Source organism: Podarcis muralis, chromosome 9 (genome assembly GCF_964188315.1).
Source record: "Podarcis muralis chromosome 9, rPodMur119.hap1.1, whole genome shotgun sequence".
Lineage (NCBI taxonomy): Eukaryota > Metazoa > Chordata > Lepidosauria > Squamata > Lacertidae > Podarcis > Podarcis muralis.
In genome coordinates this window covers 29,014,769-29,158,947 of record NC_135663.1, presented here as the reverse complement: position 1 = coordinate 29,158,947, position 144,179 = coordinate 29,014,769, and the positions used below count along the sequence as shown (strand labels likewise).

At 41.9% G+C, this 144,179-nt stretch overlaps 2 protein-coding genes across 4 annotated transcripts; both read left to right on the top strand.

Annotated features, from left to right (window-relative positions):
* The first annotated feature begins 14,991 nt into the window (after window positions 1–14,991).
* Window positions 14,992–48,524, top strand: QRFPR (pyroglutamylated RFamide peptide receptor). The gene is made up of 6 exons (XM_028745042.2): window positions 14,992–16,035; window positions 34,380–34,538; window positions 36,672–36,733; window positions 39,301–39,536; window positions 41,083–41,180; window positions 43,356–48,524. Exons 1-6 carry the CDS (start codon window positions 15,696–15,698, stop codon window positions 43,751–43,753), a joined length of 1,293 nt encoding a protein of 430 aa, XP_028600875.2. The 5' UTR covers window positions 14,992–15,695; the 3' UTR covers window positions 43,754–48,524.
* A 25,296-nt stretch (window positions 48,525–73,820) lies between these two features.
* On the top strand, window positions 73,821–138,238 carry TNIP3 (TNFAIP3 interacting protein 3). 3 transcript variants are annotated; one of them, XM_028745017.2, is made up of 13 exons: window positions 73,821–73,880; window positions 87,824–87,926; window positions 96,325–96,402; window positions 97,188–97,262; window positions 99,013–99,078; window positions 100,996–101,127; window positions 104,781–104,888; window positions 110,744–110,863; window positions 115,939–116,064; window positions 119,823–119,876; window positions 120,923–121,081; window positions 124,368–124,428; window positions 135,974–138,238. In XM_028745017.2, exons 1-13 carry the CDS (start codon window positions 73,849–73,851, stop codon window positions 136,051–136,053), a joined length of 1,194 nt encoding a protein of 397 aa, XP_028600850.2. In that variant the 5' UTR covers window positions 73,821–73,848; the 3' UTR covers window positions 136,054–138,238. The 3 variants fall into 3 exon arrangements, with proteins under 3 accessions (XP_028600850.2, XP_077790137.1, XP_077790136.1); XM_077934011.1 differs by lacking the exon at window positions 99,013–99,078; XM_077934010.1 differs by lacking the exon at window positions 119,823–119,876.
* The last annotated feature ends 5,941 nt before the right edge of the window (window positions 138,239–144,179 follow it).

Here is a 144,179-nt window from a genome sequence, read left to right as displayed (position 1 = left end):
GGTCAATATGCATCCTTGAAAAATGACAAGGTCATTGGAAGACGTACACAAAGGAAGCACCTCTTTCTTATTCAGACCTGTGGGTGAGATTGTGCTTAATGTACTGCCAGCTCTGTGATGGTATAATAAAATTTGTATTTGTATTGTACTGTATAGCTGAAGGTCTATGCCAAAAATTAAATGTAACAGAAGCAATTCTACAAGTAGAGATACCAGGCATGATCTTTTCAGTCCCCACAAAATCCCTCTTTGAATACACAAAATGTTAGACATATGAGGCATCAGTCTTTTTATTTCACATTTACTGTATTGGCCTGAATATAAGATGCACCCACAAATAAGCCGCACATTGTAAATTAAAGGCACTACCTTAAAAACAGGAAAACAGTAATTAGTCTCCCACACCATCAGCCTGTGCAATGAACAGGTTCTTACTAATGAAAGACCCTAAGAAGTGATTTTTATTTTTATTTTTATTTAGCAATGCTGCAGAGTCCTGGAACAGGAAACAATGACAGGTCACTGGAATGAAGCTTACAAGAATCAAGAGTGCTCTGCTGAGATAGTCCACATTGATCTTGCACTATACAAGAATAAGGTAAAAAGAGTACAGTGGTACCTCAGGTTAAGTACTTAATTCATTCCGGAGGTCCGTCCTTAACCTGAAACTGTTCTTAACCTGAAGCACCACTTTAGCTAATGGGGCCTCTTGCTGCTGCCGCGCCGCCGGAGCACGATTTCTGTTCTCATCCTGAAGCAAAGTTCTTAACCCAAGGTACTATTTCTGGGTTAGCGGAGTCTGTAACCTGAAGCGTATGTAACCCGAGGTACCACTGTACTTCTTCACCAAGTAGAGCATATGACCTGCCAGATATACTGTCATTTGTGATGAGTCCAAGGCTGTCACAGAGGCCATGAAATCCTGAAATATACCACTTTTTTTTTTTTGTATTTCCATAAGGCATTCATAGCTCCTGAAATCTTTAGTAACATTGTGCTGCCAAATTTGAGAGCTGTGTGGATAAATCAAGCTCTGTCTTTGATCTTCTATGGTCAAAGAATTGCATGGTCCCCATGCTTCTTTTAAAGATAGCACCTGGCACAGTTATTAAAATCCATGTTTCTATAATCACATCTTTTTTAATTTTGCACTGTGCAGCTACTGCCTGAATGGAAGCTTTATATTCATTGTGTTTTGTTGATGGTCTAGCTTTGTCTAGCTACATAATCCACAAGGACAGTGTGGTATATGGGAAACAAAAGAATGGAAGAATCAGAAGACAAGGCAGCCTGCACTGAGTCGTGTGCTGTACAAAAAACTATTGCGCTGGCAATTTTGGGGGGTAATTGCTTTAATTGATTCTCTCTGTGAAAGTTAACTTCTATTCAGTAAATGACTTCCTTTTCAAGCTATGTACCTGGCAAGGCTCCAAATACTTGAGCCCCTGCTCCTTCATTAATTTCTCCCTCTAGGTTACAGCTTGGAAGGGAGGCTCTGATTGTGGTCTCTTTTGCCCTTCTTCAGTCACAGTGAAATCTCAGCCCTGATTTATGCCAGCTAGATGAGGAAAGGATGCCAACTCCCACTGCTCTGAAAAATCCTGAAAAGATGCTGGGCCCATGCCATTTTATTGTTACACGTTTGTGGGGTGCAAAGCACAGTCTCTGCTGTGCCTCATTTCCAAAGGAAACACAGACCCTGGTAAGTGCGCCTGGTACCCCCTGGAATCTCACACCACCTGGAGATTGGGGTGTCTCTATGATATCTGGTTTATTTACACATATCTACAACCTGAGGTCCGTATAGTAAAAGCTATGGTTTTCCCAGTAGTGATGTATGGAAGTGAGAGCCGGACCATAAAGAAGGCTGATCGCCGAAAAATTGATGCTTTTGAATTATGGTGCTGGAGGAGACTCTTGAGAGTCCCATGGACTGCAAGAAGATCAAACCTATTTATTCTTAAGGAAATCAGCCCTGAGTGCTCACTGGAAGGACAGAGCCTGAAGCTGAGGCTCCAATACTTTGGCCACCTCATGAGAAGAGATGACTCCATGGAAAAGACCCTGATGTTGGGAAAGATGGAGGGCACAAGGAGAAGGGGATGAGATGGTTGGACAGTGTTCTCGAAGCTACCAGCATGAGTTTGACCAAACTGTGGGAGGCAGTAGAAGACAGGAGTGCCTGGCGTGCTCTGGTCCATGGGGTCACGAAGAGTCGGACACGACTAAACAACTAAACAACAACAACACAACCTGAGTCTATGAGGGAAGAGTTTGCAGCATTGCACCCCAAGAGGGTCTCTTGCTGCTTCCATAGGCTGAGCAGCCTTGGATTCAAAACAGAAATCTGCCATAGTCTCTGTCCCCTTTCACAGCCTGTCACAGTTTATGCTAACGGATCAGTGCTAACTCCCATCCTTAAAATTCTGGCTTTTTGTCTCCTGCTAACTACCTATCTGGGACGCGGGTGGCACTGTGGGTAAAAGCCTCAGTGCCTAGGGCTTGCCGATTGAAAGGTCGGCGGTTCGAATCCCCGCGGCAGGGTGCGCTCCCGTTGCTCGGTCCCAGCGCCTGCCAACCTAGCAGTTCGAAAGCACTCCCGGGTGCAAGTAGATAAATAGGGACCGCTTTCTAGCGGGAAGGTAAATGGCGTTTCCGTGTGCGGCTCTGGCTCGCCAGAGCAGCGATGTCACGCTGGCCACGTGACCCAGAAGTGTCTTCGGACAGCGCTGGCCCCCGGCCTCTTGAGTGAGATGGGCACACAACTCCAGAGTCTGGCAAGACTGGCCCGTACGGGCAGGGGTACCTTTACCTTTACCTTTTTAACTACCTCTCTAGAAGAAGGAGGGGCTCACACCCTTCTCCTGTCCAGCACAGAGTAACTGCTTTGTTAATTGCCCATCTGCCTACCCTTTTGTTTGTGTAACAACTCGGCCATTCTCAGGCTTTGTTTCCATAATGACCCACACTTAATGAGCTATCACCAGGCTGGCCTGGCTTGTATTCTCAACATAAGCACTGGATCCAGAGGTTCAGTGCGTGGCACAGATTAACTCCCCAAACCTTGATTAGCTCTAATTTTTATTGGGCCCAGGAATTTAGGGTGTCTTGTACGCCACAAACTCGTAACAATATTTTCCATGACGTGCATATATATATCCATATATATATGGATTTCATATAACTACAGCAACTTGTCCAGTGGTACTCGGCCCTTGTAAACAGTGTCCTGGTGGAATCGTTGAAACGTCTGGGAAAATCAACCACTTTGGCCAAAAACAACCAAAACAACAAACTCAACAACTTGTGTCCAGATTTTCGCCCTAAGTGGTACATTCTTATTAAGTTTCATACACAATATGTTTATTTGATATGCATTATCAATTCAAGTACCCTCTCCACAGAAATTCTTGAGTTGTGGGTGGAATAAAAGTATCTTCTGTCTCATTTATAAAGGAAAAGAATAGAAGCCAGGTCTCACCAAAAGTGTCTATCTTTGAAGGGCCTTTAAGTACCCTTCTGTGGCAAGCAAGGTGTTCTCATAGAGCCACATTCCAAATATTATTTACCCAGATTTCAATGGGATTTCTATGTTTTCTTGTAAGCCACCTTGAAAGAGTTTGACGTCAAAGGAAGAATTCAAGTATCCCAAACGAATAAATAAAACATTTCATTTATTCATTTAAAGTATGTCTTCTAATGTTTAGTTAAAACATTTAAAAACCACACTTACCTAACAGACCCCAAGGTGTTGGTCCATAGACATAGAAATCTTTTCAAACAAAGTTTGGAATACAATACAACATTCTTCTGAGGAGAAAATAGCACATAGAAAGCAAATGGATGAAACATAACCTTTTAGCTGAAGCATTTCAAGGATATCATCTTTTGCTCAAAGTGCACATAGCACATACATAGCACATAGAAAGCAAATGGATGAAACATAACCTTTTAGCTTAAACATTTCAAGGATGTTATCTTTTGCTCAAAGTTGATTCTGTTGATTCTGCACAGCTCTCAACTACATTATATAAAGATATATTTAGCAGCCATTGATATAAAAGTTTCATTAGACTGCAGTGCCCAACATCAGGAAAGCTCCAGAATTTCTTTTAGACTCCTCCGTTATTCACACTGCTGATTCTATTTTTTCTGGATACAAGGCATCTTTAACCAGAGTGCTGCCAGCAACATCAATGGAAGGTGATTTATGTGCCCTGTGTCTTGCACTGTTTTTGTTATTCACAGAAGCGTCTCCAAAAAATCCAGGGAAGCATAATTACTTGTAAAATAACAAGAGTTAAAATGAATTCATACAAAGCTAATTAACATAAATTGCTGTCAGTGTTAGGTGGTGTGAAAGTCAAATGATTGTTTCAGAAGAGGTATTATGGTAAACAATAGCAGATCATTTTCAGAGCATGTTGTAGATGGTTACCGGTACAACTGCAAGATAAAATTGCTGAAAGGCAAACAAAAGATTGATGCTTATTTGCTACTTAACAGCGATACAAAGAGGCTATTGTCTATAAGAACTTTTAAAAAAGCAGTTCTGGAAATAGTTGGGAATGTTTGCGACTGGCTAATTTTCTTGTTCTGTTATATTATGATCAGTGGAGTAGGGGTGGTGGTGGCTGGCGACTCTGTTTAGAGCTGGAAAGAGGTGCCAACTATCTGGGGTCCTGGGTGCATGAGCACCTACAAATTTTAAATGAAGGGGCCAGGCACCCTCAAGAGTCCACTTGTGCATGCCACGGGCATGCTGGTGTCACACACACATATGCTGGGGCATACCGACATGCTGTGCGCATGCCACAGGGTGTGCTGACATCACTCACGCATTATCCTCCAGGAACTTGTCTAATCCTCTTCTCAAGCCTTCCAAGTTGGGAGCCATCACTTGAGGGACGCACTTTTTCAGCAATAGATGCTGCCAGGGACTGGACTGAGGAGGAATGGTGGAGACCGCCTCCCCAGCTTGACCCTTCCAGAGAAGAGGAAGACAGTATAGATTTACAACTGTGGTTTGCGGGAAGTCACAGCTCAGAGGAAGATGAGGGGAAATAATGCGAGAGGAGGAGCTGAAACAGCTGACTGACACATTATCACTAGAAAGCATTCCAGACCCCTCCTCTCCCAGAGCCCGGCGAGCATTGAAAGTAGGAGAGCAAAGGGCTTGGAGACAGATGGCCCTAAGCGGCAACCGTAAGGTGGGTGGTTCTGTTGACAAATGAGGAGAGAAGGGGTATGTGGAGATTTACCCGGAGCAATGCCATCACTTCAAGAGGCAGCATGTCTAAGCCTCTCTCTGTGAATATTGAATACACAACATTGGTAAGAACTTTCCCTTGTCTTATCCATACCTGTCAACAGACCGTGGCGGTTTGGATCCTCTGGTGCCTAACAGATGCACAGTTATGCACACATATATGCATTTCTGACATGTCACTTGGCTGGAAAACGGCGTCGCAAAATTCATAGATGTGTGAATTTAAATGTGAACCAATTCAAATTTCTTCCCATTTCCCACTTGAAATAAAACAAAACTTTTTAAAAGTAACATTCAGAGTCTAATACCTCAAAGGAAGGCTACATGTTGAACACTGCAGTATAACTATTACTACTGCTGTTATTGTAGTTGTTTGTTTTTGTTGTTATTATCACTTTCACCAGCATTTTAAGGCTAAGGTTTCCCAAGTGGCTTACGTACAATGTTAAAACATAAAATACAGACAAAATAAATTCATCTGTACTATAAAATTTAAAGCCGTGATCTAAAAACACCCTATAGTCCAGCACAGTAAGTGCAGTGAATCAATTCAAAATAATTAAACACTTTAAAAGTATAAATGATAAAGCATCAGGCAAGCACCTTTAACTATAAAGTGAAACAAAATGGGCTTCACTGTTCATTAAAAAGCTGAGAACCTGACAACAGATGATTTGGGTTTGCTGGCTGGCTGGGGAATCAAAATAATGAGACACAGGGGTATTCTAAGCGGCCTGTAGTTCAAATCAAAGGTAGAAACTTAGCCTTTAGCTTTTGGGATTGGCTTTGGGAAGACAGTGCCAATCAAGAGCAGCCAAGCGCAGACAATAGTGTCAATCAGGAGCTGTCAAAGCTGCAAATAGCAGGCAGACATAACCACCGGTTCAGCACGGCGTTTCAGTACTACATAGGTAGAACATTTGTACCTGACTCAAAATACACCAGTTTGCTATCTTTTTACTGGTCATGGAACTGGACAAAGAATGCTTCTCTATCCTAACTAACGTTAGAATCTTTATCTAAAAACTCTTAAGATCTGATAAACCACGGAGGTAATAAAGCTCTAACATGGTGATGTGAGTGGGGTTATTTATGCAGAAAATAGGAAAACAATTCACATGAGTTAGTATGCTATGATTATCTATGCACATGGGTGGGGGAAATTGCTAGCTGGCAATCAGAAATAAATACAGGTGCTTAGAACTAGAAAGGGTTGTTTTGATTGTTACAATAGCTGAAATTCCCACGCAATATGAAATAATCCCGTGGTGTGTGAGGATCTAAGTTCTGCCTTCTGAGTACCTTGAACTTGATCACTTCAGCATGCAATTTTTCTGAATTTCTTTTATGCTGTCTATCATGTTTAGAACTCTTTTGTATTTTCAGTTTCTTTAATTGTTTAGAAAAGAGGTAACTGCCTCTCCACCAGATGATAGCCATTTAAACATACAGAAAAGTTTATATCAAGTTAAAATAGAAAATAAACACTTCAAACAGAAATAAATACAAGGAAACACTGTTAAAATATACACAATGAAATCTCACCAACTGCTCCTAAATTCTGCAAGATGCATATATGAAGGGTGTCTTAAGATGGCTCACCACAACTTTTAATGTTTAAACCTAGCATTCAATGCATACTCTACACTGTATAGGGTTAGCAGGCAAGTACCTTTTAACATGAATAAACAGCTAGCCAGCCCTGCAAATTAGGGAACTAATGTCTTTGATGATATCTTCCCCTCCCTAGTATTTTCTGATGTGTGTAAATACATGACTGCACTTGTTTTCCTCCCAGTTTATTTAAACGTATCTAAAATATGTACATTGCAATAGAGACAGTTCATTTAAAATGCCTGCACTTGTGACAGCTTTTTTTCGTTTTAAGTCTTTGAATTACAAAGGAAGGCGACAGTGGGAAGAATTTATTACAGCTTATTTGGAGAGAGCAATTTTGGACTTTTGGTAGGCTGCTTCATTTTGAAGAGTGTGTGGGTCTTGGGGAAAGCTAATTCCAATGAGAACAGGAATAAAAGCCATCTTGCATAATTGCACAAACATTGGAAGCTGAAAAGTTTCATAACAGCCATACATAGCAACCGTCGTCTGATGAAGCTGAAGGCTGGGAGATTCAGGACAGGCAAAAAAAAAAGAGAACTTCTTCACACAGTACACAGTTAAACTATGGAATTACTTACATGAGAGGTAGTGATGGCCACCAATATAAATGGCTTTCAAAGGGAATTCAACAAATTCATGGGGAATAATGCTACGATGGCTACATGCTGTTTCTGAATACCAATTGGGGGAATAACAGGTGCAAAGAATGGTGTTACACTCAGGTTCAGGGTTGGAGCTTTCCATAGACCCCTGGTCAGCCACTGTGTGAGACCAGAATCCTGAACTAGATGGACTTTTGATCTAATTCAGTAGGGCTTTTCTTATGTTCTCATGCCTCACCCTTTTCCAGTTCTGCATTTTGCTGGAAGCATTGCCAACGTCTGTTTCTAGAGTGCTCAGCTTGACTGTATTTTGGGACTGTATACTGAACACAACATTTTTAATAAGGATTGAGGCTCTTCAACAAAAAATGTCTGCCAGTACTATAACGGAAAGACAAATATACCAATTGTTTGCCATAAATATTCGATGCTGAGGAAGTTTTCAAAAGGGGAATTCTCCCAACTAAATGGCACTAACAAATCACTTGTTTGGAAAAATTTCCTTGTTTTTGTTGTCCTGGTGCTTTGTGAGTACTATTCTTTCAAAGGCACCCTTCCAATTAAATAGATTAATGGGTTTTTTTTTATGATGTTTTCAAAGCATTCTGAGAGAGGTTGACTGTGGAAATCAGCACTCCCATGGTGGATTTTTCAACCAACACAACATGCTGCTCTGTGTATCTCGAACTTTTGTCAAAACTTAATTCACATTTTTCAGCTGCCCCAAACAAGCACCAATTCTTTATAAGGCATGCTGAGATCCTAACATGCAGTTGTGCGCTTATAACTCGCTACTGTGTAAAAAGTCCTGTGGGTTGTCATCAGTGTTGGGCTGAAGCCTATTTCTCCAGTTTCTTGGAAGTCGTCTTCCCCACCGTGAAAGAGGCTTTGAATGTGTCATTCAAAGAGCAATTCAGAATCTACTATATGTTTTGGAAATTTGTCTTCCTGTTCTCTGTGCATTTGGGCACCTCTTAATATATCATGACCACAATTTTGCATAACAGTTCCTGAGATCAAGGACATTTCCTTTTTCTTTTTTTGCCATATCATTTTTAATAATTTTACAATAATGCTTTCTATTACAATCTCTCCTCTTATATTATACAATTTGGCTTTTTAGGGCCATGATTTCCTTCAAACCTTCCTTATGATTTTCTATCTTTCATTTCGAATTTCTGCTTTAACCATTGCTTTCAAATCAAAAACATCAAAGCATCATATTTTCTTATTCTTCTCTTCAGTGATTTTTATACTTTCCTTACAAAGCTTCTTGCAATCCTACCAACGTGTTTGATTGGCTACAATTGTCTTTCAAATAATTTACAAATTTAGAGATCAAGGACGTTTTCATCAATGTTTAGTTTATACATTCATTCAAATATTTCACATGAATATACAATTTCACCAATGAATATTGAAAATATGCAATCCAATCCAAATGACAAACAAAGCACTCAATTTACATGAGTCCAATAAAATAAGAGCGGTTCTTGAATTTTGATTGCTACATCTGCCTGGAATTGTTCTAAATATGTTTGGAAAATATGTTTTTGTTGTTTATCATTTTCATACACTCGGCTTTATTGTGATCCATAGACCCAAAATACACAGTACAACAGTAGTATATATCAGCAGTTATTAAGGAGTTTGCTGCCCCACACTCCTTTGAGGTGAGGATATAAATTCCATAAATTAAATGAAATAAAAACTGCACTGATCATTACCAAATTTTGCATGATGGCAGTGGCAGACCTTGGGGTCTCAAATTTCAGTGGTACCCTAGGTGATGCTGAAATTTGGCGTCCCTTACCTCTCACCTTCCATTCTACATCATAGATCTACATTCTGCATCCATTGCCTCCGACGATGGTTTCTGAGATCAAGGAGAAGATTTTCACCTATGTCTGGACACAGTTGGTCGGCATTTTGACTCAAGATAGCAGACTGTATCTTTAAAAGCTGCATTATTTCTTCTTCTTCTTCTTCTTCTTCTTCTTCTTCTTCTTCTTCTTCTTCTTCTTCTTCTTCAGATCTCCTGAGCAATGCAGCTAAAACGTTGGTAGATTATCATTTTGACAGTTGCAAAGTTGACCTTACTTTTCCATTGTGAAGTGGCCGTGGGTGGTGTGTATCTGTGCAGGTCTGTCTTTCTTTCCGTTATCTATTTCCTCCAGCACGTTGCCACTTCCTTGGATGCTTGTGCTTCCTGATCTGAAAAATCTCTTTTTTTTTTTTTTTTTAAAGATTTTTATTACATTTTCAATTACAAAATCAGAAACATATAGGGCATATTAGAAAGAAAGAAAAACAGAAAAAGGAAAATTTAGAAAATCCAACCTTCAAAGACATTTTTACAATACCAACTGGACTTCCCCACATCTCCCTTACCCTGCGATCCTCACAATACACATATCAGCAAATTATTCCCTTATTTCATATCATATTTATAACTTTCAGATCTCATACTTCGAAATTTAAAATTCCTTTTATCAATAGCTTATACCCTAAAAAAGATATATTTTGGTTTTAATTTCAACCTTTTCTTATTTGTACCTTAATTTCCTTCACTGAATCTAGTTGCTGAAGCTAAAATTTCCAAATCGTGCAAATTCTTAACATTCATACAACTTATAATGTTTTTGTAAATAGTCCTTAAATTTTTCCCAGTCCTCTTCCATTGTTTCTTCTCCCAAATCTCGGATTCTGCCAGTCATTTCAGCCAGTTCCATATAGTTCATCAATTGCATCTGCCATTCTTCCAGTGTGGGAAGATCTTGTAACTTCCAATGTTTTGCGATAAGTATTCTTGCTGCTGTAGTCCTGATCTGAAAAATCTCCATGGGAGGAGTTACCTCGTGACATCTCCCTCTGGCCAACAAATCCACTTTAAAAAGAAACAGCAGACTAGTCTTCATCTGCCCCTACGCATACACCCAGCAATTTAAAATTTAGTCCTGAAACAGAGTTGGGTTCAGTGCAGTTGGCGTAGTGGCAATGTCCCGCCTCAGTTTATAATCTAGCAGCTGAATTCTAAACTAATTGCAGTTTCTGAAAAGTCTTCAAAGGCAACTACACATAATAGTTGTCCAACCAGGAAGTTATCAGAAATGGATAACAATTTATGCCTCCATTTATGTTTGATTTTAGTTATTAAAAGTGCATTATTGGCCTGAGGGGAAATAATTGTGGTGTCTTCTGCTTTTATATATTATTGTTTCCATTTTTGGCTTTACTGGTTGCTGTGTTCCTTTCATGCCATTTATTTTTTTTCTGTTAAGTTTTAGTGCTAAATTTCATCTTTAAGGCTTTTTTTTAAAAAATGTTCTCTTTCATTAGCTGCCTTGGAAACTGCTGGGTTTTAAAGAAATAGAATTGCTTGCTTCTTATGGAACAGTGTGGGCATAGGGTCATTTGTGGAAAGAAATCAATAACTTGCCCTTAAACTTCTTTATTTTTGTTCCTAGAAAGGAACAAATATCTGAAAAAGAGTTATTATGGGATGATCAGATTCAAAGGCAGCAACAATTTAACAGTTTCATTGGAACTAAAAACCATTCTGAGTATGAATAGGTTTGAGGGGTTTTTTAAGTGCTGAAATTGTAACATCAGGACAAGGACAGCTGCCCTGCAAATCAAGCAACCATTGAAAAACCTGGGCTGTAAAGATTAAAGCTGTAGGGATGCAGGTAGGGGACAGCTTATGTGCCCAGAAAAGGTTTTTAAAAATGATTACAAAATACTAAAGCAAATTTCTTACATGGCCATGTTTCCTTTGCAAGTTAAGATAAATAGTGCTGCTACCAGGAGCTTGTCAAAAATGGCTTTGCAAGTCATCTGCATCTTTGCAAGCAAGCTAAACATTACATGCAGTCACAATTAACAAACACAGTATAATGAAGACTGGTCAGCACCTTGCCTCCTTTTAATTTTTTTATTTATTTATTTGGTTTTTCAGATTGAAATTTTACAGCCACATATCCAACAGAAAAGCTAGCTTCCAAGGAATCTCTTGGACTTCCCTCCTCCCCTTTGTGGGTCCTACTGTTAATCATTTCCTCCTGCATCTTTTATAAGAATCCAGATCATTTATCTCTCCATTGTATCCAAAATTCAGCACCTTGCCTCCTAACCCAGGCTTCCTCAACCTTGGCCTTCCAGATGTTTTGAGACTACAATTCCCATCATCCCTGGCGACTGGTCCTGCTAGCTAGGGATCATGGGAGTTGTAGGCCAAAAACATCTGGAGGGCCGAGGTTGAGGAAGCCTGTCGTAATCCTAATTGCAAACCACAGGAAATGTTCGGCCTTGAAGCAAAAGTGCCATTTTTGGAAACAAAGGGTGGCTATTTTTAAATATGCAGTGAATATGGAAGCATTGTGCCTGAAGTATCATTTTGGGAACAGTTTCAAATGGATGTTTTGCTGAAGGAATGCTTCAAGCCCCAGCTCTTACATTGGCTCACAATACCTAATCCTCCTACCCTCGCAACCAACAGCCCTGTGAGGTAGGCTACTCTGAGAGAGAATGATTGGTTTAAGGCCACCCAATGAGCTTCAGTGCTAAATGGCCATTTGAACCAAGGTCTCCTTGATCTAGGTCCACAATGTTAACTTCTATTACCTGGGTTATGAAGGCGCCTTAAAGACATTAAAGCAAAGATTATGGGATAATACACACAGTGACTTGCGATCTCGATCACACGCAGTCTGTAGTCCGTTGGCAGTAGGAGTACAATATGGGCATGTCTTTAAGTTAACACCTTACATTAAAAACCTGACAGTACCAAATTATCGAAGGTTATTCACCAAAGCCAGACTAAACGTCTTTCCTTCTGCAGCGTTGGGTGGCAGGTTGAGAGAAGTTCCCTACCAGGACAGACTTTGCTCGTGTGCTCAAGACATCAATTCTATAAAACATATTTTGCTGCACTGTGCGAAATACAAGCAAGCCAGGGCTGAACTGATATTACCCTTGCTGGTACCTTTCCCAGGAAAACCAGAGGCTCACTATATCAGGTTCCTACTGGAAGACCGGACAAACGCTAGAACATTAGCAGTGGCGAAGTTTTTATCGGTGGTTGCAAGAACCAATGATCCCTATCTTTAAGTCTGAACAAAATGCTTGTTTAACCTGGAGGTAGGCTGTCTGAATTGTGCATTGCTTTGTAACGATTTGTTGGGTCTCTGGACCGTAATAAAGATTGATTTATTGATATTCCTGAACTTCAACCATCTCCAGCAATTCTTGCCTCTCATTTATCCAGTTCACTTGTGCTCTGTCTTGGCTCCAGAACTAATCTTCCACTCCAACATTAGTTTCTGCACAACAGGAAAGGCGAAATCTTGTTCCTCCTGAAGTCCTCACAGAAGACCTTCCAAGGATCACCTGCTACTGTGATTGGACCAGGGACAAAAGTGGGGGAGGCAATGGATGTGACTCTTAACTTTGTACAGTAGGCTACATTCCAGTCATGCAAAATACAGGTTTTCACCACAAGCAAGCCAGAGCCATCACCACAGTTCTAGGACACAGGGTGCAGAGATGTTGGTGTTATGGCAAAGGTAGAGATTTCACCCACCAGCTGAATATGTGGACAGCATAGCTGCTCTGTGCATTGGCAGGGGAAGTGAGGGTTATCCTGTACCACCCACAACCTCCTCATGCATGGGAGGAGTCCTTCACTGAATCTGGTCATTTGTCCTTCTAGCTCAGTATTGTCTGCACCGACAAGAGCGAGCTTTCCAAGGTTTCAGAAAGGAGTCTTTCTCAGCCCTCCCTGAAGGTGTCAATGATTGTAACAGAGACCTTTTCCATAAAATGCTAAGATGAATAAAACATTAAAAGGAATTAACTTTCGGGCAGTTTGAGCCTAAGGGCAGACTTACACAACTCATTTAGCACAAGGATTATTTAGCACAAATACAAATTATTTTGGTAAGTGCGAATTGATAAATTCATATTTAAATGTGAGCTGAACTGAATTTCTCTCCCATCCCTAGTTGGGAGTAAACCTTAATTTTTGTTTTTCTTTCAGCCTACAATCTTTGCAGACTATTGATATATGGGCTCCGCTGCAATATACATACTAAACACCAACATATTGAAGTTCCTGTGCCTGGACTACTGTGGCAAAACTCTCCTACTCCATCAATATTGTACCAGCAAGAGTTGGTAAAGGGTACTCCTAGCTGAGGGTACCCAGGCTTTCAGTGACAAAGCTGGATTCAAAAGCTGCCCCTAGATTATGTACCCACACTTTCACTGGGACAAGACAGTTTGAGCACATTACACTAATCCTGGCCTGACAGCACTGGCTGCTAATTAATTTCTGGGCCCAATTCAAAGTGCTTAAATGTCTCAGGACCATAATACCTCAAAGTCCATCTTTCCCTTAATCTGGACCTTGCAAGCATCATTTGAGGCCTTTCTTAATGTTCCCACCTCCATGAGAGGTCCATAGAATGGCAACATGAGAATGGGCCTTTTCTGTGGTGGCTCCCTTTGTGTAATGCTCTTCTTAGGGATTCTCACCTGGCACTTTCATTACATATCTTTAGGCGCCAGATTAAAATGTTGCTCTACAGCCAGGCCTTTGGCTGTCTGAACCATCCATAAGCCTTTTAAATGAGTTTGGGGATATTGTTTATTAATACCATGTTGGTCAAATTGTGTTTTTATGGGCTTGTTGGGTGAAAGGCAGTATATAAATGTAATTTTTAAAATGAAATGGGAGTGCATCTGCATTCAGGACAGTCAACTGTCCAATTCTCAAGCACCAGAACCAGCAACCCCTAGTAGCTCCATCCTGCCAAGATTCAAACTCAGTTTATTTCCCCTCAGCCATCTCACCAGATGGTGAAATAAAGCTGGGTGTCATCAGCCTTCTCATGGCACCTTGTGGCCCCACCACTTTCCTGAGGGCTGCCCCACACCTGGTGTTGGCTCTCTTTAAAGTTGTACACTCACTTTGGGACCAAACCCCACTGAGGACAGGGGGCCCTCCCTTCCAAGCTGTACATCCCTAAGGTCAAGCTGTAACCTAAAGAAGTTTCAGACTGATGTGCAAATATTCCTTAAGCCAGTGGTTCTCAACATGTGGGTCCCCAGATGTTGTTGGACTACAACTCCCACCACCCCTGAGGTCTGGCCTTGCTAGCTAGGGGTGATGGGAGTTGTAGTCTAACAACATATGGGGACCCACAGGTTGAGAAAGGCTGCCTTAAGCTGTTTTAAAACCTAGCAAACTAAACTAAAAATAAAAATTCTAACCCTCCGGCTCCAGATCAATGTAATTCATGGGAAGACATAAATTCAGGCAGTTGGTTATATTAGATTCCGGAAGCAATGGTCTCACAGGGACCCATCGTTAATTTATTACAGCTAATTCTTCATTTGCTTCGGCGGGGAGCAAAGCAGAGCACGTCCGCCTGCGCCTGGGGATCCTTCTGCGGCTTATTTGGCAGACTGGCGTCCTGGACCTCCAAGGCTCCAGAGTCTTGCCCTGTGCCGCTCCATAGCCTCAATTCTGAGCACGCAGCGCTCCCCTCGCTCTCCGATCTCCGCGAGGTCAGTCCTCCAGCTGCTTTGCAGCCTCGCTGCGCCCGCTCGGAGCCGCGTTCCAAGCGCCCCTCTCCGCCCGAGGAAGCGTCAGCTGCGCCCCTCCAGCGACTCCCCGACAAGCGCCAGCCAATCCCCGACGAGCCCCGGCGCTCCGGGAAACTTTGAAGGGCGGGAGGCCGAGAAGATGCTCTTTCTGCTCACCGATTGGCTAGAGGCTCGGAGGAAATCTCCAATAGGAGCCCTTCGCTGCTTTTCCCAAGCTCGACTTTTCGCTCTTTCCTCGCCTTCTTCTAGACGGGAAGGTTGCGGCGCGCGCGGCGGGTGGACGGGTGCGTCTCGCTCTCAAAACTTTCACACCCTCGATTAAGCGCCACCCGTTTGCTCTTCGTTTCGGCTGCCTTTCTCAGGCGAAGGACAGATCCTCGTGGAGACGTCTGGACAATGAATAAAAGGCGAGTTGAGGCGCGGATCTTGCTGCAGCCCTTGGCTGTGGGCGCCGTCGAGCAAGACTGAGAAGTGTCCCCTCCACGAATTTTAAATTTTAAAGAAAATTCCCTGGTTTTCTAAGCCTCCCGCCAGGAGCGCCCGCTTGGTCCGGCCATGCTGCAGAGGATCGCCGTCTGAGCCGCCCCGTCGCCGCGATGCGCTCCCTGAACATCACCCCGGAGCAGTTCGCGCAGCTGCTGCGCGACAACAACGTGACCCGCGAGCAGTTCATCGCGCTCTACGGGCTGCAGCCGCTGGTCTACATCCCGGAGCTGCCGCGGCGCGCCAAGCTGGCCTTCGTGCTCACCTGCGTGCTCATCTTCGCCCTGGCGCTCTTCGGCAACGGCCTGGTGCTCTACGTGGTCAGCCGCCGCAAAGCCATGCGCACCGTCACCAACATCTTCATCTGCTCGCTGGCCCTCAGCGACCTGCTCATCGCTTTCTTCTGCGTCCCCTTCACCATGCTGCAGAACATCTCCAGCAACTGGCTGGGGGGTGAGTGGCCGAGCCAGAGGGAAGGAGGCGGGTCTCCTACTTCCAGGGAGGAGGGAGACGGGCGTTTGACCTCCACTGCATTCCGACACACCGCAACGATTCCCGCCCCCCCCGTCTAAAATTAAGGGAAATGTTGGGGTTCTTTAATTTTAAAAGAACAAGTTTGTAGTCCTCATGGAGATACAGAAGCTTAATACTTTAGAAGTGAGTGCAGAGGAGAATAAAGCGGATACATAGTGGTGAAGCAATAAAACTGCTAACACCTGTGCAAAGCTAAGCTGGGTCAGGTTTGGTTTCAGGGGACCATGTGTTGAGGTTCCTACATTGCAGAGGGTTGGACTAGATGACCCTTGAAGTCCCTTCCAACTCTACAATTCAATGAGAGATTGCTGTGAAAGCAGCCACAACCATACATCTGGGCCTTCCAAGTCAGGTTTGTAAGTGGAGGGGCTATCTAAATGTGGGGGAAAGTTTTGATTACCTTTCCTTCCAGCATCATTTATCCTCAGTCGCTTTAGGGCAGGGTTGCTTAACATGTGGGACTCAAGATAATCCCAACTCCCATCATGCCTGCTCCTTGTTAGCACTGGCTGGAGCTGATGGGAGTTGGAGTCCAACACCACCTGAAGAGCCACAGTTCAGTTTCCTCTGCTTTAGGCCAATGTTTGCAGATCAAGGCAGTGTGGTATAGTGGTTGGGAGTGTTGGACTAGGACCTGGGAGACCAGTTTTCAAATCCCTGTCAGCCATGAAACTTACTGGGTGACCTTGGGACAGTCAGTCTCTCAAGCCTAACCTCCCTCACAAGGTTGCTGTGAGGGTACAATGGGGCAGAAACATAGGTGTCAACTCCTAGGGGCCAAGGTCCCTTTGGGGCCCCCCAATAAAATTTTTGAGGGAGGCATGCCCTCCCAGTAGATGGGCATTGCCATTCAAATAGTGTGTGTGCACAGTCTTGTGACTGATTGAGGGGCAGGGTGCTTACCTGGGGTCCCCCCCAATATTTTATTCAAGTTGGCACCCCTGGATGGAAGAGAACTGTGTGCTCCCCCTTGAGCTCCATTGGGGACAGGTGGGGTAGAACTGTGATAAATCGATCTTGTACCAATGTAGCAAAGTTGTCTGTTTAAAGACAATCAACAGCTACTAGCCACAATGTACATGTCCCACTTCCATTATCGGAGGCAGCGTGTACCTTGACACCAGTTGCAGGAATCACAGGTGAGTAGCGTTGTTGTGACCAAGTTCTGCTTTGGGGCTTCCCGCAGGCGTCTGGTTGGCCACTGTGAGAACAGGATGCTGGACTAGATGGGCCATTGATCCAGCTGGCTCATCTTATGTTCTTGTGTCAATTTACACCAGCCTCACCTGCATTCTGTTGCTGAATTGCTTCCATGGGTGCATCTTATAAACCACCCATAAAGCTCTCTGGACTGGGGAATCATAGAGTTGGAAGGGACCCTGATGATCATCTGGTCCAGTCCCTGCATGGCAGGAATATGCAGCTGTCCCTTATGGGAATCAAACCTGTGACCTTGGTCTTATGAGCGCCATGCTCCAACCAACTGAGCTAGTCCTAAGAGTTAATCATGCTGCATGATTTCCTATAGCAGCATCCATAACTACATTATCTACAGTCCAGCAGTTAATTCTCCTTCACAAGTTCCATTTAGAAGTGTGTTAGAATGCAACTCTTAGCAGAGTGTGGTCATAATTCAGACCATGGATAGGCAAACTAAGGATCGGGGGCCGGATCTGGCCCAATTGCCTTCTAAATCTGGCCCACGGATGATCCAGGAATCAACATGTTTTTACATGAGTAGAATGTGTGCTTTTATTTAAAATGCATCTCTGGGTTATTTGTGGGGCATAGGAATTCATTCACCCCCCCTCCAAAAAAAATATAGTCTGGGCCCCCCAAGGTCTGAGGGACAGTAGACTGGCCCCCTGCTGAAAAAGTTTGCTAACCCCTGGTTTAGACCCAGCTTCAGGAACAGATCATGACATTAATAGTAGTTGTACTACAATTAGGGACACTGATTAAAGAACAATATATAATGTACACAATATATGTGAATTATAACTGTGGGGAGCTAATGGACTCCTACAATTTGCGTTGTGATTGAGCATAGTGACTGAGTGTTCAAAGCACTTCAAATGTTATCTTGTAAAGAGAACAATAACCCTGCAGGTATTACTATAGTTCTGCAGATGGGAGACTGAGGAGGAGTTGCTAATGAATTCATGGTGGAGGTAGGATTTAAACCTCCTAATTGTAGCTGTCTTAGCTGCTGTGCCACATCAGTCCTCTCTCCCCAAAAGGCATGTAGCTCCAGTTTTCTAAAAAAATAATAATAATTCTAGCATGGCATCATCGTTTAGGCCTTTTTCATACTGTGCACTAATAAATACAATAATTATGTCTTTTGCATTTTATTATGAGATTGACAAATAGGAGAATGCACAGAGCCTCAGGTCTATCCCAGATGTTCACAGCTGCAGTCTTTAATGAGATTTAGGAATTTGGCATTATTGTGACAATTGCTGCAAGTACTAAATGTCACCAACAGAGCATGGAACTATTCATAAATGACATCAGTGTTGCAAAAACATAAGCAAACGCCAACAGTAAAGTTGCAAAGCATTGTGCTTGGCACTGGTATTGTTCATCCATGCATGTGTAGTCAATATCCATGAATTGGCTTGCACTTTAGTCACAGGGCTGTAAGGAGTTACAGAACTATACGGCAGCAGTACTCTCCCAACTTGTGACCCCCTGCAACCAGCATTCAGAGACTGAATGTTTGTGCAATGTAAGCGTTTAGCATGTTTAAGGAGACATAACAGACCAGCTCATAACCGAGGTTGAAAAACTACATTAATAAGAATAGCATAATTATTGCTTTTCCAAAAGTGTGGCACTCAATTGGATCCCCATCGCATGCGTATTGTTATGAGTTTGGGGCTCAGTCCGGATGATACCTTGGATCCCTCCCAGTCCTTGGGATCCTGAATCTGTGCAGGTAGAATGTGTAAGGGGAACTTGCCAACCAGTTCTTTTGTCAAGGTAATGGCTTTGGCTGGCTAGTTAAGTACCATGATTTTAACATATCCTAAAAAGTTACTGTGTGCCATAGAAAAAAACAAACAGACGGGCCTTTCCCTCACCCATCTGGAGCCAGAATTGTTGTGGGTATGAGCTAAAAGCTGGGAGACACAGAGACATGTCTTGCTTTGTGCTGAATCCAAAGCTGGACTTAGGGTTCCCCTGGAAACTGAGAGGGGAAGCAAGATCTTTTGGAGTGTTAATGTTGTGAGACTCTCCAGCCTCATGCCCAGATTGCATATAAATAAAATTATATTTCCTAAAGACACCACACATTCATAAAGACACACATTCATTTCAAGGAAGCCAAATCCTTGGTAAAGCAAAGACACCCCTAGACTCTCTCACTTCTTGGAGACTGGGGTGGTGTGTAATAAGATAAAGTCATAGAATCATAGAATCATAGAGTTGGAATAGACCACAAGGGCCATCGAGTCCAACCCCCTGCCAAGCAGGAAACACCATCAGAGCACTCCTGACATATGGTTGTCAAGCCTCTGCTTAAAGACCTCCAAAGAAGGAGACTCCACCACACTCTTTGGCAGCAAATTCTACTGTCGAACAGCTCTTACTGTCAGGAAGTTCTTCCTAATGTTTAGGTGGAATCTTCTTTCTTGTAGTTTGGATCCATTGCTCCGTGTCCGCTTCTCTGGAGCAGCAGAAAACAACCTTTCTCCCTCCTCTATATGACATCCTTTTATATATTTGAACATGGCTATCATATCACCCCTTAACCTCCTCTTCTCCAGGCTAAACATGCCCAGCTCCCTTAGCCGTTCCTCATAAGGCATCGTTTCAGCTTTGGCGTTTTGATGGTGCCAGCACCTTGCTGTCCTGTCATTATATATTTTGCATAGTTTCACATGCTACTGAGTTTCCATTCTGATACAATGACCAGTTTATCAGAGCAATGAGTACAAAGTATCTGAAAATCACAGTGAGGGGCAATGTATACAAATTCAGAAATACAATGTTTTTCAAATTAGGAAAACAGACTTCCATGCTACTAAGAAATGACTAGGCCCTAGGTCAGAAGGTTGGAGGGACATAGCAAGCTGGTGGAGAAGGGAATTAGTCTATTACTGCTGCCGTCACTGCCGATTAGTTGGCAACATTACCCAGCTTGCATAGTGTAGGCAGGCTGCCTTCACAAGACTGAAGTAGCTTTGATTGACAGCAGTAAACAGCATTAATGTTTCAGGAATTAGAAAATGATGCTTAGAATCAGTGAGAGTCATTGCCACCAGCAGAAAGACTAGCCGAGCTCATCTTGAATTTTTCTCAGTCCTTGAATTCTCAGTCCTTGAATTTTTCATGCGCTTTTAGGAGGAACAAGTGGGGGTGGGGTCAGGGGAGTAGACTAGCAACACAGCAGTGGGGGCTTGGAAGCAAAACCTTTTGCATTCCACTGCCCTTTATTGGCATTCTCTCTATGTTTCCCTCTTTGAATCAGGCGTGGATTTTCTTCTTCTTTCCCCCTAGCAAGGGCTGTTGGCCTATAGAAAAAGTAAGTGGGGACCACAACTGATGGTGGGTAGAGCGGGAAACAAAAGTGGGCAGACTTCACAACAGTGCAGGATTGTATAGCACAATCTTTCTCATTGCCTTCATATTTACAGGCCATATAAAATCAGCCTTATGGCTACAGGTTCCCCACACCAGCTTTACAGCTCCCCTGTATAATATATTTTAGTCTTTAAGACAGCAATGGGGAATCTGTGTCCCATGCAACTAATTAAGCCCATTGGGCCTCCCCATTTGGCCCAGTCCCATCACTGGAAGCTGGTGGGGTGCATGGGTGGAGCCTATGAGGTCACATGAGTAGAGCCTAGGAGGTGGTTCCTTGTGAGGTCCCCTTGCAAATTGATAGTGGACACTTAAACCGCACAAATGTGCAAATGCTTAGCACCCAAGTGTCTAACCTTTGTTCAAGAAGGTGTCCCTGTTCACACACTTGCTTCTCTGCAATCATATCTGTGGAACACCAGCTGGAGGAAAAGCATTTGAGGAAATCTAAGCATCACGTCTCCTCTCACAGTTTCCCCCCTTGAAAATCACCCTCTGCTTTTGCAACTTTGTGACTGTATGTCTGACACCTAGGATTCTGCCAAACATATTGTTACCACCTCAAATCTTCAGTCTTACACCACTTTTCAAGCAAAGTCTGCTAGAGTCTGTATATTGTATGAAAAGCAAACAAGGTTCTTTACAGTGACAACTGGTGATCACGGTTCTGCAGAAAACAGCGTGCCTAGAAGCAAATTTGGCAAATTTGGTTTAATGGAAGGCAAATGCTGGAGATAATGAAATATTAGTACTCCCACTGTTGTTCCAGTTACTAACAAAGACAGTGTGTGTAGAGAAAAACAAAAGCAATAGTAGTGCACATTATATTTTTTGTTGTTGTTTAAAAAATTGTATACCACTCATTTTGTAGCTGGAATGCACTCTGGCAGTCTAGCTGTTCGTTATGTCAGGTTTAGATTTCCAGCCATTCCACAGACTTTTAGTTGCATGTGCCATCATTTTATTCAGCTTTTAACCTAAGAACTCTGCTGGCTCTAAATCTGTGAGAAACCAAGGCATCAGTTCAAGGTCAGTTGCAGCAAAGAATTTGGTAAAGTATGTGCAATCGAGGCCCCATGTACACCCTTCCCTGTCATCCAACATGCTTCCAGGTTCTTTTTCTGCAAAACAACAGATTTTGCAGAGCAGCTCAAATATGGATTTTTTGGAAAAGAAAATTAAATACATTACAACATGTGTGGATTCCAGTTAGATAACAATAAAAGAAAATGGAACTCACTGTTCCAAAAAGGAGTAGAAAATTGTGTGATACAGTATTAAGTTTGGGTTATATTAAGTGGTTTTGTGTGTGTGGTTTTTTTAAAAAGATAATTCATTTACAGTGCATTCCTATACATGCCGACCAATCACATCAAATCAAACCAAATTACATAAATTCCAAATTACACAGCCGAATTTTAAATTTTTGTTGGGGGTACCCATATTTCAAGTTCCGAAGGGATCCAATCAACTTCTTGCTTCTTACTGCTGTTTTAATGTCCACAAATCTAACCTTATGATGTTCACAGTACTATCCAGTCCTTTCTTATTATTTTTCCACATCTCTTGTTGTTATTTTCATATATTTTTCCTTTCTCTTTGTGACCTCTGATAGTCTCCGCAAGCTGGTTAGAACAGTTTGTAATCCTGCGTGGATTTTTTTTTTAATCCAGTAGCCATATCCAGACGTTTTCCATATAACATCACTTCCATATATCAAAAGAGTCTTAGTGTCATTAACCTTCACCAATCTGCCTCCTTTCTCAAAACCTCTGAGGAGATTCACTAGGAATGCAGTCTGAAAACAAGTCCGTTCTTCCTCCCGGCTATAAATCCTTTGGCAAGATGGCGACTCCGAATTAATTGCTGCGCCATTCCCAAAAGCTCTTATTGCTTCTCGGTCTCCATAAAGCATACTTTTGGTTAAAGTTTATCTCCACACAGACCTTAATCATCCTGCTTGGGTCAGTTCAACCGATGGTTCTAATGAGGAGGGGTTCTTGTAAATCACATAGAAGGAAAGTAAAAAAGGTCCCCCCCCATTCAGCCCCGTTGTCAACATACCCCGCCTTTGGTGTATCTTCATCGTAAAATATTCCTGTTTCTCCAACCTGTCGTCTTCTTTCGCAGAGGTCACTTAAATTAGCAGACTTCACTCCCCTTCTTCACTTGAAATATGTGCATTTGCTTCTTTTGTAATTAATTATTCCAAATTGCTGCAACTAGTGCGCGATCAGAGACAGCATCCAGGAGAGCCGAGGTCCACACGGGGGCATTCTGCCTAGGGCCCTCACCCCCTTCTTTCGAATTAGGGGGTGATTTATGGGCACAGCAGGCAAGGGCAGTGTTCCCCATTTCCTTGGGGCAACAAGGGAGGCTGCCTACTCCCATAACAGCCTCTTAATTACCCCGTGTGGGTCGGAGAGATGGTATTGTCGGCCATCTTCCAATGCGCCCCCTAGTGGCCCCCCGCCACGTTGAATCTCAGCTTGGGAGAAAGGTGGGACAGAAAAATATTAAATAATAATAATCATGTTTACTTGGAAGTAAGTGCCATTGAGCTCAGTGGAGCTTATTCCCAGATAAGTGGGGATAGGCTTGAAAACTTTGTTGCAAAAGTCAGAGACTGCTTTAAAAATAAAAGCCACCTCCTTCTCTAGCCAGCACTCTCCCCAGATTACAACATAAGCATATCCAGTCTCCAGAATTAAATATTGTGTTCTGTTGCCCCCATCTCTCACAAGCAATAGAATAAGCAAAGAAAAACACATCTCTCCCCTCTAAGCCAGCTCCCTTCCTTATACAAGCCAGTTCACAATTATCACTCTTTATGTCTCTTCCCCAGCGAAGGACAAAACACCCCCTGATGTAGATAAACAATTTCTTCTCCCCCCTTTACAACAGAAAAGCAAGCTGTTGCACGAGGGACCCCAACCTTTTAAAACAAAAGAAAGACCTTCAGGAACCAAGAAATAAAGGACTTTTCTTTTTTGCCTCTTTGCCTGCACTGAGGAAAGTAACCTGTCTGGGCTGGTACTAATGTCTTGCTTTCTCATGAAATAAATGTATTTTTAAAAATAAAGAAAGCTGAAGCAAGAACCTAGCTCACCCTCTCACAAAAAAGGCGCACGCATCCTGCTGTTTGAGGAAAAAATGTGTACCAACAGGGAAGAATAAACAGCCGCATGGTGGCTTAGGAGGGCAGTCACAAAGCTCTATGCACTTCACAGTCCATGTCTGGTGCCTCAAGGCCATGCTCCTGAAAGATAAAACATAAGATGGTTGCTTGTGTTTAACTAGTCCCTCTACTTGGGAGGCAGGGGTCGAAGTCTACTGCTAGTTTTTTAATGGCTGGCTAAGCAGAGAAGATGGATGGAAGCCTCTCAGTAATTTGAACTGTATTGATGTTATTGCGTGTGTCAGAAAAGACTGGACCTTGGTTTCGGAGGTTTGAAGGTGTTTCCCCCTCCTCTGAAACTTCACAGGGCTACTTTGCCCTCCCCTGCATATGATGTCAGGCACAGGAAAGGTAAGACTGTAGGGCTAAATTGAAAAGGAAGAATCGAGAAAACACTCTAAACATGTTAACCCTTCTTCCTTTCTAGCCACATTCATTTTTTTTATGTCCCACGGAGGACCTTATGGTCTTCAAACAAAAACATCTTGGAGATCCTGGGCCACAGGGAGGTTAGGCTGGCCTCAGAACAGAGCCAGGGCTTTTTCGGCTGTGGCCCCAATCTGGTGGAATGCTCTGTTACAAGAGACTAGGGCCCTGCGGGACTTGACATCTTTCTGCAGGGCCTGCAAGACAGAGCTGTTCCGCCATGCCTTTGGCCAAGGCACAGTCTCATCCCCTCCTTTGGTAATCCTCATAGAACTTTAGCCCAATGGTTGCCATTAATTTGATTCTGAACTGATTTTAGAATGAATTGATTTTAGAATGTGTTTTAATTAATTGATTGTGATTTTATGTAAACTGTTACTTTTACTGTTGTTAGCTGCTCTGAGCCCGGCTTTGGCTGCAGAGGGTGGGATATAAATATATTATTATTATTATTATTATTATTATTATTATTATTATTATTCAGTTTGGCGCCTTTTCTTGTCACTGGACTGTGACAGAAAAGGTGCCTGATTCAAAAGGTGCTAAATTACAGTTGGAAAAGAAGAGTATATCAAGGTGGGGGGTACGAAGCTTTTCTTCCTGTTTGGATACAAGCAGGTGATGTCCCTCACTTTAAGGGTCCTCTATAGGGGATTTTACTGGGACGTGGGTGGCGCTGTGGTCTAAACCACAGAGCCCAGGGCTTGCCGATCAGAAGGTTGGTGGTTCAAACCCCCACGATGGGGTGAGCTCCTGTTGTCGATCCCAGCTCCTGCCAACCTAGCAGTTCGAAAGCACGTCAAAGTGCAAGTAGATAAATAGGTACCGCTCTGGCAGGAAGGTAAACGGTGTTTCCGTGCACTGCTCTGGTTCCCCAGAAGCGGCTTAGTCATGCTGGCCACATGACCTGAAAGCTGTACACCGGCTCCCTCGGCCAGTAAAGTGAGATGAGCACCCCAACCCCAGAGTAGTCTGCAACTGGACCTAACGGTCAGGGGTCCCTTTACCTTTACCTATAGGGGATTTTACAGAACTTGCCTTCACAGTGGCTTGGTTAAAGTGCAACACCAAACTATGGTTTGGTGCTTTGTGAAGAGTCATTCCCTCATTACTTCCCTTGCGCGCTCCAGTTTAATCTGTCACTTTGAACTAGGGGGCAAAGTGTAACTTGCCTAGTTCAGATGTAATGGCAAATGATGGTTTGTGCTAACCATCATTTGCCCCAAACCATGATTGCAAACCCAGTTCAAACTACTAAACTAGAATTGAGAAGAGAAATTGGGGCACACATAAGCACTGTGCTTGTTAATGTAATACCAAATCATGCTTTGGTGTTGTGTCTGAAAAAACCCCATGAGAGAGAACAAAGCCTATTTTTTAATCATCATGTATGGAATACAGTACTGTCTCAATTGCTATGCAGTGAAAAATGTTGGAGAGAAAAAAGCAGCTTTATTCTTAAAAATCAAAACCTGGTATCTTATTAGTCTCTTTGTGCTTGAAGACGTCTTCTTTCAGTGATTCCACAGCTGATGCTTCACAGAGGAACTAAATATTATTCTCAGCAACTGTAGCTGAAGAGTGCTTGTGCCTTTTACCCCCAAGAGATAATCCCCCAAAGTGCCTTAAATACTGCAGCCATTTATAAAAGCAAATGCCTCTGGTGTGTTTATGCATATCTAAGATGATCTGAAGGCAATTTAGGCATTGTGAGAAGTGAATTGACTGTCAAAATCAAAGTTGTCTTTGAAATAAGCTGCTGCTTATCTCTGTTTACTATATTGGGGGAAAGCTTAAATTGTATTTCTATGGTTGATTTCAAATGCCCGCTACGGTAATTGCTATGAGCAGTGTATATCACAATGTTTAGCTGGTGATCTAGCATGAGGTTGAACACCAGATATCGCCCAGCCCTACATATAAGCCTGATGGCACAGCCTGTCTCTATTTTTGATGCCTTTGTTTGATGCTAGGGACTTTGGTAAACTATTATTGTCTGAAAAGCAGGATAAAGGCATGGTAAATAAATCTGTGAAGAATTCATAGCATTTTCCTGTGAACAAGAAGAATAATCGTTGGCATCTGTCTGTTTCTCAGGAAGAGTGCACCTGACGGTTTGGGTCAAACCGTCAGAGAGTTACAATACTATGCCAGTTCCACAGACTGAAGTAGTTGAGTGGGCATATAAGTGATCTCACAGGTAAACTGGATCCAAGTTGTGTACTTGGCCTGGTAGCAAATTGGCAACTAGTGCTGGTCTTTTGACGTAAGTGCTATATGCTATATGCTGATAAGGTCTCCCTCCTGTCAGCAATGGTGCTGACTATGTCATTGTGTTGAAAGGTTTTGCATTAGATAATGTATTTTTAAATGGTTTATACATAATAATAAGTAAAATATAATCAGGTTTTGATCTGTGGGTTCTGTCTTTTTAATGCAATTTTATTTACTTCTGATGGGGACTTGCTATATACCAGTTACCAATCTTGATTGAAATATCTTTGGGTGATTTGTCTGAGGTTCTCCCCCTCTGCCTAGCTTCATTATTTTATAACAGAATGGCATTGTTAAACGCTTAACGTTTATTGACTTATATTTACAATAGGAGAGTTTAAAAATATGTCATCTACAGATGGATAACTGGCTCTGCTTGCTCTGAAGTCAGGTGATAAAACAAATGTTGCTCCAGTTACATTTAATGAGCTGTAAATGCCATCCATTACACATCAGATGGGATGGGGGACTGAGTGACTCAGCAAAGTTTAACAGCAAGGGCTTAATGAATTATATGTTTTTACTATCATTAAAGTTTTTCTTGGTTTACAAAAGTACATGCCTTGTCTCTTTTCTCAAGTTGTGCAGTCTTTTCTACAGATCAGTTACATTTGTTATGAGACATTAGTGTTGAGTATAGTATAAGGTCAGGAAGAAGGGTGGGAAGGAGGAGTGGTCGTGAAATTTATATTTTTTGCAGTGTACGTGGGGGGTTTCGCGTCAGCGGCAGGTTCTCGTTCTATTTGCTTGTTATGTTTCTGGTTGGGGGACCAGGATATGGTTGGTTGTCTCTGGTTGGCTGCAGTGGGGTTTCTTTTCCTTTGGGGGTGGAGGACTTGTTGGGTCATGTAAGCCAGACTGATATGTATGCTGTTGGTGGGTTCTTGTTGTTGTCCTGTTGGGCTGTGTATGTGATAAAGGGGAGCTATATTGGGGTGAGGCATCTTCTTCTATTTTTCCCCGTGTCAGTTTTGTTTTATTGGTTAGCTTTTCTAGTAAGACTGTTTCCCATATGATTTGATACCACTGGTTAATGTTCACCCCTGACAGGTCTCTCCAGTGTCTGGCTATGAGGCTTCTGGCTGCTGAGAGTAGGTGGGTTATAAGCTCTGTATAATGTGAGTGGTCATTATGATCTTGGAAGATGTTCAGTAGGGCCAGTTCTGGGGTGAGTTCTAATACCTATTTAGTTATTTTGCATATTTCTTGTAGGACTGCTGTCCAGAAGGGTTGGGTTTGGGGGCATTCCCACCACATGTGGAGGCATGTGCCTGTGGATGTGCAGCCACTTCAACATTTTGGTGAGGTTCTTGGGCATATCAGTGCCAGTTTCCATGTTGTTAAGTACCACCTGTAGGTGAGTTTCAGAGTGAGTTCCCTTCTCTTGGCTGAGATGGATTTAAAGGGAGGTTTAGACCACATTCTAAGTAGGTCTTTAGTTTTTCCTTAAAGTTGGGCCAAATGCATTTTCTTAAAATGCAAGTCCAGGGAGAAAGTGAAGGAAAGCTAAACCAGGCAGATCTGTGAAGCTCATAACAAGGATGCAAAGTTTATCATTAAAGCTGTACTGAGGTAAAATTAATAGTCTTCTTGCTTTTTATTTATTTGGAGTATTTCTACCCTGCCTATTGACCAAAGTTCTTGACTGATAATTAAAATTCATAAGATAGACAATAGTGCAGTGGTCAGGGCTAGACGTACCTGGAAATGCCAGGAATCAAACCTTTTATATGTGAGACATGTGCTCTATGCTGAATTATGCCAGAGCTGGAGGTGTCACCTCATCTTGCCTGCCTTTATATGCTTTAAAGTTCCATGCTCAGACTACATTTTAAGTATTGTCTTTGTAACTGAATTACCATTTTAAGCCTGTTTCAACAAAGCTACTGTATCTGTTATTCTTCAACAAGTATTCCGAGTGAGTAAATGTTATGTTTATCTTTTTTAATACTTTTTGTGTGATTATTGTTTTAACGGGGGGAAATACCGGAAAAAATCCAGTCTGCTTTAAAGCATTCTGTCTAGCTGCTCTGCCCATATCTTTCAATCATAAAATGTTCATAATTATGCAACAGAACAGTCCTTTCAATCAAATACATTAAAGTACAGTGCTCTGAGCTAGGGATCTTTTTTTCCTTGTAGAAAATGATGGTGGGTTTTGAATTGTACAAACACAAGGGTGAAAACAGATATTTAGAGACAAAGAATCCAAAAGTGTTCTAAGTATAAACTTGTCATGCTAGCTTTTGTATTTCTTGCTGAGAGGTTATTTTAATTCATGATTTCTGTTGAAAAACACTGCCGGTTTGAAAGCTGTACTTTACTTAAGTTTGGATGCTTGGCTGAAACTGCAGTACTTTGAGCCAGCTTACAATTTTTGTCAAAACAACTTCTATGATAGAGAGACCACAATTCTGTTGCTAGGCAATTTGGGTATCAGAATGCCTTCTCTAATGAAAAAAGGCTAACTTTCTTATTAGATCCTCTGCTACAAAATTGTATGCAACCAAGTGGCCTTTCATGTCTTGTCAGGTTTCTTTTGTCTGCATCCTAGAAGCTCAATCATGCTGAATTAGAGAAAAACTGATAATCAAGCTGACTGCATCAGATTGATTACCTCAGAAAGGTGAAGAATGATGTCGCTCCATTGACAGTATGAAGAAGAAGAAGAAAAGATAAAATTGTGGAATGTAGAGTTTGAACTTTTTGGGCGGGGAGGGGAAGTAAAGGCTAATTGTCTCCCTGAGGAAGAGCAGCTGCAGTCCTAAACATGCTTACTTGGGTGTGTAACCCATTGAACCTAATGACATTCACGTCTGAGTAAGTAAGCATAGGATTACAACTATATATTTGGACCCTGACAGGAGCAAGGACTACTTCATGCTAATAAAACCCTACATCCTTCCTAGTGTTATAAAACTTGAGGCAAAGCACTGAGCCTGCAATATATAATAATTGAGGGATGTGCAATTGAAATGTTCAAGCTGGCTGAAGCACAAAAGGCACTAGAGGAGAAGAATTCTGCAAAGTGGCTGGATTGAAGTGCGCAAAATGTTTTGATATTTATTTTATTAGATTTAGCATCACAATTCCACCATGTGCTGCTACTGTCATGCTGACAGGTTCAAACCCGTAAAGATGTCTGAGGAAAGAGAAGGGTGGAGGAAATCAGTTAGAAGGATCTTCAGACTTTCTGCATAGCTACTGCACAAAGACAGTTGCGTGCAGAAGAAGGAGGAGCCCCGGGAACTCCTTTAGTGACAATAAGAGCAAGTATGAACTAGCCAAATTTACTTATCTTCATTTCAATAAAATGCCGAGCCAAACTGTAGCATGTGCACACTTTTGCTTTGTGGCTACTGAAAGCTTGGAGGGCTTTAACCAACTTGGGTGGCTTTCAAAGAGGATTAGACAAATTGATGGAGGATAAGGCTATTAATAGGGACGCGGGTGGCGCTGTGGGTAAAACCTCAGCGCCTAGGACTTGCTGATCGCATGGTCAGCGGTTCGAATCCCCGCTGCGGGGTGCGCTCCCGCTGCTCGATCCCAGCACCTGCCAACCTAGCAGTTCGAAAGCACCCCCGGGTGCAAGTAGATAAATAGGGACCGCTTACTAGCGGGAAGGTAAACGGCGTTTCCGTGTGCGGCTCTGGCTCACCAGAGTAGCTTCGTCACGCTGGCCACATGACCCGGAAGTGTCTGCGGACAGCGCTGGCTCCCGGCCTATAGAGTGAGATGAGCGCACAACCCTAGAGTATGGCAAGACTTTTTAAGTCTTTACCTTTTTAAGGCTATTAATAGCTGCTAGCCACAATGTTCTCCCTCCACTGTGAGAGACAGTTTGCCAGTTGATGGGAGAACATCTGGTTGGCTACTTTCTGAAATCCATGGGCATCTGGTTGGTCACTTTGACAGTAGAATGCTTTTTAGATCCATCACTGGGGTTCTTCTGTTTTGTTCTTATCTCACAATTTTTCCAAAGAGCTCACCCCAGTAGACATGGTTTTCACTTTCATTTAATCCTCATTACAACCCTGGGAGATCAATTAGGCTGAAACTCAGTTCATTTGCATTATTTAGTTTAATGGGAAAAGGATGTAATCAATCCAAACGAAGAGGCATGAAGGTAGGGTCCAGGCGCTAATGATAAAAGCTGAGAGAGGGGTTTTTTTAATTAAAAAAAGTAATGCTGAATTGTTACACCAGCACAGTAGAAAAAAGGAAACCAGTTATTTTTCTATAAAATTTACACACCGCTTGATTGAGGTTTTTTACAATGTGGTTTGCAAAAGATAAAACAGAAAAATCAAGAGAAAAGAAATAAAAAAAATTACAATTTATGTAAATACCTGAAAAGAGGGAGAGGAACATTAGGATGTTAATTTTTGTCGTCCTTGTGAAACACTGGCTTTAGATCATAATAAACCATATCCCCACTCCTCCCCTTCGTGTGTCCTTATCCTCAACTGTGGTGTTTACTTATTTTATTCACCTTATATACTTTCCTTACACAAAAATACTAGAGTGGTTTACAGTTTAAAAATTTAAAATAAACTGATGTAGTCCAGATGGAGAAGAAAGCCCTAAATACAGGCTCATAAGCCTCATTGCGCCATGCTGCTAATCCGCATAGTTGAGAGAAAAACAATGCAAAAAGGAATCCTGCTCACCTTCTATTCTCCCAAGTGCAGTGCTCAGGGCACACTTAGAATCCCAATTAGCATTCCATTTTTGTGTGCAAAAGCACCCCCTCCCCCACTGCTTGATGTTAAGGGTCTGACCCAGAGGTCCACCCCTTCAATGGCTCTCTTTGACTCCCTTTGACTCCCTCAGCTCAATCCTGCAGGCAGTGGTCTGGAGGTAGACAGCTGAGCTGGACTCTGCCGCCTTTGGGAATTTGTTATTGCTCAGTCTTGACCCAGAAGTCTATCCTGCACTTGTTTTCTTCTGCCCCGCCGGCAAAACGGTGAGGTTGCATAGCCAAACAGCTGAAGATTCTTCTCACCATGCTGCACTTTGCCTCCCAGATCAGCAACTTGCAAGCAGTTTTCCCAAGAGCCTGCCCTCTCTTAGGATCTTGCCAGAAAATCCACATTTGTCCATTCCGAACATCACACCGGTCCTTTGTGGTAATGTTTCTGCTTGTTTGTGTGATTTCTGAATAGCGCACCAAACTTTTGTGTGGACCTGAAGTCCAATTTCAGCATGTGATGAACCTCGTCTTGAGTTTTTTTCTTTCTAGTTTTGACAAAATGCTGTTGGCGCCCAGAAAAGGAACAAAAGCAAGGTCCTGTAAAAGAACATTGGTAGTTTTGCCAACTAGAGATACAGTGGAGCTGAGGTTTCCCCATGCATGTATCTAAGAGATCCAGACGTTCTCTGGAGTTCACGCATCTCAATGCAAGGGAGATCTTTTGAGTGTCACATTAGAGTAGAAATGGGAGAAAGGGAACTGTGTGTTCCTTGCACCACATGCTTCCCCCCCCCCCTTTTTGCTGTTGTCTTGATCTATTGTGACATCCATCACCAAGGGAAGGTGATGGCCCAAGCAAGATGGAAATTGGCAGGCCCAGAGTTCTGGACCAGACTGTATTGGAAGCTTAAGGAAAAACATTGTCAGGACCTTGGACAAGGGCCAAGGGGCCTGGTTACAGCCACAGTTTGCTTCTTGCAGTTGGAGCGCAAAAAGGAAGTTGTCTCAGCAGCATTTTAGAGTGGCTGGCAGAGCATTATAATATGGGCTATGTAGTCAAGATGAAAGCCCCCCCCCCCCGCATTGTACATCCAGTTAAATAGCTGCTGTCCCTTTTCTGCAACTGCCGGCTTCTTTTAGGCAGTGAGGCTACAAAGGGTAGGGCTTCTATAAGGAAAGTTCTTCAGGGGTTTCCTGGTCCTCCAAAAGTCTAGTTTAATCCCTGAAGTCTGGCGGCAATCATGTCTCCTCAGGGTCCAGGGGGCTTCATTTTCAATGTACCCACCGGGGAAGAAACATGGAGTGGACCTGTTTCATTCTCCTTGGAGCTACTATTGCAAAAGGACTCCACATCTGAGGGTTCTTGGCTGTGGCTTTGTAAAATCTATTAAGTGTCTTTAGGATTTCAATGCAAACACAGAACTGCAGCCTTGAAGCTCTTGTGTGTGGAAAACTACCTTACCCTAGTACAATGTAACTAAATATTCTAAGCCTACTTTTCTGCTTTTATTTGTATTAAAGCTTTTTGAATTTCATGTTTTTCTAAATAAAGCTCAGAATGTGCTCTTTAAAAAACTAAACTGAGAGTTGTTGCTGGGAATTGTTTAGCACAATGAAGAGCATGTTCTACCCAGTAAAATGAATTCAACATGCTTCGACTGAAAGCTACAGCCTTAAAGGTTTTAGCATTTCTTCTGGGTAATATATAAAGGTGGCAAGGCTTTATGTATTTAATTCATGTAAGCGAACTATATTTCATGGAATTTAGCAAGGCTTTCAAAAGAACTGAAGAGCCAGCATTCTGGAAGGCAAATAAAGCTTTGGTAGATTACATTTACGTGATGTTTTTAAAGAATATTTCCATTTTTAACCATCAAGACTAAAGTAGAAATGGCTCTCAAAACAGGACTCAAAGTGCTTTTGAAGGACAGCTATACAGAAAGTCTTGTAGTTAACCACAAATAGCCCAACTATCATTCCATACAGACAGAGACCCTCTTCCTCTTCCTTCTAGGTCCTTCAACTACATTTGAGTTTAACCTCTTCCATTCCAAGTTGATTCCTGATTCCCTGTTCCTAATTCAACACAGATGAATTCAGAGGCAGCCTGAATAAGGAACTGAATTTTGGGCACCACTCTGCTCTCCGCCTTGACTCATATCTTCCCCACTACCAACCAGCCTGTGCATTCTGAGGTTCTGCCCATAACAGAGGCTGGACTGGATGGGTGATGGCGCAATATAGGGCATTCTTGGTAGTGGCCCCCTGCCTATGGAACTCCCAAGTGACAGTGTCTGCCACAACCATAGCAATATTCAATACAGGATGAGAAACCAATGACTTTCCATATGATCCTGAACTCCAGATACCCATCATCCCAGCCAAGTCATCCATGGCCATTAGCCACACTGACTGAGGCTAATGGGGGGTAGAGTCCAACAAAATCACTCACAATCCATGTTGCATTGCTAAAACATTACCTGCTTCAAGAACAAACAAGCAAGAAGTCAACAGAAAGACAATAAGGTTTATAAGCTCATAAGAAAAAGCCTGCTAGATAAAGCCAGAGGTCAACGTGGTCCAGCATTCTATTTCCACTTTGGCCAACCATATACCTATGTGATACCTATCATGAGTGCAATAGCCTTCCCTACCTCATATCCTCCTGAAATTGCTATTCAACAGCATATTATCTCTGATTCTGAATAATAGCATTTCAGTACAGTGGTACCTTAAGTTAAGTACTTAATTCGTTCTGGAGGTCCGTTCTTAACCTGAAGCACCACTTTAGCTAATGGGGCCTCCTGCTGCCGCTGCGCCACTGGAGCACGATTTCTGTTCTCATCCTGAAGCAAAGTTCTTAACCCGAGGTACTATTTCTGGTTTAGTGGAGTCTGTAACCTGAAGCATATGTAACCCGAGGTACCACTGTACTCTAATAGATCCTCTCCGGGCACTTTGGGTTACAAAATATCCTTCTGGGCACAAGGCACTGAATGAAAATATGTATGTTGCCTCCATGGGTGTATTTTGTTCTGTGGTATAGTATAGACAATGAGACCCTGTTGATGACTTGCTTTGTTTTTGTCAATTCTTTATTAGGTGCTTTTGCTTGCAAGATGGTGCCTTTTGTTCAATCCACTGCAATAGTTACCGAGATTCTTACAATGACCTGCATTGCGGTAGAAAGGCATAACGGGATCGTCCACCCTTTTAAGATGAAATGGCAGTACACCAACCGAAGAGCATACACAATGCTTGGTAAGGTCCTGGGCAACTTTGGTATTGCACGACACAGCATGTTGCTAGTGATTTCTCACTTTTGATTAGTCCGCTATAGAGCAGTGGTGAGGAACCTGGGGATCTCCAGATGTTGGACCTGACCTTTGGCCATGCGGGTTGCAACTGATTTGAGTTGCAGTTCAACAACATCTGGAGGGATGCAGCTGCTATCAGAGAAAATTAGTTTTTTTAAAATAATATAAATGAAAAACCCACTTTGTATGCATATAGATTAAAACCCCTCCCTCACTCCAAGCATACATACAGAATCAAATGGAACTAGTCGTTTAATATATTTGTATATGGTTTATACAAAAAGATCACAATCTTAAAAAATCAAGTTGATAAAAAGCCCAAGAAGAAACTGGAGCAATAACAACACAATGATAATGGTGAAATGCAAAAACAAATGGGTTCATTGCTTGACTGAAAGCCAAGAGAGAGGGAGCCAACTGGGCTTTCTTATGGAAGGGCCTTCCATAAAATGGCACTGCTGTTGAGAAGGTCCTGCCTTGTGTCCTACCCAGGTAATGCTCTGAAGGAAAAGGAACAGGGAACAGCCTGTAATGGGGAGACAGACTAATGGGAGGAAATGCAACTTCACATGGACCCTGCTAAAGCTCTAGTAATATTTTATAAACGGGCCCAGTGCAAAAAAACTCTTTCGGTAAGCTACATTTTTGCAGCCTCTTCAGCTAATGTTCACTATAAAAATGACCTAGTCCCATCTAATTCCCAACGTAAGATTGCTTTCTCTCCCCCTCCCTGCCTCTCTCTCTGCCGCTCTGTCTGTTGGTGGTGATAAACCCGTAGGAGGAGAAAAATGTTTTGTTGATGCATTAAAATATCCGTTTTGTTTGTGCACGAGCTGTACTAGGACTTCTTCCTTCCTGAAACCCTCATGACCTGACTTCCATTTGCGCAGAATTATTGAAAAAGCACTCACAGTGCGTCTTTTGAAACAAGATAGTTGGCAGAATGCCTCGAGAGCCTCTGTTGCATGCAACACACAAGATTTACCCTAGAAGCCCATATGCATGCTTTGTGGGCTGATACCTTTCAGAACAAAACTGAATGTGACTCTGTCACAATACTCACTGACTGGGGTGGGAGAAGAGTCCCAGATTCACTCAGGCATTGGCATTGTTGGGTAACTGCTGATGCCCACACCTCCGCAGGAGCCCTATGCTGAACTCCACAGCTCCTGGCCCCGCTCTTCTTTTTGCAAATGTGGCTTGTTCACCACCCTTCTATGAGCATGTGATTGGTGACAACCGTGAGAAGATGGAGAAGTGCCCTCTCCTTTTCTTAGGTTCTATCTCTGAGCAGTTGTGAGGATTGCTCCAGAAAAAGAAGGCAGCTGAAAGGGCAAAGGTGGCAAGTCTCATCAGAGAGGGCACCTACTGAGTGCATCTTGCCTAAGCCCCCTGGCAAACCTGGAGATGGCACTGAATTCACTTTTAAATTTCTCCCTTTCCAGTATTGGTCCATTTTGTGATTTGGACATGTAAAATTCCATATAAGATAAAGGTAAAGGAGCCCTGGATGGTTAAGTCCAGTCAAAGGCAACTATGGGGTGCGGCACTCATCTCACTTTCAGGTCGAGGTGACTTTTGTCCACAGACAGCTTTCCATGTCATGTGGCCAGCATGACTAAACCACATGACATATTTATCTACTTTCACTGGTGTGCTTTCAAACTGCTAGGTTGGTGGGAGCTGGGACAGAGCAATGGGAGTTCACCCTGTTGTGCAGCTTTGAACAGCTGACCTTCCAATTAGCAAGCCCAAGAGGATCAGTGGTTTAGAACACAGTGTTACCTGCGTCCCTTGAAAATATACTTTCTTAAAAACAAAAACAAAAGAACTTGTAGCTCATTGCTCTGAATTCAGCTCCAGGGCAAAATTCATTTCACAATTAGTCCTAACTCTAACTGCCTTCCTCATGCTTGCTGTAATATCTTGTCCAAATGCTCCATATGGTCACATCACCAACTAATATAAAAATGCTAATTGCTCACTCTAATTTCCTGTTTTTTCTCTTTAAAACCAGCAATTACATCATCACCATCACCATCATTATTGTCATTGTTATTATTATTACTATTTTCAGGCATAGTCTGGCTGTTGGCAGCTATCGTTGGGTCACCCATGTGGCACGTACAGCGCCTGGAGGTATGGTCTGTTGCATTGTGCAATTATATCTTTATAGGTCAGTTTTACATTGAGTTTCAGCATGAATAAGGCTACTCTTCAGGAGATGACTATTACGTGCTGTAGAAAAATGTACAAAGACAAGTACAGGCTGTGACGGCGCAACAGCACTTTCCCCCCTGGTGCCGTTGGGCCTGCCCTCACTTAAATATAATGTGCCCACCTCACAGAACACCAGTTCTACCAATTCCTGCAGACTACCCCAGATTATCTTGTGGGGGACGTATGTGAGGGAAAACTTAATGATTTGGAGTCTCAGGCAGGATTTGATCAAATAAACAAGAGAGATTTTATTTAACAAAGGAAGTTTATGGCACAAAGTGGGTAAAACATAGGATACCTCAGATTATAATGTTATTTCACTTCAGTTCTTTCTCAGTTGTTGCACAGCTGTTGCCACTTAGTACTTTGATTCTTAAACCTGTCAGTACTTCCTGTCAGTTACACACCTGTTAGACAGCCCTACTCCTGAGGTACTCCAAGTAACAGACCCAAGGGATCTCCACACCCCTCTTAACAGGTTTGGGAGTCTTCTCTTTCTGTAGAAGAATCTCTCCTCTCCTGACTGGAATGAGTCCTACATAGACTTTATCCTTACATCTTCTACTTCTCCTGGCTCAGCCTCAGCCTCCCAATGAATTCCTGGCCTTTTACTCTTACAGGACACTACACACTGTCCTTCACTCTAAGCTCAGAGACTTCTTTCTCTAGCTTGTGATATATTCCTCAGAGTGGATGTTTCTACCCAGAACCAACTCTCTCTCCTCCCACTCCCTATCTCCCAACCAACCTCTATCCCAACCTTCCAAAACTGTTTCTCCAAATCCTCTCCTTTTCAACCCCCTCTCCTGGAACCCTGACCAATCAGAGGCTGCCATTCATTAACCGTTTGCTGGCAGGGGAAAAGAAAAAGAAAACACTTGGGGACCCAACCTGCCCAGTGACACAACCTTTTCCATCACACAGGCATTTAAATAGTGACCTTAGAAATGAGTATGGACCCAAGCAAATAAGGCTTGTTTCTGTTGAAGAACAACTGGTTTTAGCAATTGTTAGCTCTCTTGGGAGGTACTGTTTGCATGGTAAACCAATGTGAGATCAGAGCTGTGCTGAGTTGCCCTGTCCAGATAACACACACTGACCAGCTCTGCTCCCTGGCATCTCTGTGTACATTGTAGACATCTGAAGCCATGTGTGTGTAGCATTGGTCTTATGTGTGCATTATACTCCTAAATAGGTTGATAAGATAAAGGGACCCCTGACCATTAGGTCCAGTCGTGACCGACTCTGGGGTTGCGGCACTCATCTCGCTTTATTGGCCGAGGGAGCTGGCGTACAGCTTCCGGGTCATGTGGCCAGCATGACTAAGCCGCTTCTGGCGAACCAGAGCAGCACACGGAAACGCCGTTTACCTTCTCGCTGGAGCAGTACCTATTCATCTACTTGCACTTTGACGTGCTTTCGAACTGTTAGGTTGGCAGGAGCAGGGACCAAGCAACGGGAGCTCACTCCGTCGCGGAGATTCGAACCGCTGACCTTCTGATCGACAAGTCCTAGGCTCTGTGGTTTAACCCACAGCACCACCCGCGTCCCTAAATAGGTTGATAGTCTGTCCTTATTGTTAGAGCAGAAAATATATACAGTGGTACCTCGGGTTACAGACGCTTCAGGTTACAAATGCTTCAGGTTACAGACTCCACTAACCTGGAAGTAGTACCTCGGGTTAAGTATGAGAACAGAAATTGCATGGTGGTGGCGCGGCAGCAGCAGCAGCAGGCCCCATTGGCTAAAGTGGTACCTCAGGTTAAGAACAATTTCAGGTTAAGAACGGACCTCTGGAACGTATTAAGTTCTTAACCAGAGATACCACTGTATTTACAAAGCAGCTTGTGCGATGAACTTTAAAAATAATTTTTCACTGACCTGCCATTGTGTTTGGGTCAGACACTTAGTTTAAGTCTTTCTGTAGTACCATAGTTTACTGCTTCCGGCCCTAGATTATAAGTTCAGGGAGTGTTCATGCTGTTCCTTTTTAAAGTTTACCTTGTGTTTTGCCATGGCTTTCCTTGTTGTTTCATGGACCTTGCTGTTTATCCTACAGTAAACAGATGGCAGATATTCATATATTTGATTGTTGTCTTTTAAATATGGTTGTGTTTAAAATAGTTGTACAACCCATCCCTGATTTAGCTCAATTGGTTTGATCAGAAATGTGTGTCTGCTGTGTGGGTTGCACATTGCTCTGTGGTAGAACAGTTTTTGTGTACAAAATGTCCCAGTTTTGGTCATTACTCAGCAAATAAGGTTGGGAAAGACGTCTCTGCTTGATATCCTAAAGTGCTAGCCTAAATGACGCAGTGGCCACCCCTGAGTCAGGGCAAGCCAATCTGTACAGGTTTTGCACAGCCAGCACTTAAACCTCTGCTCATATATGATGAAAAATATGCACCTTTTCCTTTCCTTGCCAATAGGCTAGGAGTAAGTTCTCTTTTCTGTACTGAGTGTGACTTCAACTTAATTTGTTTCAGAATAAATATGACTTCCTTTACGATAAAGTGTACGTTTGCTGCCTGGAAGAATGGGCCAGTCCTGTCCACCAGAAGATATATGCTACTTTCATTTTGGCTATTCTCTTCCTGCTCCCAATGATACTGATGCTCTTGCTCTACAGCAAGATTGGTTATGAGCTTTGGATTAAGAAAAGAGTTGGAGATGCTTCTGTTCTGCAAACTATGCATGGGAACGAGATGTCCAAAATAGCAAGGTTTGTATAGGCGGTCTTTAGCATTCAGCATTAAACTCCAAAATGTATGTAACTTTATTTTATTGGAGTCTATAAAGGAAATCTTTGACTCCCCAGCTTTCTTGAATTCTTTGAGAGTGTCAGTGATCACCTGTAGACAGAGGTTATCTATCAGACAAGTTATAATTCATGTTCCAAACAAATGTTTGTTATGAAGGATCAGAAATGTTTGGCTCATCTCTCCCACTCTGCCCCCCCTTTCTATTTTACACACACACCTGGATTATATCATTCTCAGATGGTGGGGGAGATTCAGAATGAAGATCCAGATGTTGAGATCAAAAGATAAACCTAGCAACTTTGCAACCAAAGTTCAGTCCTCAGCAGCGGTATTTGAATGTGTTTTAATGAGTTGTTAATTATTAATCTTAGCATTATGCTTTTAATATTTGTGTTTATTTATATCATGATGTATTATTTATGATGATGAAGTCTGTATGTTTGTTCTTCAAAATCCCAAGTGCCTTTGGAGGAAAGGCGATTTTAAAATATTTTAAGCAAACAAACAACAAGGGCAGTTCCAGCCCTTCTCCATTAACTTCTCCCCCCAACAGTTGCATGAATGTTACCCTGCAGCTGTGAAAAATTACCAACAATACAAAGTCCTAACAACAGGTTTTAGGGTTTTTAGAAATTAATGGCTAAAAATAAATCAATCTCAGCACAGGTAATCATTTTATTATTTCTATAGCACTTAGCCCCACTTTTAAAAAAGCATTTTTGACGTGGGAGCCACTTCAGTGCAGCTCATTTCGCTTGGGTAACATGGGAAGAGTCTATGCTGTAGTTTCTTCCTGTGCCAATGTTGATCCAGTTTCCACCAAGGGTGGAATCAGGTGTGGGGATTATTGCATTGTTTTTGTGGTTCTAAAGCTCACACTCCCTTTTATATTGCATTATCTGATGGGTTCTCACACTCATATATACAGTATGTGAGAAAATTAATAAAAATGCTTTATATCAGATGAACTGGATAGCTCATTTGGTTAGGGCATGGTGCTAATAATGCCGAGGTTGCAGGTTCGATTCCCGTATGGGACAGCTGCATATTCCTGCATTGCTGTGGGTTGACTAGATGATCCTCAGTATCCCTTCCAGTTTCGATTCTATGAACTTGTTTGCAGAACTGTGTACCTTGGTCAAAGCTGCATACCAAAAAATGTTCGTATTAGGAGAAATGCTGAAGAATTTCGGTGTTGTTGTTGTTTTAAAATCACAAATTGCTGCAGAAAGGTGGAGCTGAATTTAAGATTGGGAAAATGGGAAACTGAGGGGATGGAAAGTGACAGATCCATCCACCCTTAGCTGCAGGCAAAGGTCTTCCCCAGCACCTACTGCCTGAGAACATTTAGCTGGAGATGTCAACCTGGAGCCTTCTGTAAAGAAAGCATGTGATTTACTACGGAGTTCTGGTCCATCCCTGTCACCTGGACGCCCCCCAAGTCACCAGGAATCATCTATATATCTGTGCAGAAATTTGCAGTACAAGCTCTCTTTCCTCTTTCAGGAAAAAGAAGCGAGCAATCATCATGATGGTAACTGTTGTGGTTTTATTCACCATCTGCTGGGCTCCTTTTCATGTAATGCACATGATGATAGAATACAGTGAGTAGCTTTTTCTTTTGAAATTGTAGTAGTTGGTTTTGTGATCAAGGTGGCCAGTGAAACCCCACAAAACTCAAAGTTTTTATGGCATGACCATATAAAATGCCCAGCACATATATACAGTGGTACCTTGGGTTACATACGCTTCAGATTACATACGCTTCAGGTTACAGACTCCGCTAACCCATAAATATTATCTCAGGTTAAGAACTTTGCTTCAGGATGAGAACAGAAATCGCGCAGCGGCAGCAGGAGGCCCCATTAGCTAAAGTGGTGCCTCAGGTTAAGAACAGTTTCAGATTAAGAACAGACCTCCAGAAAGAATTAAGTTCTTAACCCGAGGTACCACTGTATTTCACTAAAGGTCTATAGCAGTGGTTCCCAACCTTTTTCGGCCATGCCCCACCTAAGCATCTCTAAAATCCTGATGACATATAATTCTTATTATTCAAAAAATGAACTCCTATTCACGTGGAGGAAGCCTAAAAGGCCATTAACTGTTAATAACTCATTTTCAAATTGCCCCCCTTAAAAATCAAATTGCCTCCCTGTGGGGCATGTGCCCCACGTTGGGAACCACAGGTCTGCAGGGACACTGAAAAGAAAGAATTAATCTATCATAATCGGAATAATAATTATAATAATAATTTATTATTTATACCCCACCCATCTGGCTGAGTTTGGTTTTAAAAAAGATGCCTTAATACATTTTACCATTTATAAAATTCAGCTAGGTAAAGGTAAAGGTACCCCTGCCTGTACGGGCCAGTCTTGACAGACTCTAGGGTTGTGCGCTCATCTCACTCTATAGGCCAGGAGCCAGCGCTGTCCGCAGACACTTCCGGGTCACGTGGCCAGCGTGACAAGCTGCATCTGGCGAGCCAGTGCAGCACACGGAATGCCGTTTACCTTCCCGCTAGTAAGGGGTCCCTATTTATCTATTTGCACCCGGGGGTGCTTTTGAACTGCTAGGTTGGCAGGCGCTGGGACCGAGAGACGGGAGCGCACCCCGCCGCGGGGATTCGAACCGCCGACCTTTCGATCGGCAAGTCCTAGGCGCTGAGGCTTTAACCCACAGCGCCACCCACGTCCCTAAAAATTCAGCTACCCAGTACCATTTTGAGGTAGCAACTCTTTGCTTTTGTGTTTCATTTAGTCTCCTTCCTACACCTTTCTTTCCTTTGTAGGTTTTTTATAACAGCCATCTCCTTTTATTTTAGTTATCTGAATTGTTTTTTGAATGCCTTTCTCCCCCCCCCCCCGCCCCCGATTTTGAATTATAGTGCACTCTCTCAGCTAAACTTTGTCCTTGAAGTAAATGAACAAACCGTGGCAGTTCATTGTTGTCAAGAATTATGGCACTTGATTTGAAATTGTGAAATATAGATGTTTGAAGGTTCTTTATACTATTGCTATTGATTTTGAAGTGAAAAACATTATATACTCTTATGGAATACAAGTTAAGTGAATGCCAGGGTGCGATAGTATGGGGCTTCATTGTAGAGTCATCTATAGATGTTCTCAGTTGTCAAATGTTCCATAATTCAGAAATGATTGGGATTTTTAGCAAGAGGTCCCCAAAGCCTCTCTTTTGAGGCTTGAGGGTTGGTCTGAAGACTTGGAACTGGCTCATTTTTCCTCAGACCAAAGTTGCCCTGGATTCAGGTAAAAATAAAGGTAAAGGGACACCTGACCATTAGGTCCAGTCGTGGCTGACTCTGGGGTTGCGGTTCTCATCTCGCTTTATTGGCTGAGGGAGCCGGCGTACAGCCATGTGGCCAGCATGACTAAGCCACTTCTGGCGAACCAGAGCAGTGCACGGAAACGCCGTTTACCTTCCCATCGGAGCGGTACCTATTTATCTACTTGCACTTTGACGTGCTTTTGAACTGCTAGGTTGGCAGGAGCAAGGACCAAGCAACAGGAGCTCACCCCGTTGCGGGGATTCGAACCGCCAACCTTCTGATTGGCAAGTCCTAGGCTCTGTGGTTTAACCCACAGCGCCACCCGCAGAGCCAACCTGAGTATCTCCAAGGTGAGGGCATTCTCACATCCGACTTGTGCCTCATCTGAGGCAAGTTCGCATCTTAGCACTTAATGTACTGTATCATCAAATTACCAAGTAATGCTTACCAACACAAAGCCAGTTCTTAATGGGTGTTTTCTTCTCTCCAGGTAATTTTGAAAGGGAGTATGATGACGTCACCATTAAGATGATCTTTGGCATCGTTCAAATCATTGGATTTTCCAATTCCATTTGCAATCCCATTGTGTACGCCTTTATGAATGAGAACTTCAAGAAAAACTTCCTCACTGCCCTTTGCTTTTGCATTATAAAGGAAAACCTGTCCCCATCCAGGCGACGTGGAAACTTAGGGATTACAATGAAGCAGCAGAAGGATGAAGGCTGCAGGAGACAACCCAACTCCTTGGGGGAGAGCAGAAGAGAAGCATTCAGTGAAGGGAACATTGAAGTAAAACTCTGTGATCAGTCCTTTGCCAAAAGGAATTCCAGAAGGCACCTTGCTTTGTTTACCTCTGAACTCAATGGGCATGCTTCACTGGGATGCTAGCATTATGGACATCTCACTGGATCCTTGATACTTGAGAATGTTTGCATCAAATCCTAGGCCTGGCCAATCTGAAGGCTTCATGTAAATAGTCAACAATGCAGCCTTGGGCTCCTTCAGTTGTCAGCTCAAGCTGCTGATCTCAGGGACCATAGAATCATAGAATCCTAGAGTTGGAAGAGACCCTGAGGATCATCTAGTCCAACCCCCTGCAATGCAGGAGTATGCAGCTGTCCCATATGGGGATCGAACCTGCAACCTTGGCATTATCAGCACCATCCTGTAACCAACTGAGCTAACCATGAGCCCTCTAAGTCTGGATTTGGTGTGTGCCTTTTCATGGCACTAGTCTGGGCCTGACACTGAGCTAAGAACTAATCTAGCTTATTCACTGACCCTTTGAAAATTAGCACAGTATAGGTGTTAATTCCTACTGGACTACGTGATGGTGCAGCATTTTCTTCTTTTCTTCAATTCCTTCTCCTGTTCCTTTGTTATGCTTCCTGGGGACTGGTGTGGAAGCTGTTTCTTTTCTTTTCTATCTGTTCTTCTCCAATCTAAGAACAACAATCTGCTTAATTGCAAGGGAAATTGCTTTGGCTTAGTTAACCTTGAAGATGGCATCCTCACCAGTGGTATTTGAGGATTATTTGCGTGCATTTGAAACAGACAATTGTAAACAAATTGCACTATTTGATTTTGCCTAAAATTGAAGGATCTTCACAGCAGTGCAGTGGTTTAATGCTCTGTTTTGTTACTTGTTACTAGTGTTCTTTTTTAGAGATAGGGTTGTGTTTAACTAACTTATTCTCAGGGTAGACCCACTGAAATTAATTGACCTAGGTTTGTCATGCCCATTGATTTCCGTGGGTCTACTCTGAGTAAAAGTTAGTTGAGTACAAGCCAGTTTCTCCAAAACCTGGCTTATAGTGGAATATTTTTTATAACTGCATGCAGCTTAGCTAAAGGAAGACTGTTTTCCTCCATATAAAATGTTCTGTTGCCTTCAAATTATTGGCCAAATAATCAAATAGTACAACAAAATAACCTGTAATTTGTTTTGCACTCATTCAGTGTACAAGGCCAATATTTTTTTTAGCAAAGTTGTGATTACAAATACAATGTGACATTTAATTTATGAAGACATTTTAATGCTGTTGCCTTTTAAAATGATTATATACTGTCACCTCTCTCGCTTCATCATGCCCAACTTTTATTCATAATAGTTTCCCACCCCCATTATTCTTTAATTCAAATAACAGCCCTTCAAAACACTGAGCATTTGTTGCATTTTCAAATGCTGGTAATTTCTCCTGTATATGCATTAAAAGTGGACTATTTCCATTTATCTGATTATGCACCTCATTTTTAAAGTGTCTAAAACTGAACAAGGATCTTCCCCATGGGCCACTATATTACATATGATCCGAGTTCTAGAATTCTCTTTGAAAATGTGGATTTCTCCAAAAAGGGCACCCTCAAGACATCAGTATTTCCCACATTTCTAGGTATAATTTGCAGGACTGGATCACTCAATGGCTATATTATGGAGCTGCTATTATCATTCCACATCATGCTTTAAAATTTTATTCACGGCAGAGATTGCCTAAGCAACTGTGAGTGGTGACACCTGTTTGAGCACTAAACTTGAAGATCTGGATTTGCATCACAGCACTGAGATGAATTCACTTGTCCTTGCCCAGCAGTTTCAATACATGCCATGACAGGAATTATGTGTCCATTTAAAAGTGGAACAGTGTTTTCAGAGCTGCATTTAGGTACCTCTTAAAAAAGGCGCGTGCACTGTGTGCTTGAGTCACTGCAGCAAACACTTGTACTGAGAAAAACATAGTGATTTATGTGGATAGGGAGATGAGCCCCGCTCCGCTGCCTAGAAAACCATTTCTTTTCATTCCAGTACTCTTACCATGGGACTAGAGTAGATGGGGATTACAGAGGGAAAGGCTGCTTTCCCCTGTCCTTTCACCACTCACTGAGCATTGTCAGCAAAAGTGAGTTGTTTGGATGTATCTGTGTGTGGTATTTTACCTGTGCAATTAGTAGTTACAGACTGATGACATTGTCAGAATTGCAGGAGAATCTGAGTAGCTATGAATGCTATGGGAGACTCTCAGTTTCTGCATCTTATCATCCTTTCAGTATTATCAGTTGAGATGCTTGCAATTAAGGCTTGCCATATTTGCAGGAACAGTAACGAATAGTCGCCAAATAGGAAATTTGCCTCACAGAAGTGCAATGATGCGGATTGTTCACTTATGTTTTTTGTGTACATTAGTGATTCTACATTATTTTTAAAAAACTGCTTGATAAAATCTGCATGTGCCTGTGGTACTATCCCTATTCTTTGACAAAGGATATAAGATTCTTATTTTGGCTGAGAATGTTGGCTTATCTTTAACTTGCACCCACAGTATACTTTTTATGGGTTCCGTTTATGGAAACCATGGTTTTTCAGTTTCCTAGAGGAGGGCACTGTGAGGTCTAACTACATATTGCTTTGCAGAGTTCTAAGAGTATCGGTTGAAAGATCAACTAAATAGAAAAATGTGTTGCATCAGAATGATAGTATTTCCCGTAACTGGATGTTTACAAATAGGTTTAAAAAAAGGGGGGGGGGGCAAATTCCATGCTAGAAGTTAATAGCAAAAGGACTGGAAATCAATCTGTCAGTATCCTAATGCTCCCAGGGAAATGGGATTAGGATTGCAGCTTTAATATGGTTCCTGCTATGAATTTTAAGCACCAACAGAATGCACTATTGATCATTGTTTTTCTCACGTGGAAATAAGTGGTCTCTTTTGTTGACCGTGGGCTTCAATCTGTGCTCCTCAGTTAAAGTCTGAAGACTTCGAGCTGTCAAGCACAAAATCATGTTTACTATAAACAATTTAAAACATAAATTGAGTGTTATTTCAGCAGATGCACAGAGCACCACGTTCTATATAAAACGCTCAGTTATGAAATAAAGTACTGCGGTGCAAAAAAGGGCTTATCTAAGTGGAACTAAGAGTGTCTATAAAATGTTTTCATATTCCCTCTGGAATTTATACAATTCCGTATATCAAGAGGGTATTAAAACGATCTTTCCCAGATGCTTGAGGGAGGTTAATTAGCAGGATTGATTTTTTTATGGAACTGTAAAATCAAGATGGGTTTGTGATGGGAAGTTAGCTACTCATTAGCTTTGTCTTTAAGATGTTACAATGCTTGTGCCCCCCCCCCCACAAAAGACTTAATAGGGCTGCTCCTCTGGAAATCCATTATTCAGCACAAAATGAATGTAAACATCCACTGAAGACTGATATATGCATAGCTATCATTCACTATGATATGTGTAAAAAGAAAATACACATATTTTTGCATTGTTGTTGTTTAGTCATTTAGTCGTGTCCGACTCTTCGTGACCCCATGGACCAGAGCACACCAGGCCCTCCTGTCTTCCACTGCCTCCCGCAGTTTGGCCAAACTCATGCTGGTAGCTTCGAGAACACTGTCCAACCATCTCGTCCTCTGTCGTCCCCTTCTCCTTGTGCCCTCCATCTTTCCCAACATCAGGGTCTTTTCCAGGGAGTCTTCTCTTCTCATGAGATGGCCAAAGTATTGGAGCCTTAGCTTCACGATCTGTCCTTCCAGTGAGCACTCAGGGCTGATTTCCTTTAGAATGGATAGGTTTGATCTTCTTGCAGTCCATGGGACTCTCAAGAGTCTCCTCCAGCACCATAACTCAAAAGCATCAATTCTTCGGCGATCAGCCTTCTTTATGGGCCAGCTCTCACTTCCATACATCACTACTGGGAAAACCATAGCTTTAACTATACAGGTCTTTGTCAGCAAGGTGATGTCTCTGCTTTTTAAGATGCTGTCTAGGTTTGTCATTGCTTTTCTCCCAAGAAGCAGGCATCTTTTAATTTTGTGGCTGCTGTCACCATCTGAAGTGATCATGGAGCCCAAGAAAGTAAAATCTCTCACTGCCTCCATCTCTTCCCCTTCTATTTGCCAGGAGATGGCAATACCAGAGAAAGACTTCTGCAACATAAACTGTTTGCAGCAGAACAAAAATTACAGGATCAAATTTCAAATGGCTGTAGAATGAGCTCTTCCCTGACTGGGCTGCTGAAGTCTAAATGAGCAGGAGGAGGATTTATTATATAGTAAAAATAGATTCCAGAGATCCTGAGAGGAGCAGATACCTGCACTGAGCAATTATCTGAATCTCTCCAACACACAGTTGGTTTGACACAGCACTGCTCAGCATTGGTGCAGCATTAATGGCAAGGCCAGTAAACCTTCCAAGGGAATTTAAATGGAAGCTTCTCAGCACTGGTTACTTTACCCGCTTTTTAATTTTTGGACAAATTTTAAAGGGTTTCATCTGGAGCAGCAGAGGCTTGCGTCACCTTAACCAGGGCCTCAGCACACTGGCATTTTTGCCCAGCCACACTGTGTGCTGATATTGAGCCTGGCGAATGAAGTGCTGGTGGGTTTGACCAAAATGTTAAAAGAACTCAAGTTTGTTATTTGTTCAATATTCCTGGCAATTGACATTGTATTGTGCATATGGCCAGTGACTGTGGTCACTGTATTACTGTGGATTTTATACTATCCTAAATCATGTATTATTGCTTACACTGTTTTCATTGTATGGTTTTACTATTTATGTACACTTTTTGACATTTTAAAATGTAGAAGAGTATGTAAATGTATATAAACAGTATTCACTATTTATAAAAACAAGACGCTGTTAAAATTGAAAGCATGTATTTGGAATTGTGTTTCTGGAGGTGGAAACTAAACTTCGCTTCTTAATATTTCTGAAGCCTGCGTAAAAAAATATTTAAAGTTGTGTGTCCTTCTTGGACTCTCCAGCTGTGGCCATAGCAAGGCTGTAATTAAAATGTCAACTTAAGCAAGGAGTTGGGAAGAAGCAGAGAATGGTTGAAAGTTTCCTCCCTTGAATATATAGGCCTTAAAAACAACAACCCAGAAAACAGACCTATTAGCAGATTGCCAGTCAGAATCGCTTCCTACTTTAGTGGGGATTATGCAGGTGGGAGGGATGAAGACTTGTTCAATCTTGCTCAGTGGAGACCGAAGGGAGATGCTATCTTGTCTTCATATAAATCTTTCCTGAAGTAATTCTTCACAGCTGGTTACTCTAAGCACATCTAGGAACTTGAATATTCAATCATTAAAAAGGCATTCATCCCAAAAACTTCCAAAGTTGAAACCAGCTTGGGGTATTCACTTGAATCGGTGTGTGTCTGGCGACATCATGTGGTACCATTTGGAAAACACATTTCCCAAGGCTCATTTATAATACATATGGCTTTTTCATATGTGTATAAGAATTGTATTGATGTAACTGTAGGTTGGGCATGCAGTCAATTTATACTCAACCTGAAATAATTCAGGGAGACACTTATATAGAAGAACAGGCAGAACACCACATTTATTGAATACAGTTCAGAAAAAAAGTGTGAGAGCTCTCATACACACTTTAGTGCACTGGTGGACTTACCCTGACACACTCATACACACTCATATAGTAACCCATATTCTGTAGGGCTATATTTACCAGGGATAGGTTCTCTGGCTGTTAGATGGCCAGTCTAGGAAATGATGAGATGGTAGCATTAGATTCCTCACTGAGGTAGATTAAGAGTTCTTGCTGTCTTCTGTCCTACCTCTTGTACTCTTTCCCCTAGCTACCAGGAGACCAGTGGTTTATGCCCTTTTCTTTTACATCTTTTGTTATTTTGGCCACAGGGTATCAGAGATGCTTTATCCATCGCTGTGCTGATCCTGGGATGCGCTTGCAATCTGAGCCCACACTTTCAGAGGCCCAGCTGAGCACTTATAGTTCCAAGGAGATTAAGCATCTCAGGCTCAGACATGGCATCTTCAGCCAACTTTGTTGGAATACCAAACTTTGTGACAAAGCTAACATTGTCTGCTGCTCTTTAGAGCTCTTTCCTAAACTAAACGTTTGGTATTCACTCACAACATTCACTACTGATTTATATTCCATTAAGGATGTTAAAGACTGGTCTACACCTGAGGTCAATATTGTAGAAATGTGTTGTTGTGTAGTCGTTTAGTCGTGTCCGACTCTTCGTGACCCCATGGACCAGAGCACGCCAGGCACCTCTGTCCTCCACTACCTCCCGCAGTTTGGTCAAACTCATGCTGGTAACCTCGAAAACACTATCCAACCATCTCATCCTCTGTCGCCCCCTTCTCCTTGTGCCCTCCATCTTTCCCAGAATCAGTGTCTTCTCCAGGGAGTCTTCTCTTCTCATGAGGTGGCCAAAGTACTGGAGCCTCAGCTTCACGATCTGTCCTTCCAGTGAGCACTCAGGGCTGATTTCCTTAAGAATGGATGCGTTTGATCTTCTTGCAGTCCATGGGACTCTCAAGAGTCTTCTCCAGCACCATAATTCAAAAGCATCAATTCTTCGGCGATCAGCCTTCTTTATGGTCCAGCTCTCACTTCCATACATCACTACTGGGAAAACCATGGCTTTAACTATACGGACCTTTCCTGGCAAGGTGACGTCTCTACTTCTCAAGATGCTGTCTAGGCCTGTCATTGCCCTTCTCCCAAGAAGCAGGCGATTGTAGAAATGTAAAGGTAGCTTATAAAGAAAATATATGGCATTTCTACCTGGAAGCATTAAAGGCATCTTACAAAGGGAGAGCATACGTGAGTGCTTGGCATGGAAAGAGCATAAATAAGTACAATAAAAACACTGCCAACTTATTAAAATGTGTTAAAAAAACATTTGTCTTGCTTTAATTGCCTTGTCTTCCACTGCCAAGATTTCGGCTTCATTATGAACATAGGAGGTTTAAAAGACAAAATGAGCCAAGCCCTTGTAGATCTGTTGTTTATAGTAAGTAAAAGAAGTGCCATATGTTATGCGAGCACTAGCAGCTGTTTAGTGTGTAGGCATTGTCAGATCACGGCTGCTTCTGATAAGGAAGAAAAACGAGGACGGTGTGAGACCCTCAGCCCCAGCTGCACTTTGGGGTCATATTTGGTGCTTCAGATTTGGTCCCTGTTTGGTTTGGATTATTTGAGGGTGAGAGGGGACCCCTAATCCAAAGCAATATTGAGAAAACTGAAGCTTTGGTCCTCCTATTGGCTTTGCATTGGGAAATCAAAATGGCAGAAGTCAGAAAAAAGAAAGAAAGAGACTGCAGTATGCCGATTGGGCACAATCTTGCTACAGTTAAATCTATTGGCTCAGAGGCAAGACTGTTGCATGAGGATGATTCATATTACTTACTTTCTTAGTTTTACTCTCTTTGTATCCAGTACCTTTCTATGTAAACATTGTTATGCTTGCACCACTTTTCCAACTGGTGAGAAGTTCCAGCAACTTACCTGGGTTTGTTTTCCAATGGAAGGAGGTAATGGAAGGTTTAAAGGCGTTTCATAATTATCTACAAATATACAAGATCAGCATAGATTTGAATTCATAACAGAACAGAGAGCCAAATCCACTACATAGCAGATCTCAAGGGGCAGTCATGCGTCCCGTGCAACTGCTACCTTACAGACTGCCCCCAACTACACAGCTATCTCAAAAACTGTCTGATGGGAATCACATCAATGTGACTGCTAACCTGGTTGAAAGCCACCATAAAAAATAATATCAAAGATTCATTTATTTACCACTTTCTTTTACTAAAGATGTTCCTAGATTCCTTCCAAGCAGTTTCCAAAACATTCAGTTGTAATCTAGGGTCTGGAAACCAAGCCTTATGAGGAACAGTCTGGTAAAAAGGATCCTGAGTGGAGAAATGATAGCCAGGGCTGTCACATGGAGGATGAAGCAAGCTTGTTCTCTCCTGCTCTGGAGGTGAGGACCCAAAGCAATGGCTTCAAGGGGATTCCAGCCAAACATCAGGAAGAACTTTCAGATGGTGAGGCCTGTTTGGAACAAATTCCTATGAGGTGGTAGACCTCCCTTCCTTGGAGGTTTTTAAGCAGAGGTTGGGTGGCCACCTGTCATGGATAATTTAATTGAGATTCCTGCATTGCAGGGGGCTGGAATAGATAACCCTTGGGGTACCCCAACTCTCCAATTCATTGATTCTGTGATGCTATAATCAGTTCTAAGTACATAAATAACACAGTTAAATCTTACCAGATCACCACTGTACTAACAAACTTATAAACCAGAATCCATTTATGTCCAGATGCAGCAATCAAAAATCAAAAGCCCACTGATGCTTCTTTATTTCAGCTGGTCCACTTTGCGTTGAACTGTCGTTAGATACAGCTTACTATTCCGGTTCAAAAGAATCTGAAATTTTAGTTGTTATTCCATGATCCACTAGAGAGCGCTGCCTATCAGAAATGCTAACTGTACAAATGTAAGGTGTCCTCTGAAGCATCACATTTCCAAAGAACCATTCAGCAAACAGATTATACTTAAACAGGTTATATTATTACTAACATCTTGACTGATGGGGGAATTATTTTTAAACCAGGAGGAGACCTAACCCAGCAGCCCACGCACCTGATGCTTCTGTTCCTACCACCCACCACCCACCACCTTGGTATGTAGGTTTTTATTCTCTTTACTAGAAACAGCGCTTACCAAAGATGACCTCTCTGTTTACTGAAAATCTGAGATACACTGTGATTCATGGGCTAAAACTGACAGAGGTAGGGAATGACATTAAGAAATCTAGACTTATGCAGTGCTTTCATATCAGAACACTTTGTTAATTCTCCTTTCATTAGACCTGTATTTCTCCTAAGGCGAAAGTGCAGGGCAAGTCGAAGGCTGCATAGCCAAGTGTCTCGATGGTGAGAGCAGAGCATAATCAGGGGTCAGCTCTGAGCCTGTTTTCAGTGTTAAGGTGCAGCCACAGAATCCAGGAAGTGGCATATGAACTAGGACTGCAACCCCAAACTGATGAATCAGTTGAAGCATTGTTGTGTTGTGCAATTAAAACTTAACTTAGTGGTGTCACAGTGGTGTGAAGGGGAGAAACTTAGTATCAACCTGTGCACAATCAGATTTATAATTTATTAATAGTGCAATCCTATGCATGTTTACTTTGGGTGGGATGCTACTTTGTGCTTGAGTGCCAGCCCCAGACATATTGCTGCCTTAGGCAAGGACAAGATGCCACTCCACATTCCACACACAGAAGCCAACTGGGCTGACAGTTGAATCATTCATCAACATAGTGTCCTTCACTGCCCCTGAGGGTGGCAGGGTAGTTATGCAGGTGGAAGACAGGCCAATCAGCTCTGTTCTCTACCAGAGGCAGGCGTAGAAGCTGCTGGAAGGTTGCCACAACTGCTCCTAGCATCTGCTACATGAAGCAGTTGCCTCATTCTGCCTAATGTTAGGACTGGTTCTAGACTTGTGTGTGTGTTTAAGACTGCAGCCTGAAAGGATACTGATGTTTCTGATTACAAGCCAGATCAAGTATTATCTTCCACCTATTCAAGTTAGCATTGTATCTCTTGCCTGTGCAAACAAGACCTGACTGTCAACAGTTTACATTTCCTCTGGAAAACATTTGTTTCTTTCCTTCCTTCCTTCCTTCCTTCCTTCCTTCCTTTTAAATGATCTGCAAGACAGCTGCTATATAACAAAAATTTTAAAGCACACAATAAAACAGGCATAGAAACAATGGAGCAGCTGAGTAGAACTAATAAACTAATCACAATCTTTAAATTTGGGATGAGAGGAGCTCCCTTGTTTTGTTCCTTTTATTGTTTCATCTATTCGCTCTGCACCATGTGCTTTCCACTAAAAGGGACGTGGTTGGCACTGTGGTCTAAACCACTGAGCCTCTTGGGCTTGCTGATTGGAAGGTTCAAATCCCTGCAATGGGGTGAGCTCCCATTGCTCTGCCCCATCTTCTGCCAACCTAGCAGTTCAAAAGCACACAGTGCAAGTAAATAAATAGGTACCTCTGTGGCAGGAAGGTAAATGGCATTTCCGTGAGCTCTGGCACTCGTCACAATGTTCTTTTGCACCAGAAGCAGTTTAGTCATGCTAGCCACACAACCTGGAAAGCTGCCTGTGGACAAACACTGACTCCCTCAGTCTGAGTGCCACACCCCATAGTAGCCTTTGACTGCACCTTTACCTTTACCCCTGCTCTCCACTCTTCCTGGATTCTGGTTTCAGTATTAGCTGTGCCCCTTCTAAGGCTGCTTCAATACTATCACGGTTTTTAGATGGGATTCAATCACACACTAGTAAATTCAGTTTGTGCAATTATAGTTGACTAGTAGGTCTGAGCACTGGAGTTATGGGCTAGTAATAGTCTGTCCCCATCAACAGTCTAACCACAGCATTTTGCACCAGCTGGAGTCTCTGCACCAAGCATTGTAGCCCCATGTAGAGTGCATTGCCATAATTGAGTCTTGAGATTGTCAATGCCAGACTAATACAGGGTACAAGGACAGCTGCCATTAACATACCAGCCATAGCTGATAAAAAGCACTCCTGCCTCCCGAGGCTACCTGAGCTTCCAGTGACAAAGGAGGAGCCAGGAGCATTCCCAAACTCTGAACCCTGTTCTTTCAGAGGGAGTGCAACCCTGTCTGGAACAGGAAATTGGTTTATCTCCCAAACATGGGAACCACCAACCCACACTACCTCCATCTTCCAAGGGTTCAAGCTCAGTTTATGGGCCTTCACTCAGTCCATCACTGTGCCCAGACAACAGTCCAGATAATGCACAGAATCTCCTGGCTCAGATGTTATGGAGAAGTGTGTCCATCAGCATACTGATAATGCTTTGCCCCCAAACTCCAAATGACTGCACCTAGCGGCTTCGCATAGATGTTAAGCAGCAGTGGGGACAAGATTGTACCCTGAGCTACACCATAGCACGAGAATCACTGTGCAAGAACACAGTCTGCCAGTGCTAGTCTCTGGATATTACCCAGTAGGCAGGAGCAGAACCATTGGCTACACAGGTCAGAGTCCAGCCTTATCTGGAGGACTACAGGTTCCCCATCTCTGATTTAAAATGTGGGGAATGAACTTTTAACATCATAACCACCACCAATCTGATCTTGCATCAGTCACTAACTTGCTATGTTTAATTGTTGTTGTTTAGTCATTTAGTCGTGTCCGACTCTTCGTGACCCCATGGACCAGAGCACGCCAGGCACTCCTGTCTTCCACTGTCTCCCGCAGTTTGGTCAGACTCATGTTTGTAGCTTCGAGAACACCGTCCAACCATCTCGTCCTCTGTCGTCCCCTTCTCCTTGTGCCTTCCATCTTTCCCAACATCAGGGGCTTTTCCAGGGAGTCTTCTCTTCTCATGAGGTGGCCAGCACCATAATTCAAAAGCATCAATTTTTCTCCTTCATGGACCACTGCCTTGCCGTGGCACAGGGGCTTGAATAACTCAGAGAAGCTATAAGCTATGCCATGCAGGGCCACACAAGATGGACAGGTCATAGTGGAGAGTTTTGACCAAACGTGATCCACTTGGAGCAGGAACCGGCAAGCCACTCTAGTATCCCTGCCAAGAAAACTCCATGGACAAAGACAACAGGCTATGTTTAATACATATTCATTATTGTTACCTATTATTATGGTCAGTGGCTTTGGAGGCCTGCTGCCAAGAAGAAAGATAGAATATAAATACTTTAAATGGCAGCATTGGCATGAGACTGGATGAAATGATGCAGGGAAGATAGATGCACACCCGCATCTTACATATAAAATGCTCTTATACCACTTTAATGGGACGCGGGTGGCGCTGTGGGTTAAACCACAGAGCCAAGGACTTGCCGATCAGAGGGTCGGCGGTTTGAATCCCTGTGACGGGGTGAGCTCCCGTTGCTCGGTCCCTGCTCCTGCCAACCTAGCAGTTCGAAAGCACATCAAAGTGCAAGTAGATAAATAGGTACCACTCCAGCGGGAAGGTAAACAGTGTTTCCGTTCACTGCTCTGGTTCGCCAGAAGCAGCTTAGTCATGCTGGCCACATGACCTGGAAGCTGTACGCCGGCTCCCTCAGCCAATAAATCGAGATGAGCACCACAACCCCAGAGCTCTTATACCACTTTAGTAGTGATAGGTTCACCCACAGAATCCTGGGAACTGTATTTTGTTAAGTGTGCCAGGAACAGCAGGTCTGTGAGGGGTCTCCTAACAACTCTCAGCACCCATAACAATCTGCAGTCCCCAAGAGTCCTTGAGTGAAGTCATACCTGTTAAAGTGGTACGAGAGTTCTTTGGATGAAAGCTGTGCATTTGAATGCACATCCAATCTTCCCCTGCAGTTCTTGATTCAGTAAGTAATATATGCATGGAAGTTTGCTTGTATGCACAGATTTCCTTAGCTGGACTTGGGCAACTCTGTATGATGGGGTTTGGGTGAATCAGTAGATCTGGAAATAATTAAAAGAAAGAAACTTCAATGAAGTTTTTTAAAAAAGACGAAGACAATGAGTTGCACAAGGAAGTTTGCCCCAACAACCACTCACATGGCATCACAGTAAAGGTATCAGTACATTTACAAGGCATTCACTTTAGCACTGAAATATACCAGTAATGGAGCAGGGCAGGATAGGGCACAGGACAAGAAACAGATGCACCATAATAGCATTTATTGGAATAAATCACATTAACACCAGATGCTGCAGTTTAAGGTTCCAGTTATAATTCATGTTCGTAAAGTAGCATGGCCTCGTTAGTAGTTAACTGTGTGACTGCAAGGAAAAAGATTCGCTGCACAGAGCACCTTACAAGCTGTGGCATTTAAGTTCTTTGACACTGAAAGCAAATAAAATAACTGATTCTTCTGCATTATCGTGCTACAAGGGAACTAAGTGACCCCAAACCACAAAAATGTACAGCTTCCCTTACTGTTTGACTAATTCTTCCTCTGAACAAATTATAACATTTACCGTGTTGGAAGATACGGGGATTTCCTTTGCTAAAAGCCTTATGCTGAACCACTGACGCAGGCTGAGGTTGTGCTTTATAATAAGGCAAATGAAAGAGGGGCTTTTAGAGATGGCAAACATCCCCCTAGGGAAATATTTAAATATCAGGGCAAATTGGAAGGCAAATTGGGGGCATTTAATGTAGCTCAACAACCACTCAAGCTGAAGCAATTCTTGTGTAGCTTCCTTCCTTCCTTTTTTAATGCATTCATGTGCATCTTGTGAGATGCTTAGAATTTTGTGATCCGCATAGTAAGAGTCCACTTAAGACACCTTATCCTTGAATTCTGTGCCTCATACTGGTTATAGGTAAAGGTAAAGGGACCCCTGACCTTTAGGTCCAGTCGTGACCGACTCTGGGGTTGCGGTGCTCATCTTGCTTTATTGGCCGAGGGAGCCGGTGTACAGCTTCCGGGTCATGTGGCCAGCATGACTAAGCCGCTTCTGGCAAACCAGAGCAGCGCACGGAAATGCCGTTTACCTTCCCGCCAGAGCGGTACCTATTTATCTACTTGCACTTTGACGTGCTTTTGAACTGCTAGGTGGGCAGGAGCAGGGACTGAGCAACGGGAGCTCACCCCGTCACGGGGATTTGAACCGCCGACCTTCCGATCAGCAAGTCCTAGGCTCTGTGGTTTAACCCACAGCGCCACCCGCGTCCCACCATACTGGTTATACAATAGACGTTTTGAAGGAATTCAAAAATATTTATTTTAGTCTGATAATGTTGTTGGTAATAGTAGTAGTAACAGCTGGTACATTTAGATTACTTTCCTGCAATTCACCATAGGGTCCAGGAAGAGTTACAGCAATTTAAAAATACAGTGACATGTCTTTGCTTTTGCTTTAGTTCTGACTGATTTATCACCAATGTTATGGGAACAATGACTAGGAAGTTTCTTCTGTGGAAGGCCCAGGGAAACGTTATCGGAGCAGTTCAAGAGCACAATAATATTCTTTTATTGTTCCTATGCACCTTTGAGGGAATTTGCACAGAGGTTCCCCCAATAGATTGTGCTGATAAAAAAGAAGATAGATCAGAATCTACTGGCACAACACTGAATAATGTGCAGGGCGATCGGCCAGGGGATTCTGTTTCCCAATCGTTGTAACAATAGAAGGAAGAAAATAGCAGCCCGAATGTACATTAGATTGCTGAAATGGGGTAACCAGGAATGGATTGTTGTTTGGAATGACTGTGAGCTCATACACAAAACAAATCCCTGTGCTCAGAAGCATCACATTTGTTACTGCTAAGTGTATGGCCCCCTTCAGTCTTATTTTTGTGTGTGTGTGAGTATATTTTGCAGCATGTCACTGATACAATAACAGTACATTAGTGATTAGTTTATTCTGGACCATCCACACACCATTCTGCTTTATTAGTAGTTCTGTGGTGCTTCCCCAGTGTTGCCATATTATTGCTGTCTGGGGGCACACATTTTCACCATAGTGCGACTAAAGTAGGGCAGGACGCCCACCCCACCGTTAGGAACATCTGTGCTCTGAAAAGTTACAGGATTTCAACTGGAAACTATGGGGCATCAGCCTGCTGCAAGCAAAGCAGTGTGACTGCCCTGAAACTTTTGCTGGTGCGAATGGTATTGAAATTGTGGTCATGTGTAACTGTCCTCGTAACATCATGAGTACCAATCATGATGAGTGCACAATAAATGGGACATCTATGTCTTTTACCACCTGCCTTCTGGTGGTGGATGTCAGACCTTTAGTAAAACACAAAAGGGATTCCACAAGCCTGAAGTCTGCTTTCCTATAGATTGTGCCTTAGATGTGGTTTTAGGACACAATTTTCAGTCCAGCCATATTGCCTAGTCCCCATGGGGTGTTCCCCCTCCCCAGCAACTCTTCGCAGTGAGAGGTGGGGAACAAAATGAGAAAAGAGATTGCTGGCGAGAGTTGGGAGACAGTTTTTGTCTGTCATGTTTAGTATTAATGTATTAAATTAGTTCAGTTTTATTGCATTGATTTACTGATATGCCTTCTTTTGTTCTTAGTTTGTGCAGTATGTGTTCTGATAGGCTACTGTAATATAAAATAAAAAAAGAAAACAATAGATATGCTTTTTGCTTTCCACACTCAGCCGTAGCTCCCCCCCCCCATTAATCATAAATTATTTCACATTTCAATACCCCCAAAGGCATCAATACTGAGCTTTTGGTAAACCACAAGTGTTATTTAAATATACAACACAATCCTACAAACTCAGAAGCAATGCAGTACTCAGAATACTAGTTTGGTGAGTTAAATATTTGCTGTTGGAGTAAGCATTAGCCTCACTGGGTAGGTTATTGTTTTTATATATGGCAGACTCTTATTTTATTTGCTGAATCCTATTTTTTGCTGCTGCTATTTTATTTCTTCTGTGAGATAGTTTTGTTTTTCATTGTCATAAGCCACCCTGAGTGATGCAAATGCATTGAAAGGGCAAGGTAAACATCTACTAAAGAAAGAATGAAATGAATTTTCCTTAATTAGCAGGCAGCCCTGAGACTCATGGGAAGATAACGAGATTATTCTGTTTCCTATCCCAGGTGTTAACTTTCTTTAAGATCATTTGTGTGCACAGATGTGCGCCTGGGATAGAGTAAGATTCTATCTTGACAAATAGAGAGTGTCATATATGCAATGTATAACGTTAATGGACATAAACAATTATTTTATGGATTTATAGGTGATGGAAGAATAATATATAGCCCCGCCGTATCCTTTCAAAACCCCAAACGCTTGTAAATAAGTGAGTCTCATGCTGTCCAAAGCATGATGAATCACTGTTTTTACAAACCATAGCAAAATTATTCATTTTTACACCCTTTCCCCCTCCGTTTCAACAGTCTTTGTTTTTCCTGCCTATTCCCCTGTGCTCAAGAACTATATCTCTACATAATTTTATGAGTACAAATCCAAAGATCAGATGGGTGCCGTTCCCATTAAACAGGGATCACGTAAGTTAAGAATCACAGCCGGAGATCAAGAGTGATTCTGTTTTTATAGTCTTCTCAAGTGAAAACAGGAAAGACACCTAAGGCACTCCTTTACCCAGATACACTGGATTTTATATGTGAGGAGGAGGACATGTGCTGGAAAGGGTTTTATCAGATTTTACAGATTGGCTACATATAGCCAATGTGGTGCCGTCCAGATGATGGACTCTCAAAATATTTGGCCATTGGCCATTTAGTGTGGGGCTGCTGAGTGTTGGAGACCCACATCTGGAGTGCACAATGTTGGCTACCCCTGGGTTATTCAGTGACTAACATTGCAATCCTATCATAAAATTACACTCATTGGCCAAGGATAGGACCACTAATAAATCTCCTTGCACCCACAGATTATAAAAATACAGCATGGTTAGAGTTATGTCAGCAAAGTTATATTGTTTAACAGACATTCTAAATCTGGCCTGCGGATGGTCCAGGAATCAGCGTGTTTTTACATGAGAAGAATGTGTCTTTTTATTTAAAATGCATCTCTGGGTTATTTGTGGGGCCTGCCTGGTGTTTTTACGTGAGTAGAATGTGTGCTTTTATTTAAAATGCATCTCTGAGTTATTTGTGGGACATAGGAATTCGTTCACCCCCCCCCCCAAAATAGTCTGGCCCCTCACAAGGTCTGAGGCACAGTGGACCGGCTCCCTGCTGAAACAGTTTGCTGACCCCTGCATTACATTATACAGGCACAATAGCTATGCAGGTGTGCACCAGGTAAGGGAGAAAATGGCTGGAGTTTGGGACATGGCATTTGAAGGCATTTTTCCTGGCAGAAGGGTGGCTGTATTTGGGCTGCCAAGAAGAGATCCACATGCCTCTCTGGTGGAGCTCTAATGCTTTTGGCTGCGGATGTCAGCTGCTGCCTTCTAACTACTGCACTATGAGCGGAGGAGACTGTTTTTTCCTGGCAGCATGCTCGTATCTTATGTGTGGGAGAGGATCAAAAAAAGCTACATGACACCATCATTCTCTGTGTTGATTGGTACTGCCATGCCTGGCACCACAGGTGGAGTCCTTAGAGGAGAATCCAGAAACCGCACAGGTAGAGGATCCCAAAAAGCCACCCAGTTGTCTGAGGAGGCAGTGGAGCCTTTCCCCATTCCTTGAGAATGCTGGCAGCAAAAAGTCCAGGCCAAATAATGTTCTACATAGGATGTATTTATGGACCCAGAGACATTGCCTGGCTCATGAATAAGTACAGAAACACAGTGGTGCCTCGCAAGACGAAATTAATTTGTTCCTTGAGTTTTTTCATCTTGCGAATTTTTTGTCTTGTGAAGCACGGTTTCGGAAAAGTTTTGGAAAAGCTTCAAAAATCACCAATGTCTTCAAAAACCTCAAAAATGGCTACCACACCGCATGCTATGAGTTGCTCCTCAAAGTCAAGTCACAACTGTATTAACGGTTTTAAGAAAAAGGAAACAAACTTGCAAGACGTTTTCATCTTGCGAAGCAAGCCCATAGGGAAATTCGTCTTGCGAAGCAACTCAAAAAACCAAAAACCCTTTCGTCTTGCGAGTTTTTCGTCTTGTGAGGCATTCGTCTTGCGAGGTACCACTGCACTTTCATTACTAGCAACTGTGGTATAGTGTGGTCTAGGAGGCTAAAGTATTTAAGCTCTTGAGCTTTCTAGATGCTGGAAATTACACAGGTCTTTGGCTCTTGTTACTGAGTCTAGTTGCCCTGGCTTGCTTTGTTATACCTTGCCTGAGGTATAAACAACTCAGGTCCCAAATATCTGAAAGACTTCCTTCTTTAGATCCTCTCAGATGTAGTACGGAAGCTGGGCTGGGGGAACAACCCAGGAAAGGACATTGTCTGCGGCAGCCCCCAAGGAGTGAAACTCCGTCCCCACAGAATTGTGCATCAAACTTTCATTATACAGCTTTTGAACTGTTTTTTGTGTATTGCTGGAACAGGTCCTGGGACCTTTGGGTGAATGTTGGGTAATTGATAATGATGATAACAATGATGATATTGGTTTATTTTTATTATTTCTTGAAGCAGGAAGAAACATGATTTTTCTGTGCGCAGGCAGTTGGATGATATTTTATTTAAAGCATTCCCCCCCCCCCCCCCGCTTTTTGGTTGACATAAGGTCAATAACCAACAGAGCAGGATAATACTATGTATAATGTATATCTGCTACAAACTGTTACAATCTTTCAGGAGAAAATGTCTACAAAGGGATTTAGTCGCAACTGCTGGCACTGGAACAGCAATAGCTTTGACACCTATTGACTGAGCTGATGTGATGTTCTAGAACATTCTGTCTCATGAAGGAAGTTGTCAGTCTTTGAACCTTCATAGCATTCCAGGCTTTTAGAGTCAAAGTAAATATTCAAAGGCTGAGGGAAAATGGACAGGGAATGACAGGACAGTTGAGTGAAGCCAGTAGGCAGTATTCTTAAAAACAGAAACACGAAAGATGATGACACAGACATCTGAGGGAAAGGATGGCAGACCTGACTGAGAGTTCAAAAAGACGGGCTAATGACTGGGGTTGGCTGCTGTGGCAAAACCTCCCACAGCCAAGGAGAGAAAATGTATGCTGTTGACAAGAAACAATGACAAAAGATTGTAAGTCTGGGGAACAAAAGAAAGTGCAGAAATTCAGAGGCGCAAGCAGAGACCTGAAGAAATAATGGTAGGAGAGTCCAAAATTAAAGCAAGGTTGGTCTGTAGCTTCACAAAAAAAGCTCTATGGGCTGAAGGCAGGGACTGGAGAAGGAAGTTGTGATATTGTGGGTGCTAGGGCTCAATTTAATAGTTCTGGGGCCTAGTCAGTGCTTGTTGTTGCCTTGCTACAGTTGTGGAAGCCTGGAAAGGACTGCTGTGCATGAGAGTCTTGCTCAGTTCTTTCATGTTCTCCTGCTGCCCTGAGCAACAGGAGTCTCCTTCAGGAGTTACTCTCCACACATTTCGAGAGTGTGTGTGAAGAGAGGGCACTGCATGGACCTGGACCTGTCCCATTATCTGAAGAGGAATTTGGCTTAATGTGCGTAGGCTCCTCCATGCAAAGGAGAACCTAAATTGCACAGTGTTGCTGGTTTTGTGGAGAAGCCTGTGTGCATTCAGCTAAAAGTGCATTCCAAGTGTGCATAGGTTTCCCCTTAATACCTTCTGCCCAGCATGTGAAGGTCTTAGAGTGGAGCTGGCAGGTATGGGGATATTGTGGGTGGAGCCAGGTGCGTCTTTTCTTTCCTCATCATTGCAAGAAGAAAATAGGGTGGGCAATCCTATCAATTTTAGCTTTTCGCAGTTTCTAATTTTTCCATTCTTAATTTCCATTTTCTGCATTTCCAGTTAATATTTTTTTTATTAGTATTCGGCATTCTAGTGAAAATTCTCCCTAATATACATGTTTTTGTATGCAATTTTTCTCAATATACACATTTTTCCCCAAATCAGTTTCCTGTAATATAAAGCATTTTTCTTATTTTCACTAATATATGCATTGTATGCCTTTTATGCCCACTTTACATCTGTATATGCATTTTTTAAATATATTAAGCAATGCTGGAGAGGTACATTTCAAAATTCAGAGAAGTGCAAATTTTGAAAAATAGCTTTATTTTGGTTCACATATTGTTTTGGGAAGTGTGAATTTGTTGGTTTGTCTTTAAATGCAAACTGAATTGAATTTCTCCCCCATCCTGAATGATGGATAAAACCATACGTAATGAACCCCCTCCCCTTTCTGTGCACCTGCTGGTGGGGACAATAAAACCCTAAGAAAATGAAGAGGGAGAAAGTGTATAACATATCATAAACTACATACCCTTCAACATTTCTCAATGAAAATAGGGGAATAACTAGCAAACTGGGGGAGGAGGTGGGGGAAGACCCTGTTCTGTATTATTCTGGTGACTAACCCTTCAGTGAAGCATGTTAAATTGAAACAGAAACTAGGACTTGGTCATGCCTGGCTAGTAGTACTAAAGTGTATCAGGAGGGCAAGAGATGCTCCATCTTTTTTCTGGAAGGACTTCCATGACTGAAAGACAGGCAGAAATGTAACAGCTGTCCTTTCCCCAGTATAGAAATACTGATTTGGGAATTATTGCAGCTTCCTGTGAAATGCACAGCTTATAAATATAAAGGAGTCTTGCAAGGGATGCAGGGGAGATGAGTAAAAAATAAGGAAAGGGGAACTGTTTTTCTGGATGTACCTCAGGTTACAGACGCTTCAGGTTGTGCGATTTCAGGTTGCACACTGCACCGAACCCGGAAGTACTGGAACAGGCTACTTCCGGGTTTTGGCACTTGCACATGCGCAGAAGAGCTAAATCGCGCCTTGCGCATGTGCAGAAGCACTGAATTGCAACCCGCGTGTGTGCAGACACGGCGCTGTGGGTTGTGGACACTGCTTCCCATGGGAACGTGCTTCCCGCACAGATCATGTTCACAACCTGAGCGTCCACTGTATCCTTAGAGGAAGGTGAGAGGTTTCATTCCCTGACAAGCAACCTTTTGGTGGCCACATGTGAGAGGCAAAAGTGAGCAGAGTGACAGATGTGACTCTTACCTTTGTACAGTAGGCTATATTCTAACCATACAAACAATGCCTGATTTAGGGCACTGCAGGCAGTTCCCCTGCAAAGGGCACTGAGCCAAGGGGGCTCAAAATTGAGAAGATCCATAATTGAGAAGATCCATTTTGGGGCACCACATTTTGGCCTCACACAGGATACCACATTATGAAAGATTACCCAAGTTTGCCCCTGCATGGAAACATCAAAGCTTTCTATACCCCCACACAGTATCTCCAACCGGGCAAGTGAGAGGCATTGGCGCAGTTCAAAGATACATTCCAGCCAGGTAAAAGTACCCAATGATGGTGAAGGCATGGCCTGAGGAGAGCAGCAGACCCTGGGAGACTCCTGAGGGCTGGGTATAAAGGTTCCTCACTCCTTTCTTTAGGACCATCTCCATGTCTATCTATGAGTCCCATAGAAATGAGATGTGAAGCTTATTATTGGCGGGAACAGCTCTCTTTCTAATAACACCTTGAAGCATAATACTGCATGGCACAATACTAATCATGATGTCACTGCAGCAAGTACTGTACAAGAGTTGCTTTCATTCACTGGCTGATTTCTGCATATTGAAGGCTCAGAAGCAAGCCAAGCAGGGTTTTAGGGGTGGGGGTGGCGGGATGGGGTTGCCAGTTAGCACACCAGAGATCATAGAATCTAAGTTGGGAATGGTAGGGACCCAACTGCAATGCTGGAATTTCAGCTAAAGCATCCATGACAGATGGCCACCCAACCTCTGTTTAAAAACCTCCAAGGAAGGAGCGTCCATCACCTCTCGTGGGAGTCTGTTCCACTGCTGAACAGCTCTTACTGTCAGAAAGCTTTTCCGAATGTTTAGTCATAATCTTAATTATTATTTTTAACCTCTCTTGCAAGCCTGAGCTCACTCTGGGCTTTAGCCAGTCTGACTTTCCCCATAGTCAAAACAAAAAAAATTCCTTCCAGTAGCACCTTAAAGACCAACTAAGTTAGTTCTTGGTATGAGCTTTCGTGTGCATGCACACTTCTTCAGATACACTGAAACAGAAGTTGCCAGATCCTTCTATATAGTGACTGCGATACATTGATGATATTTTTATCATCTGGACACATGGTCAACAGACCCTGGACACCTTCCACCAGAAATTCAATGATTTTCACCCCACAATCAACCTAACAATGAATCAATCTATGCAAGAAATACATTTTTTGGACACTACTATAAAAATACAGGATGGGCGCATAGACACCACCTTATACCGTAAACCAACTGACCGACAAACATATCTACATGCCTCTAGCTACCATCCCAAACATACCAAACAGTCCATTGTATATAGCCAGGCACTACGTTACAGCCGTATCTGTTCCAATTCTACAGACAGAGACTCTCACCTAAGAGATCTACAGCAAACCTTTTTAGAACTAAAATACCCAGCAGATGAAGTTAGACAACAGATCAACAGAGCCAGACTTATACCCAGAGAGAACTTGCTGCAAGACAGACCCAAAAAAGAAAATAACAGAACACCTCTAGTCATCACATACAGCTCCCAAGTTAAAACAGTACAACGCATCATCAGAGATCTACAACCTCTCCTGGACAATGACAGTTCTCTTTCTCAAGCTCTGGGAGGAAGACCTTTCATTGCCTACAGACAGCCACCCAATCTTAAACAACTTCTAACCCACAATAATACTACAACCAGACTTAACACGGACACTGGCACCAGAGCCTGCAATAAACCCAGATGCCAACTTTGCTGCCACATACACCCGGACAACACCATTACTGGCCCCAACAACATCACACATACCATCTCGGGACTATTTAATTGCTCATCGTCTAACATTGTGTATGCCATCAAATGCCAACAGTGTCCTTCAGCTCTCTATATTGGACAAACAGGCCAAACCTTACGCCAAAGAATAAACGGACATAAATCTGACATCAAGAATCACAAGACAGAGAAACCAGTAGGAGAACACTTCAATCTCCCAGGACATTCTATACAAGATCTCAAAGTAGCTGTTTTACTACAAAGGAATTTCAGAAATAGACTGGAAAGAGAAGCTGCTGAATTGCAACTTATTACCAAACTTAAAACCATGGAGAGACCTGGTCTGAACAAAGACATTGGATTCTTATCTCATTATACATGACAAAGCCATTTTTCACCTTCTCACCCCTTGCTTTTTCCTGTAAGACCTATTGCAGTTGTTAAGAGTCGTCAACAGGCTCATCACAGCTATCTGCCAATCACCCATTCCCACCACCCTTCTGAGTAATACCCCTCCCCACCTTCTCACTATATAGAAGGATCTGGCAACTTCTGTTTCAGTGTATCTGAAGAAGTGTGCATGCACACGAAAGCTCATACCAAGAACTAACTTAGTTGGTCTTTAAGGTGCTACTGGAAGGAATTTTTTTTTGTTTTGACTATGGCAGACCAACACGGCTACCTATCTGTAACTGACTTTCCCCATGCAACTGTTGCCTACTCAGGTATACTCCTTTGTGATTTTCCCCTTTCTTCTATTTCTTATACATGCCCTTCTTAACTCTCAGTTCATCTGTAAGCTCCTCATGCAGCCACACCTGTTTCCTTAGATGCCTCCTACTTTTCTTTCTTGTTGGTATTCTTTCTTGTTGGTATTTGGGCCTTCAGTATTTCTTCTTTTAGAAACGCCCATTCTTCTTAGACTCCCTTCTCATTGAGTATTTCTGACCACAGGATCACACCCAGTAGCTCCTTCAGCTTGTTGAAATTGGCGCACACAGGGATCGAACCAGCAATCTTGGCATTGTTAGCACCACGCTGTCACAGTCCAATGCCCATCAGCCTCAGGCAGCACAGTCAATGTCCAGGGACAATGGGAGTTGCGGTCCAGGAACATCTGCATGTCCATGGGTTTCTCCATCCCTGTCCTACATTCTCATCTGAGATGGAGCAGGCTTAAAAGGCTAACCTGCAAAAAATAATGGCAGCTCTCAGTAATGAAGAATACAGAGCTAATAACTTATACTGAAAAAGAATCTCTTCTCCCCATATTAAAGATATACACTTCTTCAGTTCTGAAAATGACTGCAAATTGATCTAAGATTGCAGGTTTTTAAGTATGCAATAAAACATGGGTGCACAGAGAAGTTACAGCTGTGGCCTTGGGCTACTCAGGAAAGATATTTGCCTGTACTGAAGATTTGTCTTCTTAAATGGTCTCCTGGATGCAGTGGGCTTTTTTTGTTTTTTTATGTAAGTAGCTTCTCAGTTTTGGCATCTAGATTGGCTAGTGACAAACTGGATTGACCTTTAGCTGCCAGTTGATTACATTTTTGTTTTAGGATAATGGAGTGTCAGTGCATTTTAAAGTTACTGTTATCTACCATCTGTTTTTATTTTCCTTTTATCTGCTATATCCCCACCCTTTATTGTATTAATTTTTTTGTGCCTAATTTTTGTATATATTGTTAGCCACCGTGGGTGAAAGAGTAGTACTGGAAGAGCAGGGTAAAAATGCTTGTAAATAAACCATGCCTGTTAAGAAGTATATTGTACACTACCTGCTGAGCTTGTGTATCATCACTTATGCTGAGAAACAGGAGATGCTTTTTCTTGAATAATGGATCTCTTTCTAGACTCCCCACACACCAACCCCCCCCCCCAATGTCCAAAAGTGTGCTGTCAAAGCTTTTGCTTTATTACATTCCCAGAGAGAAATCTTGAAATTCTCTCAAGGTGGAAAAAAACATCTTTCTCTCCAAGTTCCTTCCTGGAAGATATAGTTCTCAAACTGGTTTTAACTCTAGTTCCAAATAAATGAGCAAATATCTGTGTGACTTTCCAGTTTCCCTCTTTTCCTCATAGAGGATTCCCCCCACTCCCATTGCAACATGTCAACTGCTAATTAACAGCATGATCCTAGACAGTTCTACTCAGAATTAAATCCCATTAAGCTCACTGGGGTTTACTCCCAGGTAAATGTGCATAGCTTTGCAGCCTAACCTATTTACAAGGCACTTGGGATCAACTATTGTAAGGTGTTGTCTTCAAAATTATATTAGATTTTCTCTAACTCATTTCCTTATTATTCCCCAATGGAAATTCCTAAACAAACATGTCTTCAGCGGACAGTAAAACAATTTGGATGGCAGAAATCCAATTTTTGCTCTGTCTCTCTCTAAGTGGCTTGGTTATGTATGAGAAATAATGTAATGCTTTATTGTCCAATTAGTTTGCTCTGTGTAAGAAAAGTGTGGCGGTATGTAGCGAAGTATAAAGGAAACCTGTTAGAGAGCTCATATTTTCCTCCCACAACTTGAGGATTTCCCTTCTCCGTTCTGCTCTTAAAGGCGACTCCACTTCCTCCCTGACTTCTTTGTTGGGTAGGGTGGTCTCTTGGTTTTGCTGTGAGGGAAAGGTCATCTGTTTCGTAATGAATAGCCACTTACAGGTATTGTGGAACAGTATGGTTTGACCCTTGAAACTCATTGAGTAATAATTCAAAAACAATCCAGTGGCTTGATCAAAGCCTATTTCTGTTTTCCTTTTTGCACCTCTTCTTTTGTAAATGCTTCACACAGGCTTTAGAGACCTGAAGGACGTGCGTCATCTAACAAAGCAATCCAACATGTCTACTCAGGCACTGGAAATTACAATTATCTCCTATTACACAATACAGTGGTGATCAAATGTTCATGAAGTGGTTCTTATGAGTGTGTTTATTTCACTTATTATCACTGAATGAGATTTCTGTAATTGATCCAGGTATTTTGCAGGTTAGTCTCTATCATGACTGGACATGGGTTTTTTTAACCAAGAACTGAAAAAACAACAACAGACACACGCATAAAGAAGAAAAAGAATAACCCACCCATACCCAGTCCCTAGTTCAAAAGTTACCAACCACCCTCTACTTTTCCCTTCAGAAACTTTTAAATAAACTGTCTAGTGCTGCCTATAGTGTCATAAAGGTAAAGGGACCCCTGACCATTAGGTCCAGTCATGACCTACTCTGGGGTTGCGGTGCTCATTTTGCTTTATTGGCCGAGGGAGCTGGTGTACAGCTTCTGGGTCATGTGGCCAGCATGACTAAGCCGCTTCTGGCGAACCAGAGCAGCGCATGGAAACGGCGTTTACCTTCCTGCCAGAGTGGTACCTATTTATCTACTTGCACTTTGACGTGATTTCGAACTGCTAGGTTGGCAGGAGCAGGGACCAAGCAACGGGAGCTCACCCCATTGCGGGGATTCGAACTGCTGACCTTCTGATCGGCAAGTCCTAGGCTCTGTGGTTTAACCCACAGCGCCACCTGCATCCCTATAGTGTCATATTATGGGTGTTAAAAAGCCTATGTGAATGAATGGTAGAATACAGCATTTCGACAAATCATTAATCAGATGAAACCCAGCCTTGTGTTCATTTCACGAAATGACAGTGTGACTTATTCAACTTTACAGTAAACAGCGCCACTTCAAGATCAATATTTGGGTACTGTACCATTTCTGGAGTGGGGGCGTTGATGCAACCTTTTTCCATGGCGGGGGACTCTCCCACGGTGTTCCCTCCACTTGATGTGGGAGTAATGTTTTGCTTCTGTTCCACGGTAGGCGGAAGAACGAGAGGGAATCCTCTGTGCTCTTTCATTTTGAGTACTTTCAGTTTGAACTATGTAGGTTGTGCTTCTGTGCAATATGATTAAGCGGTCTTTCAACTGTGGATATTTTAGAAATGGATTTCCCTGAACGTGACCTTTTGAGATATATATGTATCTCATCAAAGCACTTTGTCCTGTGATTAAGGCTGTGGTTAATGTATCGTAGCACCAGTGAGTATCTTGACTATGGTGAGTACCTGAAGATTTCTTTTTTCTTTACTTCAGTTCTGCTTAGATACATAGTTTACACAGTTTTTCAAGTTTTTAAATAATTGCTTTTATTTATTTTTTTAAATATGCACCTTTACAAAAACTACTTATATATTTTAGTTTGAAAAATGCAGCACTCAAAAATCCGTGCATCATTTTCTGATCATTGATTGGTCCTGATAAGGTATTATTTCATTTTGTTTGTGAGTTACTTATTAGCTAGATTTTCAGTTTCTTCTCTTTTTTCCTTTCAGACCTATGTATGAATATGGTCAAGGAATATCAGCAGATATGCATCTCTGTCGTGTAGACAGTTTTTAAGATCAAACAAAACTTAGCATAATGATTATCCCAAACATATAAACCATAATCAAATACAGAGTTAGGTGCACTTGTTGTTAAATCCTACGTATACCAACTCTGAAGTAAAACCTATTGGGTTCAGTGGGGATTACTCTCAGGTAAGTGGGTGTCAAATTGTAGCCTTAAACCATTGGAGCCATAGTTCCAGTTCTATAGGTTTTTACTTAGAAGTAAGACTAACTCTGTTCAGAAAATTGCAGCTTCGCTCTGTATTGGATTATGGCCATTAACTTGGAAGGTATTTGTGCTCATATAAACATAATTGACTGCAAAGAGAGTGTGCTTAAAATTGCATCATAAAACCCGTGTAATACCTGCTGGAGATGAGTTAGGATAAGCAAGTTGACTATATTTTGTTCAATAAACCATTACACTAGCAGAAATCAGTTGAGCCCCTAGGTTTTAATTAGCTGAAATCCAAACAGTTCAGATTGTTTGTTGATTGAGGCTCTTCATTTGTTGCTTTTAAACAAATAACAACAATGGTTTATTATTATTAATAATATAGTAAAAATGTCAGTAATGTGGTTTTTGTTTTTGGTTGCTACACTTATTAGGTAGTATGTAATTTTAAAAACTTCATGCTGGATTTTTTGGCTAAATTGTGTGGCATTTCTCATAAGTCATATTCTCAAGGAAGTCAGCTGTCATTTCTTTTTGTCTGCTTGATAAAAAGATTTTAAACATAGTTTTCAGTACTTCACCAGAAAATTGTTTTAAACCTTTGCACATTTTAACGTAGCTAAAACCAGCTCCCTATTACATGAGAGGCAAGGACTATCCTGGGGTTGATTTTCATGCTAATTGTATTTCCCGGACTGGTCTGAGAACTTCACGAACAGTATATCAGTAATCTTTACTAACAATAATTAAGGTATGTATGTAGAATTATGCCCATATAATAATGTGGGGTGATGCTGAGTGGTTTGCTTTATAGCTGGAGAAGGAGGCAGAATTTGAATGGGGAACTTTCTGGTTATTTTAGCCAGTGTGCTGCACAAGCACACATCCCCTTAACCTGCGTATGCCTCACTTGACCACTTGGATCTTTGGAACTGACAGGGAGCTGCCACATAATACTTCTTCTGCATTTGTAATAAAATGCCACATTTAGTGTGGCAGCACCAAACTCCGGAACGCCCTGCCTATTGGCATCAACCACGTTCCTTCACTGTATTCTTTTCATGCCTGCATAAAACATTTTGTGTGTGTAGGCAACACTATCCAGACATGTAGAATGCTGACGTGTATTATAATCTCTATTTTTGCATACTCTTTATTTTCACTGTCTTTTGAATGCTTTTTCAATATCTCATTTTTAACTGTCTTTTATCAATCATATTATTATTATTATTATTATTATTATTCACTTTCAATCAAGCAGTATGTAAATATTGCAAAATAAAAACAAAACAAAGTGGTTTTCAAATCATAAAAATAGCAAGGTGTGCAAATATACAGTGATACCAGGGCCATTCCAGAGTGGGGTCCAAGGCAAATCCCCATGCATTCATCTCTCCCCTCCCCCCCCCCCCACCTCTACTATCCCTCATCCTTTTCATGGCAATGGTGGTGACACAACTTACTTTCTGTTGTGTTGTTTTGGGGAGCGCGCACAACTTTAGTAATTCTGGCCTCTGCTCTCCCTCTTCTTTACATTTTGTGCAATGCTTTAGCCGAGGCAGTTGTACCAAGGCCTTCTGCTTCATCTCTCCATGGCTTGATCTAGGAAGAAAGGCAGTGGTGGGTCTCATTATGTGGGTGGGAGGCAGCCGGGCTGGCCAGGCAGCATGGCACAGATCCCAAGGTGGCTGCCCCTATTTGCATCCCCAGGAATGGATGGGGATGGAGGAGCAAAGGGTTCTCTCCCTCAGTGCAGTACAAAATCATGTCGCAAGAAGGTAGAAAAAGATTAGAACTGTATTATCCCCTCATCACACATTTTTAATGCCACCTCCTTTCATCACTGTTTTGATTGAGAAGTGGTGCAATTTAATGTGATTTTGCACTAAACTTTCAAGGCAATATTCCTGATTGGGGACGAGACAGTGTTCACATCAAATGCGCCAGTAGGATAACAAGACCAGATGAGATGTACTTTAGACATGCACAGGAAGACTTTAAAAGCAGAACCCTGTACAGAAGAGTTATTTTGGCTTGAAAAGTATACATCTTACTAACAATCTTGTGATCTGGTTGTTTATCATTCTCTTGTTATTGTGGCAGTAGCAGGATTGCCTTTTTGTCTTCTTCTTTGACTTTTAAAGTCCTGCAAAAACCTTGAAAAAAGCACCATGTCTTTCTAACAAACAAACAAACAAAATTTCTTTCAGTAGCACCTTAGAGACCAACTAAGTTTGTTATTGGTATGAGCTTTCGTGTGCATGCATGGTATCTGAAGAAGTGTGCATGCATGAAAGCTCATACCAATAACAAACTTAGTTGGTCTCTAAGGTGCTACTGGAAGGAATTTTTTTATTTAGTTTCGACTACGGCAGACCAACACGTCTACCTACCTGTAACTGAGGCTTTCTAACATTAGCACTAATCTCAGGTTGCTCACTAGGGCAAGACAGTCTGAGAATATAACACCAATCACGGCCTGCACTGGCTGCTGCTGAGTTTCTGGACCCAATTCAAAGTGCTGGTTTTGACCTATAAAGGCTTAAATGGCTCAGGACTGCAATAACTCAAGGACTGCCTCTCCCTATGTGAACCAACACAGATCCTGCAATCATCATTGGGGGCCCGCCCCCTGGTGAGAAGGGTGGCAACACAAAATGGGCCTTTTCTGTGGTGGCTCCCCATTTGTGGAATGCACTCCCTGGAGAGGCTCACTTGGTGCCAGCATTATATATTGTTAGGCACCAAGCCTTGGGCTAATGAAACAATATATGAACTTTTAAACTGTGTTTTAGGGGGGTAGTGTTTCTGTTTATTACAGTGGTACCTTGGGTTACATACGCTTCAGGTTACATATGCTTCAGGTTATAGACTCCACTAACCCAGAAATTGTACCTCGGGTTAAGAACTTTGCTTCAGGATGAGAACAGAAATCGTGCTCTGGCGGCGCAGCAGCAGCAGGAGTACCCCATTAGCTAAAGTGGTGCTTCAGGTTAAGAACAGTTTCAGGTTAAGAATGGACCTCCGGAATGAATTAAGCACTTAACCTGAGGTACCACTGTACTATGTTAGATATTTTTTGTGTTTTTATATTGTAAACCATCATGCGATTCTCAGATGAAAGGCAGTATAGAAAGAAAGTTAGTAAGTAAGTAAGTAAGTAAGTAAGTAAGTAAGTAAGTAAGTAAGTAAGTAAACCCTTTCTCCTCCTTTTTAATTATTAGAGTGACCAGGAAGGCTCTTGGAAGTTTCTTGATATGCATACCGGTCATCCATCGGATTCAGAAAGGTATTAACCGATCAACACATTTTATTTCACTTTTTGGTGAAGACTTGTGATACCTCAAATAAACTGAAACTGCTCTATCTTTTTTTAAAAAAAAATTAGTAAGCATTCTATTATGGCTCAAGCTGGCAAATATTCTAAAGCCTGAGCTATCAGATGCTAGTGAAACTAGATTAACTGCAACAGGTGCTAAGAAGTGGATGGATTCTGCACAATCTATCAGTGAATTAAAAGAGAAACAAAACTAATGTAAGGGTGTGATTGAAAGACACCAGTTCCTGATTTATCAGCTTCTGAGACTGCAGTGCACAAAGCACATGCGCCAATGTGCTTAATCCTGTCTATTCACATTTGAAGTGACATGTAGCCTAATCCCGGGCAAGTTTTCTTGGTGTTAGCCTCCACTGAACTCAGTGGGATTTTATTCCAAAATAGTTTTGTGCAGGATTACAGCCTAAGTGATGTTCATCAGATTATATGTTTGAGATGCATGGGCATGTGAGATTTGAACCAGTTGTCAAGGTCATAGCAGGGGGTTCTTCATTTGAGGACTGCAGCTTCAAATCACTAGAACAGAAGCACTTCTTAGATCACTTTTTGGGTTCCCCCTCCATCTTAAAGGTAAAGGTAAAGGTACCCCTGCCCGTACGGGCCAGTCGTGACCGACTCTAGGGTTGCGCGCTCATCTCGCTCAAGAGGCCGGGAGCCGGTGCCGTCCGAAGACACTTCCAGGTCATGTGGCCAGCGTGACGAAGCTGCAACTGGCGAGCCAGCACCAGCGCAGCACACGGAAACGCCGTTTACCTTACCACTATAAAGCGGTCCCTATTTATCTACTTGCACTTAGGGGTACTTTCGAACTGCTAGGTGGGCAGGAGCTGGGACCGAACGACGGGAGCTCACCCCGCCGCGGGGATTCGAACCGCCGACCTTACAATCAGCAAGTCCTAGGCACTGAGGTTTTACCCACAGCGCCACCCGTGTCCCGTTTTAGTTTTCCATTATCTGTGAACAGATTCTCTTCCCTGATACCTTTCATCATATATGGAGATCTGAAGCAGCTCTTGTTTGTTGTTGTTGTTTAGTCGTTTAGTCGTGTCCGACTCTTCGTGACCCCATGGACCAGAGCACGCCAGGCACTTCTGTCTTCCACTGCCTCCCACAGTTTAGTCAAAAATTTGCTTGTTTAGATATCTGCATTAGTGATTCGATTTTTCCACACTCCTGAATATGTAACGCCTCATTGGCATGGCAAAATTCAGCCCGCATCAGTTAGCACCTCTCAAGAAGACTTTCAGGAAACATTCATAATTCGTTTTGTAGCTTAAGGTGAGAGCAAGAGGTAATTATTTTGGTTGGGCACAGTTGTTTCTGACTGGCTTATTCACTGTGAATTATGACTATTTTAGTCACAATAGTCATAATTTTGTAGAACAGATCATAAACAAGGCAAGAAATTATGTTTATTTATGTTTATTATTTTATTAGAATGATTTACCATGTCTTTCTGCTAATACAGCAGTCAAGGCACCAATCACCACATTATTAATTTAAAAAATATACAATAAAAAAAATTAAAACTTAGAGAGGCAACATTCATGTTATTGTGAAATTATCACCCCTGCTAGAAATAACAAATGTCACTCTGATATTAAATTTAGTTAGGTGGTATTGTGAACATGTGCCCTGCCTCTAAAGTATCACCAGGAAGAAGAAAACTCTTCTAGGCTGCATTGCCTTAAGTTGTGATGGAGATATAAACTCACTCCAAGAACATGTATTAATATCCATTTATTTATTTTTTAAAAATCTAGAAAAGTATTTTAAAAATGGTTTCAGAATAAACTCAACATATTCCAGCAAAGGTCAGCCAGAGAAGATTAAAAATAGCTTCTAAAACTGATAAAAACAAGAGAGATCAAGAAGGAAGAGTCCTTGCAGGCCACAATGCAGGAATCTCCCTACTGTGGTGTGAACTATCACCACTCCTGTAGAAACTTCAGATAAAGGTCAAGGCTTAGACTGCATACACATTCCCATTAACTCTGCATTCATTGCACTTCACTGCTGTTTTGGGAAAGCAGTGCACACAGGACACTAGCCACCATCTATATTAATCCTGTGTATTCTAGCCTGTCATCTCAGATGATCTCCCAGCCTCAAAGTAGTCCAATGTAGTCCTTTTCTTCCTCTTCTATGCATAGTTCCTTTAGACGGCAGGAGCCACAGCAGCTATAGCAACAGTCAGCATGTACTGAGCAAATGTGCACAAATGAATGCTGTTCCTTTTGGCTGGAAAAATGCAGCTCTCAGTGTCTCAGAATTCAATACACCTTGGTTATTTGCCACTGTCCCAGGCCACAGCAGGGGGAAAAGCTCTTTGGCTCCTACCATTATCTATTGTCTATTATTATTATTATTATTATTATTATTATTATTATTATTATCATCATCATCATCATCATCATCATCATCATCATCTATACCACCTTTCATCTGAGGATCACAGGGCAGTAGATTATAAAAACCACAAAAAACAACATAGCAACCAACAAAAACAATAGCCCCTTCCCCACAGTTAAAAAGGCCATAGGTTGTTTATTTGGCTTAAGGCCTGGGAGAGGAGGCATGTTTTTGCCCGGTGCCTAAAGATATGTAATGAAGGCACCAAGAAAGTTTCCCTGGGGAGAGCATTCCACAAACAGGGAGCAACCACAGGAAAGGTTTGTTCTTGTGTTGCCACCCTCCAGACCTTTTGTGATGACGACACACAAAGAAAGGCTTCAAATGATGATTGCAGGGTCCAGGTGGGTTCATATGGAGAGAGGCGGTCCTTGGGGTATTGTGGTCCTGAGCTGTTTAAAGCTTTATAGGGCAAAACCAGAACTTTGAATTGGGCCTGGAAACTAACTGGCAGCTAGTACAGCTGTGCCAGGATTGGTGCTATATGCTCAAGCTGGCAAGGAAATAGGCCACTGAATTCTGCACCAGCTGAATTTTCTGAACCATCAGCAGCCCCACGTATAACACATTGCAGTAATCTAACATAGAGGTTACCAGGGAATAAACAGAATTTAGGCTATGGAAACCATATATTTCCATGAAGAGCATGTTTTCTTTTGTTGTTAGTCATATGGCTCTTGAAAATTAAGCTGAAGCTATTAGGAAAGCTATTAGGGACGCGGGTGGCGCTGTGGGTAAAACCTCAGCGCCTTGGACTTGCCGATTGCATGGTCGGTGGTTCGAATCCCCACGGCGGGGTGCGCTCCCGTTGTTCGGTCCCAGCGCCTGCCAACCTAGCGGTTCGAAAGCTCCCCCGGGTGCAAGTAGATAAATAGGGACCGCTTACTAGCGGGAAGGAAAACGGCGTTCCGTGTGCTGCGCTGGGTCGCCAGATGCAGCTTGTCACGCTGGCCACGTGACCCGGAAGTGTCTGCGGACAGCGCTGGCTCCCGGCCTATAGAGTGAGATGAGCGCACAACCCTAGAGTCTGGCAAGACTGGCCCATACGGGCAGGGGTACCTTTACCTATTAGGAAACAACTGGTTCAGTCCATATTAACAGCACTGTTCTATTCCAAATGTGTCATTTCACAGCTAAACAGCTGCTGACGATTAACTGTTCTTTAAAAGCATCATTCCTTTTTTCATAAGGGAACAGAAGCATGGAGGCGTTTATAGGGTTGAAACAGGATTGAACGAAACCTGCACTTATTTTCTCTTTGTTGTGCAGATCACATTCTTCATTGTCGTGCTCACCCTACGTCTCCAAGCAGTGAGAAGTTTTAGGGGTACAGCATTTGGTTTCCTTTCCAAGGAGGCCACTGGAAGCTTATGGACATTTACAGCATTTGCACTTGTTTACGCATATACAGGTTGAGTCTAGGTAGAGGAACACAGCCTAGAAGCTTTGACATCCAGGCAAGGCTACTAAAACAGCTAGCACCCAAAAATACTGTTAGCTTACAGATTCCAAAATACAGCTTTTTGTATTTATCCACCTCTCTCAAACTGCAGTCTGTTTCCTTCCAGAAGGGCTGAGTACACACAATAATTTAAAGTACATCCTGTGTTTAAGAATTGTGGTAACTGTACTTCACCCCTCACAGAGCTACAATTCACAGCACCCTTAATAAACTACAGTTCCCATGATTCTTTTTGTGCATGTGGAGGGGTGGGTTTTAAATGTATGGAGTGTTCGCAGCCATAGAAGCACCTTGTCCCCTCTCCCTGGCTGGATTTGAAGCAGGAGATCTGGATCAGCCATCTTCTCTGACCATCACCTAGCTTCTTGGGTCATTTTAGCTTCCATGGAGACACATCACAGGACTATCAACAATATTTGGTCAGTTCTAAGAAAATCAGTAACACAGACACAGGTGTTCTCTGCTGCTCTAGTAGACAGGAGTAGACCTAGGCTGTGTACACATTCCTTCCTTGCAATAATTATTGGCACTGTAGTTTATGTCTCACAGAGTTACAATTCCTAGAAACCCTTGAGAAGCTACCGTGTCCATAATTCTTAGAGGGAGAGAATGTGCTTAGAATGCGCTTTAAAGGTATAGTAGGGCATAGCCCTAAAGGGCTTACATTACAGGAGGGTTGATGTTGGTTGAACACTAGGACCAACTTTTTGATGGAAAGAGCAGTCCAAGATTGGAAGCAATCACCTAGGGAGGTGGCGGGTGAGCTTCCTGCTACTGGATGGCTTCAAGCAGGCTGAATAGACATCTGTTGAGGAAGCTCTAGTTCTGGATTTCCTGTCTCAAACAAGGGGTTGGACTAGAATGGCTTACAATTCTTCAAGGCAGGCAACCACAAATCTGTTTTGTTCTATGTCCCACCGCCACCGCCACCACTGTAATAACAGCTTCAATAATCCTTTGCCTGAAATACCCACCCACGGTGACAAAAGCATGTGTCAGGCCCCTTGTCTCTGGAATTAATTTCCTCTCAAGATGAGAGACAGTTAGGGTGGGTAAGGCTGTATGCCCTCTTTAGAAGCCCTTGTTCATCATTAAACCTTGTGGTACTTCATGAGTGAGCTGATCATAAGGATGGCGCAGAACAAGTTTTTCCCATTTCCAATTTGAACAGTGCTGTCTATATGCAACCAAGCTCCATTTACAGTATATCCCACCTTTTCTCCAGAGTGTGTAAGATGGTATATACAGTCTACCTCCATTTTGTCTTCCCAGGAACCAGGGGATAAAAGTGGATATTGAGAGCAGTGGTCAGATTCTAGAAGGAGGTCCTAGGGCTCATTCTCTCATGTGGAAACCCTTTACCCTTATCCTAGGCATGTAGGACCTCTGCATATTTACCCCATGGTAAAGTAACTCAATGGTTACTGTTGTTTTATAATTTGTTGGAAGCTGCCCAGAGTGCTTTATTATTATTATTATTATTATTATTATTATTATTATTATTATTATTATTACTATTATTATTATTACACCCCTCCTTATATTCTTACTTAATATGTTCCAGATTTAAACCTTGCTTTGAAAATTGATATTGAAGCTAACCCCAGATGAGTCATGTCACCAGTTAAGTCCTGGCAGGGGGCACAGTCCAAATACAGTTAGCAATCGTTCTCTGCCTTAAGGATGTTATCAAAACTAAGTGGTGGGGAGAAATCTATAAAGATAACTTAGTCCATTGCACTTCAAATCATGGGTATGTTATGGTTATGGTTACAATTACAATTAGGTTGTGTCCTCCAAATTAAGGTGGGTTATGTTAGTAGCAGCAGCTCTATACTCAACTTGTTCCTATTTGTTTTTGGGAGGAGGAGAAAGCCAGAGAGAAAACAAGGGTGGGGGATGAGAGAGAGAGAGAAGGAGAGAGAGAGAGAGAGAGAGAGAGAGAGAGAGAGAGAGAGAGAGAGGACTCATATTGTAAAACAAAAATAAAACTCTCCATTTTTTCAGTTTTGGACTAAAGGTGGGTGGAAGTCTATTGGCTTTAACCAGAGTACTTGCAAGATTTTCTGCACTCAGCAATCTTCACAGATGAATTTAGGTTGTTTGGATAGCTAAAGATAAAGATTCTATCTTGCCATTAATCTGCAGGAAAATGTCATTGTTTCTTTGGTTCAGTCACACAGCTGCACCTCAGTTATACACCCCTGGATACTCTGGCCACTTCTCTTGCAATGTTGCTGTCAACTCTTCTTATCTCAGTGCAGATCTGAGGTTTAGATTCCAGTTCACACGTTTCTCCGTGCAGGCAAGCACACACTCAGGTGTACCCAGATGCCTGCCTTTGCCTGAAGTGATAATGTCAGGTTGTAACAGTATTACTCAGATGGAGGTTGCAACTTTAATAAGCAGCCACTGTGGGAAATCACCTTCCTAGAGTGGAACTGTGTACACACTGTGACGTGCATGTTTTATAAAATGGACAAACTTCTTAATTCAGATTTATAATATTTTCAGCGAATAAAAATCTGTATCACTCCTGGCAAGAACATTTCCTGTTACCTTTCTTGTTGATAAAGACAGCCAATGTATGCACCTGGCAGCAGTAGCAGTGGCCTGCGTTGTTTTATTGCTTGTTGTGCTGGCCTTTCTAAGCAGCTGAGAGCTAAGACTCGTGACCTCCCAGATGTAAGAAACTGGTCACTTGTCTTCTGTGCCACTGCCAGAACAACCTCAAATTTACTTGCAGATGAGTCAATGAAGAGATTTCTAATATATTTGCAAATACATGTCCAAGTAAGCCCATTGATCTCAGTGGGACATTCATCTGTATACATTTGCACTGGATTGCAACTTTACTAGCTCTGACCTGCACAGGCTGCCATGGCTTTTCCTCTGCATCTGCCGAAAAGTACCATGTGGCTGGCAGGCAGGCAGGCAGGCAGGCAGGCAGGCAGGCAGGCAGGCAGGTTTTCCCCTGCACTTGTGACACAGTCACAGGGACTTAGAGTGCTCCAGGATGTCCACTCAGTACTGTAAATGTTGAGACCTTGCAAATGGGTCAGTTGCGATATTTTAATTTTTCCTTAACTTTTCACATTTCTCTTGGACAAGGGCACAAAGCAACATACGATCTATGTTATTCCAAGTCAGTCTGTTGGTCCATCTAGCTCTGTATTGTCTCTATCCAGGGCAGCTGTCTACCAGCTCCATCTGGTATGCAGGCTGAGACCCGACCTGCCCACAGACTGTCTCGCCAGAGTGGTGCATGCTTTAGTTCTCTCCCGCTTGGACTACTGCAATGCACTCTCTGTGGGGCTACCTTTGAAGGTGACCTGGAAACTACAACTAATCCAGAATGTGGCAGCTAGACTGGTGACTGGGGGCGGCCGCCAAGACCACATAACACCAGTCTTGAAAGACCTACATTGGCTCCCAGTACGTTTCTGAGCACAATTCAAAGTGTTGGTGTTGACCTTTAAAGCCCTAAACGGCCTCGGCCCAGTATACCTGAAGGAGTGTCTCCACTCCCATCATTCTACCCGGACACTGAAGTCCAGTGCTGAGGGCCTTCTGGCGGTTCCCTCACTGTGAGAAGCAAAGCTACAGGGAACCAGGCAGAGGGCCTTCTCGGTAGTGGCCCCCGCCCTGTGGAACACCCTCCCACCAGATGTCAAAGAGATAAACAACTACCTGACATTTAGAAGACATCTGAAGGCAGCCCTGTTCAGGGAAGTTTTTAATGTGTGACATTTTAATGTATTTTTAATCTTTGTTGGAAGCTACCCAGAGTGGCTGGGGAAACTCAGCCAGATAGGCGGGGTACTACTACTACTACTACTACTACTACTAATTGCTGGGCTGGTGCTATGATTAGGCCATTTAAGGCAACCACCTGTGATGCAGACCTCAGAGGAGTGCAGTACTGACCTTTGAGGAGTCCATTTTAATACATATTAGTTTTTTGTTATATCATAAATTTCTGATAATATTTTACTCTTATTGTATATTTTGAAAAAGTTGTTTCATTTTTTGGGGAAGTAATTCATACATTAGAATTTTATGAGGTGTGTGTGTGTGTGTGTGTGTGTCTGCAAGTAGTTAGCCTTGCCCGGGGCACAGAATAGTCTGGCACCAGCATTGACTGTCTACATTGATTGACAGCGGCTCCTACATTGCAGAGGGTTGAACTACATGATCCTCAGGTTACCTTCCAACTCCTCAATTCTATGATTCTTCAGGGTTTCGGGCAAGGAGTATGTCCCAGACCTGCCCGGAGAAGGTGGAGATTGAATTTAAAAATTCAGATTAAATGAGTGAAAAATGCAGGCTGGTATTCTGATGTCAATGGTGCTATATGGATTTTCCAAAAACCTGTATGCATGAGGACTACTGATCCCATTTGGAAACATATGAACATGCAGATAAGCATGCATAAGATTGGGATGTTAGAAAAAAAACAAACTTGTTTGGTTTTGGGGTGACAATCACTTCCAAAGTTCCTCTCTTTCATGGCTGATTTTTCCAAAATAGAAAATGCTATGTAGTTTGTTCCACCCACCCTTGTAATTCCAGTGTTTGAAACTAACGGTTGCATAACAAGCACAAACTAAGAGGTGAAGCTTACTGTAATAACTGCATTTGAGAGAAGCTTCACCTATAAAATTTTGACTAGTCATGCAGCTGTTACAAGCAGAGGAGCCCAGCTAGAAAAAAGTTGCAACTCAAATACTGCAGAATTGTCCAAAGGCTTTTAAGAAATATTTTCAATTGCAGTCAGGCCCCTGCCTTTAGAAAAGAATACGGTATGTTCTCATATCCCCAGACAGACACCATCTTTGAATTTTTTTGATGAACATAGAGTTTGGTTATCTAGTCACAAACATAATGAAGCAGAAATCTTCTCACAGCAATTGAGAGGCAAATACTTTTGTTTTTGAATTCACCTTAGAATGTCTTTAAATAATAGTTTGGTTGTTTAGGTAAAGTGCTTTCCTGACTAAATTGTGAGTGCCCTCTAGACTTTAAAAATAAGTACTGCGGTACTGTTTTTACATATACAGTGGTACCTCTGGTTACGAACTTAATTAGTTTCACAGGTCCGTTCTTAACCTGAAACTGTTCTTAACCTGAGGTACCACTTTAGCTAATGGGGCCTCCTGCTGCTGTCGCGCCGCCGCTGCACGATTTCTGTTCTCATCCTGAGGTAAAGTTCTTAACTCGAGGTACTACTTCTGGGTTAGCGGCGTCTGTAACCCGAAGTGTTTGTAACCCGAGGTGTTTGTAACCTGAGGAACCACTGTTAAAGAAAAGTTAGAGACTAAGAACAGCTTCACACATGTTCTGTTACTTGCCCAGAAAATGTTTCTGCATAGCTAACAGTATAAAATCTATATGCCTGGTAGTCAGCTGTGGCTATCTATATGTAGCCTTCGTGTTGCTTCCTACAAGGAAGTACCTTCCCTGCAGAAAAAAAGTGTTATCTGAATTGATCTTAACTTATTTACCAAAACATGGAATGGTGCAAGCAACTGTAGTTTTCTTAGAAAGCTTTTTTACAAAAGCTTTTTGGATAACTTTTTGCCCTCAACTGACCTTCCAGGGCTGATATTTCTTAGGTGGGTGATGGTCAGAATTATGTTCTTTTGTAATTTTTTTTTTTAATGGGAGAGTTGCAGAGTACTAGTTATAAGGTTTTTTTAAAAAAACAACCGTATTCTTCTTATCTTTATGATTTATTTATTTTTAGCTTAAGTTACTTTGGATGGACATTTGCTCAGAAAAGCAGCTTTAAAATATTTTAAATTGTAATTAAAAATGTGTTGCATGTCTAGGTCACTGGTTTTCTCTGTGTAAAAAAAGAGGTCTCTGGGAGAGCAGCACATAGGCAGCATAGGCAGTAGTGGTTCTAACAGATCCATTGGTCTGTCAGGCATCTCTTTAGATCACCCATCACAAATCTTTTACCCACCAGAGGTTTGGACAATGGTTGCCAGTGGCTTGAATTAATTAATTTTATAATGAATGATTTTAGAGTGTTGTTTATGCTGTACTTTTGTACTGTTTTATTGTTGTTAGCCGCCCTGAGCCCGGCTTCGGCTGGGGAGGGCGGGATATAAATAAAATTTATTATTATTATTATTATTATTATTATTATTATTATTATTATTATTAACAGCTGCAGCCAGCATAGTAGGATTTTCTCCTATTTTTGTTCCATGTTAGAAAACTGTGTTCAAGCCATTGTGCCCCATGCATTGTTTTGCTGGTGGTTCTGACACGATTCAAAAAGTTCAGGACTGTCTGTTAAAGGAAATGATTTACATGTATATTTGCTAAGGCAGAAGTCCTTAAAATGTTACCTGGAGAAGGAAAGGAATATTTCCTGGTTGAGAAGGTGTTACGTAATTCAAACCTTTACAAGGCAGAGTGGGAATTTCCTGGATTGCACCTGTTAAATTAAGTAATCAGGAAAGTAAATGAAGTGTCATCCCTACTTGCAAACTGGACTCCAATCTCCTTTATCGAGAAAGCCTTTTTAATCATTCTTTCAGATTGGGTGAAAAAGTTCTTAGCTACACATCCCCTACCCAGGAGTGATCACATGAAAGGACATGGCCCTTTAAAATGCTGGCCTTCCTCTGTGACATATGCCCAGTCCTCTAGACTTCAGCGGTATTGCAATCTCATCTCATAACTTGTCCTTTCTTCAGTCTTTGTTGGTGCAATTTATGTGCCCTACCCCAAATTGCTCCTCTTTGTTACTCATTGTTTTTATCTGGGAATGTCCACATATTCGTAGTGGAGTTGCTTGCTCCTGTTGAAAAATAGGTGGGCATGCACAGTTTTCAGGCACTGGCCTGTTATTTTGCTTTGTTTTGCCAAAATATGTGCATGTTGTCTTGGCCTAGGCCTGTCCTTTTAAGGTAGGGTACTGAACCTAGAAGGGACGCGGGTGGCGCTGTGGGTTAAACCACAGAGCCTAGGACTTGCCGATCAGAAGGTTGGCGGTTTGAATCCCTGTGACGGGGTGAGCTCGGTCCCTGCTCCTGTCAACCTAGCAGTTCAAAAGCATGTCAATGTGCAAGCAGATAAATAGGTCTTCCTCCGGCGGGAAGGTCAACGGCGTTTCCATGCGCTGCTCTGGTTCGCCAGAAGCAGCTTAGTCATGCTGGCCACATGACTCAGAAGCTGTACGCCGGCTCCCTTGGCCAATAAAGCGAGATGAGCGCCGCAACCCCAGAGTCGGTCACGACTGGACCTAATGGTCAGGGCTCCCTTTACCTTTTTACTGAACCTAGAAAAAGCTAGAATAAACAAGTGGAGCCTGCAACAAAATATTGTTGTGTATACTCTTACCTCCTAAGAATAGTAGGTACTCCTGTTTAGGATTCCAGTCAGGCATTCACCCCAATCCAAACCGAGCACTTCAAACATACACATGGCACAACATTCCACAATGGTTGTTTCCCAATTGATACTCAATGGCTCCTGAGCATTCTGTTTTCATTGGGCTATCTCTGGGAGTGGGGATCCCCTTTATGTTGTTAAAAATTCAGACTTCGAGGTTTCTCTGACCATGCTCATACCACCCTCGTTTTTAAAGATATTGACTCAATTTCTGTTGGCATGATCTATTACATCTATTTCACTCTGTCTATTCTAAATGAAATTAAATGAAATAGGACACACCAAACTGGGTGAAAATAATTTCACCTCATTTATATTAAATCAGAAATAATACAACACTCCTGTCATGTAGGTCAGTATTATTGTACCCACATTGCAGATCAGGAACTGAGGCTAGAAGCAGCTTGGTTATGGCTACCAAATTATTTCTTTACTACATTTACATCCTGCCTTTCCCCGATGGAGCTCAAGGCAGCATGATTCCTCACCCTCCATTTTATTCTCAAAACAACTACATAATTGAAGCTCATCTGAGAGGCTCAATTTCGCCTCCCAAGCTTCATGGCTGAGTGGGGATTTGAACCTGGGTTGCCCTGGCCGTGGTCCTAGTCCAACACTCTAACCACTACACCAGAATTACTGAAGCAAGATTTGAGGACTCAAAAACTTCCCTGCCAGCAGCCCTAGCCATTTCATTGCATAAGCTCCTGTGTCCCCATTCTACCTACAGGTTGGAAATAATCAGGGACTGCTTATTTTTAAAAAATCCATATGATTAAGGTGCCAGTCTACAAATTGTGCTCACTCATTATGTAAACAATGTTCAGTTCAGTCTTATCTCAGCTGAGTGACTGCTTTCATAATTTAACCTCTGACTGCTTCCAAATGTCTTCAGGCCTACTTAATGCAGCACAGTACACGATACTGTGCAGGAGAATTACATTTTGTGCATTAGGCATGCTGACAAGCTGTGCGAAGTTGAACCACATGCTCCTGATGGACATGGATGAGAGAGTAGCGACGATGACTGTACTCCTGGCTCATGTTGAGAGTCATGTAAAAATCCTAATTAACGAATAAAAAAGTGAGTCACAAAACATATAACCTCCGGGATCTTAAAACACATGTTTCTGAAGTTTATCTTGCAATTTATTTTTGCAGTGTTCCCAGGCATGCAATTTTATTAGTCAAGTCAAGTTAAGTTAAAACGGTAGATGAGTGCCATATCTCTCTGTGTGTGACTGAGCTGTAACTTTCATGACAGAGAGATATTCACAGTGCACTGCCAGTGAATTGCAATACATTGCAGAGAGCATTGGCTTCAGAAACCCAGGTTCAAATCTTTTCCTCTAATCTGAATTTTATTTTGTCACCTTCCTCAACCTTTCAGGTATGAATCAGCCCCAGGTGATGGGAAGGGATTGGATTGCTTTCCCCCTTTTCCTCCTGTAGCCACATTCTGCCAATTGCCTTGCTTTTCCTCGGAAGCCACATCCAGCTTTTTAGACTCTGGTACTTGTTACATGCCAGAATGTAGTTTTACTGGTCATACCACTGAAATAATTGTCAGTTGAGCACAATCTAATATTTCACTTAATAATACATGCATAAAATACACTGCCCTCTTAATATTTACCCGTATGAGCTGGGTAAATTTGTACTCTGAACTACTTTGATAAAAACTTCAGTGATATCCCCTGAAAATAATTAGCACATTGATTGTTCAGGGGATAATTTAGTAGCACACATTTAGAAGAAGCAACTTCACACCAACAGCCTCCACACATCTCCTCGCTGTGCTTTAGTTCTTCCTAGGGTTTCCAATTAAGGTGGGGAAGATTTTAAAAGCCTGGTTTCTTTTCTCTCAAACAGAGGTGAACAGACAACTTTGGGGCTGGTTTCTGCCCCTAGACTTCCATCTCATAAAACGGATTGAAACTTTGGTTTTACTCCTTACTCCATTGCTGGTCCCGTCGTGGATTGTATCCCAGGTTCCAGATATTTTGCTAATAATTTCAAGAGCCAGCAACACCAGCTGCTTCCATAGCCATCTCTTTCAAAACTATTTTATAGCAAATCAGTCTGCACTTACAGAAGCTGGAAAGCAGTTCTTATCCAAGTGTGTTTATATATACCTGTGGGTATATTTGCCAAAATTTTAACAGAAAAATACACCAAATCAGAAAACTTACAATACTTATATATGTTTATTCCTTTTTAGTGAATATTTTAATAAACATTTTAATTCAGTTTAGTAATAGTTTATATGCATTTTAAAAACAAAAGCATTAATGATATTCCTGGCCTTAGTCATAAGGCCAGGAAGGAGCTTTTAGTCTTTCTTCCCCCTTGTTCTCTTTTTATACACCCTAATTTACATATTTCTCCTAGAAAAGGTCATCTTTTAATTAACAGGTGAGCTTTTCAGAGTTGCTCTTCTTTTACCTAGCAGATTAGCTTTTTGGAGCTGGATGAAAAATCCAAAAATAAGATTTAGCAAATAGCACTGATGATTGAAAATATCGTGGATGATTAGTAAAGAGTAGCATTTCTATACTTGATACATATATGTCAGTTTTAGAAGATAAAGTGTTTTTTCCTCTTCCTTAACTAGATGCGACAGCACAGAGCTTGATGATGAAATAAGGATTCTGATAGGGAAGAGTGGTGCTTGGGAGTCCTGTAAGAAGCTGGAGAGCAGCTCACATCCCCTGAACGTAAGCAACTTTCTTTCCACTTTGTCATTCTTGACAAGCTGCTTTTAATCATCACGACTTGTACTGTGCCGTTGTATACAACTTCCTTTATTGCTTATATGATGGGAACAAACACTTCATTATATCTCCCCTCTGTAGTTGCTTCCTGATTTTAGGGGAAACACTTGTATGAAAGTGTTCATGTGGGGCAGTGATACATCAGTTTTATGCTACTCATTTGCCTATGATAAAAACCAGAGATTCAAAATTAACAAAGCAGTGTCACTGATGGCAAGATTGTTATCCCACTGGTATTTCATATTTTTAGGAATGGTGGCAATGCTGGGTCATCTTGTTCTGTTCTCTGTTTTTGAGGTATGTGGCACCTGCACAATTTCTCTCCCTCCTGTGGCAGACAGGAAGGTAGGTCTCAGGTGTGGCTTGGCGTTCTTCTTGGAATAAAGGTTATTCATCTTGGCACTCTGGCTGAATAGGTGATGCAGTTATTGGTCCCATCACTGCAAAAGTATGACCTTATCACATGGATCAGGGGTGGGGAGATTGTCGCCCTCCAGATGTTGTACCCCGATTTTCATCAGCCCCAGCCAGCTTGGTGAATGATATGGGGTTATGGGAGATGTAATCCAGCAACATCTGAAGGTCCATGGGTTCCCCATCTCTGTCTTAGACACATAAATAACACCACATGTATTCCTACCTCTCACCCAGAAGAAAAAGAGCCCAGTGGTTCCAGAAACTTGAAAAACCAATACAGTGGTATCTCAGGTTACATACGCTTCAGGTTACAGACTCCACTAACCCAGAAATATTGCTTCAGGTTAAGAACTTTGCTTCAGGATGAGAACAGAAATCGTGCTCCGGCGGCGCGGCAGCAGCAGCGGGAGGCCCCATTAGCTAAAGTGGTGCTTTAGGTTAAGTACAGTTTCAGGTTAAGAATGGACCTCCAGAACGAATTAAGTACTTAACCCGAGGTACCACTGTACATGGAGCATGTATGATATTTCGAATAAGAAGCAACATATTGCTAGTACGTAGAAAGTAATTTTTTAAAAAACATGGCACTTTCCTCTAAAGATCTTCAAGGCAACACAATTACTAAAATGCTGTTACATACTTGAACATTTCACAATGTTACTTTTCTCATGTCTCTTCTCAGTGCTTCTCAGGTAACTCTTTTTAAATGGAATTGTAGAAGAGAAGGGAAACAGCAGCTATTTTGCCCAGAGAGCAGTCATTCGTATTCCACTCAAACTTAGTGGAAGCAAATCAGGACGAAAGCGTAATAAAGAGGTCATTTGAGAGAGCCCTAGGATCAGGGAGCCCTGGGTTCAAATCTCCACTCAACCATGGAGCTCGCTAAGTGAACAAACCTAAGCCAGCCTTTATCTCTCAGCTCAATCTTATAGGGTTGTTGTGAAGGGCAAAGTGCCCTGAAGTTTGGGATAAAAATGGATTAGATAAATGCTCGTCCCTTTTTGTACTGCCACAGCTTTGGTTTAGTTCATTTCTCCACCCTCACCCCCATTTCTTTGGCTTGGAGAGGAGAAATTTAGCTTTGTTTGTTTGTTTGTTTGCTTGCTTCATTTCTATGAATTGATGTCATGACCCACCTTGGAGGTTGAAATGTGGGACATAAATATTTAGAAAAAGAAATGAATAATTGTTCCTTGATTCCCTTCTGTATCTATTTACCCCTGACTGCTATTGATGCAGCTGGGTCGCTTCTTATCCCTCTGGTGGTACAAAGTGGTTGTTGTTACTATCTTCTGTTTATTTTAAGTGTTCTTTTTTAATTAAAGGCAAATTTTAATGTACTTCACTCTAAAAAGAAACAATGTTTATATTTGAGGCAAAAACATATACACATAAAGTAAACAAGGAGACAAGCTTTTACATAAGAACAGAAGAAGACTTGCTGGATCAGGCCAATGGTCTAATCCAAAATGTTTTAACCTAAATACATATTTTAGCTTATATTATGAATTTTTGCATCCATCTAAACCAAAAATATGTATTTTTTTAAATACAGTGCACATGTTTAAAAATGGTTTTATTGTGACACAGTATTCAGGAAGTATGACAAATGAAGGATAACTGTGTTCCAGATTGCATATTAATCTAGGATATATAAATTGGGCCAGTTATATGCTGAACATCCTCAGGCATCACTTTAAACTCAGAAAGAACTGAAAATTGCACATTCAGTCCTCAGATATTAAAAAAGCAGGAGAGATTAGAGTGAAGAAATGTGAAGTTAAACAGAGGCCAGTTTATTTATAACTCGTATAAACTGAAATGCAAAATAGGTGGGGAGGCGGAGAATATAATCCAGTAAAAATATATATGGGGGAAAGTGTTTAATAGATTGCAAAAGTTATGTGCTATGCCCTGTGTGCTTGAAGTTCACTTAGATCAGATTTCATATAGCAACACACTTCCTATCTGCTTCAAAAGAAGTTAACAACATATTATATTTTTGGGGGGTGGGGGAACCAAACCAAACCAAACCAAACCAAACCAAACCAAACCTGTACTGCCTTCTGCCTGAACAAAAATGCCTGGCTGCCTTCAATTCCCCTCAGAAGGCAGGTGAATCACACGATTTGATGCATGTTTTTGAGGGTGGGATCCTGGAGTGTTTATCTGAGTCTTCTTGATTTTCATCTGAGGCCCTTTTTCGCAAACCCATTTGGGAGCACAGTGGGTCTGCATGCCTTTCTATAATGTTTACAATTTCTGAAGCAGAGAATTCAGATGACATCCCATAAACTGACATCTTGTAACCCAAAGGCTCTTTCAAAGCTGTTTTCAGGACTTATGTGTAAACAAATTCCCTCTGCTTCCTTCCCCCTTTTTTATACAAACCAGGAGATCTTCACAGGGAAAATAAAACTAGGCTTAAAAGGTACCACATGACTGTGATCTGCTGTGAGAAGCTAATGAGACTGTGAACATCTGCTTCATGCACCAGTAATTGCATCTGTAATGGTTTTTCATTACAGTGTGTTGCGATATCCTAGTCCTTTCTTGGGGCGTAGTGATCTTAATTATCCTTAAGTTAAGCCCACTGTATAACTTGAAGAGAAGATTCAGCTATCAATCCTTATAAGAACAAGATAAATGCTGTCAGCTTTGTTTCCCTCCAAGACGATTTGCTTGCACACATTGTACATGGGGATTATGCAATGCCCACCATTTACTGAACCTTCATCCTGACTCACTTGTGCATATGTTATATGTCTTCCCATCAGTCACTCATTTATCCTACTCTTTTGAATGCATTTTCCCTTTCCCTAACTACAAAAAAATGCAATTTTTAAAACAGCAGCTACGTTGCACTGGTCAACCTTCATCCACTTGAATTGCACACACATTTTTTGGTAGGTGATTGCATCCTGACCACAAAATACTGACAGTTGAGAGGTGACGCTGGCTAGGATGAATTACTGGTTTGATTCTAAACAGTTCCACAAATGCACCTTTTTGGCACCATGCACCAGCGTCTTAAGATGCCTAGAAATATGATGGCTAAAGTTAACACCAACATACCGTAACTGTTGAAACCATGTTCAGAAAGAGCCTTAGAAGCTGGTCACTGAATCTGAAGCTGAGCAGGTAACAGTGAGACAGGGGACATGGTAGTGTGCTGTTTTAAGCTTGTTGGTTTTCCTTTGGGGAACTTAAATGTCATTTGTGAGCCACTAGATGGCCATCTCTCTTCCAAGCTAGTGGGGGGCGAATCACCCTCTCACTTTGCTTCAAATGATCAACATATTTCAGTTCAGTACTGCAAGGGTATGCAAAAGTCAGCTATAAAAATGCAGATTCTTCACCAGAAAGGAATACAGCCCAAGGAAGAGAAAGACTTGAGAAATCCTGGAAATGGAAGGGATGCAATGCAAAAATGATAATGAAAGGCAGAGCCCAGCTTGTAGAGATGAAAGGAGACAGAGAAGAACTTGGGCGCCCATATGAAAAGTGTCTGAAGATCATGGGTTTTGCTTGGAACATAGTGTCTGTACTTTAGGAAGGAATCTTAAAAGGGAACATAAATTGTAAAATGAGTTCTCTGAATACTTTGATGTGGTTGGTTGTGTTTCATATGAATTTGGTCAGAGAGGGTGGAAATGTCCTCCTAGGTCAATGATCTGAAAACTGCCAGAAGAAGATTTATGAAGGTTTTCAACTATATTGAGCACTGCTTGAGTTGCCATTCCACATCCTTGTGTACGCACAGAAAGAGCCAAAAATAAAATGGAAAAAGGTTATTTGGGTGATGTGCAGCAGTGGATATAGTTGTTACATATGTTTCTTAACAGAGTGGAAACTATTCTGCCTCAAATCAAAAAACAAAACATTCTTCAGATTATTATTTTTTAAAGGAAGGATATCACTGCAACTAGGGATGGGTGAATCTGTCAATTTTGTTTCTCTCTATTTTTAATTTTTCCAGTCTTAAGTTCAGTTTTCCACATTTCCACTTTGCAAATTTCTTTCAAAACAAATCTCATGAAAATTTCTCAGTATTTTTGTGTGAATTTTTTTGTTAGACATTGCCCAAGGTGCACATTTTTTTGCAAGGCAGTTTCCCCTAATATAATGCATTTTTAATTTTATTTTCACCAATATCCACATTTGATTTTCTTCCCACTTCTGGTATCACTGGAGGTTCATCCATTGTGCCCAGTGGCCTGGTGTTGTTGTTATTGAGTTCTAGGTTGGTACATAATAAGGGCATGTTGCTCCATGCATGCTGGTCTGTATAACTGAGACCTGGTTGGGGGAACTGGGTGGACCAGACCTGGATGAATTAGCCCATAGTTCTTCTGTACCTGGGTACTCTGTGTAACACCAGTCCAGGCCAGAGCTGAGCAGACCAGAGGGGCACCTTCCTCATATCTTCTATTTTCAGTGCAACTTTCTACAAAATGCTAGGGTAGGTTAAATAATACATTTTTAGTCACTCCAATACTGTAAATGCTGCTGCTGCTGCTGCTGCAGGAAAACAATGGCAAATATTCTGAGATATCCTGTGTCTGCAAATTAAGATGGAGGAAATAATGTTAGACCTACATTATAGGGTCATGGTAAACATTAAAGAGATAATAGATGTGGAAATACTTTGAGAATTCAGGAAAAGTATTAAATAAACACTAAGATAAAGGTAAAGGTAAATGACCCCTGGATGGTTAAGTCCATTCAAAGGCAACTATGGGGTATGGTGCTCATCTCGCTTCAGGCCGAGCGAGCCAGCGTTTGTCCACAGGCAGCTTTCTGGGTCATGTGGTCAGCATGATGAAACCGCTTCTGACAGTTTATGCAAATGCTGTAAAGCTGAAGAAGCACTTTGAGCATTAGTTTGCACTTTAATTTGATATGTTTTTGCTGTTCCAGTGCATTCCATGCCACTCCTCCTTTCTGAGTAAAGAGCGTCACTGCACTTCATTGCAAACATTTACATATTTTTACCTTATATGTCCCGTCTTCCTGCTTTGTTTCCTAAGGTGGACTTTCCTGTCATGCATTGTCTGGACAGCATGAACATGCTTTTTCCTTTCTTTCATCTACCTCTCATTCTTGACATACTTTGCAATCTTACGTTGCACATACTGACTAAATCACATCTGTTTTGTAATTCTTTTAGTTATGCTAACTAACATGGAAGGCAATGGTGAATGGGCCATGTTTCACAGCTTTTTTCATTATTTTGGTTTAGAGGGAGATAAATGTAGATTTGATGGGGATTCCTCAGATACTTACTTATGCAGAGATGATAAGAAAAGACCTAAAACCCAGCACATACTTTTCCTGGGCAAACTTTGTGTTGAAGCATTGGGTATAAAAGTTTTGAATGGATGAATGAATTTAGGTACAGTCCACAATGCTTGTTACTCAATTCACACTTTTGACAACCCACCCACCTTCAGCGATGTGCAATTTTAAATGTGTGAAGAACTAGATATATACTTCACAATATAACACGCCCACGAAGGTTTCTGTTCACGTTATACCATAGAAGTCAAAGTATCACCACAGCTTTCTTTATCTGTATTCTACCTTTTCAGTTTCCTGTCTGTTAAACCTACCTAGGTAACAGCAGGGAGAAACCAAAACTGACTTTCAATTCAAAATCTATATCAGGGCAACACTTTATTAGGTGAACCAAAATGTCACAAAACAATGTGCAAACATTCAAATTCTCCAGAGCCCTTTATCAAGCTATATGGTAAAAAGGAGGAAGGATGGCAACTGGGAGAGGAAGAGGAGGAAATATGCTGGTGGGTGGTGAAGACATGGAGTCTGCATTTAAACATAGTCTAAGGATGGAGTGTGTGAGGACGTAGCAGACACTCTGGTGAGAGTTAGGTTGTGCATAAACTGTACCTTTAATGTGCACATTCTTTCCCCCAAAGAATTCTGGGCGCTGTTGTTTACCCCCCACAGAGTTATAATTCACAGCAACCCTTTATAAACTACAGTGCCCAGAATTCTGTGAGGGGGAAAAGGTGATTCGAATGTGCTTTAAAGGTATAGTGTGTAAACAGCCTGAGTTAGGTGCTATATAGGTTTCAGGTCGTATTGAAGGCTGCCATGAAGAAGGAACATATAATGATTTGAAAATGTAGAATTTGACTGTGATGTAACTGAGGTAAACTGAGCCAGACAAGGATACTAAAAGTGATGGGTGTGTGTACTGAGTTATAGCCAAAATGTATAGGACTGAATGTGGGCCAACCAAAACAGGGGGAAATTCATTCTTGAATATTTAAAAGTTTAATGTTGCTCTGATTTGAACTGCACTTACTTGTTTATAGGAAGTTTTGACTTAAACATTAGTTTCTAAAGTAAAATCGCTGTTTAATCATTAAGTTGTCACGCAGATGTCTGGGATTCAGCTGCAGAAAAGTCCATTATTTCATCAATACAGTAACCAAATGAGTGGTCAGGTTGCCTATAAAGGTGTGGTATTTCTCAAAGCATGGTTTACATTTTAATATACTATTATATGTTGGTGCTTGAAAATAATGCATGATAATAAGTGAAATGAATTGAGAACAGGCCTTTTGAAAGATTATCAATATCCAATACCAAACTCATATATTTTCAAGCTCCATTCATTTTTGATACATCATTTTTGCCCTCCACCAAGTTTTTGATGTTGTTATCATTAATTTATTTATGAATCACCTTTTACCTGTGCCCCAGGTGATTTACAGATATGCCATAAAAACAGCTATATTGAAAGTATATAAATAGAAAGAAAACTAAAGGCATTTTTTTAAAAAGAAAGAAAATGAAGGCCTAGGACAAAGACATTTTCACCCTGGTGGAAAAACTTGTTGAAAATACCTTCAGTTGTTTGTGTCTGGTAGGAAACAATTTTGGCCCAGTGGGTCTGATCCTTATCTCTTTTCCCTGCCGTGGGCCAACTCTGACATCACACCCTGAACCTACCAATCATGATTTCCCTACCCCACCCCTGTAGATTTAAGGCTTTATACTTCATTTGAATCCTCTGATTCCCACCCTCTATGCAACAACAACAACAACAGGAATGTAAAAAGCCAACTTTACTAAAACCCAGAACTTTCTAATTACTTTATCAATTATATGTGACTTGAAATTATTGCCAACCACTTGCTACTAGTGTAATGAGAAAATCAGAATTCTGTGATATTTAGTCTTAATAGGAACACACACCTTGATTTATTTCCTTGTGAACTCACTACTTTATTACTAGCCAGCAAATATTTGAAGAAGCAGAATATGTTTATGCATGTTTAGCTGGGGCAAAAAAAATTTGCACACCCAGTTTGTATAGGTTTTGTGCTACATGGTACATATTGTTCGTTATGTCGGACATTTCCTTCCCGATTGTTTTTGGAAGCATTGCTCATATTTTACATAAACCATGACTCACTTTTTTCCCTGTCATGGGCAAATATACAGTATGTCTTAACATCCCATCTGAAAAGTTCTCTGAACGTGCAAGGACATTTGGGGGGGGGGGGATATCCAAGAGGAAATGCTTATCAGTGGCAGGAGGGAGGGGTGTGTGACCTAGTCAGTTTACTCCCCTTTTCTTGTCTGTACAGCTTCCCCTCCCAGAGAACAGCTGGGTGACAACAAGGAAGCTGCAGTTTACATACCACAAGAAACAGCCGGCTATCTTTTCACCTGAATCATAGGCTACATAACTTGAGACATTTTGGGAAGCCCCCTAGTCTGTGAAGGATTCAAATACAAGTTCCATCACTTGCTGTATTCCACACACAGAGAGAAAGACATGGATGCGTTTTCTGGGATGCTTTTGTGAAGTCTTAGTGGCCTTCATCTCATCTTGAATGAAATCTCCCACACCACGTATGTGACTTGTTTTCCTTCGTCTGCTTTAAAGGCCTTCAGTGAACACAACACCCGACAGATGCAGGTGGGCATGGAGGATGAGAAGAGAACTTCAGGCAGCCTGTCAGAGGTAAAGGAGTGCACTGGCTGGACATATGTGTCTGCGGCAATTGGACTTTTCATTTTCTGCTAGGACCAGTAATACTGTATCTTGTATCGGGCTGTAATTGTTGCAGTACTCTAACCTAGAGGTTACCTCCTAGGGTACTGTCTTAAAGGCACCCCAATTTCTCTGCTTCTTTGTCATGTATGTAGAACTTTTTCATCTTCCTGCTATGAAAAGATGCACAAGCTCCTGCTACAATAAGTTTAAAAATAATAATTAATTATTATTTATTTATTGTCAATTATTATTTATTTATTATTACATTATTTATTTATTGTCAATTATTATTGACAATGAAATCAAAATGTCTTTTTTCTTTCTTTTTTCAAAGATTGTTCTTTGTTAATGTAAGATATACAAAGCATCTAATATTATATATCTATTATTGCTGTGCACTCTGGAAACTTATATAGTTTGCTTAAGTCACATTTTTCAGGGGGCTTCTAATTTACACTGAAACAGTAAATAATAATAATAATAATAATAATAATAATAATAATAATAATAATAATAATAATAATTTTTATTTATACCCCGCCCTCCCCAGCCAAGACCGGGCTCAGGGCAGCTAACAACCAATAATAAAAACAAGTTGATTAAAATACAATTTAAAAGATTAAGATACAACATTAAAACATTAGGGTGCAATCTCTTCATAGGAGGAGAAAGGAAAAGGAAAGAGGGGGAGGGATTCTAAGCCAAAGGCCAGGTGGAACATAATATGCATATGTTTTCTTTTCTTTTCATAGGATATATTGACAAAGAAGATGCCAGTAGGTGTACTGGAACAACAGATTATATCATTGGAAAAACAGAGGCAAGAGGTAATTTTTAAGCATTTTTTTGGACAAGCTGATGCACTGCAATGGGTTGTTCACTTGGAGTTTTGGGTTGTAAATTTATTCATTAATCTTTCTGGAGGAAACCGTGGCTAATCTTGCTTCTCCTATGCATGAATTGCATCATGCATGTGGTTGAAAATTGTGTGCATAATTATGGTTCATGTTTATATGTACATGTAAAAGCAGGACGCGGGTGGCGCTGTGGGTTAAAGCCTCAGCGCCTAGGACTTGCCGATCGAAAGGTCGGCGGTTCGAATCCCCGCGGCGGGGTGCGCTCCCATCGTTCGGTCCCAGCGCCTGCCAACCTAGCAGTTCGAAAGCACCTTCGGGTGCAAGTAGATAAATAGGGACCGCTCTGGCGGGAAGGTAAACGGCGTTCCGTGTGCTGCGCTGGCTCGCCAGATGCAGCTTGTCACGCTGGCCACGTGACCCGGAAGTGTCTGCGGACAGCGCTGGCTCCCGGCCTATAGAGTGAGATGAGCGCACAACCCTAGAGTCTGGCAAGACTGGCCCGTACGGGCAGGGGTACCTTTACCTTTACCTTAAAATGTATCAGATATAGATGCCATAATAAAACCTGGTCTTTGAAGCAGCTTTGAGCTCAGCTGGACTTTCCTTACACATTATGACCAATAGGTTTGGCCTCACATGTTGACAAAAAAGATTTTGGAATCAAGGTGGCATATATCCACCTGTACAGTTGTCTATTTGAAGTAGCCATCTATTTGAAGTATTGTGTGGTCCAAGTCTGGTTTAAACATAGAGACTTAAGAAGGAAATTGTGCCTTGAAGTTGCCTATTGACATCACCTAAAAGGCAGAATGAGCAGGCACACAGTTCACTAGGTCTCCCCACTATGATGTATTGTGATGTATTTCTATTGATATTTTCCCTCTAAATTTTCATGTATACATATAAATTAGTATATGCAAATATTATGCAAATCTGTGACCTCTTTTGCCCTTTTTCTTGGTAGTGTGTTGAAAGGGGCTATCCTGTCTGGAATGCTTACATGATATAAAGGATGGGAAAGAAGCACATTTCATGCTGCTGTGAACTAAGTGAACTTTCAGAGCTGTGAGGGAAGTCTGCTCATCTTAGAAATCCCTGCAGAAAGTCTTGTGTTTAACATTTGTATTTCCACAGCATTAAGCCTGACTCAGCTGCCACTCCCGATTCGTCTTGCTCTAGCATTCATTCCTATGCTTTATATATCATACAAGGCAAACGGGACAAAATCTTATTGTAAGTGTTTTGATAGTAATACAAAACAGCTGTAAGTAGTGCCGTTAAGAGGTTGGAAGCAGATATAATCAATAAAACCTTAAATGACCTGAGGCTTCCATGCTTTAAGAGCCACATTCTTCCAATGACTCTTGCATATCTCAGGAAATACCAGTGTTGGGGAAGGCCCTGTAGGTCACAGCTCACACCAGCTTTGAAACTTCCCACATTTAAGAATCTACCAAAGTCCCGTCCTCTGTTTCTTCTGAATTTTTTTTCTCAGGCAAGAATTTGATGGCTGATTGAGCATTACTTGTGTTTGGTTAAATTAAAATTTAAAATATTTATGTTTTATCACTATTCCTGTTCTGAGAATGAGGAAATAAGGCAAATGAAATTTCTAAAATAATATGCCAGTTCCAAGGTTAAAATATAAGACCACTGCAGGTTTCACACTTGTAATGTGAGAATAAATAATGTACCTAACACAATTAGTTAATAATTTCAGCTGCTGGCAGTGAACAATCAATGGGATCAGCAGTTCAGGCGAATGAAACAGCAGTATGGAAAAAAGGTAAATTTCTATTTAAGTGTGACAGAAGTGGAGGCTACCTTTCTATACTTTTAATCTGTTTTGTCTTGTCTCATTTTTAAAAAGGGGAAGGTAGAGTAGCAGAAAGGGTGGGCAAGGAACAAAAACATATACTGCTTTTGAAAACCTAGCAAGCGCATCTGATGTAGGTTTGATGTGATGATTGCTGCAGTCTTTTAGAGAGGATAGTGAATTCTGATGACCAAAGAAGCAGAAGAGTTTGGATTTGATATCTTGCTTTATCACTACCCTAAGGAGTCTCAAAGCAGCTAACAATCTCCTTTCCCTTCCTCCCCCACAACAAACACTCTGTGAGGTGAGTGGGGCTGAGAGACTTCAGAGAAGTGTGACTAGCCCAAGGTCACCCAGCAGCTGCATGTGGAGGAGTGGGGAAGCAAACACGGTTCATCAGATTACGAGTACACCGCTCTTAACCACTATACCACAGGTTAGGGCAGGCATAGGCAAACTCCAGCCCTCCAGATGTTTTGGGACTACAATTCCCATCATCCCTGACCACTGGTCCTGTTAGCTAGGGATGATGGGAATTGTAGTCCCAAACATCTGGAAGGGCGGAGTTTGCCTACGCCTGGGTTAGGAAGTGAAATTCAGAGATGGCACTGTTTACCATTAATTGTGGTGGTCTTCTTCCCCCACTCCCTTTGCTACCGCATGAGCACCTTCAGCATATAATGAAAACTGTATGGTGAAGATGTCGGATGCATTTTTGGTGAGGTGTGAGTTTTACAATTTGGGGACTGCCGCAGAGCCTACACCACCCTGAGCCTCTGCTGATATTAACACCCAAGAGGGGCTCCAGATGGATTTGGCGTTGCCCTGGAGCACTGTGGGGTAAAAGATGGTGGCTACTACAGTAAAATGGCCACTCCAAATGATGCTAGGTTCAGGTAGTTTGGAGAAAAGAAAATGGCAATGGGACCTGTGGAAGAAGTGTGTTAGTCTTGCAGCTGTTGCCAAAGGTAATGAAAAAGAGAAGACCATGATACTGCTGTTAATGCTGAGCTGTCCCATCCACCCAAATTTCCGTCCCCAAAATGTTTGCTGCTTATGAATGGGGTTGTGAGCTCAGGAGATTATCTGGTCTTTGCTCTAGTCCTTTGTTTAAGCTGGGTGAAGCTGAGTTCTGGGTCTGAAAAGGTTAGTGTTTTAGAACATAAAAATAATACTAGTAAGCTGTGATCTAGCAAGTTTTAAAAGTACTTTGCACACAGCATTTCAATAATCTGTACAGTGGTACCTCGGGTTACATACGCTTCAGGTTACATACGCTTCAGGTTACATATGCTTCAGGTTACAGACTCCGCTAACCCAGAAATAGTGCTTCAGGTTAAGAACTTTGCTTCAGGATAAGAACAGAAATCGTGCTCCGGCGGTGTGGCGGCAGCAGGAGGCCCCATTAGCTAAAGTGGTGCTTCAGGTTAAGAACAGTTTCAGGTTAAGTACGGACCTCCGGAACTTAACCTGAGGTACCACTGTACAACAGTCCTGTAAGGTTGGCTAATACTAACTTTATATAACCAATAGGAATGTGGGCCAGTGTCTGAAGATTAGAATCAGTGACTTGTCTTTTTCTTTTTTTAGTTACCTGAAGTAAGATTTAGATCAGGGATTTCCCCTCATGCAGCACAGCTAACTTCCCCCCCTTTTCTATATAGGTTTATCATTCCCCATGGGACAGCTCATCACAAGCTTCAGAGGCTCAGCAGCTTTTGACTTCTAAATCTCATAAGCTTAGTCATACAGATTTGTCCTGAAATGTATCTTACAGCATGTGGTGGTCCCTGCATTCCCACATTGACCATTGTGTTGCCCGGCCACTGCATCCTGGTGAAAGAAAGGGATCTATCTTACCTCAATTATCCTTGTGTCACATTGCAGGTCACAGATGTGAAAGCACAACTGGAAACAATGCAGAAGAGTGTCAAGGAACTGGAAAAAGAAAGGCACCAAATGCAGCAGGAGTGTAGAAGGCTGGAAGCCCTGGCCTCAAACAGCCTCCTACAGGAAATGGTAGGAAACTGTTGTTTTACTCTCACCAGGGTGGGGGTGGGGATTTTAGTATTCATCGGTCTAGTTAAAGTTGTGTTTGCAGTTCAAAAATGACTGAAAAAGTAGAAAAGTAGTAGAAAAGTTATCTAGCTGACAGTTTGTGTTGCTCTTAGACAAAGAAAAAGAGAACAAATGCTTCTGTAGATGTTATATGTGCATTTATATACAGTGGTGCCTCGCAAGACGAAATTAATCCGTTACGCGATTCTCTTCGTCTAGCGGTTTTTTCGTCTTGCGAAGCAACCCTATTAGCGGCTAAGCGGATTAGCGCTATTAGCGGTTTAGCGGCTTAGCGGCTATTAAAGGCTTAGCGGCTTAGCTGCTAAAAGGCTATTAGCGGCTTAGCGGCTTAGAAAAAGGGGGGGGAAGCGGGGGAAAAATGGCGAGACTTGCAAGACATTTTCGTCTTGCGAAGCAAGCCCATAGGGAAATTCGTCTTGCGAAGCAGCTCAAAAACGGAAAACCCTTTCGTCTAGCGGGTTTTCCGTCTTGCGGGGCACCACTGTATATGCATCTATACTCATTAATGAGAAAGGTTTCGGGGGTAAACCCTGAGGAAAAATCCATACCCACTGCCTTTCTTTGGTAGAAGAAAATGCTAAGGAGTAAACCCTACACAAGTCTGGAGTGGAGTCCCTAAGGCAGTTGGATGGTGTTTTGTATGCCTTCTTTTGGCAATTCCTGCAGCCAAGCTGGTGACAAATGTGTTGCCCTGTTTTCCTTTGGACCTCATCAGCGAGGCCGAGAGGCAGATCTCCATATGCACTGCCCAGGCCTGGACCCCAGAGAGGTCACTTTGGTGTTGCCAATGCAGCAAAAACAATTCAGGAGAAAACAGTTACAAGTCTCTGCAGCCACAGCAGGTGCTGTGATTCTCCAGACTTCATCCCTGGAAGAGCACTCCATTGTCTCTCAAGACAGAAAAATGCCAACAGCAATGCATTTATATATGTTGAGCTATCACTTGGGTACAGTTTCAACCAACTCTTTAATAACAGGAGCTTTGCAATCTCACTGAAGAAGAATGAACTTTATTACGGTCACAGACCAGCATAGGAAAAACATATACTAAAGTAGTGGTTAGGAATTAAACAGATAATTGTAAGAGCAAATAAGGACAAAGAAACAAGCATAGGATAAAACGTGTGAATAAAATGCGAGATTAAACACTGATAATGGATGAATAAAACCTGATAATAAACAGATAAGAGCTAAGAAAAATAAAAATTAAAAAACACGCAGTTAAAACAACTGTAAGAGCATAAGGACTAATAGACATGCAGTTAAAACAACTATAAGAGGTAAAACTTAAGGGTCTTGCAATATGGGCCCTCAATTTAGGTCTGGTTTGTGACACAAACCATCCTTCAGTGAATATCCATCATGGAGTGCAAAATCTAGCAACTGAGTATGTGACATCTGGGTTTTCATCCTGGAGTAGTAGGGAGATGTTAAGTTGTTCTGTACATCCTGGGAATTTTTGGCAATCTCACTGATCCCCCCCAATGCTTTCTAAGTAGCATAGAACCAAACATATGGAGGCTTTTGTAGGCCAATATCAGAGAGCTATTGTGCTCATGTCCTGCTTATGCGCTTCCCATAAGCATATGCAAACAGAATGCTGCACTAGATGGACCTTTGGTCTGATCCAACAGGGTTCTCCATAACTCCCCAAGGGCCATAAATTCAGAAATATGTGAAATTAAAATATTAGAATATAAGAAAATCTAATCTGCATGCTAAAATTTTGACTAAGTAGAGGTAGAAAAAGCATTTGCAATGGAGAAGCCATTTATCAGTGGCCTTAGGAGGGATCGTGGTCCATTGATGGGGTACACACTTTGTATATGGAAGGTTCCAGATTTAGTCTCTATTATTTCAAGTGTGGTCTGAAGGCACATGAAACCATCTCCTTGCTGAAGCTAAGCAGATCTGGGTCTAGTCAGTGTCTTGGACAGGTGACATGGGAATCACATGTATGTTAACTTGGGTTGCATGATGACAGAAAAAGAGAAAATAAATGTAAGAAAATAAATCAAGTTGCACATGATGGGAAAGGACCCTTGCCTGAGACCCTGAAAAGCCACTGTCGGCCAGAGTTGGCAATACTGGGCTATATAGACAATTGATCTTGTTGTTTAGTCGTGTCCAACTCTTCGTGACCCCATGGACCAGAGCACACCAGGCACTCCTGTCTTCCACTGCCTCCCGCAGTTTGGTCAAACTCATGCTGGTAGCTTCAAGAACACTGTCCAACCATCTTGCCCTCTGTCGTCCCCTTCTCCTAGTGCCCTCCATCTTTCCCAACATCAGGGTCTTTTCCAGGGAGTCTTCTCTTCTCATGAGGTGGCCAAAGTATTGGAATCTCAGCTTCACGATCTGTCCTTCCAGTGAGCACTTAGGGCTGATTTCCTTAAGAATGGATAGGTTGGATCTTCTTGCAGTCCATGGGACTCTCAAGAGTCTCCTCCAGCACCATAATTCAAAAGCATCAATTCTTCAGCGATCAGCCTTCTTTAAGGTCCAGCTCTCACTTCCATACATCACTACTGGGAAAACCATAGCTTTAATTATAGTTATTGACCTAACTTCATCTAAATGTATCTTCCTCTTTTCTGGTTTTCAAAAACAAATTATTAATCTATTTTTTAGCAGATGATTGGTCTTTCAGACAGAGTGAAACTACCCTTTTTCTTATAGAATCTGGCACATTTGATGTTAGGCAGGTATCACTGGAGTGACTAAGACTGTTAGTTTCATTTATTTATAGCTCTTGACCTCGGAAGTCAGTTGACTTTTGAGACAACTGAAGTATTCCGTTTACATTTCAGGTTGGATAAAGTCTTAGGCTAAGCTGTCGTTGAAGCACAGCCAGTTTTACCATTAGGCAAAATGAGGGGTCCACCCCAAGCAGCGGATTTTTGATGTCATGAAAGGGCAGACAGTTGGGGAAGAGCCACTTGTGAGATTCACCCATAACTTTTCATGCTCTGTTTTTACTTCCTCTTAACTGTCTGGACTTTGTGTCTGGAATTGTTCTTGTTTTAATTATGTTGTAACCTACCCTGGAATCATATGATGAAGGGTGGCCAGAAATATTTCAAATAAATCTGGGGGGATCTCCTCCTGCTTTGCCCCGTCCCCCCAGTAAGTGCTGTCTGCTTTGAAACTGTAGGGTGGAACAAATTCAATATAAAATACAATTAAATCCCCCCCCCAAGAAGTCATTCCTTTGGCTAGGGATTGTGGGGCTACTCTAGTGCTCCAACCATGACCTCTGCTGCCTCCTTGACAGACACATCGCCCAACAACAAGGCCTTCAGGGTGGTATTTATAGATGTGAAGGGGTGAGCTCTATATTTCTTCAGCTACCTCATGCAGTTTTATGACCTATATGTGCCACATGAGAGCCCAAAAGGTAGTCAATAGAATTTCATCAGACTTTAGTGTATCTGGGATGAGCTATCCATCAGTTTTGCTGCTGTTTTCTTTCCGAGAAGTTTGGCACGCTTCCTTGGAATAATAATAATAAAAAAAAACAGCACATCTGTCAGACCAAGAAAAAATGCAACCATCTGCACTTTATCAACAATCTATGTGTTTTTACATTCCAGAGAGACAAAAAAATCCTAAAGGAAGAGAATAGACTTCTGAAAGAAGAAGCCTCCTTAGCAAATACAAAAAAGATTCATTATGAACGTGAAATAAGTCGGCTTAACAAGGTAAGGATATTCTTGTTTCAGAATATTGATCTCTTTGCTTTGAAATCTTTACCTGCTCAGGTAAAGAAGTTTATCCAGTTGGCAGCTACTGTTTGTGAAGTTGGCGAGCATTCTTTTTGTCACCTGCTGCACTAATAGCTTCTGAGAACACAAGTTAATAAAATTACACGAAAACATTATTTGCAAAGAGCATGCTTAAGGTGGCTGTCTTTATTTTAAAAGAAACACAGCCATGCAGGGCCCCGATCCTTATTATGCTGCTGGTCCAGATTGGGGGCTAGACCAGTACCCCACTGAAAATGATCCCTAATGCTATTTGCTCCCTCAGCTGCTGTTTTTAGTAAGTCGCACCTTCAGTGGCAAATAGCAGCTGTGCATTTGTGTATGAGATTTTTAAGGAGAAACCAGGTCAGGAAGAGGGTGTTTTTTTGGTAGGGGGAAACATGTTTGAACCGAGTTTGTAGTTTGTCCCCCCTTCACTCTAAGTGACGTGAAGACTATTATAACAACAACCTACATTATTGCATGTTTACTCTGAGGAAACACCATTTGCACTGCACTTCCCTGCTTCACACTTGATGTGAATGCTGGGGCACACAAACAGGAGAGAGCTGTTGTGCTAATGCATTTGCTTGTGGGTTCCCATGGACATCTGGTTGGCTTCTGTGAGACAGAATGCTGGACTTAAGTTTGGAGGAGACGGGGAACCTCCAAAATGCAACTCCCCTGCCCTCTATATCTGGCTCTTGGGACACTGTCCAGATCATGTCTCCTCTCCACAAGCCACACTTCTCTCTGGCTATGCTCCACCTTCTCCTTGCGTCCTTGTGCCTGGCTGTATTGTTTCCTTGAATTGTACTCACCTTGATGGGGGATGGAGAGATGTAAGGTGTGTTTGTGTCTGTAGAAACCTGTGGCTTCTGTGTGGCTGGAATGTTGCCTACTGAACGAAGGTAGGAGTCATGCCCATCCACCTTTGGCTCTGGCCCTGACCACCACTGGCATGCAGTCACTGGAAGGGAATGTGGTCCCTGAGGTGTGGTCCCTCAGCCCCTCAGAGAGGCTGATCCATCTGATCTTTTTATGTTCTAACTGATTTTGCATGATGCAACAAATGCTGTAAATATCTTAGAGTAGAAGTAGGGAATCTGTGGCCTTCCAGACATTGCCGCCTATTGTAGCTGTTTGGTAAAGTGCAACTAAATCTCCTTAGCTCCTACTTTTTATGTTTACTTTCCGAATGCCACAAATTCTGATTTATAGTTTATATCATATCACATCTACTAACAGTCATCTCAGTTCTCTGAACTCCCGTCCTTATGCAATCAAATGGTGGTGCGCTCACACAAGAGGCTGATTATCTGTATACTTGAAGTATACAGATTATTTTTTTAAGCCCAAAGGGAAGAGGAGTGTGGGATGACTGCTGAAAGGGTGAAAACAAACAGAAAACTAGGGCATGGTGAGGGAATAAATAATATGGACTGGAATACTGAACAGGAACACTCAGTGCTGCAACATTTTGTTGCAAGCCCCCCATGTATGTTATAGTTTATCTGTACGTTTTTGCCTTGTACTCAAGAGGCTGTGTGCCAAAATGATGGTCTCCCCCTGCCTGTGTCTCTTCCACCCTTTCTCTCTCATGTACAAGAGAAATGGGATGATATATGTCTCTCTTGATTATTTGGAGAATATGGCCTGGATCCAAATCTCCGCATCTTAAGCAGCTGGAACTAGGTGCATGTAACCCACTTAGATACTCGGAACACCAAGAATAAGTTGTTTGGGGAAGGGAAAGCAGGAATAATAAATCCACCCCCCCCCCATCTTGAAACTATGATAGGCAGAATTAAAGTATTCAACAGGGGCTATGCATCACACCCCAGTTCTTGGAGTAGGGAAAGGAAAATCATACAAGCAGCAGCTGTTTGTACATGCAGATCCACACCGAGCTTTTGCACACAAACCAGCCCTGGCTGGATACTCCAGGTGTATAGACAGCTTCTAAAACGTTGCAAAAAAAAAAAAAAGAAAAAAAAAAGAATAGAAGGCCATTGCTGGAGAGGCATAAAGCATATTTCCACCAAAAGAGGCTACAAAAAGCAATGAGGGTATTTCCTTTTAACCCTATCTCCTGGTAAACCACGAACACTTCCTGAGGAAACACATTTCTCTGAAAAATAGTTCTATCTAGCTTTAAGCTAAGCGACAAAACACAAAACTTCAAGCATGAAAAATACACTGTCATTAAAATAAAAATGTTAGCTCTGGTCCACTTGAATCCTGCAATTAATTACAGGTGGAGAAACAAAATGAAATGTCATCGGCTAGCATGCAAATAAATAATGACTTTCAGGAAGCATATTGTTATTTACAACCCAAGATTTTTGAGTCATGACATAAATTGTGAGAATCTGAGGGTGGCAAAACTGCCAACAGTATTTTTCATTGCACACTAGTGGAAAGTTATAGAAAACACCTCAGCATTTACAGCTTAAATGCCTCCTCAACACCCAGATGTTTACCTATGGATATGATCACTTCAAGCTTTTAACTTGAATGCAAAACTCTCATGATATCATGAATTGAGAAGTAATTGGGAACTACCAGTGTGGCGGAGCAGTATGGTGGAGATGCCCTACCCTCATTGTCATTGTTGCAGCTTACTTGGATAAGGCAAGGCAAGAAAATTAATTAATTAATTAAGTAATTTTTATATCCTGTCTTTACTCCAAGGAGCTCAAGGTGGCATACATAGTTCTCCTCCTTCCCATTTAATATTCGCAAGAAGGCTAAGAGCACAGTCAGCCCAAGATTCACCCAGTGAGCTTCATTGTTGGGTGGGAATTCAAGCCCTGGTCTCCAATTTCCTGGTTCAGTACCCTAACCACTATATCACAGTGACTGACTAAAGAAGTGCTATAGGAACTTACTCAGTGTTAGAATAAAATTATGTTAATTTGGATATATAAACATATCTACAAGAATCCGTAGGGCAACTGATACATTTACAGCACAATCCATTACATGTCTGTTTATATGTACTTCCTGGTAAGTTTATATGTACTTCCTGCTGTGCAATCCTGTGCACACTTACCTGGTCCACTGATTCCCAAAGAGATGTCCAGGGTTGTGCTGAAAGAATGACATGATTTCAAATGGCAAGGAGACTTAAAAAGGTAAAGGGACCCCTGACAGTTAGGTCCAGTTGCGGACGACTCTGGGGTTGCAGCGCTCATCTTCCTTTACTGGCCAAGAGAGCCAGCGTTTTGTCTGCAGACAGCTTCCAGGTCATGAGGCCAGCATGACTAAGCTGCTTCTGGCGAACCAGAGCAGCGCACAGAAACACCGTTTACCTTCCTGCTGGAGCGGTACCTATTTATCTACTTGCACTTGACATGCTTTCGAACTGCTAGGTTGACAGGAGCAGGGACCGAGCAGTGGGAGCTCACCCCGTCGTGGGGATTCGAACTGCTGACCTTCTGATTGGCAAGCCTTAGGCTCAGTGGTTTAGACCACAGCTCCACCCACGTCCCTTGGCAAGGAGGCTTAACATATGGCAAAAGAGAGCTCTGGAAGTGGGGGAAGCAACCCTCATCAAGAAGAAAAAATGACATAAGGTCATCTTTGGATAAGAGAGCCTTGAATACAGCACGCAAATGTATTGTCATCTCCACAGGTGTAAGCCACATGGTAACAAGAAAAGCCAAATGAGATCTCGTGCACATTTATTGCATGGTTAACAAAACATATTGAAGTCAGGTTACGATTTGGAACCAATTAGAGGAACTCTTAAATGTAAATGCACTTTGAGTTTGTTAGAATGTAAGGGGTTTTTTGTTTTGCCTTAGTTCCAGTCCTCCTCTCATTTGTGATTAGTTACAATAATATGCCTTATTTAAAGCCATCAGTTTCTAAGTTACTCCTAATTTTGAGGAATTAGATAGCTAGGACTGCATTGTGTTGGCATCTGTCTGTCTCAAGAGGCAATGGAGTATATATCCAGGGGTGAAGTTAAACCGCTGTGTTAGCAGCACTGGAGCGACCTCTCCACAAAAGCATGGGCAGTGTGTATGGAGGCTCTGGGCTGCCCAGACGACAAGACCCTGCTCTTGGCCTCACTGATGTGGTCAAAAGGAGAACAGAGCAATATGTTTGGCCCCACCTTAGCTGCAGGAATTGTTGGGAGGAGGCGTACAAGCACCACCCACTCCAGGCTTGTGTAGGGTTTACTCCTTAGTCTTTTCTTCTTCTGAAGATATCCTGCAAGGCAGCAGAGGTTTCAGATCAGTTTTCCTTCTCCTAGATGGGCTACCTTTCCAGGTCGATGAGCCTCATCTGCCCAGCTAGGACTAGGAGTTTGGTTTTCTGATAACTTAGAGCACAATCCTAACCATGTTCACTCAGATGTCCTGTGTGTTCAATGGGGCTTACACCTAGGGAAGTGCAGCCTGAATAGTACTGTTGCCTAATGTGATTTTAATGATATAATATGCTGGCCAGCATATGGAGAGCCAGTGTGGTGTAGTGTTAAGAGTGGTAGACTCGTAATCTGGTGAACCGGGTTCGCTTCCCCGCTCCTCCACATGCAGCTGCTGGGTGACCTTGGGCCAGTCACACTTCTCTGAAGTCTCTCAGCCCCACTCACCTCACAGAGTGTTTGTTGTGGGGGAGGAAGGGAAAGGAGAATGTTAGCCGCTTTGAGAGTCCTTCGGGTAGTGATAAAGCGGGATATCAAATCCAAACTCTTCTTCTTCTTCTTCTTGCCATATGTATGTAAGAGTTATTTTCTTTTATAGTTGCTATAAAGAATTACACAGTGTTCTATTTATCAGTTAAAGTCAGCATATCAGGGGCAGATGTATGTACTTCACATTGCTGATTTTTCTTGCTTCAGGGCATTCTGCTATGACCAGTTTCAAAATCAAATAAAAGCTTCTCTAAATACAGAGCAATCCTAAGTAGGGATGAGGAGAAATTCAATTCAGTTCATATTTAAAGCCTAATCTTTAGCCAATATTGCATAGAAGTGTGTGCTTAGTAGGGGAAATTCTCACGAAAGTGTTTCTCAACCTTTAAAAATTTGCCCTTCTCAATGGAGGGTGCAATCCCAAACACACTTACTGGGAGGAAAGCCCCATTGAACACAGTGGGACTTGCACATAGGTAAACATGCATAGGACTGCACCATAGGACTCCCTTGTTGTGTGGGCTCCACTGCCATGACCAGCCCAACCACAATAAAGGGCTCTGCAGGTGAACGTGCTGAAATTCTAATATGCAGTTGAATGCAGCCTGGTGGGAGTCTTTGGACTGTGGTAATCATACTAATCTAACACTAAGTTTTTAAAAAAAGCAAGAAAATGAGGTATTTGACTCCCTCAAAAAACTAGCATATATGATTTCCTCTCCAAAGAATCTTGGAAAATATAGCTCTCTGAGGAGTAAACTACACATCACAGAATTCTTTGGGGGGAAGCCATAGTTATTAAAGTGGCATAAATGTGCCTTAAATATTCTACCACCTTTAGGTTGGGATGATGGGACTGGGGGCAGGGATTGATCCCACAGATGCACACATATCTTTGCTGTGTGTGTTGGGGATGGTGGAAGCTGCCACTTTAGTCGAGATATCATTTTCTCTTCAGGTGTCTTTGCACCTCCAAGGAATGGGGGGCTGACCCCCAGTTTGAGAACTCCTCCTGTAACACAGATTCCCCAACCTTTACTTAGGGATTATAAATATGTTAGTTAGAAAGGCTAATGAAGATTGTACTGCTTAAAAAGCAGTGATTTTTATGTAGTGAACTCCATGTGTAAAGTACTTTTTTTCTTTTCTTCCTTTTTGGCTACAGGCGCTTCAGGATGCCCTGAAAAATCAAAGTGCCCCCTTGCATGTGACTCCTGTAAATGCCCAGGATATGAACTGCAACCATGAAGAGATGAAAATGCAAATGGAAGTTCTCAGGCAACAGGTATGAATGGATTGCAGTAGCATTGTAATTCATTTAATTCTAAAGGTAGAACTCCTTGGTTTTAACATGGACATTTCATTCTGTGCATGAATTCCAAGATGAGCTCAGAACCATTATAAATGAAGGTTGGCATTTTCAGTATAAAGTCTGGTTTTCAGATGTAGCACTACCATTTATACTAGAAAACTTCAATAATAAACAGCTAGATCAGCTCACACATCCTCCCCAACCGGTTGATCTATATTTACGTTTTGTTTTCATACTGTTATTTTAGTTGCAATACTCCTACTCAACTCACCTATCAAATGCCACCGATGGGACTGGATAATGAAGAAGCCACGTGCCCTTTCCCCATTTTTGTGGGACTACACGTTGCTCATGAATCATGTTCTTCTTAGTGCAAGACTTTTCTTTAGTTCAATATTCTAAGTGGACAGATAAATTAAAAGCATATAAAGTGTCCCCAACTGGCTCAAATAAACTCCATTATCTGTGGAACGGAAGATTGATTTAATCAGTGTTGCAGAACCTCAGGAAAAGATGTGCTGCTACCTCTCTCTCTCTGTCTCTCTCTCTCTCCCCCCCCCCCCCGGTTTCCTTTTAGACAGGAACCCATCCGTTTAAAATTATGTTACTTTCCAGTTAACCTTAGGTTTTAAGTCTGTCATTCTGGACACTGTTAAGAGTCAGTTGCTGAAATACAAATGTGTAGGATGGGAAGGCCCGTGGACTAAAATACTTGTTTCTGTCACGTTTGAAGGGCTGAGCCAGATTTTACTCTCATGTAATGCATGCCACATGTGGAAGGGTAAAGCCTTGAATTTGATTGTTCAATAATGGATTGTACACACAATAAAACAGAGGATATCATTCCCTCCCCCTCTTCCCCTTATATTTCAGAGGGCACTTAAATCTAGTCTTTTTTTTTTTTTTTTTGTATCATTTCATTTTATGCATCCGTTGAGACGCTGTGGAGTTCACACTGCATATTGGAAGACAGAAGGTTCCAATTCCATGTTATAAGGACATTTTGCACTACCTCCTTTAGTTTTCTAAGCCTCCTTCATGTCTTAGGCTTGCAGTAATTATAATAACGGTTGTGGGGACGATATAATAAGGGGAACCAACAGCAGAGTCCATGGACCTGCCCCACCCCCCCTCCTCCTACCTTATCGTGTCTGTTTGTATGGAAAGGGTAGGAGAGGTCACAACCATTCCCCAAGACTCAAAAATAGAGGAAGCTTAGCCAAACACAAAGGACTCTACTCTTTCCCAAAGAGAACCAGGATGGAAGCCAGCTGTGTGAAAAAGCAGATAGCGTATGCCCACTGGCTGATCAGTATCAACTAAACATCTAGAGCAGATTATCTACTTGCTTTATGGCTTCGCCAGCCCTGAATTGCTTCCACACTGTAGTCATTTCTTCGTTCAATTATTACAACTAATTTGAGAAGTTATTGCCAATGTGATTTATACAATGTCTTCCCTCACCTCTTTTTAAATACCAGGTTGGTGGTGATTTTAAAACAAAGCAGATACTGCAATTGCATCTCTATTCCTGAGCAGGAATGCTATTCTAGGGAGTAGGTTCGGTTAAAGCAAATGCTTCTAGATAAATGTGTTTTTTGATCTCCCTTTAAGGCTGCATTAACACATCAGTAGTGCCTGAGTACTTTTCCATCAGCTGTGGGGAGAGACATTGCAGGATTGCTGAATACAGGAGTATACAGTCCTGTGTGGAACTACAGTTCTAATTCTGCTTCCAGAATTAATGTGGAAGAACCATGAATCAGCAGCGCCAAGGAGTCCTAAGATACATCAATACTATACTTTTAAAGCAATTCACAGCACAAATGTCTCCTCCCAAAGAATCCTGGGAATTGTATTTTGTTAAGGGTGCTGGGAATGGTAGCTCTGTAAGGGATGCACTGTCTCTGTTTTGTGGTTGAAATTAAGAATTGACTAACTTTGGCTATAAGGTTCTGAAAGTGGTATTTCTAAACTCTGGGATTCTGAGCACATCAAGTAGAATTCCCTGGGAATGTGCAGGATAGACTGCATGACTCATGGGGTTGATAATCCAGTGACTATAGACACTGGTGCATTATCACTTATCAGCATTTCCAGTAAGTGGTTGTTCATAATGATTTTTAATTGAAGTCTTCCTGACTTACTCATGCACTAGCTGTCAGTGATTTGCTCCTTACAAGTACATACTCATGGGGGGAAAGATCATGACTGATGCAAGCCTATCCAGACGCATAGACACTGTCATCTTTTAATCTCTTTAGTTTACTGCTGATTTTAATTATTATTTTTATTTTTTAACTATTGTATTGAATATTTCTGGTAAACAAAGTTTTATTACAATCAAGTGGCATATAACTTTCATTAAATAAATAGCAGGAGGAATTGTGTCAACCAACACCAACATCCACCCAGCCCTGCCAATAATGCCAGAAATGGCAAGTCCCCTGTAATCCTTTAAACCAGTGGTTTTCAACCAGTGTGCCGTGCCACCCTGGGTGCCTTGAATGATGGTCAGGGCAATACTGGCCTCTGTTCCTCTTTCTTTCCCTCCCTCCTCTGATGGCCTCTCACAGAAAAAAATGTAGTTGGTCAAGGGAGCCGTGGACTCAGAAAAGTTGAAAACCTCTGCTTTCAACTACAAGGAGACAGAACCCTTCATTGCATAATGGAGCACTTTACAAGAAGCACAGGTTTAGAGGGGTGAGGAAGCCCATTTTCAGCCACAGTCTGAAGGGAAGCAAGTAGTAGACCTATCTCTGAGCACCATTCCTATCTCTGAGCAGTGCAAGATTCCAGGGGATCCGGGTGCTTTTCCAGGTTTTGTGTTTCCTTCAGAATGAGGCACAGTGGAGAATGTATCTTTAGGATATATGGTTCATTTACACATATACAACCTGAGTCTATGATGGAGGGATTCATAGCATTAGCATCCGTTTCTCCCATAGCTGTAACCTTGGATTGAAACAGAAATGGAACATTGCTCTGTGTCTCTCTCTCTGTTCCTAGTTAGTTGCGTTGCTTCTAGTTCACACCTCTCCAAACTCTGCTCTCAACTCTGTCCTTCTAAATATCCATTTACCGCCTCACACAGATCCGCTTCCTTTGTTCCCCTTAATGGCCCATCTCCCAGGCGATCACCTCGCCAGGAAAGTAGCCTTGTCTTATATTTTAACACTTACTGGATCCAGGGGTTCGAAGGGTCTCAGCATACAGGCTACTGCCCCCCCCCCCCGTGTGTTTTTCCCTGCCACCAGTTCTTGGCACAAACAGAGCAGCTGCTCTAATAAAGTTTTTTGAGGGAGGAGTAGGGAGGGTGCTGGGCCAGGCATTGTTTGGCTTCAGACTTGTTGAATCTACTTTCTGTTTTTACTGGAACTTCAGCAATAGCTATGTGGGAAAGATGCAACAGACAGAATAAAAGAACAGGGCGACTCCTAGTGAAGTCTAAGCATAGGACTTTGTTTTCAGTACCAGAAATGAGCTGAACCCACACTCCTTTAACAAACAGATCCACATCTGGCTAGCTTTCTTCATTTCAGCAGCCTAATTTGAGTGGGAAAAGTAGATTTCTTGTTAAATAATTAGGTGTTGGAAACCCTTGTCAATCTACTGCAAATGACCCAAAGATAAAACAATCTAGTTCCAATCTATCTTTTGCCCACCTCTGCCCTGGGCTGTCTCAGAGATTGCCACCTAAGGTGGCGTAGCTTAACACAGTGTGTATATATAGAAAGTGAGTGTGTAATCTGATAAATTGCCAGCAATTGTCTCAAGCCACAGTTGTCTCTCTTATAATCATACATTTTGTAAAATATTTGCTACAGTTGGGCATGGATAGTTTTTTAATAGAATCTCATTCTCCAATGTGCTGTTGTTCTTGTTCCATCCAGAGTTATTTAAAGATGTGTTGTGTTTTTCCTTTTTTTAAAAAAAATCAAAGCTTTTCTGACTCTTGACATATGAGGCAGTGAGTGTAGTCCTAAAATACTAAAATTAAAGGGTGATTTACTGTTGACATAAATGGAATTCAAATTGTACCAGATGAGTTGAAATTTTACACTAATTACTTATCAATGGAATGTATTCATTTGAATGGCTAAACATTTTGTAATCATGCCTGCCTGAAGTTGCCAAAACTCTTAGTCCTGGAAAGTACCTTTCTCTCTCTCTCCAGAGCTGAGAATTAGCCTGTAGTTGTATGCATGTTTACCTGGGAGTAAGCTCCATTGAACACACTGAGGCTTACTTCTGAGTAAAAGTACATGATTGCTCTGTATATTACCATTTAATTTTGTTTGATGGATGGAACTAAAAGCCTGTGTAAGTATAGGGAATTTATAGGAAAATACCAAATTGAAGCCAGAAACCCCTATAATCTTTCTGTGATTGTTAATTGTTATTAATTATGTGATTATGGATTCTTTGATTAATTCTTATATCCACACCAAATATAAAAATCATGTAAAATTCTGCGAGACCTCTGGGTATAAAGGTAAAGGTCCATTAGGTCCAGTCGTGACCGACTCTGGGGTTGCGGCACTCATCTCGCTTTATTGGCCAAGGGAGCCGGCGTACAGCTTCCGGGTCATGTGGCCAGCATGACTAAGCCGCTTCTGGCGAACCAGAGCAGCGCACAGAAATGCCGTTTACCTTCCTGCTGGAGCGGTGCCTATTTATCTACTTGCACTTTGACGTGCTTTCGAACTGCTAGGTTGGCAGGAGCAGGGACCGAGCAGCGGGAGCTCACCCCTTCGTGGGGATTCGAACTGCCGACCTTCTGATCGGCAAGTCCTATGCTCTGTGGTTTAACCCACAGCGCCTCTGGGTATAGGGCAGTATATAAATTCAATAAATAAATTAGAGGGGAAGGTTTGTGAGAACAAATAACTTTTTTTAATTACCAAAATTTCAGAACCCACCATGACATTTCCTTTTAAAGCATTTTTCATGTAAATGGATAGACTTGCCTATTTTGTACCTTTTATAAAATTAATATTTGGGGCATTGCCTCTACTGAATATATATTACATTATCCTCATTTTTAGGTTCAGATATATGAAGAAGACTTTAAAAAGGAAAGATCTGATAGAGAGAGACTTAACGAAGAAAAAGAAGCACTGCTGAGAATTAATGAGAGAATACAGTTTCAGTTGGACACCCTAAATTCTCAGGTATGAATAAAAACAAATGTATCATTGCCAAAACATGTGCATTTCCTCATTTTCTCGCTTTCCATTCAACCCAATTCTGGCTTCCGTTCTTTTCTGGCTTCCGTTAATTGACACAGATTTTATATGAGGTCACCATCTGGGATGAAATCATTCTGGAGTAATGTTGGTGATGAAATGAGGAATAATTTGAAACCCACACCCTGAACACACACAAACACACACACACTAACTAAATGGAGTGACTTGTGACAAATGCTGTGCCTCATGAAATATTTTGTAACAAGCACCAAAGTTCTTTTTTTGATCTCTTGTTTCTGATCCCAGATAGTTTCAAGGGAATTAAGCAGAATAACATTTTCTGGCTATTCTGTATGATTTCTGCAACTAAGGCTGCATCTTATATATGTTTGCCTAAGCTCCATTTGCATACAACAGAGTGAAAATGCATTTATTCATTTTATGAATTGCTTTCCACAAGGTAAAGGTAAAGGGACCCCTGACCATTAGGTTCAGTCGCGGATGACTCTGGGGTTGCGGCGCTCATCTTGCTTTATTGGCCGAGGGAGCTGGCGTACAGCTTCTGGGTCATGTGGCCAGCATGACTAAGCCGCTTCTGGCAAACCAGAGCAGTGCACAGAAATGTCATTTACCTTCCCGCTGGAGTGGTACCTATTTATCTACTTGCATTTTGACGTGCTTTCGAACTGCTAGGTTGGCAGGAGCAGGGACTGAGCAATGGGAGCTCACCCCGTCACGGGGATTTGAACTGCCAACCTTCTGATCGGCAAGCCCTAGGCTCTGTGGTTTAACCCACAGCGCCACCCAAGTCCCAGAAGGTATCCTGAAGCAATTTACTATATAAATATCGCATAGGATTGCTCCGCTAATCATCTGCACCTAAAGAGCTATAAGTGACAGTCAACCCATGAATAGATTTTGGAAGACTAAGTTCAAATCCTTGTTTTGCTAGGATCTCATTAGGTTAGGCCCTTGTATCCTTGAAGTGCTAGCGAGGAAACATGATAAGCTGAATTTGAATCCTGGCAAGATGGGGGCACTGTGGATGAGTGGTCTCTGTGCCCAAGAAATCAGTCAACTGCCTGCGCCCGACAGGATTGCACTCCTCCTGAAGGAGCAGGTATGAAGGCTGGGTGTGCTTCTGGATCCAGCTCTGTCACTGGAGGGCCAGAAAGCATCAGTGGCTAGAAATGCCCTTTACCAGCTCTGACTTATGTGGCAGCTACAACTGTTCCTGGACCAGGAGAGCTTGACCACATCGGTCCAGGCATTGTTGACAAAATAGGATTACTGCAATGTATTTTCTGTGGGGCTTCCCTTGCCGGAACTCTGGAAGTTAGTGCCGTTAGTGCCGAATGCCGCAGCACAGCTGCTGGCAGGAGTGAGACCCAGTCTGCATATTACACCTCTGCTCAGAGATCAGCACTGGTTGCCCATTGGCTACTGGGCCAAGTTCAAGGTGTTACTATTAGTATATAAATCCCTTGACAGTTGGGGAGCAGCTTACTTGCAGGATCACCTTACCCATAGGCGCCTGCTCAGTCACTTCAGTCTGCATAACTGTCCCTGTTACAAGTGTCACAAAATACCTTTAATGTGGCATCACCATACCCTTTGGAACTCCCTGTTTTTGGCATAAGATGGGCACCTTCACAACATTCTTTTTGGTGCCTTCTTAAAACATTTTTGTTTAGGTAAGCCTTGTCAGTTTACATTTCTTAGCGCAGAAAGTATTGATCTGATGTGTAGAGATCTTTCCTATTCTACTTGATTCAAGAGGGTTCTGGAAGCTTCTCTGTGTGAAAGAGACAAGCAGAAGGTTTATGATGTTTAGGTTATACCTTCAGAAAAGCTGGCTTAAACTGGCTCTGTTATCTTTTCTGTCATGGTCATGCTGACTATAAAAGTAGGGCCAGAAGGAGCCTCGGTTTCACTTTCTCTTTCTGCCTCTCTTTCCTTCTGGTGTGGAGTTCTGTACATAGTATGTATAGTGTTAAGGTTTAGTCTTATTATAAGTTATTGTAGGGACGCGGGTGGCGCTGTGGGTTAAAGCCTCAGCGCCTAGGACTTGCCGATCAAAAGGTCGGTGGTTCGAATCCCCGCGGCGGGGTGCGCTCCCGTTGCTCGGTCCCGGCGCCTGCCAACCTAGCAGTTCGAAAGCACCCCCGGGTGCAAGTAGATAAATAGGGACCGCTTACTAGTGGGAAGGTAAACGGCGTTCCGTGTGCTGCGCTGGCTCGCCAGATGCAGCTTGTCACGCTGGCCACGTGACCCGGAAGTGTCTGCGGACAGCGCTGGCTCCCGGCCTATAGAGTGAGATGAGCGCACAACCCTAGAGTCTGGCAAGACTGGCCTGTACGGGCAGAGGTACCTTTACCTTTACTTTAAGTCATTGTAAGTTTAAGTTAAGTCTGCTGCAACTGGATTTCTTATAGACAGTGCCAATCCTGAATGTATTGGATTTGTGACCATTATGCTCATTTGCCTTCAGTAGCAATAAAGCTCTGCTGGATGAAATACAATAGCCTCTGGTCTATTTTTGGGAATCCTGCAACGTGTTTAATTTTTTACTCTGCTAACTATACCTTGGAATCTACGCTGGATCAATATTGAGTAGAATTTCTAGGACAAGCCTACCAAGACATGCAGAAGTTGCATATGATTTGTCTCTGTTGATTTTCATCATCTTTTGAATATTTTTAAATACTTCTTTTTAAATATATATTTTTAATCAATAATTTTATTTTAATTTTTCTAAACGGCTTAAGGGTTTTCTAGCAATCAAGTGGTATGTTAATTTGGTTAAATAAATCAAAAGTGTGCTTGTGCCAATCATTAAGTCGATGTCGCCTTGTGGTTCTACTCTGTTATTTTCTACCTCCATCTTGCATCCTTGCTCATTAAGCATTTTATCCTTCTGCAGCCATGGCGCCTTCCTATAAAATCAGAACATTATATTATCGTTGTAGAGATCATATGGTGTGATTTGACATGCTTAACTGTTATATAAGTAATACATAAATGCAGTTATCAGGTTTGTTTGGGGCTTTTCGGGTCAACTTTTCTTGCAGGAATTGGAAAGGAAAGATCAAAATGTAATTCCTCACTTGTCAGGTGTCTCAAATGAAGAGGGAGTGGCAAGTGAAACGGGTTGTAATGATGCAAGGAAGCTTAATATGGGACCATAGAGCGAACAACAAAATGTTATTGGCCAATTCTGTGAACTAATACAGGATACCCAACCAATGCTTGTGCAACTATTTCCTAGAACTATTTGTAAAGGAGACCCATGGCATTCTGGGGCAACTTGCACTATGATTTAACTGCCCTTTAGGTTTAGATTCCCCCCCCTAATATATATATATAATGTAGCCTAATCTTCATCAAGTGAATTCAGACCGGGCTGTAAAAATAAATATGTTGTCAACAAGTCCAGTTGCTGGCAATGGCTGGCATAATTTGCCCCCCCCCCCCGGTGCCTTCTCATGAATGAGGGCTTTGGCCTTAACAAGCAAGAGATGTTCTGTTGGCATGACCCAAAACAATTTCCCTCACTGTTTCCCTCGCCTTTGACTTTGGAGCATAAAACAATTGTCGCCTGATGAACCTGTTAACTTAGCTCACCAAGCTTCCACAAGGGGGCATGAGAGTTCTTGATTTCAGCAATTGCTTTTTGATAACATACTTCTAGGCAGGCATGCATGCACTTTTTCAGTATGAAATTAATTTCCCCTACACAGGTTAAAGACTGCCAGGAAGAAAGGGAGCTACTTGAGAAGCAAGTAAAGCAACAGGTGTGTGTTGTACTTCAGATATTTTTTTTCCCAGGAGGCTCAAATGACACACAGTTGCAATCCAACCAACTAATTTTGCTAATGTGATGAACAAAGAATTTGTCTATAGGACTCAGTGCATGCCATGATTTTGTGCAAATAGAGGCAAAGTGCAAAATATGGTCCTAAGTTGAAGCTATTTTTTTGTTGAAGCTTAAAGGTTCCAACTATTTTGGCTGCTTTGACAGAGTTGCATGTTAAGTGGACAATATCTGGTGAAATCTCTAAGCTAAAGGTGGACTCCATACAATTTCCAGTACAGGGAATGGCCTTATCCCTCACTATGACTAGGCGCCGACTCCATGGGGCCTGAGGGGGCCCGAGCCCCCTCAAAAATTCGTTTGGGGGGGCTCTGCCCCCCCAATAATTTAAGAAAATTATTAGTTCGGCCTCATTACGCCCCCCCCCCCGGCGATTCTCTGCCAGCCGCTTCATTCCGCTTCCACGCGCCTCGGATAGAAGGTGACGCGCGCCGCTACCTTCTGTCGCCTCCGTCACCATTTATGAGGAAAAGCAGGAGGAGGAGACCGGAGGCGCCCAAAATAAAACTGTAACGGCATTCAGCACTCCGCCTCCCCGGTGGGATCCCGCACGGGCGGCCGGGCAAACGACGAGCCGAGGGAGAAAGTCTGCCTTTCAGCCCCGGCTGACTGACAACTTCCCGGGGCAGGACCCCGGTATGGGCCCCCCCAATATTTTTTATAAGTCGGCGCCCCTGATGACCATCCAAAACAGATTATGTTGATTAAGCAAATTTAGGCTTAAATTTGAATTTTAATGTTTCATTGTGCAGAAGGCTGCAGTTCTACTACTGGCAAACTTGTTATCAGTTTTGTGTTGCTTACTTAGAACTAAGGATGCAATTACCTGAATAGAAAGGCACCAGCTACCAGTTGTACATTGCAGTATCAAACCATGAGTACAGGAAATACTAAGATGTTGCTACTTTAATTGGGAAGTTTATTTATTTATGTATTTATGTATTTATTATTTCAATTTTTGTATAGGCAAGAGACCTCCAAGCACTTACAGAAAAACATGGCTTCCCACATCAGATGTTTGTTCCTGCATGTTTTAGTTGCAGGAACTGTGGGTTACTTCACCCTTACCCTGAACCTCAAATAAAATTGGCCTCGTGCAGCATTCACAGAAAGCAGCAGTGCCCAGTAAGTAATACTTCTGCCTGCCTTCGTTTCACAAAGTGGAAACCAACATTGTGCAATTACAAATGCAAGGATTCTGCAGGAGTAGAATAATGTGTGCATTGTGAAATGTAAACACTCGCCTCTCTTTCTTGCCTTGTCATTTCAATTTTTCTCTTTCTCTTTTTCTCAAATAATTGTTTTTGTAACTCATAATGTACATATTCCCATCATCTTTCAAATAGCTCACATCTCCTGCAGAGTATTTTTTTAAAAAACACCCTCTATTTTCTCTCTCTGACCAGAACAAAATATATTTTACTCCATTCTTGGTATGCTTCAGGGCCCACATCCAAGTAATAATCTTTAAAACCATTAATGAGTTGGGGCCACACTGGTTGAAGGATCATCTTCACCTATACAAACCTGCCTCTCCTTTCAGTTAAGCCCCCGAGGACCTGATTGTGTGTCCTTCAGTGAGAGCTATAGGGTTGACCCCACATCAATTTGTGGAATTCTATCCTGAGACCCCATCAGTTCAGGTCTTCATATGGGCTCTGAATAACTTTGCTTTGAGTTGTTTCATCTTGGACTGATAACTGGGTTTTGCCGGAAATAGTTTTAATTATTTTTATAGGCTAGTACCTAAAGTGATGTTAGCAAAAGTAGCATTGTAACTCATACAGTTGCACATAAGTGTATAATAACCCTAGCAGTTGTACACCACCTTGCCTTGCAAGGGCAAGACACACATTAGATTTGACTGCTACACTGTGCTGAGACTGAGGCTCCTGCTAGGGGAATAATGGTTGTTCAAGCGGGTTGCCACAATTGCATTCCTTCACATTATGGTGAAGAACGCAACATGGATGGAGTTGCCATTATCTTATTTCTCCAGGACAATCTCTTGCATAAGCCACTATGGAAGTGAATGGAACCTGCCAAGGACCACACATACTTAAGCTTAGATAGAACAAGGAAAGAGCCATAGATAAGCAGAGCTTTTGTTTAAGTATTTTCCCTTCTGTTTCTCTTCTCTTATATGAGCTTGTGGGGGGGGGGGAGGAGTTTCTCACTAAAGTTTAAAACTGAGGCCCAATTAATTTTGGCTGCTGTCCTAGAGCTTTCACCATCTGGGTTTCTAGCTGTGCAATGCATCCTGGGGGTTTATAAATTTTGCCTTCCTTTAGAAGACTGCTGGAAGGGTGGAGTCCTTTCCTGATTGGTTGTTTTGAAATCTATTCCCAAGTTCTTTTGTGATTGTTTTCTTATATAAGTGTAGCTGGCTCCAGCAGGTTTTTTTAAAAAATAATAATTCCCAAGCTATTTGTCATCAAATGTGAAAAGTGTTAGAATTGAGTGAGTGTGTAGGCTCAGCGTATGGAATATAGTACAGATACTTCGTTATATTTTGACTTTCTACTCCTTTTCTCCCCTAACTCACATTTGCTGTTTACTTTTCAATCATCCGAGAAATCTTTTGTTTAGTCTGATTTTGAATCATGTCTCTTTATCCTTTGGAATACTTTCAAGATCATAATTGTGAAAATTATGTTAACTGCCTTGCAGTAGTGTTCACACGTTGTTGTTTGGGTCTCTGAGAATACATCATATGTTTGTAGTTGAGTATGGCTTATTTTACTAGGGAGTGTTTTGCATGTTTCACTGAATATTTATCCCATCCATGCCCTGATGTCTTTGGGTAGAGGCTTAAAATAAAAAGTTAAGAGATAAGATATTTAATATAATTTATAGTACAAACTAAGTTAGACAATTGGGCCATCTAGCCCTGTTATATAATACCCTTTTGGGCCATCTAGCCCTGTTATATAATACCCTTTTTAAAATTAAGTTTAAGGTGCTTGTGTAACATGGTTTATTTGATAGCAAGCTGCTGGAATTCAGTGGTTCGCCATGTAGGTGTGACCACTTCTCCATGCCAGTGCAAAGATCCAAAAAGCAAGGTTGGATTTGACTCCATTTTTTCTCCTTGTAAAACATCTCAATAAGGTCTCCTCCAGACACCCTGTTTATGGAGCATTCGTTCTGGGAAAAGCTGTGATTTGTTTAAATTAGGGCTTGTCCAAAGAGATATCAAACCCTGGTTTCTGGCTTGTTTAGATATCCATAGTTAAAATTAACTGTGATTCCTTCCCAGTTCCCAGATGAAATGACAACCTGCAGGTATCTAAACATGGAAGCGGATGCTTCTGATCTCCCTATTGTGAGTGTGCTGGAGAAATGGGGAGAAGGCTCATGCACATAATACTATGCTATTGCATTTGAGCCAGGTCATAAAACTCCCAATCACTTAAGTATTACATCAACAACCCAGTTACATTAACCATTATATCTGCAGCAGTGTTACCTAATTGTGGTTACTTCTCCATCCGGGAACTGAAACCCCATTTAAACCATTGTTTCATGTTCTGGAGCCCTCGCCTTCCATAACCACAAAAGTAACACCACTTCAGGTGTAATAGTTTACAATAGTTAGAACCTGAGCGGAAACTGGTGTTCCATAAGAGAGAGAGGTGGGCCTTTTGTGGCCTGCTATTGATTGCCTAACCATGGTTAAGCAACCAGGATCATTCCGCCTACCCCATCTCAAAAGAAGTTTTCTGCATAGGAGAAATGTTGCATAGGAGAAATGTTGCATGTTTTTGTAAAAAGCTATTTTCCCCCTTATAATAATATTTCCTCCACCCAAAAAAAATCATTTTAAAGTTCAAATGCTGACCTGCTGCCATTAGAGTGGGAGATTAGAATTCTGTTTTGTGAGGTCACCAGGGTTTTAAAAGAATCCTAGCAAACTGCGAACAAGTTCCCTTTGGAACACGTTCACCTGTCATGTTGATGCACACCAGGTTTCTCTTAGCCTCTTAACAGCTGACATTGACTGTAGTTAGAGACCTAACTGTTTATGATAGAATCAGGTGCATTCCATCTCACCCTGTCTTCTCCTGCTCTTTTTCAAGGTTCATGAGGCTCTCGGAAATCTGGTTTGTTAATGTTAATAAAGTTTGTTTTGATTTGTGGGATCTAGGAGGTTTCACACAACTCTTTAATATTGTGCTCACCATCCAAAAGACACAGCAATAAAAAGAAAAAGAAGAAAAAAACAGCTGAAGAACTTAATCAGAAAAAAAATTATTTGATCAAAATAAGAAGGAGATTTTGGGGGTAAATTACTTTGGTATGACTAATGAAAGGCTTCACAGTATAATTATATTTACCATGCTGCTATTCTTTTGTTTGAAGTGTCTATGAAGTCCATATTGCTGTAATAATGTTTTATTGTTCTGCGCAGCCAGACTATCAATGGTATGTTCCCGACCGGTTTCCGCCAGATGTGCCGCACAAGGCAAATGGTAAGGCAACAGCTGTACTGAACACACTTTTTAAGAGTTCCTTTTTAATGGGGTCTCTCTCTCTCTCTCTCTCTCTCTCTCTCTCTCATTGATCAGTAGTAAACTTTCATAAGTACCCAGTGTGTGATTTGTATACAGCTCTATTTTGTACAACTACACTACATGCATGCAGCCAAGGCTGTGAATTCTAAATATAATGCATTTGTGTACAGCTTTTGGTATTGCCAAGCTACTTTAAAACATGCCTTAAAGAATCATATAAATCCCTTACTGAACACCTAAGAAAAATGAAGGATATTGGAATTGCGGTGCTCAATTCATAACTTGGTTGACAGTTGAGCAAATGGTGCATCTAATATATGGTCTCTAAGGAGCTCAGTCTAGCCACTGTGGGCCTTTCCTACAGCCAGTAGAGAGGACAGTGGCTGACGTCAAATCTAGCTAAGACTTTGCTACCCTAACACTGCCACCATTCTGTCTTCACACCAAATAAGTTCAAAGGCCATGCAAGATAATTATTAGTCCACACACCTCAACTCTTCTGGTTTAAGGGACCCACGGATGATGTCATATCTGCGGGTCCCCCAAAATCCTGGAGAAAACACTTTCCAATATATCTTACCCAATTCTATTTGCCGCATTTTCAAGTGCGTAGCTGGTTCAGCCTCAGCTCAACCTTATAGAATAGGAACATGTTTTCCCTAGAAACACAAATCACTCTGGCTTCTCTTAGGCTAAGCTGAAGCTGCTGGGCAACGTAATTTATTTGTTTGTTTGTCAAGTAACAGTACAATTAGTTCTGAAGCATTTGCACACTATCTTAATACATTTTCCTCTGTTTGCACATTCCTTTCCTATTCTTTCCTGTTTGTTGTAAGCACCCCTGGAGAAGGAAAATGTTTTTCTTTCAGAGGCTGTATGGTAGAGGTGGGCAGAAGTAGAATTTGGTCCACCAATAAACCCTTGGCCACTTTATGGTGGGCCAGCTAATGCTTGGTGGTTGCTGGGATGCTTGCAAGGAATACTGAATTAGGTGGAGTTTGGTCATATACAGGAACCACTTACATTCTTGAACAAGAATTCAGGCTCTTTCAACATGGAGTATTAACAGTTAATGTAAGCTAGTTGCGCATTAACTGATAAAAAATCCCAATCAGCATGGATTCCAGGTTCAGATGGAGTGGGGTGTGTGGTGTGGCACACGAGCTAGATTCTTCCAGTGGACTCTCCCCATAACAGGCCATCACCTGCTCACTACTGTTCATTTGCATGCCAGTCCTTCTTTACTTGGTATTGCCTCCCAGCAAAGCAAGCCCTATCATTTGGCGGAGGGTGGCAGCTGCATTAGGCATCTGTTGGTCCATACAGTTGAAAGTAGAACATGCTAGACTGATAGTAACCCACCTCTTCTGTGAGTGTGAAGGGCATATTTTCCTGTCCCTCATCCTATCAGAGCAGGAAGAAATGCAGGAAGCCTAAGCAACTGTCATGGGCAGAACAAATGGATTTGTAGTTTGGGACATTTGTAGGCTTGTTGGGATCATACTGAACTAGTTGTGGGGTTGGGGTGTATCAGAGTCATTTAAGTCTGAGAATTGCAAAAGTAGGTTCCATACTAGAAGGCACAAGAGGCATTTATTTTGAGTTGCTTATAGGACAGCAAATGGAGAGAGAAGATGGGATTAGAGCCATGCACAATTTTGTACTGCAGACATTAGATAGCCTTAGGATTGCCAGATCTCTCACTTTGATAATGGAAATCCAATTGTGAAGACTGCATGGCTAAAAGATACTGGAGCGCGATTCCTTATAGAGGCACAGACTGTCATGGAAAGGATGTCGGTGCAATACCCCAATGTGTAGAAAGTGAAATTTTATGCACTTCCAAACCCTTCTGTGACCTTGTGCAAATGTATTTTGATGAGTCCCACTTGCTCAGAATTTTACAACAGTCCCTTGCAGATTGTTTCACAAATGAAGCATGAGATATCCAGAAAACTGCCTGTTGTTCTTAGAACTAAAGCTCCTTACAAGCCATGAATTGGTTAGCCGTAAGATTGCTTGGTAAGCTCTCCATATGAAAACTCTGCAGCCCTTATAAGTACTTAATAACTTGAGAGCGTAAAGCTTAGCCTTGCTGAGCCAGCTAACCTAGGAGATCAAGTTGGCTGGCTGCATGCATTGAAGCCTTTAAGTGCTTAAAAGCTTCAGTTTATAAAGTTGTTGTTGTGGTTTGGGGGGCCAGCTGTCCCCGGGGAAACACATGACTTTGACAAGGAAAAGCAATCTTCAGCTTTGGGAAAAGGCATTTGGAAAGTGCATGAAATTTCCTTCAATGTTTTGATTTGTTTACATGTTCAATCTGCAAATGAGAGCCTGAAGAAAGGGGAGAAAATCTTGGAATAAGTGACAAAGTAAAAAGGTGTACTTATAGAGGGGTAGTTATTGTGGAATCTGTGATGCTAATGCATGCAAGTTTTTCACAACATTGACAGCAAAATGGCAACTTGTATATCCTCCCTCCCCCAATTTAATCCAGATTTGCCCTGTCCATTAAAAACCCAGCATTTTAAAACAACAACACTCTGTTGCCAAAAAGCCATTCGCAATACACGAACAATCCATTTGCAATATTAAGCCTCCCTTTGAAAGCCCCCTTAGAATTGTTATCTTTGGCATACAGAGATGAACCAAGTTGTGAACAATCCAAAGGGGTGAGGAAAAGGGCTTAGTTAGAAGTAAACAAGGAGTTCTGATTTGGAAAAGGGAATAACCTAGATTTAGCAACTTTTCAGGGCCACAATACACTAAACTTTTCACTTAGTATTTAAAATAGTTCATTGGAAATTACATTAGCAGGTGCAGAGGATGAGCAGGATCAGAACTTTCCTTTTCTCCCCTACTGTAGTCTCACTCCCATCCCTTGACGCTGCTATTAGTTTCTGAGAGGATGGTTTCACTGGTACCATTTGAATTTTCCTCCTGGAGGTATTACTATTATTTATTATTACTTATTAAATTTTTATACCATCAGGGGATATCAGGGCAGTTCACAGCATAAAAATACAAAATAAAACCAGAAAATACATAATAAAAACAAGAATAAGAACAAAACAAACCAATACCCCCCCCCAGACATATTTAAAAGGGCATAGAAGAGGAAAGTTTTCACTGGGCATCTAAAGATGTATAATGAAGGTTCCAGCTGAATCTCCCTAGAGAGAGCATTGCACAAATGGGGAGCAACTGCAGAAAAGGCCTGTTCTTGTGTTACCACTCTCTGGACCTCTCATGGAGGAATCACAAGAAAGGCCTCAGGTGGCTATTATTATCCTGGGATAGCTCAGCTGGTAGAGCATGAGACTCTTAATCTCAGGGTCGTGGGTTCGAGCCCTAAATTGTGCCAAAGATTACTGCATTTCAGGGGGTTGGACTAGATGACCCTTGTGGTACCTTCCAGCTCTACAGTTTTATGATTCTATTACGATTGCAGAGTCCAGGTTAATGTATACAAGATGAGGTGATTCTTGCAGTATTATCAGCTTTGGGGGAGGTGAATTTCACTGGGAATAAGTTGGGAAGGAAAGGTTTAACCCTACAAGGTCTTGTGCATTTGCACCCCTCCTCACACACTCCTCTTATGCAATACAAGAGACAACTAATTGCATTTGGCAAACCACAGTTTCCTGTTGCAATCTTGGAAACTGTTTAATATTGGACTGCAAACTACAATACGAAGCCAGCAGCTGATCACAATGTATGAAAAGAGGCAACATGTGCTGCCTACTGTCAGTCATTAATTTTGCATGATTTCCAAAAGTTTGTTCTTAAAAATCCTTTTTGAAAGAAGCATCTGAATGCTCATATGCAGCATATTGGTGGTAAATGCTGCATGAGTGAATAAGGCAGCAGTTCTTTCCCCTCTGCACAACAGTTTAAATCAAATTTAATCTTCATCTCTACTGCTCTCCTTCAGCAGTATAATCACTGAGGCGTCTAAACTCAGGTTTTGATGCATATTCTGTTTTCTTATCAGAAGCACACAAGGGGGCAGACTTCAAAGAATTGCTAGGAACATGAGGAACATGATTTGAAAGAAGTGTGTGTGTCTGTGTGTTATCCATGCATGTATCACTGTTCCACAGTGACAATTGCTGTGGCTACAGAGGTATTTTGACTCTCCGCACTACTCATTTGGGCAGGGAGAGGCAGCAAAACTCGGATCAGGATGGTGGCTAGCGAGGCAGGAACAGTCAAGCTAAGGTTTCATGTTAAGATATTATCAGTAGTTATCCATGTACTCAGCTCATGGCCCACTCGAAACAAGTGTTTTAATAAAATCCAGAAATTAAATACAGCACACATCCTCCCAGCAGAAAGTGTAGGAGTGAGCATTAGCTGTCTCCAGCTTTAGGCTATGGAGACAATTTAACAACCACTTAAAAGTTCTTTTTTTTTTAAAGCACCATTATTTCCTCCTCTTCTCTAATGATGCATGCTATCCACTTGCTGCCCTTCACATATGCAGGATATTAACTCAAAGGCATTTCCATGGCTTTGGGTAGCAGACAGTGTCATGCTATGGGGGTTCTTTTAAGGCATGCTGATGAATGCAAGCCATAAAAGTGCTCTCCCTGGTCCATTCCCTTCATCTTCCTCCTGCCTTCCTACTTTAGGCTACTGCGTCATAAAGAGACAAGCCCAGGCACATCCTGGTGGCTAGGATGTGGGGGACAGGGTGTCTGTGTCACTCCCTTCTGATCCCTACAGCCTAGACAGTCTTTGCACACAGCTGCTAGGAACTGGCTGCCTTCCATAGCAATCATGGGAGTGTCTGGACATTGTATATTTTTCCATTCTTTTACTATTTTTTTTTTATTAGCATATAGTAGGGTGTTCTTATTCACCAGGCAGGGTTAGGGGAGAGATTTTGAACAGGAAATCTAGATATGTTGAAAGAGGTTTCCCCACTTGTTGTCTTCCACCTTTCCTGCAACGGTGTGTGAAATAAAGGCCGCATACATGCTACACTCAGGGACGCGGGTGGCACTGTGGGTTAAACCACAGAGCCCAGGACTTGCCGATCAGAAGGTTGGCAGTTCGAATCCCCATGGCGGAGTGAGCTCCCTTTGTTCGGTCCCTGCTCCTGCCAACCTAGCAGTTCGAAAGCACGTCAAAGTGCAAGTAGATAAATAGGTACCGCTCCGGCAGGAAGGTAAACGGCGTTTCCGTGCACTGCTCTGGTTCACCAGAAGCGGCTTAGTCATGCTGGCCACATGACCCGGAAGCTGTACGCCAGCTCCCTCGGCCAATAAAGCGAGATGAGCACCGCAACCCCAGCATCGGTCACGACTGGACCTAATGGCCAGGGGTCCCTTTACCTTTACCTTACATGCTACACATCTGAAGTACATTGTTTCCCCCCAACAATTCTGGGACCCACAAAGCTACAGTTCTCAGCACCCTTGACAAGCTATGGTTCCCAGGATTCTCTGGGGGAAGTATTGTGCTTTAAATGTGTGCTGCCTATGCAGCTGAAAAATAGAGAAATGTGGAGAAAGATCTATGGGATCTGTTTGTGGGTGAGAGAGGTGGGTTCAAACAAAGGGCAAGAGGATACTGGTATCATAAGTGTGGTTTCTATTGAGTCATGCTTACTTATACCTCTCACCCACTCTTTCCTTAGCCTGCATTATCCTTTCTGCACATATATTTTGCTGGGTACCAGATCTAAAAGTTAACTGGCTTTCTTTTAGCCTAGCTAGTGGTCATCCTTCCTTGACAATGGCTTCCTTTTGGGGGGAGGAGGCAAAGGATTCAGGAACAAAGGACAAGAGTGTTGAGTGTCAGCTTATTTTGGCAGGTGGGATAGTATGATTTCCTTCCTTTTCCAACTGTGCAAAATTGACGAGACAGCTTAAAAATTGGGCTGGAGCTTTTCCCTGAACCTACTTTTAATAATAAAAAAATTCTCTGGGAAAGAGGTTTTATTGCTCAGGGCTTTCTTTGCATCCTTGTGATTCTGGCAAGCAATGTCAGTTTTGCTTCCAAAAGTCCATTTAGTGGGGGGCATACAATAAGATTGGTTCCCCCAGCACTTGTATTTGGGAACCACAGTTATTCCATGAAAACCTTAATTCAATGACTGGGTGTCTTATTGCTAAATATTTGACTGTGTGTCATTTTTTTTATTATTTAAGGCTAGTATATAGCTCACAGTGCGCAGATGAAGGGATACCACTAATCTCTCCTCTAAACACATCTTTTCAAGGGCATTAGTGACTTATTTTGCCTATACAAGCCTAGTGAGTTAGGAGTGGGATTACAAATGGGGAAAATCAGAAGAGCTAAGGAGCAGTTCTGACGTTGCAAATGTATTATTTCAAGTGTGTAGCGGGACCTTTAAAGTTCACTCCAGCTGTCCTCTTACCAGATAACTTTGGTTCCATAGCTGGATTACGTAATATAATATAATATACATGTGCACATATTTATTTCCACAGGTGAATTCTGATTCAAAATTCAGTAAAAGAATTTTGATTTTTCTTTTAAGTTGAGGTGAAGAATGGAAGATCAACATAAGCCAACAGGATCTTCCTTCAAAATAAATATAGTGCATCCAAGAAGAGCCAATAAAGTTTGATCACAGGGCACCAAATCTGATCATATATTTTATTGTTGAGCCATGGCAGGAAAATACAATTCCTGGAATTGTAAGCAATAAAAACACTTCTCTTCCTAGTTCCAGAGATAGGGTCTACATGTGTCCTAGGGCAACTGCAGATACTGCCACCGATGTATTGGTGCAAGAGAAAAGTCACAATGCAGTATAGGAAGGATATTCAGGATGTGAAAGCAAAAAGAAGAGGTGGGGGGATTGCCCATAGACCATCATAGGGTTGGTGCAAATTTGTGGCAGGGATTAAAGAGATTTCAAAGTCCACATTGGATACCTCTGATAAAGCACAAGCTTCTCCTTCCAGCACATCTGCTATTGAAGTTAGGTTGCCGGAAAGCTGATGAGGCTCTTTGTACATTATCTAACCTACAACAATAGAGTTGCAACGCACTCCTATCTTCCCCTCCTGATTTTCATTAAACTTAGCTGGGACTAATTAGTTTTCTAGTCTCATTAGGCACAGCCTCCCAGCAGCTTCTGTAAAAAGAATCAAGATGAATGCCAAGCTCCTAATAGACAGCGGAGGGAGACTTGATCTATCCCTTGACATCATTAGTTATGATGGCAGCTTTCATTATGCTGTGGCCATAGTAGAGTTACGTCCTCCATACTGATTTATTGCTGTACTTTGAACCAGAAGTGGGTGAAAGGTACCTCGAAGAAGAGCCAACACCAAATTTCAGGGGCATATGCTTCAAGTCACTGTGGTTTCAAAACAGTCACTTACTTGGTAGCACCCAGGGATGGCATTCTTGTTAGGCAGAGAGAGGCCACTGCCTCAGGCAGCAGATGCTAGAAGATGAGAAGCTGTTAGAAGATAGGACACACAGCTCTGTGTGGCTTGCCTTGAACTCCCTCAGCTTGCTTGCTGCTGTCAGGTGCTGCTGTCTCATCACCACTGTCAAAGAAAGACTGAGCTGCCAGTGTGGTCAGTTTTCTGCATGTGGAATGGAAAGAAGGTGCCACCTTGTTCTTCTTCTGGGCAGCAAAATGACTTGGGCTGTACAAAGGGTAGACACACTTCTTGCTTAGCCACCAGGTTTTAATCCAAAGGAAGATTAGACTTTGGCCTTAGCTTTGCACACTACTTTCCTTGACCATCACTCTCCTCATGGTGTTGGGGGCAAAGACAGCTGTCTGTGGGATATCCTTGACTTTGGAAGTCCCCAGGGCATGTGACGTTGTCTGCTTCCTTGAAGCTAAAGCAAGTCTTGGTCTGGTCCATACCTGGATGAGAGACCACCTGGGAATCCTAGGTGCAGTACCTTTAATACCATTATGGGGGGAAAGGTGGGATGTAAATATAAATAAATAAATAAAACCAAAGATAGATCAATGTAAAGGGGTAAGTAGATTTTCAGATAAACTCAGGAACTATCTCCCAGCTCAGGTATCCATTTCTGCCTGAGGTGGCCATCCAGAGCCAGAGAGGAATTGCACATGCCCTGATCTCACACCTTATCTCCTCCTAGATACTATTCCAGGGCCAAGAAACCCATGATCAGACCCTTTGAATCAAAATAGTTTAAAAGCAACCATTAGTGAATGAGTAAACAACACAAAAAGGCTTGCTTGATACTTAAATCCATTATCTTTTCCACTGCTAAATCTACTTTTATTCCACCCATGTGTTTAAAACTGTACTTCCTTGAATACCACACTTTTTTTTCATTCAGAAATAGCCTTGATGTAAGAGTCATAGTTTTGCTGAAGGAAGTGCCTCAAAAAGGAAGCTCAACAGTAAAAAATAACAACAGCACCCTCAGTTTAAACAGTAGTATGGTTTCAGAAAAGCAGCCTTCGGAATTGAATGTTCTAAGATTTATTAATTTCCTGTTTAACAGTTAATGGTCAAGGTGGTTGTAAAAAGTTTCAAGTATAATGATTATCTGGTATGAGGATGCCTAGGGAAGATATCAAAGCATCTTTATACGAACACGTCTTTCTCTGGTTTGCATTGAAATTGCATATGGCATTGGTAATCCTGGTATTCTAGTAATATACTTCAAATTCCCAGATGTTAATGGGCTGTATTTTCCCCCGTTGATTTCATGAGGCATTCATTTAACATATGGAAAACCTTTGCCTTCTCATCCATTATCTGGAGAGGGGAGACAAAATTAGTTCCATGCTATTTGTTCACTAATATAGATGCCACAACCTTGAAAGAGTTGAAGTTGTGAGTGTTTGATTTACTTAACCTTTTAAATTGAAACAGTTGCAATTGCTGCTAAGTAAAGACTAGCCTTTTCCCCATCGTTCTCTCATCTGTTTCTCACTTTGCCAGTGTTCCAAATGTATCTGGATCTGAGGACAGCAACAAAGATTTGTTGCAGCTAGGGATACTGTAGATCAAATGTCAATTTTGTTCTTTCCAGTTTTTTGGTAGGATCACTTTTAAATGTGAATTGAAATGAATATTTAAATTCTTCTCCCCTCCATAGTTGAAGCCTGATCCTAATATCCTGAACATTTTTTTCAAGCAAGTCCCACTGAATTCAATGAGCCCTAATTCATGGTAGATGTTTTTAGCATGGGAGCTGTACCTTCACTTGCAGCTGTGATCCTGTGCCAATCCTCCCTTCCCAGTCCTACTCTCTTAAAAAGATACTTCAAAATAAGCCAGTACCAACTGGGTTCAAGTGAAACCAGATACTCTGAGGGCCAAGGAATCCATATATGCAGTACTCTAGTCTTCAACTCACTGGAAGGACAGATCGTGAAGCTGTGGCTCCAATACTTTGGCTACCTCATGAGAAGAGAAGACTCCCTGGAAAAGACCCTGATGTTGGGAAAGATTGAGGGCACAAGGAGAAGGGGATGACAGAGGACGAGATGGTTGGACAGTGTTCTCGAAGCTACAAACATGAGTCTGACCAAACTGTGGGAGAGAGTGGAAGACAGAAGTGCCTGGCGTGCTCTGGTCCATGGGGTCACGAAGAGTCGGACATGACTAAGCGACTAAACAACAACCAAGTCTTCAACTGTCTTTAACTAAATGAGAGCTGTGCTGTTAAAGCTCTGAATGCAGCCCTAGGAACAATTTTGCTTTTCAGGACTTGGTTCTAAGCCTGAAGCAGTAAAGGCAAGAGGGTCTCTTGAGTATTTGCAAAATGTATTTCTCTCATCATTAAATAACTGATAGCTCTCTCTATACTAGGGGCACACACAACTCAATCACTTTTACATTTCTATTAACTCATCACTACTTTAGATGAAAAGCCATTTTTCAACCCTCCTTGTTCTTTCCTCACAGTTTGCTTCCCCTTCTGTCTCTGTGTCACTAGTGGATTCTCTGTACCCATTTCTCTTTTAACCTTTCCTCTTCTGTGCTCTCCCTTTCTTAAAAAACGTGATCACTATCTTTCTTCTTCCTCTGTACTCCATAGAGCTCACCATGTCTTTGGTCACACCCAGATGTCATGTTTATTGAGCATTTGTTACCATTTGTTTGTGGGGAGTGTACACATTGTTGCATCAAGCCATTGTTATCCCACATTTTTCAATGCTCTACCACGACCTCATTCCTCACTGCAAAAAGTTCGATTCTGGGGGAAAGTGGGAGGGTTTTTGCACAAGAGTGCCTAATCAACTTCAATTATGCAACCTAAATTTTCCTGGTATGTTTTTTGAATCAAATCCCAAAATAGTGACAGCCTGGAAGTGTTATTTATCTCTCTCATGTGTTGTGCTTGTGTTTCCTTCCTCCCCCATCTGCTCCCCTCCCCTCCCCTCTACTCAATCACTTTCTCTCTCTACTCCCTGCAGCACCATGCTTCTCTCTGCACCTCAGTCTACATTGCCCCTCTGTTTTCTCTTTCTGTATCCCATACTTTACTTCTATATCCCATAGAACCCCCTTTTCAGCTCTACCTTTCTGTTCCTTCTCTCTTTTGTGTCTGCCCCCTGCATCTGTACTGCTCTTTTCCAAGTTCAGCAGCAATGGCACGTAAGGTGTCTACTTAACCATCTACACAATGAATGAAGTCTCTAGAATGCAAGTGAGCAAGTCATGCAATGTGACTAGTGTTCTGTCTGCAACAGCCCAGAGGAATTAGTTAAATGCCTCTGGACAGGAGGAGCAATGTGAATGTACAGTATTGATTCACTAATTATCCCATTCCAATTCTCGCTTTGAATGTGGTTTGGATAGGGCTTAGGTTTTGTTTGTATGCTAACCTGGCACTGTACTTTTGTAACTGTTATTCACCTTAAAAATGCCATAGGTTATTTAGTGTTTCCTTTTCCGCCTCGGTCAATAGAAGCCTGGCAAACTGCCACCAATGGCTTGCATTGCACAGATCCATTTTGCTTGTGTGACATGGCTGTGGGATATTATTCCTTTACGGCAGTGTTTCCTCATCCTTGGCTGATATAAGCAGCCACAATATGTGAAATAAATGGACAGTCCAACCAGGATTATAAAAGAGATTTCTGAGTTTCTAGAACAGGATTAACTCTGCTCCCAACTGTCTAATGTATCACAAACTGAGAAGAGGAGGGGGTGAAGGCACCAGTACAAGAAGCCTATTTAGCATGTAAGACTGTTGGTGTTTTTCTGAAGAAACTGGTCTCTTGACCCAAGATGCTTTGGGCTTTAAACTAACCAATATGCTCCATTTTGAGACTTTGCTTTTTCATTTCATGATTGACTTAGTCTGGATTCGAGCCAATGTGTCCTTGTTTCTCTTTTTGGTTTATTTTAGAATATTAATGATTCATGTTGTTGTTATAGCATAATATTAGTTTATTAATGTTTTTTAGTCCTGGGGAAAAATTCAGCTCAGGGTATACGTATTAAGACAGTGAAGCTGGAGAACTGAAGATGTATAATTTTCTTTCACATATGTATCCATTTATTCATAGATGCCTCCTCAGAAAACGAAGGTTCCCACTTGTACCATACGAAGAGAACGAACCAAAGCAAAGACAAAGAGCCATCCTGACATCGCCTGTAACTGCCGTTACATTTTCTTGTCCTATTGCACTCTGTTTTATATGATATACCATTATATAACATACACACAATGGGAGATTTCTATGACAGTGGCAAAGAGACAGATTCACTTCCAGCTATAGTTGTTGTTGTGGAAAGACTTTCTCCCCGCCCCACCCCCCACACCTTTCTTTTAAAATAGACTGTACCAAACCAGTTGCAACTGTTCAATTATAAATAAATGTCTGAAGGGTTTTAGGAAATGTGCAAGTGAGTGGTGCTATGGTGGTTTGCAAGGCAAAATGTCTGTATGCGGATCAAGGAGAGGGCAATTGTGTCCTTACCATTGGGCACCAGAGGAGCTGTGAGGTATTGCAAGCAGAGTTGTGCATATAAAATGTGGCTAATGGGATGCTTGTCCCATCCACATGGAGCTTACTGTGTGGTCTATAACCTTGTATTTGGTCAGGGTTGACTGTAGTACCCCCCCCCCCTTCACTGTCACTCAGTGCCTAAAAGTAAAGCAAGTGGCGGTTCTTTTTTATATGTTGCCCTCTATGTTGTAGATCTGCTTTAATAGTCCGATTCCTGCCCTGAGCTAGGGAGTCGCAGCAGATGACCTCTAAACTTCCTACTCACTGTAAGATTCTATGGCCACCACATGGCAATCCAGCATTTTTGTGAGCAACCTGCCTCACTGGCTGCTGCAGCAAATGTTTCTATTTGGTTTTACTACTATTTGGTCAGGCTGCGTCTCAATCCCCATTTTTAGTTTAAGAATCATCTCGTTGTCATTCTGAATTCTACAGTGCATCTCTTTGAGTATGTTAGTCTGCTAAACTGGCTTGCACAGTGTGTGATCCACCACTTCAAACGTAGCCAACCAGACACGCACTGTTGCTTTGCTGGAGGATTAACAGTCTCTGTACTTAGGCAACCCTTTGCAGACAGAAGAACAAATGTGTTTCATAGAAGTCCTGCTGGGCCACCTTAGAGGGCTATTGGGCAGCAATTGATTTGGTGGGTCAGTAGCAATCCATCAACCGTTTATAATGGTCAGTAGTCGTGTTGGGCTGTATTGATTGTGACAATACTTGCTGTGTCCTCAAGCCAATTATTCAGAACAGTCTCATCCATATCTGTATAGCTACTTGTAACGTTCAATATTGCAACCTAAATACTCAATAATAACTTGCCTTCTATTGCCAGAATTAAAATCTATGGTTAAAAAGAGAACAAAAATGCACACACATCCTGAACTTGCTTGCATTTACACTGAATGCAGATGGAAATCTGAATGTATGATACAGAATTAAAACCATATCGGTGATATACATGTATATGCATATACGTGTGAATGAAATATTTCTAGAATTACTGTAATATTTTGAGCTGAAGATTAAGGCCAGAACAGAGTTTGGCATGTTTAACCCCTGAAATGATTTAAATGTGACTTAAGCACGCAAAACTGGGTGCTGGGATTGTGCCTCAGCTTTGTTTTACCCACTTTAATAACATTAAACATAATTTCCCCTGACATACAATTTGAGAACAAATGTAATGCACCTAAATGTAATTGCATTTTAAAATGTGAAAGAAACAAGCATGGCAGATGTTTGAGAAAATACTGCAGATTTTAATCTTCTTACAGCATTACCTTTCCTTCTCCTAATGGGGTAGTCCCTGCAAGATTCTATCAGAGCTTAGACTTCTAGCATAGTTGGTCTCAGACACTGTATTGGCCAGATAGCCAGTGGACCATCTTATCAAATCAGGAATTTCTCTATGTCTGTATCTAACTTTATGCAGCAATATCCTTCTAGACTCCACCAAGCGCCCTATAGTAGACTTGTCAATCAGTTGTGGAAGACACATCTACTTTCCCTGTGTATTATGTACTGACATAATTGCCACTTTAATATATTTTTTTAAAGTCATTTGATTTCCAGTTAATGGATGGAGATGGTAGCATTAAAAGAATAATCTTAAAGGATTAGGTGTGTTAAGTATTTGAACCACAATGGAATACAATTCATGGTTAGGGATTTCTTTGCAATTAAACCGATTCCCTGAACAGCTTCATTTTTACATTCATATATCAAGGAGACAAATCACCCTGACCCTATCACACCGTATAATGGAACCTGTACAACAAGCCTTAAAACTTACAATTCTCCAGAGTATATATATATATATATATATATATATATATATATATATATATAATATATTTATTGCATTTTCAGCCGTGAGAGAATAATGTGAATTCCCTCTAAAGGAAGATGGGAAAGATTGGTCTCTATGCATGGGTTGGAAGTTGGCTTAAATAGCTACTATAGCAGCAGATAATTTAACTAACAGGCAGTGTAACTGTGCTATTCCTGATTAGTGATTTGGCTAATAAGGGTGAGATCATGGAAAATGCTAATGCAGCGCCTTAGGAAAATCCAATTATAATGTAACCTAATTCAATTCAGGCTCTCAGCAGGTGACCAGTGTTTGTGGGAAGAGCACCCCAGACTCAGGATTGTGTCGTGAATGCACCAAACAGACAGGCCTCTGTGTATCCAATGTTAGAGCCAACAAACCCCATTTCATTCCTTTCAACACTTCAGCTAAACTAATTATGAGGGTTTCGTCTTCCATTTGTGAAGCTTAACTCATTATCATTAGAGTTCATGAAAACAGAGATGAATATATGCCAGCTACTTGGAGTAAAAAAGGGGAGGGGAGGAGAAATGCAGACATTTTTGCAGCCTCAGGGTGCTTTTCTTTTCTTAGTGTCAGCACCTGCCTTTTAATGTTTTGCTGCCAAACATCTGACCCAGCAAATATTTAGTCACCTAAATCCTAGCGAGACAAATTGTGAGAAACTGGTGAGGTTGGAATCATCAGTGGGGGTGGGAGGGGAGGGCTACACACACACACACACACACACACACACACACACACACACACACCCTCCATTACGGAATAATGCATTAATTATATTTAGTTTTAGCTCTACAGCTAAAGTAATGTAGCCAGAGCAGAGCATGTTTAAGGGCTTCTTAGGGGAAAGGTATAGCTTAGTGGCAGAGCATCTCCCGATCTCCAAGGTGGGCTGGGAAGGACCTCTGCCTAAAACCTTGGAGAGCTGAGGCCAATTCAGTGTGTATGCTACAGAGCAAGATGAACCAATGGTCTGACTCCACAGAAGGCGGCTTCCTGCTTTCCTATATTTGCCAATCCTGGTACCCTCCAGACTACAACTGGTGGGAGTTTCTGTCCACAACATCTGGAGGGCACTAGGTTGTCAAAGGTTGCATTAATGAACACAGTTTGCCATATTTGTGTTTGTTTGTTTTTAAAGACAACATACTCTATTTTTTAAAGTAACTGTACACCAAACATAATAGGTCATTTCTAGTTGCTGCGGGAACACTTTTAGCAATTAAGGATCCAGTTTTGACCTTCCTTTATAAATTTATAGCAACTCCATCTATATGGTTGCATCCAATGGTGTCTCTCCACTGCTTGAATAGTTTTTGATCCAGCAGTCTCCCACACCACCTCTTACCTTGTGCTGAGAGGTCCCCCAGACCCTTATAGATGTGGGGTTCAGGAGAGATGGGCATCAAAAGCTGCCTCCTTCCCAATTTCACTGATGGAAACCTTTGGAGGATCAAAGTGCCTTGTGTCAGTGGAGGGACAACTTTAGTCACCAGACTCCTTGGCCACACCCACACCATGCATTTAGAGCACTTTAACAGTCATGGCTTCTGCCAAATAAGCCTGGGAACTGTAGTTTACCCCTCAGCAGAGCTACAATTCTCAGCACCCTTAAACTACATTTCCCAGGATTCTTTGGGAAAAGCGAGGTATGGTTTCCAATGGTATGATGAGGATGTGACCATAATTCAACAGACATCACTAACATCACAAAATCTTCTTAATAAATACAGTAAATCATTATCCCAATATGAACCAATGGCTTGCTGGTCGACTTTTCCCCTTTACAGCATCCATTGCCTGCTCTGGGCTGCTTTCACCTGCTCTATAAACAGGGAACCCACAGGTGCTCCTGCTTTCAGGGCTGTATATCTGGCCAAGGGACCACATTGTGAAACATGAAATCAGTAAGGGAAGTGATTCTAGCTGTTTTTATATTTGCTCCTGGCTTAAGGGTGTGAATAAGTATAATTTGTGGCAAAGCACCTTTTCTTTATGAAAGCTGTCTGTTGCAATATGAAATAAAGTTATGAGGTACTGAAAATATGGACCAGGTTTCTCAAACACTTCCAATTGCTCTCTTACTAGCTATTGTAAAAAGCGATTGTGCTGGTGTCATTTTCTCCAGCTAGTAGGGGAGGGTCATTTTGGAAGCATGCTGGTGTGCATTTTGCTCTGACATTAGAATAACCTGCTAATATGGGTGATAATATTGTTGAAAGAAGTGTATATTTTTAAAAAAATCAACACCCAAACTATAACGATATAAACTAAAAGTAGCAATTCCAGTGGTGTCTGTAAAAATGTCTGGGCTAGTGGCCTATTGCAGAAACAGACACCCCCCCTCCCAATTCCTGATGTCTTATGTTAAATCCAGAAAGTTCAGTTGTTGTTATTTGCCTATAAAGTGGTTACCTTGAAGGACCCAGATCTGTTGTTGTTTAGTCATTTAGTTGTGTCTGACTCTTCATGACCCCATGGACCAGAACACGCCAGGCACTCCTGTCTTCCACTGCCTCCCGCAGTTTGGTCAAACTCATGTTAGCATCAAGAACACTGTCCAACCATCTTGTCCTATGTCGTCCCCTTCTCCTTGTGCCCTCCATCTTTCCCAACATCAGGGTCTTTTCCAGGGAGTCTTCTCTTCTCATGAGGTGGCCAAAGTACTGGAGCCTCAGCTTCAGGATTTGTCCTTCCAGTGAGCACTCAGGGCTGATTTCCTTCAGAATGGATAGGTTTGATCTTCTTGCAGTCCATGGGACTCTCTAGCACCATAATTCAAAAGCATCAATTCTTCGGCGATCAGCCTTTTTACTGTCCAGCTCTCACTTCCATACATCACTACTGGGAAAACCATAGCTTTAACTATATGGACCTTTGTCGGCAAGGTGATGTCTCTGCTTTTTAAGATGCTGTTTAGGTTTGTCATTGCTTTTTTATTTATAAAATCAGGGAGTTTTTCATAAAAGATAGGTTAGAAATTATAATATTTTTTTGAAAACCAGGCACCAGTGGCCTCCCTTCCAGTGATGTGGTTGTTGAGGGCAAAGATAAAGGTTCTCCAAAACCAAGCAGTGATGAAAACCTTTTAGATCTGAATTATATGCCTATATCTGGAGATAATGGAACATGAGACATGGACCTTCTCTGAATTTTGCAACGTTGAGTAATGTGTAAAGAAATGCATACATTGGGGCAAGTGTACAGATATTAGGAAAATATCAGGCAAAACTGCATACTAACATGTATATTCGCATATATTTCCACTATAAATGCTGAATTTTTTTTTAAGTTCAAACTAATGTGCAAATATGGAAAATTGAACTTAAGACAAAAAAGAAATTCAAAACTGAGAGAAACAGTAATTGGAAGGTTTGCCCATGCCTACATTAGATGCAAAGACCCACATTTAACATTATGTGTAACTTTGCAAACTAAACTAGCTAGAACACTCATCTGCATTACAAAAGCCTCTCTTCTAGTTTTTATTTTCTAGTGAACAATGATCAGGTGTTAGGACACTATGTATGAGGGAGGTCCATGGGTGAAAACACCCAGGAAAGCCTATGTAAGAATTTACTAACTTTTTTTGTTATAAAGCCACTAGATGGAGGTGTTGTTTTAAATGATGCTGTCTAAATCAACTGCTGAAACTTTCAGGTTGGGTTCTCAAAGAACATGTCTCTCTCCTATACGGAACTGAGCAGTTTTTGATCACTTGTCTGTGATGTCGGTTTTCTGCAGCCAGCGCTGCTTACTTTAAAGTTTAGGGTCTGAAAAAATAAATAATTTGTCACACTCTTAAGTGACGTTTTCAAACTTTCTTGATCCTTTAATCTCTATTTTGTATGGGTTTCAGTTTTGCTGAATGTTTCCAGAGGTCATTTTTTTTTCATTGAAAGTCCCCCCCCCCTTCTTTATGCATCACAGATGTAAAGGAGTTAAAAACACCTTAATTATGAAAGTTGACAGAAGTCAGACGGCTTGCTTAATGGGTGAGAGAGGAAAATGTATAATTTGCAGGGAGGGCAAAGCCCTCAGCCTTAAACCTGCAGCGTCTGACAGAAAGCTAATAAAACCTTCAAGTGTGGCAAAGAAAACAAGGTTTAGAGCTGAATGACTTTTAGGCCTGCCTGTCAGCTTTTTCCACAGATGCTGACACACCACGGACACCATATATCTTTCCAAGTTCCCTGGTGGTGTATACTTTCTCTTACAACCACTTTTTGCCTCCTCTGAAACTCCTATTTCAGACCCCATTTGTAGCCTATGTAACTATACAAACATGTTAATGCATCATAAACTTACCTAAACTTACCTAATAATATCCATTTAATCTCTATGCTATCTAAGGCTTTGGGGCCCCTGTTGCTATTGAAATCAGAGAGGCACCTACAATTCTCATGGTCATTTCCACAAGTGTTTTTACAGAATTAACTTGATTCAGTGTTCGTCATTTCTTCTGTATTTTGGGAACTTATAATTTTACTATGTTTTCATTATTTCATTGCACACCACCATGATACTTATGAGTGAACTGGTGATTCATAATTATTCTTATAACAGTTTACCCAAGATAACTGCAATTATCAACATGGGTGGTATGGCTAGAAAAATCCCACTCAGTGCAGATCAGAGAATAATACCAGTAAACAGCCTGGCCCTTCTCTTAAGTACTTATTAACAAATACCTGTATACCACATTAAATACAAAGCTGAAAACACAAATATTATAAAAGTTTCTTTTCCTAAAAACAAACTCTTCTAAGTTTCTTTCGGCCGTTACAGGCAATCTCAGTGTTTGTGGCATTTTGACACAAAAGTGAAATTAATAATAATAATAATAATAATAATAATAATAATAATTATTATTATTATTTTTTATATCCCGCCCTCCCCAGCCGAAGCCGGACTCAGGGCGGCTAACAACACTAAAACAGTGAAACATTATAAAAACATTATAAAAATTAATTAAAATACAAATTGATGGCAACCATAAACTAAAGTTTTGTAAAGATTGCCAAAATTATCATGTGAAAAATCTGCAAAAAGAAATCAAAATAACAGTTGCTTCAGTTCCCTGACTGAATGATGCAATGCAAGTCAGCACCTCAGAGAGATATTAAAGGGTGCTGCCATCTGGTAAACTCAGTAACAAACACAAGGGCTTCAAAGGGTCTTGCTGGTCACCCATTGTGCGTGCGATGCTCTGTTTTTCATTTGTATGTTTCTTGCTAACTTTAGCTTGTCAAGAAGTTCAGATTGCATGTTATCCATAATTAAGGCTGTATTTTGTTCTCAGGATCTACAGACTTTCTGTGAAAATCTACTCAGTTAAGGTATGGCCTCTTTCTCAAGGAAATGCCAATTTTCCACTGTGAAAATGTTTAAATGTATCTTGCAAAAACTGTGTTGCATTTTTATTTGGAAGCCTGGCTGTGTTTATTCACCCTTCTAACAAAACCTAAGGTCACTATTCGGCTCAGCTGCACTTTTCTTTCATCCCGTGATATGCAATGGCCTTTCAACAAGGCTAAATGTATATGTATTTGAACATTCCTGCCCACTCAGAAGTCTGTTAATGCTGTCAGCTTTGAAAATGCAGGTCTCTGATTTGGAAGGGTGTGAAACCTAACTCCAGGCTACTCTTTCACCCTGTCAAGGGTAACAAGGGGCAGCATTAATTATCCCACTTTCCATACGGTGTCCAAGTTGGCAGCATTATCCAATGTTCTGTGCCTGTCATGCAGTTCCAGATCCAAGGCTGGGAATTAGACATTTCCCCTCAAAGGTGTTAGACTAAACTTAGTCTAGGAATCAGGCGCACAGATGCCCTTTCACACACATGGTTCCCAGTACATCAGAAGCTGCATCTTTGTAGACAGACTAAGTATGAAACAAACAATCTGGGAGAACTACAGGAGG

What these genes read in the sequence shown, in the direction of transcription:
- QRFPR (XM_028745042.2), top strand. Translation starts at nt 15,696, where the DNA reads ATGCGCTCCCTGAACATCACCCCGGAGCAGTTCGCGCAGCTGCTGCGC. An exon ending in AAGAGCATACACAATGCTTG is followed by an intron (nt 34,539 to 36,671) that starts GTAAGGTCCTGG and finishes TACTATTTTCAG; the next exon opens with GCATAGTCTGGCTGTTGGCA. An exon ending in GCACATGATGATAGAATACA is followed by an intron (nt 41,181 to 43,355) that starts GTGAGTAGCTTT and finishes TCTTCTCTCCAG; the next exon opens with GTAATTTTGAAAGGGAGTAT.
- TNIP3 (XM_028745017.2), top strand. Translation starts at nt 73,849, where the DNA reads ATGCATACCGGTCATCCATCGGATTCAGAAAG. An exon ending in CATCCATCGGATTCAGAAAG is followed by an intron (nt 73,881 to 87,823) that starts GTATTAACCGAT and finishes TTCCTTAACTAG; the next exon opens with ATGCGACAGCACAGAGCTTG. An exon ending in ACAGAAAGCAGCAGTGCCCA is followed by an intron (nt 121,082 to 124,367) that starts GTAAGTAATACT and finishes TGTTCTGCGCAG; the next exon opens with CCAGACTATCAATGGTATGT.